The 141,733-nt window shown below is 50.5% G+C and overlaps 3 protein-coding genes across 3 annotated transcripts in view; all 3 read left to right on the top strand.

Annotated features, from left to right (window-relative positions):
* The window catches only part of NOS1 (nitric oxide synthase 1), a 172,230-nt gene extending 160,625 nt beyond the window's left edge, over nt 1-11,605 (top strand). Inside the window, exons 26-30 of the mRNA XM_034638647.1 lie at nt 1,271-1,392; nt 2,461-2,609; nt 3,893-4,087; nt 4,701-4,819; nt 5,803-11,605. Of these exons, the coding sequence (XP_034494538.1) occupies nt 1,271-1,392; nt 2,461-2,609; nt 3,893-4,087; nt 4,701-4,819; nt 5,803-5,818 (601 nt within the window). The 3' untranslated portion in view covers nt 5,819-11,605. The remainder of the gene's footprint in view (nt 1-1,270; nt 1,393-2,460; nt 2,610-3,892; nt 4,088-4,700; nt 4,820-5,802) is intronic.
* Nucleotides 11,606-21,462: 9,857 nt separating this feature from the next.
* FBXO21 (F-box protein 21) lies at nt 21,463-67,815 on the top strand. Its single transcript, XM_034637979.1, has 12 exons — nt 21,463-22,124; nt 22,581-22,716; nt 25,148-25,242; nt 32,191-32,312; nt 35,037-35,183; nt 35,487-35,623; nt 36,566-36,702; nt 45,134-45,313; nt 46,633-46,765; nt 53,098-53,309; nt 54,825-54,982; nt 64,648-67,815. Exons 1-12 carry the CDS (start codon nt 21,463-21,465, stop codon nt 64,833-64,835), a joined length of 2,307 nt encoding a protein of 768 aa, XP_034493870.1. The 3' UTR covers nt 64,836-67,815.
* Nucleotides 67,373-140,906, top strand: TESC (tescalcin). The gene is made up of 9 exons (XM_034637978.1): nt 67,373-67,467; nt 94,838-95,310; nt 116,112-116,181; nt 129,100-129,180; nt 132,935-133,074; nt 134,832-134,893; nt 134,997-135,104; nt 138,532-138,579; nt 140,644-140,906. Exons 1-9 carry the CDS (start codon nt 67,373-67,375, stop codon nt 140,719-140,721), a joined length of 1,155 nt encoding a protein of 384 aa, XP_034493869.1. The 3' UTR covers nt 140,722-140,906.
* Nucleotides 140,907-141,733: the final 827 nt, after the last annotated feature.

The following is a 141,733-nucleotide window of genomic DNA, read 5'->3' as shown; positions in this document are numbered from 1 at the left end:
AAATGCAGATTCAGCTTTCCTGAAATCTGCAGACTGGGGGAAATTCTCTCCGCTGTCTACCAGGCTATCTGTTCCCACTATCTTGGAGATGGGGGAGATCCAAACCCTCCTCCCATCAATCAGAGCTGTTCCTCCCAAACTCCCAGTTGTTTTGGGTTTTTTTAGTATCTTATTTATTTATTTGAGACAGAGAGAGTATGAGCAGGGGGAGGGGCAGAGGGAGAAGGAGAAGCAGACTCCCCACTGGGCAGACAGCATGATGTGGGGCTCGATCCCAGGAACCTGAGATCATGACCTGAGCTGAAGTCAGACACTTAACCGACTGAGCCACCCAGGCGCCCCCCAAACTCAGTTTTAAAGGACCTTTCTGCCTACAATTAACAGTACTGTATCATGCATTTAAATTTTTTGTTAAGAGGGTAGATTTCATGGAAGTGTTCTTACCACCATCAGATAAAAAATACAACTTAAACATTTTTCACAGTGAGGGCTATACCTGAGCTCTTAAGCCCACTGGAGGTTCCTGCTTCGTCAACCAATGACTTCTGTACCTGGGAAGGTGCAGAAATCCTGACCAGTGATTTTTCTCAGCTGTTGAGAGTGGAGAGTTCATAGTAGGTCCACCTACTGCAAGCATCGGAATCCCTGGTGGTGCTTCAAAAATACAGTACCCTGAGCCCAGCCTTGCTGCACTGCCCAAGAATCTGTACTTTCAACACCACCCGGTGATTCTCTGTACACTGAAGTCTGTTCCCTGATTTTAGGAGATCTCACCCGCGGCTAAGTCCGTGGTTCTCAGCAGGGGGTGATTTTCCCTTTCAGGGCACACGTGGCAAAGGCTGCCCAGAGTTTTGTTTGCCACAGCTGGAGGGTGCTCCTGGCATCTAGGAGGTAGAGACCAGGGGTGCTGCTGAATATTGTACAATGCACAGGACTCCCCCCCGCCCATGGCAGAGAAGTATGCAGCCCCAAATGTCAGTAGTGCTGAGATCGGGAAAGCATGAGTTAAAATGATCCCACTGCCCGTTGTGGCTTAGCTCAGCAATGAGGAAAACTAGGAATTGGAGTGGTAGCCAGACCCTGAGGAGCTCCTGTTTTGGGATTTCCCCAAATCTATAGGACTTCCCACTCCAATAAGGGGCACCTGACCCCAACTGGAGAGTGCAATCCCTCTGTATCACCAAGAAGGCCACCTGGTCTACCCAAAGCCCAGCCACCCTTGATCCGATTTGAGCACAGCAAGCCTTCTGATTCTCTCTCTCTTGTCCAGAGCACCCAGCTTCCACCTGCCCCGAAACCCCCAAGTGCCCTGCATCCTCGTTGGCCCAGGCACTGGCATTGCCCCTTTCCGAAGCTTCTGGCAGCAGCGGCAATTTGATATCCAACACAAAGGTGGGTCACAATTCAGCAGCCAGGTGATGTCCACCCCACCTGGACCTGGGCAGACCCACCTGTGTCTCAGCCGCCCAGAGGAATGACGGAGTTATCTCTATACCACATCATTGCCTGGGGGAGGGCAGGGAGATCATAGTACTGACCTGACCCATGGGTGAGGTTCATGGTTATATTTCAAAGGACCTGTCCCAACAAATCTCCCACACGGCTTGTCCTAGGGCCTGAAATTCCATCCCCAGAAGACATTTCTTTGTTAAAATAGGACCCATCTGAAACTTCAAGCAGCCTTAAGAGAGTAAACATTAAGCCTTATCCAATGTATGTACGTTTATGGGATTGTCCCAAAGTCTATTATTCAAGAGCAGGCTTTGCTGTGTGAGACACGCAACAGATCAGCCTCGGGAGGAGAGAAAGAAACCCACAGTTGCGGCATGCATTAATCAGGGATTTGTTGAGCATCTAATAAAAGCCAAGCACTGTTGTAGGTGCCAAGGGACAGCCTTGAACAAGATAGAGAAACAGCTTAAAAAAAAAAAAGCCACCCCCTTGGACCAGTCGTTCCGGTGGAGTAGCTCACATTGATAAAGGATTCAGTGTGTATTCACTGGGCTCTAATGTGTGACGTCTCAAAGTAACCCTAGGAGGTACGTGTTATTATTACTTCCATTTTTGTACCTGTGGAAATGGACACGTAGAAAGTTAAGTTGCTCATCATCACACAGAGCTGGGATTTGAACCCAGGTAGTGCGGCTGCACAGACAGGGCTCTCAGCGTGACCCAGTAGCGGGGGCTGCTAAGTAGCCAGGGGGGCAGAAGGAAGGACTGAGACCCTGAACACACTTCACCTACTCCCTCAGTATGTGCAGGTGCGTGTGTGTGCATGCGTGTGTATACATGGATGTATGTGTGTGCCAGTACATACACCCCACCTGTGCCAGTGTTCGTGTGCCTCTATCCATGTGGCATGCACGAAGGTTCCCAGCACCCCTCCCCTGACACCACCAGCCTCCCCCCCAAATCGGGCATCAGAGCTGTGAGTGACGTGAGATCTTCCTGGTCCCCCAGGGATGAGCCCCTGCCCCATGGTCCTGGTGTTCGGGTGCCGGCAATCCAAGATAGACCACATCTACAGGGAGGAGACGCTCCAGGCCAAGAACAAGGGGGTCTTCAGAGAACTGTACACGGCCTACTCCCGGGAGCCAGACAAACCAAAGGTAACCCCCGGTCCATGCACAGGCCCCGCACCCCAGCCCAAATACACACACACATGCTTGTACATGCATGCGCATCCCACCCCCAGACACCCCCTCACCTATTTGGAATTCTCAGGACATTGCTCTGTACTGCAGGAAGCAGGAGCATAAAAATATGGGTTTAAAACATTCAACGGCCCATATCATAGTATGCCACTTATGTGAAATATCCAGAACAGCCAAATCCGTAGAGACAGAGAGCAGGTCTGGGGTTACCAGGGACTGTGGCGACAGGGGAACGGGGAGTGACTGCTCGTGGATACAGAATTTCCTTTTGGGGTGATGAATAAGTTCTAGAACCAGATAGAGTGACGGTTGCACAAGATAGCGGTGCACGAAATGCCACTGAATTGTTCACTTTTGAATGGTTAAATGGTATATGAAATGTTTTGTGTATTTTACCAAAATAAAAATATTTCGAAAAAATGAATTAAAAAAAACAAAACAAAACACGTAACAGTCCACAAGAGGCACTACAGGTCAGCATGGATGCAGGCCACAGGACTGGCGCACACTCCTACTGGATCTTGGGGAGATCCAGGGGGTCCTAGGAAAGGGGCTGGGACAGCTGGGGTGGGGTGGGCACTCAGAGGGTAGGAAGTGGCTGTTTGATAGCTGGTGCGGAAGTACATCGATGTTTATACAAGCGGGACAGCCGTGCCAAGACGAACCATCTGCGTGTCCGCCTCACCCCTGGGCAGTTTCCTAGACAGGTGAAAGGCATCCCGAACAAAGAAGGCAAATCCCCTGGAAGCTGTACTGGTCACCCCTGTGCCCACCCCACTTTCTCTTGGCCCACCTTCTACTCCAGCTTTTCCTGCAGCAGCTGGCTTTGTGCAGACGTAAGCTGACAGCCCCTTGCCTCTCCCATCTCTTGCTGTCTGCCCTGGGGCTTCTCTGGCTCCCCAGCATAGGACGAACCCCGCACCTAGCAGAGTACAGGTGTTAACTCCCCGTGGGGGACCGCTGGCCATTAGGCAGGGAGCAGATAGATGGTGACCCCCTCTGCTCCTCGAGGTTATGGCTCTGGGGCGTGTTCCACATGACCCTCTCCAGGGTCCTCAGCACAGCTGAGCTCCAACACAAGGAGCAGCTCATTCACACACCCTCGGATCGGCCTTCCCTCTCTACTCACTCCTCCCACTCCCCTGGGTGGCCTGTGTCAGGTTCTGCTCTCCTGGGGGGGGTCGTGTGCTACTGCCCAGGACCCAGCACCTTCTCACGGGTCTTCCTGCTCCCTGCAGAAGTACGTGCAGGACGTCCTGCAGGAGCAGCTGGCAGAACCGGTGTACCGAGCCCTGAAGGAGCAAGGGGGCCACATCTATGTCTGCGGGGATGTCACCATGGCTGCCGACGTCCTCAAAGCCATCCAGCGCATCATGACCCAGCAGGGGAAACTCTCAGCGGAGGATGCAGGCGTGTTCATCAGCAGGCTGAGGGTGAGTGACAGATCCCTTTTCCAGCATCCAGTTCCTGTCTCCTCTTGCTCACCCCACCTGTCTCAGTGATTACAGGAGCCAGGATGACATCCCGCCTGCTCCCATTTTCCCATTTATGGCTCAGGGTAGAGGATATCCATGGTCTCAAACTATAATTGAGAAAGAAGGAGGAGAACTGAGTGCTGGGTGTGCAGGTGCATGTATTAAATATAGGTGGGGGCTGTGGTGCGTGGAAATAACAAGTGGGTGGACCACTGGGTAGCTGGATAGAAACCATCCTAAACCGATTCTTCCTGCCCCCAGAACCAAGCTGCAGCACTGTCCTGTGCAGTTGTGCAGGTTGAGCACTGTACAAAAAGGTTGTCCAAGGTGTGCCAGTTCAGATGTAAACTGAAATGTTCTTTGCCACCTGGGCTGCTGAGACCCCACACCCTGGAGGGCACAGGGTCTTGTGAAGCACAGTCTGAGAGGCCAGAGGTCCTCGAAGAGACACTGGGTTACATCTTGTTCGTTTAGGACCCATCTTTTTTAGGGACATTCCATTCCAGGGTGTCAGCATGTCTGCCCCTCTCCTGCCTTTGGTTGGCATTTGAGGGCTGTTCCTGTCCCCCAGGATGACAACCGGTACCACGAGGATATTTTCGGGGTCACCCTGCGAACGTATGAAGTGACCAACCGCCTTAGATCTGAATCCATTGCCTTCATTGAGGAGAGCAAAAAAGACACTGACGAGTAAGCTGGCTCCATCCGAGGGGCAAGGGGCGGGCAGAACCCTCTCTTCCCAGTCCTGATTGGGGGGGGATGTCTGGCTTCATTTGCCTTGGCTTTCCTACAGTGGAGAAGGGGCTGCAAATGCAAATTCCCAGGCCGTCCCAGACCTGCTGACACTGAAACTCTGGAGAGAGAACTGGGGTTTATGTTTTTAAGGAGCACTCCAGGGAATTCTGAGGCCCCTCCAAGTGTGGGAATGCCTGAGTCTGCCTGGGGAGCCCCCTAGTGGAATGACGGCTCCAGCCTCTGGGAAGGTGTATTCCCAGCCACTGGTCCCAGTGTTTAGACCAACTCCCAAGCCCCTAAACTGCCCAAGGCATTCTCATCCACGCAGTCCCAATTGGTATTATTTTGACAACCTTCCTAGTCCTCTAGAAATTGCTGGAAACAGTCTGAGGCACCACAAAACTGGATTGAATCTCACTAGTTAAACCTCTCCTTAATGCTGGGAACTCTCAACTACAATGGTAATGCCGCTCACTCCATGCCCGCCACAGAGTGCCTCCAAACCACCACCGTGTGCCCCTTAAGTTAGGTAGGAATTGGGTGGTCTCATTTTCAGTAGCATAGGGAAGACACCCCATTTCTTAAGCAGCTTCATTTTTTCCCCGTACATACAAAACTTATTTGGTGTCCGGTAGGCTCGCATTACCGCCTTTAAGATTCCAACTCCTTCGGCTGTCAGAAAGCCCCTTCCGTGGTCCCTCTTCCTGGCCGGTTGTGTTGATGAGCATGCACTCATTCATCCCTTCGTTAGGTCATCCCATCTTTCAAGACAAGCCCCAACTAGGGGTTAGGTGCTGTCCAAGGTGGAGAGCCTGCAGAGAGAGGGTCAGTGAGGCCCCTGTGCCCAGAGCTCAGTGGCTTCTCTGCGGCTCCGTAAGGAAACAGCACAGCTTTGCCTCCGTGGCACTAACTCCCTCCCCCCCCGTGTCTTCCCACAGGGTTTTCAGCTCCTAACTGGATCCTCTTGCCCAGACGGATGGCAGGGGGGCCGTCCCATGCGCCCCGGCGGGGCGGCTGCAGGTTTTATAAGCGTGGACACTGCTGAACCTTCCCTCCAGGACCCCACGTGGCCCCCGCTGTCCCTCTCGTCCTGTCGCTGTGGTTTTTCCTCTTCTGGGTCCTCGCCCCTCGGTGGTTTCCTTGGCCCTCTTGGGTTTTCTCCTTGAGTTGTCCTGCTGCAATGCCTTTATAATCCACAGTGGCTCTCACAAAACTGTTTCCCCCTCTCTCTCTTCCTGACAAGGGCAGATCACCGGTGCGTGATATCACTGGAACGTGGCCGTTGCTCTGGGGTTCCCCCGGAGAGGCTGCAGGGACCGGTCAGGAGATTCTCTGAGCCCGTGTCTCTGCTGCTGAAGCCCCCCTTCTCCTTTTTTATGATGACGTCCTGGTTGTGTGTGGGTGTGGGTGTGTGTGTACGCATGTGACAGGCCTGGGTCTCCGTCTGTCCTCTTGCCTGTGCAAGCGTGTGGCCTGTAGGCTCTCAGTGCTAAGAACTGTCCCCTGGTTCATCACACGTCCGTAATTTCTATCTGTGCTCGTGTCCCTGAAACACTTGGAGTCACCCTCGTTGTCCTGGTTACAAAGGGCAGGGAGAAGCAAGTGTGATGATTAAGGGGGGAGGCTCCATCAAAAAAGGGGCTCACAGAATTGGTCGCATTTAGATCCTGGTATCAGTTAGCGGAGCCCTCCCCAGGAAACGAACCCATCTCCTGTGGATTAAGCACATCTCCTCCCCAACCCTACCTCCCACCCCAGACAGGATCACCTGATTTGGCCCTCCCGGACCATCCCACCCACAAGACGGGGAAGTAATGTCCCAAGAAGTATGCAAGAAATAAGAATCATCCCATCTTTGCCACTAGGTGACTTTGGGCAAATTACTTGTCCTCGGCTTCTCCTTGTAATGTTATGAAGCGAAAAAAGTACGAATACATAAGCCTTTAAAGTGGTAGAGACTAGAAACAGTACAAGGAAGAATATCACTGCTATTTTTTTATTGCCCCAAATGGGGCTGGCCCTTCCACCCTAGGAAGGAAATAGCAGAATGCCGTTAAAGCGGATAGGTTGGAGAGGGAAGCCATAATGAGGCACCACGCGGCTTCCTCGACAGGACCACAACCCAGGGTGGCCTGGCCCTCATGATCCTGGCCTTCTAAAAGTGATCCCCCAAGTTTCTAGCCTGATAAACTATTTTGACAAATAAATGAACCTTGACTGTGATAAAAAATGGGCAACACAGTTTTCAGTGGGAATCAGGGTCAATACAGTCCTCCCTCTCCCCTCCCCCACCCCAGCAGGCAATGGGCTGCACCCACCTTGTCAGGATGAATGGGCTCAGAGGGTCCCTCTCTCCCCGGGAATGCTCAAAATCAGGCGAAGGCCTGGAGAGAGCCGAGAAATTGCTGGAGGGGCCTGCCCTACCCCTACCCCCCCACACCACCCCCCCTTCGGGTTGGAGGGTAAGCATTCCTCAAGTGAGTTCTTCTGTTTTGTTGTGTTCTGTGTTCTCCTCCAGAGAGACAGCATTGCCTTTCTATACAGCACAATGGATATTTCTTGATGCTCCGTTCGGGGGGCTGCCAAAGAGAAAGTGCCCTGGCCCTCTCTGGAAGGGCCTTAGGACGCGGTGTGCCAAAGAGGTGTCCCCAGGAGGGGACAACCTCCGAGATTCTTAAAGGCAAAAGGCACACTGGACCTCACCTTTCCCCACCTTCCACGGCAGCCCCCCTCCCTCTGGGTCCCATCCTCCCTGAGTGCGGAGCTGGGCTGCCTCCAATTAACACCTCCCAGCCTTCCTTTAATCCTATTTTCCCTGGCTGGGGCTTCCACAGCTAGGAGACCAAGCACAAGCACTCGGCATGCTACCCCCCCACACACACCTAGCCCCCCACCTTATCCAACCTGGAACTCCAGAGGCCCATTGTATACACAGTTCTGGCTCCTAGCAGCCTTCCCCCCAGGGGCTTTCTTGCAACCCTTTGAGCCCTTTGGAGATACTGGCTAAGGTGTCCCTTGCTCCACAGACCCTGAACTGCAGCGTCCGACCTCGTTCAAGGAGGGACTCATCAGTGCTTCCCTCTCCAGACCAAGCTCTCTGTGCAAGTGCTTTTCCATCCCCGAGCAAGTGCTTGTGTGCACTTCCTGTGTGCCGGGCACCCCCTTCACGCGCCCCTGCCCCTCCAGTAGCAGGCCTGCAGATGGAAGCATCCTCTCGTTGTATCAGAGAGTCCAAAGCAGTGATTATAGAATTGGGATGCATATTTCTTCCCAAGAAGGATTTTTGTTTTTAAAGAAAACGCCTTTCCACACCCAACAGCAAGCTGCTTCAGGACTCCCCGCTAGAAGACTGGAGACTGGTCTGATGTATTTCTCTCATTTGCCAGAATCCCTGTTAGGAAGAGCCTCCCTGTAAGGAGCATACTATCAAGAGACAAGAGTGTGGAGTCCTGGTTGAGGGTTTAGCTCTATCCAGGGTGGGTAAATGCTGCCCTCTTGTGGTGGTTTTTACTCCAGTCCTGGTAGCCAAATCTGGGTGCAAAATTTGGTTTCACAATACGTGAGCGGAAAAATAGGATTGCTTGGGCATTTGGGGGTTACCTAGATTATAGGCCTTTCTGTCCCTCTCCCCCTTGAACTGGCCTGCAGTGGGGCTCCAAGCCCATTTAACAAAAGTGAGTTTGGCCAGGAGGAAGGAGACATCCCCCACCACAGGAGAAGCTGAAATGGCCATGCCCCCCATTCATCATTATGAAGCCAATGCCCTCCCCTTATGTTAGGAAAAAAGCAGAGGTAATTAAACTCCCTGAGCAGAGGACTGTTTTCTCGGAGTGAGACAGCCAGGTATCCTGTTCAGGGAAATGCTTCAGATCCACCAAAATGGAGATTTTGGGAGCAGCCTTAGTCCAAATGCTAACTCTCCCCCTCTCCCCCCCCCACCCGTTTCCGCAGACAGCCCTGGGCTGGTGATGTAACCTTTCTGAGTCTATATATCCACTTACATAGCAAAGTGAGTTTAATGAGATAATGCCCATAAAATGGCCAGTCACACTACCTGGCCCATTGAAGCTTTCACATTTTATCTTTCTACTTCACCAATACCTGTATGCGGAAGGCAGAGTGGAGCGTATGGACCCAAGAACAGTTTCTTTTTGTAGACAATGAGAATCTCGTACGTAGACACACAATTCTTAGAATCGACATAAATGCCTGGGGTTTGAGAAATGGGCGGGTTCCACCTGCAGGTTTGCGGGGGATAAGATTTCCAGGAAGGAGGAAGTGAGGGAGGAACGGCACACATGGCGAGCATGTTGCAGAAAAGGGGGGCTGGCTTTAGGCACAGCTTTGGGAGGCTGAAGGTGAGGAGCCAGGTGCTGGGAAGGTGAGCAGAGACCAGGTGTTAGGGACAGGTGAGCACATGTCAAGGAATATAGATTATTTTGCAGGCAGCAGGGAATCCCTAGGAATGATTTTGAAATGGGAAAAATAAGGTCATTGGAGTTGTGCTTGAAAAAGAATGTTCTGGCTGCACAGAGTGTGGACAGCTGGTCTGTTGAACCAGCCATAGAAAGTTGCAGTAACCAAGGCTGGAATGAGGGACGGGGCCGATGTAATGACAAACCCACCCCAAGGGTTGAATCAGCAGGACCTGGAGGCCTAGTTGGGGAGAAGAACAAATGAGAAAGTCAAGTCTTACCTCTAGGCTGAGAAAGGAGTCTCGTGAGAAAAAAAAAAAAAAAACAGCCTCGAGGGAAAGATGAGTTTGCTGTTGTTAACATGACAGCCAGCTTCTCCCCCAGCCAACAGGGTGCATCCTTCCAAGGTCCAGCCAGGCCTAGATGTGTGGAAAGAAAACCAACCCCAGGCCAATCCGACATTGGCCTTAGAACATAGGATTTTCTTGCCAAGCACATTCTCAACAGCCACCTGCTTCGGACTTCCAAAAGGAGGTCAGGTTTTGCCCTAAGTCCAAAACAAGTGAGATTTTTATGACCCAGATCACGGGCAAACAGTCCCTGTACCAGGATGGGCAAGCCAGATGTCTGGGCCCGTTCACCCCTAGAGCACTGGCCATTCATGCCATTGGGAAAACTATGGGGTTAAGATTTTGTGTGAAGCCAACCATTAATTTATACATTTGCATCTCCACTGCCCTGACCTCCACCATGTCGCCATGTGCACCTTCTCCACAAAGCCTTCTGTCCGAATTGACAAGTTAATCTGAGACTGCCTGCAGGTGACAAGGAGAAAGAAATATTCATCAGAGCGTCCTATATGACTTATCCATACTCCTTGATGTCCCCCAACCCTTGTAAAGTTTCCTGCATCCAAATGTCCTGTTTGGCTCAAGAATTAAAGGCCAGGGTCTGGGATGGAGGAAGACAGATCTGAGAATCCCTGCCCCCCCAGAATTCAACACAGATGGTCCCCATGAACCTGACTCTGCCTGGTCTCTCTTTCTACCATATGTACCCTGTCCTCAACCCACTGCCAGTCCCTACCTGGTGGCAAAAGCTGCCTCTCCCCTAACACTGACGAGTCTCCGACCTGCGTGAGGACCTAGGTAAACTCTTACCCCTGGAACATGGGTCTTGAGTCTTTATTAACTACTTGTCAGAGCCACGTGCAATCTTGCAAGGGAGGAGGTCTGGGGTAAATACGCCGTAGTTTGTTTTGTCCTGGAAGATCTGAACAGTTCTGAACAAGCAAGGATGTCCATCTGGTCCAAGACAGAGACCATTCTTAACGAGGTGGCCCTGGCAGGCAGGAGCAAATCTGCCTTAAGATGCTGCTTTCCATAGTCTTCTAGAAAATGATGCCAGGACATCCAAATGCTCAGACTTGACTCTGGTCCACGGTCAGCCAACCTCAGCACTATTGGCTTGTGGGGCTGGAGAATTCTTTGTGGTGGAGGCTGTCCCGGTCATCGTATGCAGAATGTGGAGTGGCATTCCTGGCGGCCAGTAGCAGTCCCTCTCCACCCTACCCCCACCAAATGTGACAACCAAATATGTCTTCTTTGGACATTGCCAGATGTCCCATGGGGGCAAAAGAATCTCTCCTGGCTGCCCCAGGCCCTCCAATCATGTACCTTCTGGAGTCAGCAATGTGGCCGTCAGCTGATGGCTTTGTTTCCGTTATTGGACACTTGAGAAGGATTTTGGGGCGGGGGATGATGAGAAAGTGGTTTCACAAATTCCCTCCCAAGACAGAAAGGATGACGGTTCCATTTTGGTAAGATGCTGTGCCCTTGGCATCGTTCTGATTACAACCCACGGAGGCCCAATGCTATGCACCCCGCCTCCACCCTGTTTTCCTTGTGTCGTGCTGTCTTGTGATCGTAGGACCCACTCCGGGCTCAGCGGTGGCTTCCTGGAAGGCAGAGAGAGAGAGAGAACGCAGTTGGGCATCCCCTCCTTGCTGTACCAGTGGGTTTCCATTCGGGGTTGAGGAGCTGGGGAGGTGGGCAGAGCAGGTGTCGCATGTCAGCACACACACACGCTGTCAGAAACTCGGACGTCCCCCTACCTCTGAGCTCTCGATGCTGCTAATGTCCGCCCAGTGTCCTGTGCGCTCCGGCACCTTCCTCCAAGGACCGACGCCCGCCCCACGCTCCTCGCAAGGTTGTCCAAGCTGTGTTCACCGCATGCTCTCGTTCTGCATTGTCCTCATCTTCTAACTTGATGGAATTCAACAAAAGTCTACTTATGCCTGTTTGCATTATGGTTAAAATATTAAAAAGTGGAGTTGACTTCACGGGCTGTGGTCTCTCGTTTGATTTGCTTGGAATTTCTCCCACCTCTGCCCGCTGTCGCCAGCCAGGTGCCCCCAGGAAGCCCACCCTGAGACAGGTGGCAGAGATTACTTTGGGGGCGTGGTCTTGGGAAGGGGAGGGAAGGGGTGGGGGAGCAGTCCGCCTGATGGGAGGGAATGCCTGAGCCGCCATATTGTGGCAACAGAACTTTGAGCCCGCCGTGACGGGAATTCTGAAGGTGACCTTCCAGAGCTGTCCATGATTTGGGGCCAGAAGGCCAGGTTGCATACCCCTTCATCAGTCAGTCCTGGACCAGCCCGCTCTCTGCAGCAGAAGCCACCCCCAAAGGCCCGATCGCTGAGGGCGCCCCCAGCAGCTGGGGAACAAAGGCTCTGCAGTGCAGGCGAGGATCTAGGCCGAGCATCTCAGCTTCCTCTCCATCCTGCGTGCAGCACCTTTGCTCCCGTCATGGCTGCGTCCTGTGAATGCGCCCCAAAGAAACTGTACCACCTTCACCCCCAGCCCTGCCTCCCTGCATACACAACCCTGAGGACCCTAAAATCTAATTCCTAGCGGGCTTCAGACCCAGTTTCAAAAGAAGGGGACTCAAAAGCGCTAAAAGGACAGATGAAGAGGAGCTGATCCCAAATTCCCTGACAGGGTGGTGAGTACCAAAGGATAAACTAAGGGGTGGGAGCCCCCAAGGCTTTGTCATGGCCATTTGGATGCTGTGACCATTTTGACATTCACGCCTATTTCCTGGCCAGAAAGCACAAACCGCCAGATAGCCTTTTATTTTTTTTTTTTTAAGATTTTATTTATTTATTCGACAGAGATAGAGACAGCCAGAAAGAGAGGGAACACAAGCAGGGGTAGTGGGAGAGGGAGAAGCAGGCTCATAGCTGAAGAGCCTGATGTGGGGCTCGATCCCAGAACGCCGGGATCACGCCCTGAGCCGAAGGCAGACGCTTAACCGCTGTGCCACCCAGGCGCCCCCAGATAGCCTTTTAAATTACAAAATAATTTACCCAACCTCAGACATTCCCCACATACCATTCCTGCCTCCTCCACCCCATCCTTGAGCCTCAGGCCCAAGTTCAAGTGTGATGTGTGGGTCGGAGATGGGGTAGGACCAGAGAACCCCTCAGTGTCCAGCTCTGCACTGCCCCACCGAAATGAACTAAAATAACAGCTAAGAGTGATTCAGTGCCAGTCTTCATGGGAATATTTGGACATGTATCATTACTCTCTCCAATTGAAAACTTGGGGAACTGAGGCACAAGGAGATCAGCCAGCCTGTGTAAGGTGAACATAACTAGTAGACGTTAGAGGTAGAATTCGAACCCAGACTGTCCAGCTTGAGAACCTTCATTCTTCGCCACCTCCCGGTGCTGCTGCTAAGAGCCCTAGACCGTGAAGTTCAAGTCCTGGCTCCTCCACTTCCTAGCTGTGCAACTTTGGATGAGTTACTCAACCTCTCTGTATCTTCCTTTCTTCACTGTCAAGTAGGCTGTGATTGTTTGACTTCCTTGCGTTGCCATAGGATTAAATGAATTAATATATTCAACACACATAGAACAGGATAGGCTAGGCTAGAAGAGAATAATCCTATGTATGAGTAAATAAACTAACATCCAGCTTTGAATGTTCTCGGCTTTTTTCTCTTACTGAAGCTCAAACAGCTCCCTCTTGATGTAATTTGCCATTTGCTATTCAGCCCTGGGATCCTTAGGCCCCCTCAGACCACCTGTCATCACAGAAGACACTAATTTTAAAAGCCAATTCCTAGGCTCCTCCCTCTATCTGCCTATTAGCGTTCACTGGGGATAAGGTCTGACTTCGGAATTTTTAACCAGCACCTCCCCCCCCACCCCCCACCTGCAGTGGAGTTTTGACAGGCCCAGCCTCCAGAGGTGGCTGGGAACAATTTAACATTTATATGCATCCTGACTGGGGTGGCTGCTGTTGCCTGGCAACCAGGTGGAAAAAAAAAAATTCCAGTTTACACCAAAACAGAACCTTCCCAACCACAAATCCAAAGGAGAAGGGGTGGGAAACAAGTGGGGGAGGGGGAAGAACGGAAGAACGGATTTTTGAGCGACTGCAAGTCAATATAGAATGTGCGCCTCACCATCGGTTAAATAGTAAAAAATGCACTTTTTTTCTTCATTGTACCCTTGGCAAAATCACCAAGAGAACAAAACCAAGGAAAAATACAATCAGTGGATCGATATAGAGCTTGGAACCCACATCACTAAAAGGAAATCACTTTAGCAATGGCCTCTGGAGGAAAATAAGATTACGTTAATCAAATAGCAGACAGACCTGAGTAATTAGTCAAGTGATTTCAAAAAACAAAAAACAAAAACAAATCTTTTTGTACTGCTTGACTTGGGGATCGGGGGACAGGGGTGACTGGTCTCCTGGTCTCTCTGCCTCTCAGTTTTTTTCCTCTGCTAGAACTCGGAGCTGATATTGGAAGCCTTGCTTTCCTAGCTTTTCCTTATAGTTTCCAAGAATTTGAGATCTTCAAGAGTTATGAACCCTTCTCTCGTCTGCTCCCATTTCTGGTGTCACAGGGAAGCAGTAGGGCAAAGACATTAAGCACAAGCAAGCCTCTGAGACCCGCCATAAATTCAAGGTGTACTGTCCGTGGCCTCGATTAAACAGTATGCAGTAATTGAATCCGTTTGGGTTTGAAGGCTTTGAAAAGAGTCGCTAATGGAAATGCAGTTATTAGCAGAAAAGCTGCAGGCAAATCTGTGGGGAGAGAGACACCTGTTCCTTTTCCCTCCAAGCTGGCGGCTTCGCCTTCCTTGAAAAACACACACAGCCCCAAAATCGCCCTTTTGGAAACATCTCTTTTAACCATCGTACATTTTCTACGAGGCGTTCCATGCCACCAGGGACCAGGGGAGGAGGGCTAACCCCTCTGGCCAACATCCAGCGCGCATGCTCTGGCTAGAGGCAGGCAGCCTTCTCAATTACCGTGTCCTCCACGGCTCCACGCAAAGCTTCCCGTCTGTGGGTTCACCCCGATGGTTCTAAAGGCAGCTTTTACTTTCCTTCTGCCTCGCTTTTATTTCTGCTACTGCCCTTCCCTGAAAAGCCCACCCCCCTCTTCCACCAACAGGGATCCCACTTCTCTTGCTGAGGGTTGGATTTAAAATTGCCTTTTCAGCTGTCTCTACCAATCGCTTGGCATACGGGAGGTATTGCTTTGCAATAGCTGCTTGCGCGTGCACGCGCATGGTGTATCTGCCTCAATGTATTTGTTACCTCTTGCCACTGAACTCCGAGTAACAAGCAGCCACATCATCTCCCTGGCACACTGCATTACTGCAGCAGAGTTTGGGGTCATGCTGCTGTTAGCAGCAGTCCTGCTGACCCCTTTATATTTAGCTTGGTAAAACCCATCAGAAACTTCTGACACCCAGGGCAGGGAGAGCATAAATTTGCGCAGTTTTAAGCCAGTAAATTGTGGTGATTTGCTACAGCAGCAATGGAAAACTGATACAAACCGTGCATTTAATAGGCTTTAGTTTCTGATTTGCCCCTACTCTAGGGGAGTATACTTTTCCTTGCCTCTTCCAGTTTCTAGAAGCTGCCCGCATTCTTTGGCTTATGACCAGCATCCCTCCACCTTTGCCTTCATTGTCAACCTCTTCTCTCTGCCTCTGACCCTACTGTCCCCCTCTTCTAAGGACCTTTGTGATTACACTGGGCTCACCCAGGTTTTCTAGGAAAATTTCCCCATCTCAAGATTACTAACCTAGTTAAAACTGCAAAGTCCCTTTTGCCATGTAAGGTAACTGTGGTACTGTGATTTATAATAAAAAATATATATTTGGTCTTCATCCCTGTTTCTGGCACAAAGTTCCTAAAATCCTTGGAATTTCCTAATAAGAGTGATGAAGTCTCATTCCTAACTTACCCCCTTCACCACACCTGAGTTCATTGAATGAATTGACTTATGGAAAGCACCTGAGGAGGTGGCTGGTTGTCAGGGGAACTTTCCCCTCCGATCCACCCTCGTGACCTGCAGGAAGCAGGTGGAATCAATCGCCAATGGCTAATGAGTCAATCAATCATGCCTTTGTAATGGAAGCCTCCATAAAAACCCAAAAGGACGGGATTCGAGAACCATCCAGGTTGGAGATTTGGGGAGAGTGGCACGCTCATAAAGCATGGAAGATCTGAGGCCTCTCCCCCAAACCTTGCCTCATTCACCTCTTGCATCTGGCTGTTCCTGAGTTATATCCTTCTGTAATAAGCCAGTGATCTAGGAAGTAAAATGTTTCTGAGTTCTGTGAGTCATTCTAGCGAATTAATTGAACCAGTGAAGAGGTCGTTGGAACTTCTGATTTCTGTAACAACCTCCGCTTGTACGTATGGCTAAAGAGGGGAAGGGGGAGAGTCTTGTCCGTCTGAGCCCTGAACCTGTGGGGTCTCACGCTATCTCCAGGTAGACAGTGTCAGAATTGGGTTGAATTGTAGGACACCCAACTAGTGTTGGAGGATTGCTTGGTGGTGTTGGAAGAAAACACACACCTCACAGTACAATCAAAGGTGCCGGGGATGTGAGAATATGAACGTGTTTGGGGGCCGTTGCTCAGCCTGCGGTAGTCTACCCTCTGGCCCTAAAGATTCATGTCCACCCCTGGCCCACCCACCCCCATGCAATTTACAACCAGCTCAATTGACTTGCACTTACAAGATTAATTTTCCTTATTCACTAGAAATATAACGAAGACCTACTATGTGTAGGCCCTTTTGTAGACACCGGAGATCAACCAAGAGGTCATCATTTTATAGGAAGAGGTGTGTTTCCCGTGGAGCTAATGAAACTTGACTCCGGTGCCCCCTCACTTGGAAAGACCCTTTCAAGGCCCCTTCTTTTCTCATTCTACATAAATGCGCCCCTGTTCACTTACAAGTTCATCATTATGCCTTCCTTTTCTAAAATAGGGCCTCCAAACAGTATAAGCTTCAGGACCCATGGAACCTGGATTTCCCAGTGCTTGCGGCCGAACCCGATAATCAGGCCAGTGTGTGTACTGTGACAGTTCGGGTGTGTGTGATGAATGGAACGGGACCCCATGAGGACATGCTCCCCCAGTGTGTGTTTCTGCAGACATGGTGCTTAACTTGGACATATAAACGGTGAGTTAGGAACTGGGAAGCCGGCCCTCCAGGAAAAAAAAAGAACTGAACTAGCAAAGGCCCTCAGGTGGGACAGAGTTTGCGGAGATGGATCAGAAGAGAGTTTGTATATTTATTTTGAAGCCCATTGAAGATGTTGAGGGCTGTGGGAATGGTCTCTCTAGTCAGGTCATAGAGATCTCTTGGGAGAGGAATATTGAAACCTTCCAGCCAAAGATAACCAGACATACACTATATGCTAATAATCCACAAAGATGGTTTTATTTGCTTGCTGGAGCAGGGAGAAAGCACCCTGGAGGGGGGAACCTGGTAGGAGGGGCCAGGTAGGAGGGGCCAGAGGGGATCAGTCTAGGATCTGGACTTGTGTTACATAATTTAAGCAGGAGCTAGGGTTGTGGAGATCAGCTCTCTGTTCAATACAGTCAACAGTTTGGCAAGAGGGTACTATGGGGTAAATTGTAAAATTCATAAATTTCCCTGTGGCCCAAGTGGAAAGAGACTCATTCCCCTCTCCTTTCTTAGAGCATTTCCTTGAGAAACTATGTGTGTGTAAATCTTTCCTGTCTCTTTGTTATGTATGTAAAACTTTTGTTAAGGTGCTGTTTTTTAAATATGGTAAACTGTATGTAACAGAAAATTTACCATTTAGCTATTTTTAAGTGTACATCTGATGGTATAAAGAACAGCGGTGGGGGCACCTGGGTGGTTCAGTCAGTCAGTTGAGCGTCCAGCTCTTGGTTTCAACTCAGGTCATGATCTCAGGGTTGTGAGATTGAGCCCCACGTCAGGTTGCATGTTCAGCAGGGAATCTGCTCAAGATTCTCTCTCTCCCTCTGGCCCTCCCATCCCATGCACTTTCTCTCTCTCTCTCAAATCTTTTTTAAAAAATAAAAAAGATAAAGGACAATGTTGTATAACTATCACCAGTGTCTACTTCCAGAACATCCAGAACATTTTCTATCATCCCAAACAGAAACTCTATAACCATTAAGCAATAACTCCCCATTGCCTCCTCCCTCCCAGCCCTCCCACTAACCTACTTTCCAAGTCTATGAATTTGTCTATTCTAGATGTTTCACATAAGTGGGATCATACAATATTTGTCCTTTTGTGGATGGCTTCTTTCACTTAGCATCATCTTTTTTTTTTAAGATTTTATTTATTTATTTGAGTGAGAGAGGGAGAGGGAGAGCATGAGCGGGGGGTGGGGGGCAGAGGGCTACCCACTGATCAAGTAGCCCAATGTGGGACTCAATCCCAGGACCCTGGGATCATGACCTGAGCCAAAGGCAGGTGCTTAACTGACTGAGCCACCCAGGTGCCCCTGCAAATCTTTCTTAAGGGCTCCCCAAGCCTCTTGCCAATAGTACAACCCAGGCATGTTTTCCTAATGGGCCTGAGAAACATCTCTTTGAAATGTAAATATCAAGGAAGATAGTGTCCCTAACTCCCTGGGACCGTGGGGGTTTAGCCTAAGCAACTTGTTCCAAACTGTAACCACCTGCTTATCATAAAGATGAGAAGTTTCAGTATTTCCTTGAGCCCAAGGCAATTAGCTAGCAGAATGTGTACCCTGATTACCAAGTGAGCTTAGGATGAACTAAGATAGATGTGGTCAGGTTCTTCTCCCTCAGGACAAGTTAGCATTGATCTCTAGAGCATGTGTGGGATGTAGTACTTGGCCATATGTGAAAAGGGTGGGATTTCTCCCCATTTTTGTAATCTCATTAGCAGATTACCTGTGCTGTGCCTCAAGTGTAGTTTGATGCTTACTCCCCATTAAAACTATTCTTTTCTAGAGTTGTGGAGAGGCTTTTCTAGATTGGCAGGAGATTTTAATTTTCCCCCCCTAACAGTATGTTGGTCATGTTTGATCAGAAATGGGAAAAGGGAGGGGCACCTGGGTGGCTCAGTCGCTTAAGCATCTGACTCTTGATCTCAGCTCAGGTCTTGATCTCAGGGTTGTGGGATTGAAACCCCACATTGGGTTCCATGCTGGCTGTGGAACATACTTAAAAAAAAAAAAAAAAAAAGGAAGAAGGAGGGCCTGGGTGGCATGGATAAGAAAACAATAGTTGTTCATGAGAACGGGGTCTGCCGTCCACGTAATGGGCTGAAAACTTCGGTTACCAAAGTCTGAGTGTCCTTGGGGCTGATTTTCACATTCTCTGGGCCACGATCAAAGCCAGGGGAACATTCAGGAGCCATGCTGGGGACATGGACTGGGATTGTGGCTAAGGAAACAGGGAGAAAGAGACAGATTAATAACCATTAGGAGTGATTTTTTAGAGAAGAAAATTGCTTCCTTATTTAAAAAAAAAAAAAAAAGGTTTCTCAAAGAAACTGAGACAGACAGACCATAACCTCTGTTTGGACATTTGAGTATGGAGAGTGCTTCCCCGCACACTTAAGATCTCAACCTTCTTTCCAGGCCCCATAGGATCTGACAGAGTACGTTTGAGAGCATGGAACATGGAGCCTACACCTCTTTCCAATTCAGAGCTGCCCAGCTAATACCTTCCCCCTTCCTGGTCCACAAAATCAAGAGCATAAAAGCAAGGTTGTCTTACACTGCTAAGTGTTGGGATTATTTGTTATGTGGAAACAGTTGCTGACATTTACACACTGTTTCATTTCATAGGAAGATCTGTTGTTATCTGCATTTTATAGAGGAGGAAACCGAGGCACAGAAAAGTTCACCTCTGTTGGGCATTTGGATGTAGATAGTGAGGGAGAAAGAGGTGCCAAGGATGGCCACAAGTTCTAGTTGTGCAGAAATGGGTGGATGGGGGCGCCTGGGTAGTGCAGTCGTTAGGCGTCTGCCTTCAGCTCAGGGCGTGATCCCGGTGTTCCGGGATCGAGTCCCACATCGGGCTCCTCCGCTGGGAGCCTGCTTCTTCCTCTCCCACTCCCCCTGCTTGTGTTCCCTCTCTCGCTGGCTGTCTATCTCTGTGAAATAAATAAATAAATAAATCTTAAAAAGAAAAAAAATGGGTGGATGGGTGGCCATTCCTCAGGCAGGAACCACTGGGAGAGGACAAGGTGAAGTTGCTGCAGGATGTGTGTTTTTTCCTGGACACGCTGAGTTTTAGGGACCCTGAGGGAATGTTGGGTGAGCAGTTAGCTAAGTGAGTCTAGATCTCAGAGGAGCAAACTGGGCTGCAGAGAGTTGTGGACATTTAAAGCGGGTTTGGATCATTGCAGACAGGGTGAGAGAGTGAAAGAAGGGGGTTATGGCTGAGCTCCCAAGGTAACCCCCCCTTTACCCACCCTCCCAACAGGGAGCCACCCAGAGGGAGAATCAGGAGAAGGTGGGGCCCCAGTGGCCAAGGGATGCCGGCATTTCCAGAAGAGGCGTGGTAAACAGTGCTCAGCTACACTTCGGGGGCTGCTCTAAAATTTCTGGTTTCATGACTGTGGTAGCAGCAGCAGGTTGAACAGAGGGTTATAAATTAATTCAGTAAGTAACAACAAGACTGAAAAATGCTGGGAAGGAATCCTGTCTGGGGCAGTGGGGCTGAGGTGAGGGAAGAGAGGTCATCTGGAGAGGTTAAACTAAGGCCTGGAGGAAGAGGAGGAGTAGCTAGAAGGAGGACATCCTAGCGCAAAATATATTCCAGGCAGTGGAACCAGCATACATGTGGAGGCTAGAAGTGGAAGGAAAGAGACCAGGCTGGCTGGGGTGTGACTAGCGAAGGAAAGAATGGCTTCAGATAGATAAGAAGGGGTAAACAGGGGACTATCCCTTTGCATCAATGTTAGGGATTTCGGATTCATCTCTAAGTGCAAGAGGGAGCCATGGATGGCTTAACACCATCCATTGAGAGTTAACTTCACAACTTCAATACTTTCAGGGCATTCTGATTTCCAAATTGGGGTGGGGGCCTTATTGAGCCTCCATGTACTGACAACAGTTTGTTCTCTTCCCCAACTGGACTTTGAGCTCCTTTGAGGCAAGGACACCGTCTCACTCACATCTGTATCCTCAGGCCACACAGCGCAGGGCCCGGGTTAAAAATAATATTATTTTTTTATTAAAGACTTTATGTATTTGAGAGAGAGAGTGATTGAGATAGAGGGAATACAAACGGGAGGAGCAGAGGGAGAGGGAGAAGCAGGCTTCCTGCTGAGCAGGGAGCTGGACTCTGGGATCATGAGCTGAGCCAAAGGCAGATGCTTAACAGACTGAGCCACCCAGGCGCCCCTGTTCTTGTTGTTGTTGTTGTTGTTGTTGTTGTTGTTATTGGTGCAGGCACCGAATTACCTGGATGGTAATTCCTGCTTTAAGGGTTCAAAGCCAGGCTCTACCACCTTTTGTGTCTGTGACTTTGAACCAGTGACTCCCACCTTTATGAGCCTGGTTTTCGGTATTCTAGAATGGGTATTACAGTACCCATCATAGAGGTCTCTAATAGAGGAGAATGAAATGTAAAATACCTGGCACAGCATTCAAGAACATTAAATTAGCCGTTATTACAGCATACTGGTTTAGAGCACAGTCAAGCAGAAGTCAAGCAGCTCTCAATTAACATCTAGTACACGGGATTCTGAGCAAGTCCGTTTAGCTCCCTGAACCTCAGTTTCCCCATCTGTAACTCGGGGAGATAAGAGTTGATAGGGTTATTGGGAAGGACCGCTGAGTTCATGCCCAGGAAGCGCTCCGAACAAACAAGAAAGATGGATGCTGCCACGACCGCCGGTTCGCAGCTCTCGGACCCACCGCACTCTTTGCAAGAACCGGTTTCCCTGTGCCTGCCGCAGCCCAGGCGGAGAGGGTGCGGCCACGGGCGTGGGCGGGGCGATCCGTGCGCCCGCCCCTCGAGGCGGGTGGGCGGGGCCAAGCGGGGCGCCCTTGCGCGCGCGCGCGCGGCGGGCCCAGGTACGCGGACAAGATGGCGGCGGCAGCGGTCGACAGCGCGATGGAGGTGGTGCCGGCNAGCCCACGGCCCGCGCCCCCGCCCCGCGCCCCCCGGGCCCGGGCCTGGCCGGCCTGCGCCGCCACCTCCCTGCCCGTGCGCGGATTCCCTCGCCGGAGGCCATCCCCGGACCCCTGCCCGCGGACCGGCAGACAAAGGCCTCCAGGCCGCCGGCTCCCCGAGCCCCTGGGGTCCACGCCGCGCGGACCCGCCGCTGCCCAAACTGCGCATCGGGAAGCGCCCGGCAGCCGGGGCCCGCCATAGAGGGTGACGACGGTAGGATCGCTGCTGATCCATCCTGCGCGCTTCTTTGTGCGCGACTCCGAGCTAAAATGTTTACGTGGATCCGGCGATGCAATGATCCTAACAGCCCTTGGAGGAAGAGGACGCAGCATTCCCTGGTTGCGGACCGAGAGCACAGATTTCGGTGTGGGACCCCGGATAAATCTGGCCCTGGCACATTTGCCATATGACCTTGGGGGGTAACGACTTCCCTTTCTTTTGAGCCTCATTCATCGACTTTACACGGTGATAATCAGACCTACGTTTTACTGTGGGTATTAAATGAGATGATGTGTAAGGAGCATTTACACAGGGCCCGTCCCTTGGGAGGCGCGCGATCAATGTTAGCAGCCCTTGTGGTCACTATTATTGTTGCTGCAAGTGCCCCCATTTTATAGATGGGGAGTAGAGACAGAGCATTCCTACTGCTACGCCAAGGTCACGCGGCGAGCTGCGTGCCGGGTGGAGATTGAACTAGGGCCACCGCGAGGGCCCCTGGTGCCACTGAACCATGCTGCTTTCCCTGTTTCTCAAGGCTGCCTTTGATTCCTGTGTCTGCCTTTGAGTCTCTTAAGCTGAGAGGGTGTTTCTCTCCTTGTAGGTGGCCTTCCCTTATGAAACACTACAGCCCCACCGACTACGTCAATTGGTTGGAGGAGTATAAAGTTCGGCAAAAAGCTGGGTTAGAAGCCCGGAAGATTGTAGCCTCATTCTCAAAGAGGTTCTTTTCAGAGCACGTAAGGATCCGTTGATGTAGCTCCCTGCTTTTGCCTGCTAGTGGTGTATGTGTCTGGGTCTGTAGGTATTAGCTCATCCAGCTCTTTCTGATATCCCTTTTTCAGTTCTGTCACAATCCCTGACTCACTTAGATGGCCGCAAGAGTCATTGTGTCCTTTTCCTCCCATCCAACAACACGAAGCCATTTGTGCCTGCCAGCTTTACTTTTCTAAAGCCAGAGAGAGAGTGGGGGTGGAGAGGGAGGGAGGGACCCCGCAGCACAATGTAGAGGGAATCCAGATCAGCATTATTTCCCTTCAAGGAGGTTAAACATTTTTCACAGCCTCCTCTTGAGTCAGGGGATCATCCGTGATCCAGCACTACAGATTTCGCCCAATTGTTTTCCCAGAAGGGTTGACGAAATTAATATGGTTTTTCTTCTCTGGCTTTGCAGGTTCTAACTAACCGGTAGTGAACAGCATTATTTCTTAAGGTAGCCCAGGATTAGAAGCTATCTGTATATCAGAATTATTACTCCTTCAGTGAAATTATCTTGCATTCATTATCCCTGAAAAGTTTTTACTTTTTAAATATTGCTGAAATGCGAGGGTTTTTGTAGTTGTTTTTGTCTTCCCACAGGTTCTCAGAAGTCTCTGTATTAGGTCATGATTCTTTTTGTAATTCCAGGAAGTAGTTTACACTAATATTTTAAATTTATTTCTTATTGAGGGCCTAGAAGTAGAGCCGGTCTGATTTATTTATTTATTGGGTTTGAGGGTTTGTTTGTTTGTTTGTTGTTTAAGTAAATGCCCATTGTAGAGCTTGAACTCACGACCCTGAGATCAAGAGTCATATGCTCTTCTGAGTGAGCCAGCCAGGTGCCCCTGATTTATTTTACTGTCCTGGTTTGCTGGAGATTAATTCCTCTTTTTCTTTCTTTCTTTTCTTTCTTTCTTTCAGATTTTATTTTTAAGTAATTTCTACACTCAATGTGGGGCTTGAACTTACCATCTTAAGATCAAGAGTTGCATGTTCTCCCTGACTGGGCTAGTGAGGCACCTTGATTAATCCCTACTTTCCAATTTTAATTAATATTACTAAATGGAGTTCATACATCTGAAATGTTTTCAAGGCTTTTCAAGTTTTGAAAGGGAAAATTTGAACTTTGGACAAATTTGAACTTATTCCCCTATGGAGAATAAAACTAGATATCCCCCAGTGTACCTTTCATTCTTTTTTTTTTTTTTTTAAAGATTTTATTTATTTATTTGAGAGAGAGAGCAGGAGGCAGAGTGAGACCAAGCCAGGTGATTGGGGGGATGGGGGCAGGACACGACCCAACTCCACACTAAGCACAGAACCAGACGTGGGTCTTTATCTCAGGACCCTGAGATGATGACCTGAGCCAAAACCAAGAGTGGGACGCTTAACTGACTGAGGCACCTCTGATGTAATTCATTTCTGTAAATAAATGTTAGTTGATATTAAGATGGGCAGAATTTATGTCCTATTCTGGATAAGCCATGCACTGACCAAAAGCATTCATATCAAATTTTAAAACTGGTACAAATGTGTGTGTACACACATATTAGGGTGCTAGAATTTGATGCACTTGGTCATGGGCTACTAGTTTGAATCCTCTATTTCTAGTCCAGCTGGTTTTGTNGGGCTCGATCCCATAACGCCGGGATCACGCCCTGAGCCGAAGGCAGACGCTTAACCGCTGTGCCACCCAGGCGCCCCTGTGTGCATTTTTAACAGCCTGTGTGTTTGTCTAATCATGATGAATTATTGTGTTTTTGCCTTAGCTCCCTCTTTCCCTGTACCACTGCCTAATTAGAAATATGTCAAGGACTTTGAACATAGCAGGAATATACTTAAGATTGATCTGTGGGTGGATGATTGCTTTGGCTCGGGACCCTTATATTCCCGTGTTCTCTGCATGCGCACAGGTTGACATGAAATTTCCTGGCTACTTTCAAAACAAACTGGGAGAAGTAATAGAATTTTAAAGCTCATTCGTACCACCACCTCAATTTACAGAGGAGGAAATAGGCCCAGTGGGTTAAGTGAGTTGCCCAAAGTACTAGGCTTCTCTCTGGCCCGCTGCTCCTACTAGAGTTCAACATAAATTGCATGAAATCACTGTTGTAAATGATGATATTTTGTATTTCTAATCCTTGTTTCAGAGCTGTTCTTTTCACATTAGAACTCAGTAATTTCAGAAATTCCAGACCATGAAAATATAATTAATTCACACCTGACAGTAAGATCTGAACAAATTATTGTTACTTCACATGTTACTTTCCACCCGTGGTGGGTGGCGCAGGAGAGCGTAGGACAGCTGTTACTGTCCCACGCACATGAGCATCTTTGCAACTCAGGTTTGTGTGTGAGAGTGACGGATTATTGCCTGTTATTGAGGCCTGTTTGTATATGTCTTCTTCATAGGTCCCTTGTAACGGTTTTAGTGACATTGAGAATCTTGAGGGACCAGAGATATTTTTTGAGGATGAATTGGTGTGTATCCTAAATATGGAAGGAAGGTAAGTCATAGTTTTAGCAGGAATTGGTTTTTGTTTGTTCATTCTAATAATGCCCAGAATTCCCTGCTGTAATTTGTATGTGGCCGAACCCTGGGATGTGTTTTCCGAATAGTTCATGTCTTACCATAGTTATATTTTTGAAAAACTCTGTGTAAATAATGTAAATACACTGAGACAATTGATATTTAAAGAAACCTTGCAAAATCCTTTTGGAAAGAAAAGAGAATTAGTATTTTATTCGTACTATGGGTCAAATACTGTGCTCAGTGCTTGTATTTATTATGTCATTTAATAATATAAACTACCCTTCCTTTATGAGATCTCCACCTCCCATCACCAAATTTGTCTGTTATGGATTGAATTTTTTTTATTTTCTTAGGCATGTTTTAATTTAACAGAGGATTTTTTTAAATGATTTCTGAATTTGGTTAAGAATAATCTTACTTTGGCCATGAGCATTATTGGTATCTGATTGAAGCTTTCCTTTCTCCTAATCAAGAAGACTATCCATCATCTCTTGTTTGTTGCTTAAAATTTTTTATGCCTCATATTTTCTGCTGTAAAGGTTTATTTCCAGTTTACCTAAAAGATGACTTGGCTTCCAGTTTAACATACCTATGAAAAAGATTTTCTGCTCTAAAAGTCCTGGAAACTATTAGCGATGGAAGATAAGAAGGCTAGCTTAGCATCTTCCTTCGAGCTTATTGTGCAATATCTCACAAACAAGGCGTAGGATATTTTCCTTGTTGTTTTTAAAGGGGTTTAGGAGAGAGAACTGTCTATCAGTGGAATAACTGTAGCGGAGAGGTAAGATGTGCCACTATTCTAGGCCTTGGATGAGTTCAGATGCAGAGGTCATTTTTCCGTTTCTATTTTGGTTTATCTATAAATGAATTGAAGTATGATCTAATAGTCAGTATTGTGCAGCCTTAAAAATAAAAGCTGACCTGCCTTTTTTACATATATGTGGGTATATTTTCAATTACATAAACGTAATGTCATATTGGTTGCTTTAGTTTTGATTTGATGTTGAGTGCAGTCTTTGCTTTTTCTTGCTTATGCTGTTTCTCCCTTCCTCCCCACTCCCTCCATTTGCGTTGGCTTCCCCTGCCCCACCCGTGTAATTAATGATGACAGCTTAGCCTATGTTCTTCCATGCTGATACACATCGATATATGTGGGGATGGAGGGAGATCATTTATTTCACAGAATTTTAATCATAAAATAGGTGCTTTTCTGTCTCTTTTTTTTTTTCTCAATCAGTATTACCTTGTGGAAATCTAATCAACTGATAAAAAGGCAAACTCATTTTATTAATGACTGTATGCTGTTCTGCAGTACAATTTATTTAACTATCCCACTGTTGTTAAGCAACCATTTTCTTCTCCATCTTATATTATTGTGGAGGGTGATGTTTTTTGTGGTTTCATTTCTAAGTAATAAGTTCCTGGGAATGAGTGTCCGAGGTCAGACATAGAATGTTATTGAAGAACATGAAAGATAGCCTGTCCTTGACTGGGGAGACTTACCATTACAAAAATGTCAGTTCTTCTAAAATTAACACATAACCCTAGTGCCGTTCCAGTTAGGACCCAAAAAGAGTTTTGGGACAGGAGTTTTTTGTTTTAATTAGATAATATTGTCATAAAATATGTCGAGAAGAAAAAATTCACTGGAAGAGCCAGAAAAACACAACTTTTAAATAATTGCATTGTAAAACTTGCATCACTAGATGATAGGACGTAGATGAAGCTAGCCGTACCCACAACAGTGTTGAAGTGGAAGTCGAGAGCTGCGTCAGTGATACAGAATAATTTAGAAGCGCCCCAGCATGAAAGGTAACTTAATACAGTTAAAGTCAGAGGGAAAAGGATGGCATATTTAATGATTGTTAGTGGAAATAACTGAATATTCGTCTGGAAGAAAGTAAAACTGGAATCATATACAAAAATTAAGTTCCAAAAGATTAAATAACCTAAATTTAAAAATTATCACAATGAAAATCCCCCAATAAAATAGCAGACTTTGTTTCTAATCTAGGGAGACCTACTTAAGACTAATGATACAGAAGCAATACAAGAATATAGATAGTTTTGCAATAAAAAATAAACTTCCTTTTGACCAAAGAAACTATAAAGAACGTCAATAGAATTCTTAAAATTTCTAAGATTGAAAAAAGTACAAAGGAGGAGGACATTCACAGAAGAGCAGATCCAAAGAGCTGAAAGTCCTGTAGGTCTTTAAATTCACTCTGCAAATAAATGTTAAATAACAACAAAATATTGATTTTTTTTTTTTTTTTAGATTGGCAAACATGAGTAAGTATGCACAGCCAGTGGAAAAAGTACAGTTACAGTCTTTTTAGAAGTGAGTGTCATAGATATGTCACCTCTTGGCCTGACACGTATTTTGAGCCTCTCACAGGGTTATTTTTAAATGAGAGGGAATACTCACATTTGTAAATATTTTGGGATGCTAGTGTTCTTGAAGGACCCTGTTTGTATTCATTCCTGGCAAGTGCTTATTGTGCAAATATGGAAAGCATAGGAAGGAAGGATAGTTTTCCATAAATGCTGAAGCACCAATCTCTGGATATTTGAAAGCAGTTTGCATTTATGGTATTTTGTGTGGTCTTAAAAAAGAGTACATCTACATCAAATAAAGATTTGAAACAACATATTAAAAATGGCATATGCTGTACCTGAAAAAATGACCCAGAGTGACCATCACTGAGACATATTTCAGTAAACCTACTGGATCTTAAAGACAGAAAAGTCTTTTGGGCATCCATGCAAAAAAGATGAAGTCACTTATATGGTTAAGGGAATCAGAATATCATCAGACTTATCAACAATTGCTCTATGTCAGAGGAAAAAAGAGTAATATATTTAAGATGCTCAAGGATCAGAAATGTCAGCCAAGGATTTTTATATCCAGCCAAACTGACTTCCAAGTATAAAGGCTGCAGACAAACTTATCAACTAGCGAGGACTCGGGGACTTTTGAGCCCTTCGTGAGAAATGCGCTAGAAAATGAGCTTCAAACAACCTAAACAACCAGAGAGACACTGACACAAGGACTAATGGTGAGCATTAAATACGTATTTACTTGTAGAATTAAATCCAAGCAACAGTTAGTGTAGAAAGTGTTGTATATAATAGCCATAAGCCTTTTCAGTATAGACCTAGTACAGTTGTTTAAGGAAATGAGCAGAGGATAGGGGAGAATGTAAACAAATATTTAGCTGTTTTCATTACTCATCAAGGTGATGAAAATCTTGGTCTTGTTACTCTGAGGCTGGGCATGTGTGCGTTTCTAAGATGTAGAATAAAGCAAACGAGTTCCTAGGTGATATTCTAATTCATCTCCGTTACTCTGAGAAGTAGGGTATTCCCAGAAGAAGAAAAGTTAGAGATACCAAATAGAAGATGGTAAAAACCGTATAGTTCTAAATTTGATTTAGAAGTGTCAGTATGAATTCCTAAGATATATTTAAAAATATGTAGGGGTGTGTGTGAATACACACACACACACACATAGATACACTAGACTCATTTCTGTCCATTGAAAAGATCTAGAAACAATAACCAATCTGGTAGAAATGATGATCCCTCATACCCAGATGGTGGTCTTTTTTTTTTTTTTAAGATTTTATTTATTTATTTGACAGACAGCCAGAGAGAGAGAGAACACAAGCAGGGGAAGTGGGAGAGGAAGAAGCAGGCTTCTAGCAGAGGAGCCTGATGCGGGGCTCGATCCCAGAACGCGGGGATCACGCCCTGAGCTGAAGGCAGACACTTAACCGCTGTGCCACCCAGGCGCCCCCCAGATGGTGGTCTTGATGTACCGTTTCCCATCAAAAGAAACCATGGTTTTGGAGAAAGGGCTAATTCTAGGTCTGATACAGGAATTGTAAAAAGATGAGGCTGGAGCATCTTGGAAGTCTGGAACCAGATATCAGGAGAAGTACCAATATTTCAGGTTGTAAGAGTTCAGGGGCCAACATGGAGAGGCTTCCATTTGCCAGAGATGTGATTTGAGCAGCAGTGTGGGTAATAACTGGGATGGGTTGAAACACACCAACTGTGTGTAGCTCTGTTAGTTCATAATAATAGGAACAACTAATTGTTCACCTTTGGAGGATAATAATCCACATTATTATTATTTTGAAAAACAAAAGGAAAGACACAAGCATTTATCCTGCCTTTCCTATATATTGTGCCATTGGGGGAATCAAATAGTGGATGAGGAGAAATTATTCTTTATAGAAATGCTCCAGCTAATAAATGAAGAAAGGATGGTGGAATTAGAATATCACCACTTTGCAACCTCTAATGAATTAATGGACCTGGGCATTGAGGAGCAGTGGCTGCTAACATCACCAAAAGGGACAGCCAAGGCGTGATTGCCTCCTGATGGAAGGACTTCACTACCACCTGTGAAGTAGTCTTGCCAAATAAATGGAATCTGAATCTGATCAAGCATCTACATCCAATTTACAGGAAATTCAGAAGACAGAAGAACATGTGAAACCATGCCTTGTGGATGCAATCAACAAATTCCAGACTGTGGGAAACTGCAGGTCACACAACCAGGTTTCTTCAACAAATAAAGTGCAAGGGAAAGAAAAGATGGAGGGGGATCCTGTGCATTAAGAGACTTGAATCACCTCAAAATGGGCTAGTCTGGAGTGTTCGGGGATGTACATTTGGTGAGGCAGTGATGAGCATGGAGGCGTGGGTTGTGATGGCTCTAGATGGGAGAGAGGGCCCTGGAGGGCTCTCGGGTGTCTGCAAAGTCGTTTCTCAGACTGATTGGTGGATACGAGGGTGTTTGTCTTAAAATCATGCATTAAGCCTAATTCATGAAGCTGCTTATTCGTTTCATGCAGTTTTCTAGATTGACATACTTTACAACTTAAAGGTTAAAAGACTGGTAGAACCTAACTGCTGATTTTCATTTACTAGTTGAAGAGTGAGAGTCCTTTCTTTCTTTCTTTCTTTTTTTTTTTTAAGATTTCTCTTATTTATTTATTTATTTATTTATTTACTTACTTATTTTGGAGAGCGAGAGAGAAAGCACAAGCAGGGTGGGGGAGGCAGAGGGAGAAGGAGAAGCAGGCCACTGAGCAGAGAGCCCAATGCAGGTCTCGATCCCAGAACTTGGAGATCATGACCCGAGCTGAAAGAAGTCACTTCACCGACTGAGCCACCCAGGCGCCCCAGAAAGTCCCTTATTTCTGAAGTCACACAGATAAACTGATCAGTCTCCCTCCTATTTCCCATGATCCCTGTGTACATTTGGAATATCTGGTGAAGCATTGCATTCACTTAGCAAGTATTTGTGGAGCATCTACCGTGTGCCACACACTATCCCAGGTGCTGAGAATACGCTAGTGAACAACACAAAAAGCCCTGTCTTCATTGGGCTTACGTTCTAGTGGGGGGATAGTCACTAACCGGTAAGATGATGTATTACATTAGAAGATGAGAATTGCTGTAAACAGGTAGTAATCAGGGGTATTGGGGGTGAGGGGAGAAGGCCTTACTCAAGATGACATTTGAAAGAAAACCTGAAAGGAGGCGAGGATGCAGATTGCAGATCTCCAGGGAAGGAATGTTCCGATCAAGGAGCTGAGAGTGCTGAGGCCCGAGGTGAGCACCACCAGGTGTGGTGAAGAACAGGGAAGCCAGTGTGGCCGCAGGCCTGGTGGAGGCAGAGAATAGCAGGAATTGAGGTCAGAAGGGTAATGGGGGGAGAGCGTAAAGAACCTCTTAGGTCATCGTTAGAACTTGGGCTTTACTGTGAGTGAGGTGGAAAACCCCTGGAGAATTTGGGGCAGAGGGTTTTTGTGCTGTGACTCACCATGTTAACTGAAGCCCTCGGTCTGCCGTGTGAAGGAGAGACTGTAGAGGGGCAGGGTTTGAAGCTGGAAGCTCAGTTCGGGTGCTGTTATAATACAGACAAAAGATGTTGGGGACTTAGATGAGTGAGTGAGAAGTGTTCACATGTCCAATAGACTTTGAAGATAGAATGAGTAGCGTGGGTGGATGCGTTGATTGTGGCCTCTGAGAGCAGGCGAGCAAAGAGGCAAGGAGAACTGCAAGGTTTTTGGCCTAATTGCAATGGCAGAGGTGCCTTTACCTGAGAGGGGGGATGACTGGGAGGGGAGGCATGTGTAAGGAGTTCACCAGATACCTGGGTGGGGATGTGGAGTAGCAGGCTGGATATATAGGTTGGAGTTTATTTATTTTTTAAAAGATTTTATTTATTTATTTGACAGGGAGAGAGACAGACAGCAGGAGAGGGAACACAAGCAGGGGAGTGGGAGAGGAAGAAGCAGGCTCCCAGCAGAGGAGCCTGATGTGGAGCTCAATCCCAGAACGCCGGGATCACGCCCTGGGCTGAGGGCAGGCGCTTAATGACTGAGCCACCCAGGCGCCCCAGGTCTGGAGTTTAGAGGAGAAATGTATACTGGAAAATAAACTGAGGGCTGTCAGTGGAGATAATATTTGAAACTGTGAGATGGGATGAGATCACCATGGAGTGAGCATAGAAAGAGAAAAGCATTAGCCCAAGGCCTGAGTTCCCTAAGGCAGGCTCCCAGGGACCAGCGAAAGATTCCAGACACCTCACCCCTGGTTCCTGAGCCTCAGCCAGCTGCCCCAGCTTTTCAGGTTTCTCTTGGATTTCCTTTTAGTAAATCTGAAGCCAAACAGGTCGGTGTTTCTTGGATTTCAGCACGAATGACTTAGTGGTAGTTACAAAGGCAAAGTTGTAAATTGTGCTGTCTCCTTTCCTGATAACAAGTGCTGTGTGATCACGAACAAATTACATATTTCTTGTTAAGTAGGCTCTTTACGTCCTTTGATTAGTGTGAAGTAAAAAATAAGGTAATCGAAGGTTTTGGTATCTTGATTCTCATTGACTTGTTTGTTTGTTTTCCAGAAAAGCTTTGACCTGGAAATACTACGCTAAAAAAATTCTCTACTACCTACGCCAACAGAAAATTTTAAATAACCTTAAGGCATTTCTTCAGCAACCTGATGACTATGAATCGTATCTTGAAGGTGAGGCTCTGACAGTGGTCTTTCAACAGGCAGCAAAGTTGTCACTCTGAACAGTAGTGGAGATCATCCCTGAAGGTAGAGCAGCGGGAAAGTTAACTGTTCTCTGTGGGCTTCTGGAGGTGGGATTATACAGTCTGATCAGTTAGGCAAAACTGCTAAAGTTAGAGCTAAGATTTTGCCAGAATGTTTGGCTGTCAGCTGGAGAGATAGTGTTTTCTAAAGATGCACCATCAGTTCAAAGCATGAGGCTGATAATTTAGCTAATGAGGTTAAATTCCCTTTTTCTAAGCTTTGGAGCATCATTTCCAAATCAGAAATAAATGTGTCCAGTTTTGTGTCTGTGTGACCTCAAGCAAATCCCTTCACCTCCCTGGTCTGAGTTTAATGAGGACGGAGCGTTCTAGTGCATCAGCGAGTCTGCTTGTCCATAATGAGAAGTGAGGAGAAAGAAGTCGGGTGGACAGACACGAAGAAGGGAATAACTTTGTTCCTGCTAAGTCAGACAAGAACAAAATGTGACTTCATTTTTTTACACTAATTTAAATTCCTAGCATATTGCATAAGCGCAGCCATAAGTTATGGTTATGAAGTGTGGCTACAACTGTTCATTCACTTTCATTCCCTGCTTCCTGTGATTTACCCAGTTCATCAATTTTCTTCCTTCCCAGTGTTGGCATGGTTGTGTCTCCGTTCTATTCCTGTGGTCTTGCAGGCTAACCACCTCTCCCAGCAGCTGCTTTCTAAGTGGCACTTGCTTTCCTCAGCCTCAAGGCCGCTGACACCTAGCGCCAGTCCAGCCTGAAACCCGGCCTTTCACCACTCTGTGCGGTTGACTGATTTCCTTTTTTTTTTTTTTTTTTTTAAGTTTTTTATTTATTTATTTATTTGACAGAGACAGAGACAGCCAGCGAGAGAGGGAACACAGCAGGGGGAGTGGGAGAGGAAGAAGCAGGCTCATAGCAGAGGAGCCTGATGTGGGGCTCGATCCCACAACGCGGATCACGCCCTGAGCCGAAGGCAGACGCTTAACCGCTGTGCCACCCAGGCGCCCCACCTTTTTTTTTTTTTTTTAAATTAACTCTCTGCCTGCTTTTCAGTGCCTTCCATAATCTGGACCTCCCCGAAGCCCAGACCTTTGCCTATTACTCTCCAAAACACCACCTTTTCTCCAGCCAGGTCATTGTCTTCCTTCCTGACTTCATATCTTCATTAGTGGTATCCCTTTTTCTTAGAATTCCCTCTTAAATCCTGCTCACCCACAGAAGTTCCGTTCAAATTTAACTTCCATTGACTCTCTGCTGACCACTGCAGCGCTTGCAGATTTTCCTTGCCTTGAGAGGCAGATGTGCAGTGGCATTGACTAGTAAACCACAGCGTGGTGTCGGTTTCACGTGTGTGCGTTTTGTTCTCTAACTGATCATTAAGTTTCTTGTGTCCCTTGACCTTAACATTATTATGATCACTGCGTATCCACAGTGCCCAGTGCAGATTCTTGTTGATTGTATAAAAGTCTCATCATCTACAAGGAAGTGAAAAATCTGTTTCAGTTGATTAAACTCGAACAGCCTCACCACCCTGGAATCTTCTCCTATGCGTCCTGGCGTGGAGAGTCCCCCTCTCTTTTGTTTATTCCACAGTCAGGAATAATTTGACAGGCTTTGTTTTCTGTTGCTTATTTATGAAGACGATGACTTCTTTTTCATCTTCCAAGTATAAAGTAATATTATGATTTTCAATAACTCGTCCAAATCAGTGCTTAGGCCCTAGGTAGCCATTGCAGGTTTTTGAGCAAGTGGAAGTCAGCTCCAGGGTTTTGATCCTTGGTGACTGACAAGGATAATTTGATAGTATTAACAAAGTCTAGGAATCATAGCATTAGGATGGAATGAACTTCAGCTAACAGGTGAGCAAACCATCCCAAGAAAGCCCAGGAGCCAATCCCTAGCTAAGGGGCAAAATTAGGACTGGGGTCCAGGTCTCTTGAGGCCTGCTTTCAGCTTCTTGCAGTGTGAGTAGGGGGTCAAGAGCCTGACCTCTTGAGTTTAAAATGACTCAAAAAAAAAAAAGTTCTAACTGCAGCTTCTCAAGTGAAAATGTCTTATAACCAAATGATCAAATTAGCCCTTTGGCATCTGGTTAGAAAATGGCCTGAGGCAGTAAAGAGCTCAGCTGGGTTCCAGAGACCGTGACTCCAGTGTACTTTGTACAAGTCTTTCGCTGCAGATTTCCTGAGTGTCAGTGTTTCTCCAACTCGAAAATAAAGTTCTCTCCAAAGTTCACTTACTGTTTCACCTTTGAGGGGTACAGTTTGTAGAAATCCCTCAATGAGGGCTTTCAACTTTTTTTTTTTTTTTTTTTTAAGTAAAGGGGCTATCTTATGCCATTATGTTTTCAGAGTTACTGGAAAGAGCTTTATAGCATTTATTTCTCTCTGTAATAGAATATGGGAATATGCTGTGTATCATGCCTTTTTTTGAGTCCATAACCTCTAAGAGAGGGTTCGGTTTATTTTTTAAAAATAAATAAATGAAGTGTTTAAACTCCTTCATCATCAGAATGTGGCTCCTTCTTCATGTAGTGGCAGCAAGGTCTGTCAGCCACGAACGAAGCCTATCTGCGAGGATGGTGCAGAGAACTGTGGGCCCAGGTGTCTGGGCTAAATGAGCAACTGAGAGGAAAGGGGTAAAAATAGGAACTTACTCAGTAATTGCTGTTCATTTTCAGGTGCTGTATATATCGACCAGTACTGCAATCCTCTTTCTGACATCAGCCTCAAAGATATCCAGGCCCAGATTGACAGCATCGTGGAGCTTGTTTGCAAAACCCTTCGGGGCATCAACAGTCGACACCCCAGCTTGGCCTTCAAGGCAGGTGTGGAATTGCTTTGGATCCAACAGTCTTTGCAAAAGAAAACCTAGCGGAGCAATTGGTGGATTTGAGAAATTCTGCAGGGTGTTTCTGTTATGTCACCAGGAAAGCAGTTAATGACACCACCACGTGTTCACCTGGAAACGTGAAACACTTTAAGTTCATACTCGTTTCTCTACCCTGCACTGGCAACACCTGCTGGGTCCTGTTGGGACACTGCCAGTGTCTGCGTGGTACAGGTTATTTGGGACACTGGTCTCAACTTGGGGAGTGCTTGTGTCCTCAGAGTAGATCTCTGTGTTTCAGGTGAATCCTCCATGATAATGGAGATAGAACTCCAGAGTCAGGTGCTGGATGCCATGAACTATGTCCTTTACGACCAGCTCAAGTTTAAGGGGAACCGGATGGATTACTACAATGCCCTCAACTTGTACATGCACCAGGTAAATGCGGGTGAATTAAAACAGAATAATATGTATTTTTAAAGGTCATGTCTGAGCAGTTGTATCATTTTTGAGGGCAAATGCATTGTCTTTTCATCTCTCAATGCCCAGTGAACCTCATTTTTGCTTCTGCCATCAGGATATTGCTATGAATTTTTATTTCTTTATTCTGTGAAAACGCTTGAGATCATTTCCTGTCTAGAAATAGGTATCTGTCTGACTTTGGTCAGTTTGTATCTTACGAACACAAAACTAAAACTAATCAGGCCTGCTTTCTGCACTGGCCTCTAGAAGGGTTGGAGGAAATTCAGCCAGCCATATCTTGGTACTTAATTTTTATGTGCTTCATCCTTGACACCATTTTCAGATCTATTCTGTTGCCCTGTGTGCTACCTTAATTTTTTTCTGTCGTATTTTACACACTTTCCTTGAAATGGTCTTTCATTCTTCTTGGAAGAAGAACACCCTAAGTCACAGGTCTGCAAACTGTCTCTGTCAAGGGCCAGATGTTTTGGCTCTGCAGGCCATGTGCTGTGTGTCCTCTCTGCTCACGTCTGCCATTGGAGTTGAAAGGAGGCGCGGACATTGCAAAAATGAACAAGTGTGGCTGTGTTCCCGTGAAACCTGTATAGACATGGAAATTTGAATTTCATGTAATTTTTATGTGTCACGAAATAGTATCCTTTTCGCTATTTTTCTAAACACTAAAGTATGTTAAAACTCTTATGCAGCCCGTATAAAAACAGGCGGTGGACTAGATTTGGCCCACAGACTGCAGTTTGCAGACCCCTGATCTAAATAAATCAAATATCCGTCCACTTACACCACAAAAACCTAGCGTCAGTCCTGATGCACAGTGGGTGCTCCGTAAGAACTTAACATTGAAGGAATGACGAGGCATGGTTCCTTTCCGTGAAGCTAAAGGATTGTTTTCTCCTTTAGGTTTTGATTCGCAGAACAGGAATCCCGATCAGCATGTCTCTGCTCTACTTGACAATTGCCCGGCAGTTGGGGGTCCCACTGGAACCTGTCAACTTCCCCAGTCACTTCCTGTTAAGGTGGTGCCAGGGTGCAGAAGGGTGAGTCACCTATCCTACGTTGTGATTGGGCCTCAGGAATCAGCCCCGCGGTACTGAGAGGAAATGCAGTAACAGAACAGAGGTTCGCCAGAGCACTAGGGGTGGCCCCACTGTCTGGTTCCTTGGCCTTCAGTGTCGGGATTCTGGTTCTGGGAGAAGGGTACTCTGAATCTTTCTGTATTATTTCTTAAAGCTGCCTGTGAATTTGCAGTTCTCTCAAAGTAAGTATATTTAAAGAGTAGGACTAGGAGTTCAGGGTTTTAGGTGGATCTCTAAGTCCCTTGTTGCAAAGCAGATCAGAGCAAAGAGATTTTTGTTTTGTTTTAAGGAATTTTGCTTTTTAATTTTTTTTAAAGTTTTATTTAAATCCCACTTAGTTAACTGCAGTATAAAATTAGTTTTAGGTGATTTAGCACTTCTATAGAATACCCAGTGCTCATCACCACAAGTGCGTGCCTTAATCCCCATCACCTGTGTCACCCTTCCCACTCGCCCCCACTTGCCCCCCCCCTCTGGTAACCATCAGCTTGTTCTCTTGTTAACATTTTGTTTCTTGGTTTGCCTCTCTTCTTTTTCCCCTTTGCTCTTTTGTTTGTTAAATTCCACATATGAGTGAAATCATACGGTATCTGTCTTGCTCTGACTTACTTCGCTTCGCTTTACACTCTAGATACATCCATGTTGTTGCAAATGGCAAGATTTCATTCTTTTTTATGGCTGAGTAATATTCCATTGTGTATAAGTATACCACTTCTTTCTTCACTTACCTGTTGATGGACACCTGGGCTGTTTCCACAGTTCGGCTATTGTAGATAATGCTGCTATAAACATCAGAATGCATGTATCCCTTTGGATTAGTGTTTTTGTATTAAATTTGTACTAATGCAATTGCTGGGTCATAGGTTAGTTCTATTTTTAATTTTTTTTTTGAGGAACGTCCATACCGTTTCCTGCAGTGCCTGCACCACTTTGCATTCCTACCGACAGTGCAAGAGGGCTCCCCTTTCTCCACATCCTCACCAACACCTGTTGTTTGCCGTGTTACTGAGTTTAGCCATTCTGACTGGTGTGAGGTGATAAGCTCGTTATGGGTTTGATTTGCATTTGCCTGATAATGAGTGATACTGAGCATCGTGTCATGGGTCTGTTGGTCATCTGGATGTCTTCTTTGGGAAAATGTCTATTCATGTCTTCTGCCCATTGTTTAACTGGATCATTTGTATTTTGGGTGCTGAGTTTTTTAAGTTTTTTTTTTTTTTTTTTTTAATAATCTCCACACCCAATGCGGGGCTCAGACTCACAACCCCGAGATCACGAGTTACACACTTCACTGACTGAGCCAGCCAGGTGCCCCAATACAAGTTCTTTATAGGTTTTAGATCTTAACCCTTTATCAGATATGTCACTTGCAAATATCTTCTCCCATTCCTTAGGTTGCCTTTTGGTTTTGTTGATTGTTTCCTTCTCTGTGCAGAAGCTTTTTATTTTGATGAAATCCCAGTAGTGTATTTTTGCTTTTGTTTTCCTTGCCTCAGGAGACGTATCTAAAAAGAAGTTGCTATGGCTAATGTCAAAGAGGGTACTGCCTGTGTTCTCTAGGATTTTAATGGTTTCATGTCTCACATTTAGGTCTTTCATCCATTTTGAATTTATTTTTGTGTTTGATTCTTTTGCATGTTGCTGTCCAGTTTTCCCAACACCATTTGTTGAAGAGACTGTCTTTTTCCCCACTGGATATTCTTTCCTGCTTTGTCAAAGTTTAATTGACCGTATAATTGTGGGTTTATTTCTGGGTTTTCTCTTCTGTTCTGTTGATCAATGTGTCTGTTTTTGTGCTGGTGCCATACTGTTCTGATCACTATAGCTTTGTAATGTGCTCAAAGTCTGGAATTGTGATGCTTCCAGCTTTGCTTTGCATTTTCAGGGTTGCTTTGGCTATCTGGCGTCTTTTGTGGTTCCATACAAATTTTAAGATTGTTTGTTCCAGTTCTGTGAAAAATATTGTGGGTATTTTGATAGGGATTATATTAAATGTGTAGATTGTTTTGGGTAACAGACATTTTAATATTTGTTCTTCTGATGTATGAGCATGGAATGTCTTTTCATTTTTTGTGTTCTCTTCAATTTTTTTTTTTTTTTTAAGATTTTATTTATTTGACAGAGAGAGACAGCGGGAAAAGGAATACAAGCAGGGGGAGTGGGAGAGGGAGAGGCAGGCTTCCCTCTGAGCAGGGAGCTTGATGCGGGACTCAATCCCAGGACCTTGGATCATGACCTGAGCCGAAGGCAGGCGCCCCTGAATGATTCTTTTAATGTATTGGATTTGGTTTGCTAGTATTTTGTTGAGAATTTTTTTTTTTAAAGATTTTATTTATTTATTTGACAGAGACAGCCAGCGAGAGAGGGAACACAAGCATGGGGAGTGGGAGAGGAAGAACCTAGCGGAGGAGCCTGATGTGGGGCTGGGATCGCGCCCTGAGCCAAAGGCAAACACTTAACGGCTGTGCCACCCAGGCACCCCTGTTGAGAATTTTGCATTCATGTTCATCAGGGATATTAGCTTGTAATTTTGTTTTAAGATTTCTTTTATTTATTTGTGGTGGCGCACACACATGTGCACCAATGTGGGGAGAGGGAGAAGGACAAGCAGACTCCATGCTGAGCGTGGAGCCGAATTCAGGGCTCAGTCTCACGACCCTATGATCATGACCCCAGCCGAAATCGAGTCTGATGCTCAACTGACTGAGCCACCCAGGTGCCCCTGTAGTTCTTTTTTAGTAGAGCTTTTATCTGGTTTTAGAATCAGGGTAATGCTGGCCTCATAGAAGGAGTTTGGAAGTTTTCCTTCTTTTTCTGTTTTTTGGAATAGTTGAGGAATAGGTAGTAATTCTTCTTTAAATGTTTAGTAGAATTTACCTGTGAAGCCGTCTGACCCTGGACTTTTCTTTGTTGGGAGATTTTTTGTTTTATTACTGATTCAGTGTCTTTGCTAGTTATTGCTCTGTTCAAATTTTCTATTTCTTTCTGTTTGTTTTGGTAGTTTATATGTTTCTAGGAATTTATCCATTTCTTCCAGACTGTCTGAGTTGGTGACATACAATTTTTCATAATATTCCATAATTGTATCTGTTTTTGTGGTGTTGGTTGTTATTTCTCCTGTCTCATTTGTGATTTTTATTTATTTGGGTCCTTTCTCTTTTCTTTTTGATAAGTCTAGCTGGAAGTTTATCAATTTTATTAATTTTTTCAAAGAACCAGTACCTGGTTTTGTTAATCTGTTCTACCATTTTTGTTTTTATTTTTGTTTTTTTTGGTTGGTTTGTTTCTGTATCATTTATTTCGGCTCTAATCTGTCTTATTTCCCTTGTTCTGCTGACTTTAGGTTTCATTTCTTGTTCTTTTTCCAGCTCCTTTAGGTGCTGGAAGGTTAGATTGTTTATTTGGGCTTTTTCTTCTTAAGGTATTGTATTGCTGCACTGCTATATACTTCCCTCTTATGACCACCTTTGCTGCAACCCAGACGTTTTAGACAGTTGTGTTTTCATTTTCATTTATTTCCATGTATTTTTTAAATTTCTTCTTTGAGTTCTTGGTTGACCCATTCATTGTTTAGTAACATATTACTTAATCTCCACATATTTGTGGTCTCTCCAAATTTTTTCTTGTGGTTGACTTTAAATTTCATAGTGTTGTGGTCAGAAAAGATGTATGGTATGCTATCAATCTTTTTGTATTTGGTAAGGCCTGATTTGTGACCCAGTATGTGATGTATTCTGGAGAATGTCCCAAGTGTACTTGAAAAGAATGTGTTTTCTGCTGTTTTAGGATGAAATGTTCTGAATATATCTGTGAAGTCCATCTAGATCAAAGAGTTCTTAAAGAAAGTCTTACTTTGTAGTCTTCATAAAATGTCCCCCCCCCACCACCAGAGAGAGAAGAAGGGGGGCGGGAGGGTAGGGAAGGAGATGGGAGAGAGGACAGGGTGGCCATTTCTTACTCATGTGCAGAGCAAATGCTCGATTTCTTATCAGCTGGAGCTTAGATTTTCTGAAAGAAAACAGTTCATCAAGTAGGCAAAACTATCTCTTATTGAATGTTCCATTTAGAGGAAAAAGAAACAATGTTATTTAATTATATCCAGTTCTTTGAATGACTGTGATACCCTCTGATGAGTGGAGTAATAGAAAATACCTGAGCTTTGAAGTTGGCTTCCTTTGAGCCTCAGTTTTTTAGTCTGTGAATCATGGGGCACATGTTTTTCAAGTAGTTTGGAGGATTGAGATGACCTAGCACTTTATACACCTAGTAGAATTTGTGACACATACCTAGAAGAAAGGTATAGCTTATCTCTGTATTTTGTGGGGTTTTTTTAAAGATTGATTTATTTGAGAGAGAGAGTGTGGACACGCATAAGTTGGGGGAGGGGAGAAGGCGAGGGAGAGGGAGAGTCTCAAGCAGATTCCACACTCAGCATGAATCCCGACTCGGGGCTCCATCCTAGGACCCTGAGATCATGACCTGAGCCAAAATCAAGAGTCAGACATCCCCTCAACTAGCTGAGCCACCCACGCGCCACACTCGTCTATATTTCTACACCTAGTTTAAGAAATAAAACACGTATCATTGGAATCTCCTAGGTATGCTTCCTCATCCCCTTCTTCCTCCTCTGCTCTGCAGAGATACCCACTAGTTATCTGAAAGTTTTGTTATTTCCATGCAGATTTTTGTAGTTCATTACATATATATATTTCCTTAAATGGTATATATGGGCTTCCCTTCTTTTCCAAATATTTGTTTCTAAAATGTGTTGCATGGCTTTATTTTTGGACAGCAGACACCCATTTTCTGTTATTGTAAATGGGAAATATGCTTTTTCAGCCCATTCTCTCTAAATAACCCAACCAATTTCCCCAAATACCTCAAAAATGTTCTTAAATGGCCATGTAATAATCCACCAAGGATCTCTGCGTGGTATAAAGCATTTAAAAGTCCAATTACCGTATTATTTGCCATAGTAACTTATTGCTGGGTACAGTTGTGCGTGGTAACTGTCATTTTTCCTTAGGCTACAGCAAACGTACACTAGCAGTGCAGCTGAGCAGTGAAGTCATTTGTCAGCACTCCAGGCACCTGGCAGAAGTAAACTCGAGCCCCCTGGCATCAGTGGGGCTGCAGGCCCCACAAGTCCTCACTTCCACCAGTGTTCCTCGTGCCTGTGGTCTCTGCTCTGTCCCTGCACGAACACCGTATTCTCTTACTTACTGTAACTTTATCATTACTATTTCCTGCTGGTCAGACCTGCATTGAGTTCTTCGAAATTCCCATGGCTGTTCTTAGCCTTTTGCTCTTCTATCGATTTAGAATTCATTTACCAGGCTCCTTCAAAAGCCCATATGGATATTGGATTGGATTCATAGATGAATGTGAACAATGTCGTCAGTGTTTCACTACCAAGTCTGTCTGTGAACGTGATACTTCCTTACACATTTGTCTTTAATGTTCTTAAGATTTTATTTACTTACTTACTTATTTACTTTTAGAGAGGGAAGGGGAGAGGGAGAGAGAGAATCTGAAGCGGGCTCCACGCTCAGCTCGGACCTGGACACACACAGGGCCATCTCATGACCCTGAGATCATGACCTGAGCTGAAATGAAGAGTTAGACACTTAACTGAATAAGTCACCCAGGTGCCTCCTTAAAACGATTTTATTGTTTTCTTCATGGAGTTCTTTGACATTTTGTTAGTTTTATTCATTAAGAACCCTAAATGTTTGTTGCTGTTGTAAATGGTAGTTTTTGTGTCTGATTGCTATTTAGATACAGATCTGATAATCCCTTTGCTGAATAAATTATTAGAGTTTATTGTGAACTCTTGGATTTTCTGTGTAGAGTGTCATATTGCCTGTGAATTGTGACAGTTTTTCTTTTCTTCCTAGCCTTTGTACGTTTCTGTTTCTTGTACTTACTCTGCTGACTGGGTCCTCTTGGCACAAAGTTGAGTAGAAACAGTGATAGCAGGTACCCTTGTCTTCGGTAGGACTTTAGGTGGAATGCATTCATTCATTCATTCATTCATTTATTATTAATTTATTTATTTCCTTCCTTCCTTTCTTCCTTCCTTCCGACCGACCGACTCACCTACCTACCTACTTACCTAAGATTTTATCCATTCAGGGACGCCTGGGTGGCTCAGTCGGTTAAGCATATGGCTTCAGCTTAGGTCCTGATCCCGGGGTCCTGGGATCAAGTCCCGCATCGGGGTCCTTGCTCAGCGTGGATCGTGCTTCTCCCTTTGCCTGCTTCTCCCTCTGCCTGCCACTCCCCTGCTTGTGCCCTCTCTGTCTGACAAATAAATAAATAAAAGCTTTAGAAAAATTGTATCCATTCATTTGAGAGAGAGAGAGCACACAAGCAGGGGGAGCAGTGGAGGGAGAAGGAGAAACAGACTCCCCACTGAACAGGGAGCCCAATGCAGGATGCGATCCCAGGACCCTGGGATCATGACCTGAGCCGAAGGCAGATGCTGAACCGACTGAGCCACCCAGAGGGCCCTAGGTGGAATGCTTTTAAAATTTCACCATCAAACATGATGTTTGGGGTATTTCCTTTCATTGGGTTTATCAGACAGAGCTGCCTTCTAAATTTCTAGTTTGCTTCAATTTTATTAAAAAGTGGGCATTAGGGGCGCCTGGGTGGCTCAGTCGTTAAGCATCTGCCTTTGGCTCAGGGGTGATCCTGGTGTTCTGGGATCGAGCCCCACATCAGGCTCCTCCGCTGGGAGCCTGCTTCTCCCTCTCCCTCTCCCCCTGCTTGTGTTCCCTCTCTCACTGGCTGTCTCTCTCTCTGTCAAAAAAAAAAAGTGGGCATTAGTTTTTTTTTTCCCCTAAAAACTCCTTTCTTTGTCTACTGATACAATCATACGGCTTTCTCTTTTATTTTTTTTTATTTTTTATTTATTTTTTTTTTTTTAAAAGATTTTATTTATTTATTTGACAGAGATAGAGACAGCCAGCGAGAGAGGGAACACAAGCAGGGGAGTGGGAGAGGAAGAAGCAGGCTCATAGCGAAAGAGCCTGATGTGGGGCTCGATCCCAGATCGCCGGGATCACGCCCTGAGCTGAAGGCAGACGCTTAACCGCTGTGCCACCCAGGCGCCCCGGCTTTCTCTTTTAGACTGCATATGCTGAAATAGAATTGTTAGCATTCAATTCTCCTTTAATCCTTGGGGTACATCTATCTTAATCATATGGATTTTTAAAAATATGTTGTTATATGATTTGCTCATGTTTTATTTAGGATTTTTGCCTATAAATTTGTGTGTATATGCAGGGTTCTCCTAGACTCATAAAAAGAGTTGAAGAGCATCCCTTTTTTGTGGAACGTTCCATGTGTCTTGCCACAGAAAGGATATCGATAGGACTCTAGGAAGAAATCTGACTGGGCTTTTTAAAGCAGCCCCCCAAAAAATCTCTTAACATGGCTTACGGTGGGCATAAGATCAAAGTGAAACGGCCGCTCAAGAAAAAAAACATGACTCTCCCTGAGACAGAGACCCCCTAAATCCCTCGGGAATCCTCATAGAATGTTCTTGGTAATGCGCTGAGGACAGCTTTATGTGACCTCCTCCAACCGTTCCACTCAACAAGGGCCACCACTGTGTTCGAGAGCATGGTTCATGGAAGGGGCGGCGTGGCCAAGGGCAGGGGCTCCGCTCTCTAGTCTGGCGCAGGCTCCCAGGCTGAGCCCTGGCTGCCCACCTGAGCGTGTCTGCAGAGTTGCAGGCAGGGCTCCATAACTTTCCTCATAGACACTAATGGTGCAGATCTGTGGGGTGTGTGGAGGGCCTCGGGCCTTCCATCAGTATTGCTCTGAGCCGAACTTCTGAGAATTTTATAGACCAGGTCAATACATTCTAGTTTGTTCTCTCTCAAACTTGGTTTAGTCTGGCTTAATCTCCCCCCAAAACTGTATTTGATGGCATCCATCAGTGCTGTTCCTTAAACATCTGTGTCCTGCAGTCTTAACGCAGCAGGGCATGTATAAAGGGTCAGATTTTTAACTTTATTTATTTATTTTTTATATTTTTTTATTTTTAAAGATTTTATTATTTATTTATTCGACAGAGATAGAGACAGCCAGCGAGAGAGGGAACACAAGCAGGAGGAGCGGGAGAGGAAGAAGCAGGCTCACAACGGAGGGAGCCTGATGTGGGGCTCGATCCCATAACGCCGGGATCACACCCTGAGCCGAAGGCAGACACCCCAGATTTTTAACTTTAAACAAGGCCTTAATATTTTTAGGTAGAAATGCAGCTGTGTTAATATTCAGGCTCTAATTTGAGCTACTTACTGGTGTGGTGGGGGGGTGGTTAGATATTGCCTGGCTCAGCTCCGACCCGAGATCAGGCTAACGACACGTGTCGTTTGTACAGGGCGAGCCTGGACATCTTTGACTACATCTACATCGATGCCTTCGGGAAGGGGAAGCAGCTGACCGTGAAGGAGTGTGAATACTTGATCGGCCAGCACGTGACGGCGGCGCTGTACGGGGTGGTCAACGTGAAGAAGGTGTTACAGCGAATGGTGGGAAACCTTTTAAGCCTGGGAAAGCGGTAAGGTTTTCTTGGTTTTCCAGCACTTGTGCCGAGGGCATGTCTTTGGAGGCGAGGATGGCCTCACCGACGATTTTATTCAATGCAGCGAGGCCGTGGATGCTGTGGGGTGCAGTTGGGATTATCTACAGCTGTCGACCCACTGCAGGAAGAAACTCATCCCCGTGACACGGTGCTGTCCCGGTTTAAGATGTGCTAAGTGACTCTTCTTTGACACCTTTGCAGTACACTTGGACAAGCTCTCTGTAGTACTGAAAGCATTCTTTAGTAACAGGAATATTTTAGATGGGTAAGGGTTGTTTTTCAGGGGCAGGATGTTCTCACGTCCAACTGCTTTGTCGTCTCTCGATTTATACATTTCTTTTTTTTTTTTTTTTTAAAGATTATTTATTTATTTGACAGAGATAGAGACAGCCAGCGAGAGAGGGAACACAAGCAGGGGAAGTGGGAGAGGGAGAAGCAGGCTCCCAGCAGAGGAGCCTGATGTGGGGCTCGATCCTAGAACACCGGGATCACGCCCTGAGCCGAAGGCAGACGCTTAACCGCTGTGCCACCCAGGCGCGCATTGATTTATACATTTCTATCACTTAGATAAGAAAACAAACAAAAGTATGAAACTATTTTGCTTCTGAGTCAAAGAAAATTTGTCTTACAGGGAAAATAGAAGGTTGTGTGTTGGAGTCAGTTTTCTGCCTCATGGTGGAATTCTTTGTTTCTTTTTAAATAGATTTTATTTGTTTCGAGAAAACTTTAGGCTCATAACAAAACCGAGCAGAAAGTACAGAGAGTTCTCCTATCGCCCCTGCCCTCCTCCCCCCCTCCAGGCTGTCCCGCATCATAGCCGGACATTAGTTATGGCTGATGAACCTCCACCGTCGGGTCATTAGCAGAGTCTGCGGTTGACATTTGGCTTCACTCTTGGTGGTGTCCATTCTGTGGGTTTGGATAAATGACAACGACATGTACCCACCACTGTGGTATCATGCAGAACAGTTTTCCCGCCCTAAAAGTCCCCTGTGCTCTATCTGTTCAGAATTTATTTTTAATTATGTACAGTGTTACTGAGGTGACTATATAATGAAAGTGTTTATTATTTTAATTTAATGCCCATCACCAAAGCAGGGTACAAAAGTTCTATTTCTTCTGGGATTTATTATTATGAAAATCATTGTAACTACTTGCTGAACAGAAAGGAAGTGCCAGAATTAGAAAAGGTGTGACATTTGTGTCCATTACTTTTACAACCTGGGCCTTTTTGAAAAGGAGGGTCTCGGCTCAGAAGCAAGCAGAGTAAGACCGTGATGTATTTCCCCTGCCAGGGAAGGCATCGACCAGTCCTACCAGCTCCTGAGAGACTCGTTGGATCTGTATCTGGCGATGTACCCGGACCAGGTGCAGCTCCTCCTCCTTCAAGCCAGGCTCTACTTCCACCTGGGGATCTGGCCAGAGAAGGTAATTATTTTACTTTGCTGCTTTGCTCTTGCGCTAGAGAGGGACATTCTAGCTTGAAAGGCGGCTCTTGGAAGTTTATTCTTATATCAGCCTGGATAAACATAAATTGATGCACTCTCCCAATCTTGACCCATCAAGTAAGTGTTTTTTTGTCTCCTTTATTCTAAAAAAATTGGTGATGCTGCTAGGAGTTCTCTTTGTGGTCTGTGCCTTAAACACCGAGAACCACAAGGCCTCAGCTCTGCGACTCACCCGCTGCTGCCCAAACATGTTGGCCCCAGGTCACCCCGACTCCGCATAGGGAAATATAACTTTAAATGTTCCCCACCCAGCTGTGCTGTTAGCATGGAAACGGACCGTACATAAACACCCCTGTTCGACAAGGAAAAACTGAATCTTGGATGTATTCGGGTCCGGCTGCTGGCCTTGAAGGACTGTCTCTGTCTTGGAAAGCTGCTGAGTTGTGATACAGTCCCACGTGGGCTTCTCCGTTTCCTTACGGCCCCTGTGGCTAGCGGCAAGCCCTTCGAGAGGGCCGCGGTGACTGCGATCAGAAACGCTCCTCAGCGAGCTGGGGGACGACAGGGGTGTGAGTCCAGCAGTTCCAGCGTGGGGAGCAGCTGTGCATCTCCATAGTGCTCTGGCTTTGCCATGGGACTATGTTAATAATCCATTTTGTTTGTTTAGAGCAGCCTGTCGAGAGAATTTTCGTTCAGGGTGCTCACAGGGGCATTACCATAAAATCATCTGCTCATGTTATTAGAGAGTGGTAAATAGTTTGACTCCACATTGCACAGATTTAAACTGGCTCATTTATTCCCCACTTCGGAGGTCTAAAATAGTTCTAAGAAAGGGCACATCAGTAGGAAAATCCCAAGGCTCCTATCTTAAGATGCCGTGTGTCGTCCGGGTAGCAGATGTCCTCCCAAAACATCCTGTGATCTCGTAGAACTGGAGTGTCTGCTGAAACGACCTTGGCTAGAGCTCAGTTGTTTGTTTTTACTTTACATGTTATTTTTGATACTGGGGTCTACATCACTAATTCCTGTCAGTTTTTTCTTTAATTAAGGAATTTCGTGATAATCTGTAGAATGCAGAGACCCTCTCAAAGCATGGTTTTTTATACGTAAACTGCCCTTTAATTACACATGAGCCTTAGAAGGGGTAAAGTGAACCTCTGCTCTGGGGGAAAGTCTGCAGGATCTCCCACATCCTTACCTTTGATGAGGGACTCAGTTTAGTGCTTACGCTGTCCACCGGGGACGTACCTTAGTGTCCTCCTTGGATGGTCCAGGAGTGCCGTCCTGCCAACAGATGTCACTAAAACAAGTTCTAAATTGCTTATGCACAGAACACTTTTCTTCACAACAACCATTTATTTGCTTCTGGGAACAAGTACCTAGATGCCCCCTTGTTTGGGAATCAGGAATGCAGAGTGGCTCGTTCCCAGTGCCGTAAGTGTGTCCTTGAGCTAGGGAAGCGACACCTGAGACAGAGCAGCAAAACTGGGGCACCTGAGGAGGAAGAATGCAGGGGACGCTGAAACAATTGGAAAAGGCTCCTTTCCAGAACAGGGGTTTGAGTTGGACCTTGGAGGGTGGGAAAGCATTTCAGAGGACAGAAAAGTAGGTTGTTCCTGTCCGTGGCACAGAGGTGGGCCAGCTCCATGCTGCTACAGGCCCTCCTGACGAGGGTTTATATACATACACATGTGCATGTAAACCTGAGTGTGTGTGTGTGTAAGATATTTTTTGAATCAGTTTCTGGATGGCTTGGCATTAGTTTGGCCTTACTAGCTAAAAGGGAAACATTTCCAGCTGGGAAGACGGGAAAGTCACCTTGTTTTCAATTGAAGTAAATCAGGAAGAGGTAAACACTGGTCCACTGAGTCACTGTGGCTGAAATGCAGGGCTCCTGTGGCTGTGATGGAAGGAGAGAGTGTAGAATGGTCACATTTTGAGAAGTCGCTGGCACTTATCAGACACCTCCTTTCAACCCTGTGGGGTGGATGCTGGGTTTTTGTCATTCTATAAATAATGAAACCAAGAGGGCAGAAGTCGGTAACCTGCTGAGGCCACCTGCACGGGTGTTGATGGCTCAGGAGTTCTGGGAGGGCAGTTTGGCAGCTGGGCCCACCCTCACACCTCACCCCTGTGGGCCAGCAGGCTACGGGGGAGTCGGTAAAGCCGCGTCCAGGCACATTCTGCTTCCTGCTGCCAGACCTCCCTCCTTGTTTTGACCCCTGGCCCTGCCTTCTCCTTTCCTCCTCTGCATCTCACTGGAAAAGATGTCCTTCCAGTTTTCCAAGGCAACCCCCTGTGCTCTGGATCCCACTCTGTTTTCCTTTGTGTACGACTCTCTATTTCCCCTATCTGCCATCAGTGTTCTGCTGACTTGAATATCTCTCATCTTTGGGGAAGAAAACAAAAAGCAGTCCCATGACAGCCCCGCTGGCATTTCCCTGCGGCTGCCTCCTTATCTCTCTCCTCCCCTGCAGGGCTCAAGTTCTGGCGGGCCAGCCGGGCCTACATGCAGCCATGCCCTGTGATGGCCTCCTGCTTGCCTCCCACGCGTGTCCCGGAACATGGGGATCATTCCCCCTCCATACACACTGCTCTTGCCAAGGGAGCCAATGACCCCTTTTACTGAAACCATTCTTGTTGCCAGATCCATAGATAACTTGTCTTTCCTTATCTCTCTTGATCACTGGGGCCGCTTGTAGCTCAGAACACTCTGTTCCTCTGACTCTGTGGCCCGTGGTTCTCAGGCTCTTGCTAGTTCCTTGTCCTGTGTTTCTTCCCTAGAGGCTCCGCACCGCGGGGTAGTTTCTTAGACTTCTGTTGTCTCTACAGCATTCCCCGAGGTGATGCCACCGGCCCTCCTTGCTTCAGTTACCGTCTGTAGGCTGACAGCTCCTGACTGACGTCCTGCCTGGATCCTGGGTCCCAGACTGGCACCCCTCCATGTCCATTGCATGTCTGCACGTGGCTCTGTCTCCTAGACTATTGCAGAGGCCGCCTGCCTACTCTTCCCTCCTCTCTTAGACCCTTTGAACCCGCTTTACACACTGCAGCCAGAGTCCTCTTCATAAAATGCTCAACACCCTCTGAGTGGCTACTCCAGTGCCTTGCAGATCTGGCTCATTCTCTTCAGTCTGGCTTACTAGGTTCTCGGGGTCTGGCCCTGCTTTCCTGAGCTTCCTTGGCTCTCAGGGTTGCCCCTTTGGTATTCCACGTCCTCCATTCATCCCGTTCTTTTGTCTTGGTCCTCGGCATGGCCTGCAGCACTGCTTAAAACACCTTTCCTTAGCCCTCGGTCCCATTTGCCAGCTACCTTCTGCTGGGCTTCAGCTTCGGCTTCGCCTCTGAAAGCCCTTCCTCGGCCCCTCCGCGGCTATCAGCTGCCCCCGCCCCACCAGTTGTGTGCTCGTCCTTTCGAAGACCTTTCTGTGAGGATACCATGGCTATTTATCTACTCTGCCTTTGCCATGGACTAGGCTCTCTAAGGACAAGGACCACATTTGCTTTGTTCTTCACCATAGCTACTCCCCTTGCTCTTAACACCATTCCCACGACGTGGTACGTGCTCAAAAAGATGTTGGAATGAATGATTAAGAAATGACATAACTTCATTAGATAGTGAGGAAGAGGCTGTCCCGCTTTTCCAACAAGGAAGACGGTTGGAAACACTCATTAAGAGTGAGTGTTTGGAGAACAGACTTGTTTCAGGGGCAGGAGAAAGTGTTCAATTTGGGGTATGTTGGATTTGATACAACCTGGAGCCATCGAGGGCAGCTCTCTGAAGGCATTCGACAGGGGCTCCCCACATCAGCACCCGGTGGCTGAAAGCCCCAAAAGCAGCACAGACAAGTGGATATCCGAGGCGTGGAGCCAAGCACATCATAGAGAGCCACGGGGGAAACCTGTAGTTAGGAGGACAGAACAGGGTGGGCAGGCTCTGCCCCTTGGCCTGTGATGTTTCATTGAAGGCACATTTCAAGGCCCATTTGTTTACTCTGTGTCTCTGGCTGCTTTCCAGCCACGGGGCAGAGAAGAGTAGTTGGGTCAGAGACCATATGGCCCACAAAGCCTGAAGTATTTACTCTCTGGCTCTTTATAGTAAAGGTTGCCAATCATGAGTGATAGCTCTCCCCCCCCCATTCTAAGAGCTCTACCCCCAAAATTGTGGGCTCCTGGGATTATTGGCCTAGACATTTGGTTGGAGACATCAAGGCAGCCTACCATCAGTGCTGTTTTTCAAGAGCACAGCAGGACCCCATCATGGTATCTTTTCTGTTTCTGGAGGCCATCATTACCCCTGAACCTTGTTTCCTCCTGATACTCTGAGTGAGTTGGAGACTTCCTCTGTGCTTAGAAGAGTTACATCTGTTCCACTTACCTGCCAGGGAGGGGCTTCTCATGAGGGAGGGGAGCTGTGTCTGCAGAATGTCATGGAAGTGCCGTCAGAAGTAACTGTAGTCAGCCCTTGTGCAACCTGGGGGTTGGGGTGCTGGCCCCTGATGCAGTTAAAAATCCACATATGACTTGACCCCCCCAGAACTTAACTAGCAGCCTGCCATTGACCAGAAGACTTACTGATAACAAATGGTTGATGAACATATTGAACGTGTGATATGAAAACATACTGTGTTCTTACAATAAAGTAAGCTAGAGGAAAGAGAATGTTACTAAGAAAATCACAAAGAGAACATAGATTTACAGCCCTGTACTAGAACCAATCCTCGGGTAAATGGACCCATGCAGTTCAAACCGTGTTGTTCAAGGGTCAGCTGTACTTGGAACTGCGTACGGGAGCACAAGGGAAGCAATATGCAAGCATAGGACATAGAAACTCACCATTCAAATCCCATGCTTTTTGCTACAAAGGATACATACTGTTCGTGTCCCCCAACTGAAAGCACACCACTAGAGGTGGGATGTGGGTGGAAACCGGCTCTCAGTTGCTACTGGCTGAAGCTGCCTTTGAGGCGCTTAGGGTCATACCGTTCAGTCCATTTTCTTAACAGTGAATGAAAATGCTACTGCTCTCGCTTTGGTAAAATGGTGGTTGAGACCTCAGATTCAGAGTCAGCCTCGGGTCCACATCCTCCCTCCCCTCAGCCCTGGGACGTCAGGCAAGTTCCTTAACTTCACAGTGCCTGATTCCTCTTCTGGAAGTCCGCACTGATGGTACTGCCAACCTTCAGCTTGGGAGGAGTAAACGAAGTAAGAGACGTGACGGGCTGGGTACATTGATCAGCGGAGAAGCAGTGCTCAGTAAATACTGAGATCCTGCAAGTCTCAGTCTGGAAGGCAAGATTAGGTTTCCAAATAACATCCTACTACGTTGCGAAAAACTAGTTTTCACAACACTTTACTGGGTCAAAATATATCAGGAAATAGGACAGTTATTAATCATCTTTTGATAAGTGAATAAACTAATTTAAAGGTAAAACCAGCCAGTTTGACAGATCTGGGACTAGAATCCAGGTCATTCTGTCTGCTCGCATGCTCTGTCTTAGAACTCCATAAAGAGGAGAGATCCTGTTCCCTTGGGGGAACATGTCCGAGAACCTCTGCTGAATGCTGTCATAGAATGGGTGCTGGGTGGTTGTGTGTCTGTGTAAAACTTTATTTGAATTTGCATTTTTCCTAAGAGGCACCGTGTACAGTAGGAAAAACCGTGACCTTGGAGTCAGACGGTTTTGCTGCTCGCGGTTTAGTCCTTTCCATTCCACAGAGACGTGGTTTCTCCTTGCCCGCTTGAGTACAGCGTTGCACTGGGAGTTAGAGTAATTGAAACGCTCAGTACGCGCTCTGAGACACTTCTGACCTGAGACAGGTCTTCATCAGCTCAGCTAATTTGCATCGCTCGGGTGACTTTTCTGTCTCCCCTTCCACCTTTTGCAGCAGAGGCAGCTCTGTCAAATGGCCCCTTGGTCTGGACCAAAGCAGCTTTGCAGTTCTTTGACCTCGCAGTTGACGAGTGGCAGATTAAAATTGTCTCCTTTTGGTGTATGAAAATTGAAATCCCCACACTTCACCAAGAGTGTTAGAATCTTTGAGAGTTCCCTAATCCAGACGTGCCCGTGGGTGGCAAGCCGTGGCCTCCTACCCTATGCTTATTCCAGCACACTGTGTTCCTCAGTAACTCCTGTGTTCCCACTGGTTGGAAGGTCTGGGGCCAGTGCCCAGCCTTAGAAGGGAGACCACCAGCTCACAGCCACGTGGGCCAGCAGCATGGCCCCGCCTTGCCGTCCTTTGCCAGGTTATGTAGATCTAAATCCCGTGCTGCGAAAAAGAAAAGGCCTAAATGAAAATATTATCTCCTAGTCTTTCTGTCTTGTCTTGAAGGTGCTTGACATCCTCCAGCACATTCAAACCCTAGACCCCGGGCAGCACGGGGCGGTGGGCTATCTGGTGCAGCACACGTTAGAGCACATTGAGCGCAAGAAGGAGGAGGTGGGCGTGGAGGTGAAGCTGCGCTCCCATGAGAAGCACAGAGACGTCTGCTACTCCATTGGGCTCATTATGAAGCATAAGAGGTGAGTGCCTGTGGTGTCCGTCCCCACGCGGCTGCAGAGGACGCGCAGCGTGCCCCCCGAGCACGCTTCTCAGGAGCCACCGCATCTGAGTGTCCACCGCAGAAACCACCGGAGGCTGAACTGGTCTGAACTGGATCTACTCTTTGTTTTGTCAGAAGGGACTCGCGTTCCTAACTGCGAGTCTTCTAACGGACGATTTGTAAGCAGCGGGTTTTTTCTCTCATTTCCTCATTGTCCTGTTGCTTCTTTTCATCTCCATCCCCTTGAATCTGAGTTGCGGGTAGGGTCCGGTAGGTTGTAGGGCATGCGCGTGGTCGGTTAATAGGCGAAATTAAACTGTCTCCATGGCAACTGTGCTGAATGTCTCCTTGGCAGGCTCGGAGCAGATAGGAGGGGAGGGTTCCTGTTCTCACTGACCTGTGTTCTTGCCAGACCTTTGAGAATGCACTTACGTAGTAAATGACAAACGGTATTTCTTTGTGGTTTTCGTTTGCGTTTCCCTGATTGCAGTCTGATTATGCAGACTGACTAGTAAATGTACAAAAAGCAGCTCCTTCAGGTTTCCTTTTATGAAGCACCTCTTCAAGTACTCTTATTTTTCACCTGAGTTACTTGTCTTTCTTGTTGTTTCATAGTCCTGTGTCCTGCTGCTGGTTTCTGTATGCGTATACATTGCAAATACCTTTTCCTGATTTGGGGCTAGCGTTCTTCGTTCTTTCATTGCATCCTTTTTTTGTCAACTGCATTATGGAAGTTTCAGACATATATCAGTGGAGACGAGTAGAGTGAACTAAGGAATGCTCCCATACCCAGTTTCAGCCATTGTGAGGGTCAGCTTTCACTGTCCCCACCCCCACCTCCCCAAGCCCATACCAGACGTCATTCTTTCTGTAGCTGTTGCAGTATATGTACCTAAAAGGTAAAGGCTTGCTGCGTTGTTTAAAAGTACATTTACCATCCTCTTGTCGTATCTAAGGAAAGACAGACAATTCCTTCACCTCATCACATCAGTCTAGTCAGAGTTGTTCTTGCCCCCGTCACCCTGTGTGTTTTTAACAGTCTGCTTGAATCTGGCTCCTGTAACACTATTAAATTGATTGAGTACTCTTTGCTGTTAGGGACTGAATTTTTCATACCTGATTTAAGGAATCTTAAACCTGTCCTGTGTCATGAAGCTATCTTAGGAATTCTACATTTTGTATCTAGGCCTTTGTTCCACTAATACTGTGCATTGCTCTCAGGCCTGAGTCTTGATACCCATTCCATTTGGATGACCCGTTGTTGTCCCATGACAGTTGGTTGAAGTTTATTCTTTTCCAGCTGAGGTGCTATGTTGATAATAAGAGGGGCTTATAAAGGGGGCCAAGAGTGTCCTGAAAAATGCTTAACAGGGATCAACGCAGGTAAGTTTATAAGGACACGAGCTTCAGAGAACCAAGCCATTATTTTTATATCCCATAGTCGCCGTGATCGGGCCCCGGGGAACTGATTTGCCGCTGCTCTTATGTTGATTAGGTATGGCTATAACTGTGTGATCTATGGTTGGGACCCCACCTGCATGATGGGACACGAGTGGATCCGAAACATGAACGTCCACAGCCTGCCTCATGGCCATCATCAGCCTTTCTATAATGTTCTGGTGGAGGATGGTTCTTGTAGATATGCAGCGCAAGGTAAGTAGCTAGTTCATTTGTACCTGTAATGACACGCAGGCACATCTTAAGTACACATTTGATACTGTGGGCACAGTCATCAGTGTTATTTAGAGATGACAGTTGTCCCATGGCTAACCTCATCAGGCCAATACTCTGCTAAACATGGATAGGTATGCCCTAGTGTTGCCGTGCCATGGGTTAAATAGTCACCGTCCCGAGATTCTCCCCTCCATCACCACCATACCGAGGACCCTGTTCCGGTGCTGTTGCCGACCTCTGTTCTGATTGGTCATTACCTTTGCCAATCAAATTCCTGAAAGTCTTGCTTGCCGGGCCCTGCAGTTGGCTCCCTCCAGGCAGAGAAGGCCAGCCTGTGCCCTGCCCCTATGGCCTGTTGGAGCTGGAGGGCAATGAGTGGACACTGCTGGGGGGACTACCCTAGCACCTCTGGCGTCCTGAGACGAGCAGCCAGCTATGCTCCCCGGAGAAGCCCTCGAGTGGCCACGATGGGAACTGCAGCCCACAGCACTGGCTCTGAGAGCTCCTGGTGCTTGGTCAGCAGGTGCTTGGTGGTGTTTGGGGCCACCGCCAGCTCTGATAGGCGCTAGTCCAGGGGATTCCTGAGGTGGGGACGGATGGGGCCTGCGGAGGCAGGTTAGAGACAGATGCCTGCAGTGTGGGTCTCCCTTTTCTTTGTTCCTCCATTTAATGGGATGAATTTCTTTCATGGCTACCTGTCAAGGCATTCATTCACAGCTTTCATTTTTTGAATAAAAATGAACACAAATGAAGGGGGCCTGGCTGGCTCAGTTGGAAAAGCATGCGACTCTTAATGTCGGGGTCATGAGTTCAAGCCCCACGTTGGGTGTAGAGATTACTAAAAAAAAAAAAAAGGCCATGAATGCTAATGTAGTTCTTCTCTGTGACAGGCAGTGTTCTGATGTATATTAACTGCATTTGAGAGCTACACTTACTATTCTCATCATCGTACTCGTGTTATATGTGAGGAAACTGAGGCACGTGGGCTCATTCACTCTTCAGCGTAACAGAGTATGACTTTGAAGCTAGCACCCTGGCAGAGAGACATGTCCTTAACTGTCATTGCCACACCTTTCCGTGTCTGACCTCAAACGTAGGTTTGACCTAACTCCATATTGTGTTGGTAAAGGCAGTAACAGAAATATTGAATGTGTAAAAATCTTAGAAGTATGAGAAGACTAGAAAGTTTCCTATTTGTGTTAATTCATCAGAAGTTGAAAGACAGTTGTATATAGAATCAAGAGAAAGCCTGTTCATTGAGGCTGCAGGTCACTTAACCTCCATCAGTATAATGGGACAGTGGTAGGAGAGGGTCTGTGTGTGCCCGTGTCAGAGGAAGGGGCCAATAGAGATTGTATCTGACTTTTGAAGTTGTGCCATATAAAAAAAAAAAATCACATAGGGGCGCCTGGGTGGCTCAGTTGGTTGAGCGTCCTACTCTTGGTTTTGGCTCAGGTCATGATCTCAGGGTTGTGGGATCGAGCCCCGTGCTAGGCTCCTGGCTCATCGTGGAGGCGGTTTGGGATTCTTTCTCCCTTTTCCTCTGCCCCTCCCTCTTCCTCTGCCCCTCCCTCCATTTGTTTGTGCTCTCTCTCTCTCTCTCAAATTAAAAACAAAACCAAACAAAAACCCATCATACTAACGATGTCTAAAAACCAACAAATGATTTAAAAACTTGACTTTGTGGACTCTTTGCACCCCCACTGATCACTTGGTAAGCATTTCCCATCATATGTCCTAGAACATATTGTAAGAACAAAGGGGACTTCCTCAGTACCGCACGCCAGTGTCCACAGCTCCGCCATGTGTATGCATTTCTTGTGAGGGTTGATGTTAAGATGTCCAGTTCTGAGTTCTTAGAAACATTTATATTAACTTTAAAATGGGCTTTTCAGAGTCAATAAAACCAGGTATTTGATTTTAGGTGTTCTGAATTTGGCGTCTGTCTTGAAGATTCAGGAATTCATCTCTAACAGATCTAAGTAAACATGCAATGTTAAGTTTAGAGTTATGATATGGTGATTACTTCATAAAAAAAAATTAAAATTAATATCTGGTTGCATTTTTACATTCTAAAACAGATTGAGCTAATTGATTGTGGGTAATGTTAGCAAGTTGCCTTTTTTAGTTTTAAATTCTGAGGCTTTCAGAAAATATTGGACGTGAACAGCTGGTATTTGCCTACGAGAGCTGGCCATCTTCTGCCAGGGGTCCTGGTGGCCCGCGGTCGCGGTTTCCCAAGTGTCGGCTGCATGCCAGCAAGGTGCTGCATCACGGGTCCGGGGAGCGCCATGGCCCTGTGCACTTGGAGGTGCTCAGGGGTGCTTCAGGGGTTCTTGCGCCACCATCTCTGACTTCTGTCCTTCCCCCTCCTCCTTGGTCCAGTTAGTCCGCAGATGACACCAACTCCGTCTCCTGAATATCTGTTGTGTTTCTGGCTCCTCCCCCATTCCTGGCTCCTCCCCCTCCAGGGCCATTCCTAGCTCCTCCCCCTCCAGGGCCATTCCTGGCTCCTCCCCCTCCAGGGCCACAGTTATTCCTTGCTTGCTCTGTGCCAGCTTTCTCACTGGCATCTCCCAGACTCCCCTGCAGGGCCCAGAGGTGACCTGGACCCTCCCTCACAGCTTCATTTCTGTTCCCACTTCCGTCATACTCCAGCCCAGCAAGCTTTGTTATTCCTTGAGACTGTCCTTCTCTCACGTTTTCACAAAGGTGGTTGTCCCTTACGAACAGGCTCTTTTCCCCCCCCGCCACTCTCTGACAGAGCTCAGATCGAGTCATCTGTTCCTGCTTTGAGCTCCCTGACACCCCACCCCCTCTGAGTCCTCACACCGTCAGGGGAGTTGCAGTGTTTCCCGTTGAACCATCTGGCTGTCAGTCCAGTAAGCTCCAGGAGTGCAGAGCCACAGCCCAGTCTGCCTGTCCGGTGCTGAGGCCCCATAGATGTTCACATCTCTCTGACAGAGCAGCTTACAAACGGAAGTGTATAATAATGAGATGAATGTAAGTAGCAGGTTGTTAATAAGATGCTAACTGTTTTTACAACTTGGTTTGAGAGCATTTTTCGAACTTGCTTAAAATAGGGTTAAAACCTCGAATACCCCATACACCTTCCATTAGATTGAACAGCTAGCATTTACCATATTTGTTTCGTCTCTAGATAGAGATTTCAGGTTTTTGCTGAACCGTTTGAGACTATCGCAGACATCAGGACTTAAATTCTGAATCACGCATCTTCTAAGAATAAGACACTTCTCTGCATTACTGTAGTTACATCACCACACATAGCAAGTAACAGTGATCTGCTCTCTCGTACTGGGTCAGTGGTCACATTTTCCAGTTGTCACAGCGTAACTTTGATAGCTGTTGGTTTGTTTTCACATCATGATCCAGCCAGGATTCACACAAGTGATCCCACACTTGGTTGGTATGTCTCTAAGGCATAGTCCTCTCTTAGTAAGACCAGTCATTTCCTTATTCCTCACTTTGTTTTCTTCCTTTTTCATGTGACTTTCACTTTTCGAAATGTCCAGGACTATTGTCTTGTAAATTGCCTAACATTCTGGATCTGTCTCACTTTCCTTGTCTGTATTGTCTGTAAACCGGAAGCTGATCAGGTCTGAGGCTTGATTAGATCAGGTTAATATTTTGGGCTCGAATGCTTCTTGTCAGATGCATGTGTGTCCTGCGCACGTCTTCTCCAGAGCCCCTTTGATGTTTCACTGTTCGTAGGTGGAGTTTGGTCAGTTGGCTAAGATCCGTGTAAGGGACAGTTTTCCCTTTGCAACTAACACTGTGATGTCCTGCGAATATCCTGTTCCCCGATAACCATGATCCCTTATTTTGTTTTAGCACCTGTTGACTCTCCTTGCCTAAATTATTATAGGAGAGTTGCAGAATGGTGATTTTTCTGCTGTTGTTCTCCCTGCTTCTGTAAATAAGAGCTTTCCTGCGCGGTCCCCCTCTGCCCCCCCTTCCCCCCCTCCCCCTCTCTCCCTCCCCACTTATCCCTCTGTTTCTGTCTCTCTCACTTCTACCCCTTCTCCTCCCATAAATTCCTGGATTTTTATTTAGTCAATGTGTTAAAATCATTTGGGACAATTTATGCTCAGATTAACCCATGTTTAGCCAGAGGGAAACCTTGAGAGGCCAAATTTAAATTTAAAAAACACTGGGGTACCTGGCTGGCTCAGTTGGTAATGCAGCTTTTGACCTCGGGGCCCTGAGTTTGAGCCCCATGTCGGGTATAGAGATTACTTAAAATCTTTAAAAAAAAAAAAAAGCCTTACTCAAATTATTTTTGAACATTTCTGGGTTAATTTATTTGCATCAGATCATTTTGTTTTTAAATTTTTTCTTGATTTAAATTTTCAGCCTGTGACTCAGGTAATCCTATTAACTTGGGTAGAGCCCACTGGTGAATGCTTTCCTAATTATAAGCTCTCCACAGTGAGTTGAAGAGTGAATTGTAAGCCACATCCATGCATGACATCCTCAAATCGTTTTAGTCTGCGTAATTAAGAGCATTTTTTTCTCAATATGTTAGATTATACCTAAATCCAAATAGGGTGATAGACAGCATCTTGCATGTGTTTATCTTTTGTTCCCAGTAGGGGGCGTGCTTCAGGACTTTCTGGACACCAGGGAGGAGCAGCACCTCCTGTCTCAGCTTCCCTGTGTACTTCTTAGATACTGCAGAAAGTGAACATCAGAGATGGTCTGAATCCAAGTCAGCTGCCCATATGGGAAGGCTAGGAATTTACTGCAATGTGAAAATCCAGTTCTTGCGTGTGTCTTGTAGAGAATGAGCAAACGCCTCAGAGGGTGCCTCACCAAGTGTCAGCTCCCCATTCCGTCATTTGTCTTACACTTCGGAACAAGTTTCCACCCACGAGCAGTCCGTGGCCATCCGCACGTGCTGGCAAGTGCGTGAGAAGGCCCCGTGGGAGGGTGGAGTATACATTTGCAGCCATTTCAGAGGGGCTATGGCTGTTTGTTTTAAACTGTGAATATCTCAAGTGCTCATCCTCCTCTGTCCCAGCAGTGCCACCCCTGGGTCCCTCCACTGGAGACACTCAAGTGGGTATCTGTGTTCTTGTTACAATAGGACAAAGGTGTCATTCGTGAAGACTCCCCTGGTAAACCGGGTCTGTCCAAACTGTGGAATGTTAAGCTACAGTTAAACCAAATGCAGATAAATGGTTACAGTGTGCTGGGTATAAACACACCTAAAATAATACCAAATTCTCTTTATATGTAGTTGTTTTTAGCTACTTCTATTTGTGTTCACAGAAGAAGGTCTAGAAGGATATACTCACAGTGAGTGGTTTCTTCTCGGGAGGGGAGGACTCTACATGATATTGCCATAGTTTTATAGAACTATATTTATGTATCTGGGTAGGTGATTTTGGTTTTTGGTTTTTGGTTTTTTTTTTTAAGTAGGCTCCATGCCCACGTGGGGCTGGAACTCATGACCCTGAGATTGAGTTGCATGCTCTACCAGCTGAGCCAGCCAGCTGCCCCTGGGTAGCTGAATATTTAAAATAAAATATTTTATTTATTTATTTATTTATTTATTTAATTTATTTATTTTTAAGATTTTTTAAATTTATTTATTTGACAGCCAGAGAGAGAGGGAACACAAGCAGGGGGAGTGGGGGAGGAAGAAGCAGGCTTCCTGCTGAGTGGGGAGCCTGATGGGCTCCATCCCAGGACCCTGGGATCATGCCCTGAGCCGAAGGCAGATGCTTAACGACTGAGCCACCCAGGTACCCCTAAAATATTTTATTTTAAAAAAGCAGACACATTGCTGTAAAAATGCCAAGGAAATTGGGAAACACTTAAGATTTCTTCAGGACTTTTAAGTAGGCCTTGATATTTTCTCACTATAAGTTTTATATTGCTTAGATTTTTCATTCCTCTTCAGGTAAGTTTTTTTTTAAACTTTATTTAGTGGATTTCCCCCTCTTAATTCAGAGTCGCCATCTTCATTATCCTTTCTCCTCAGAAATGTTTTTATCGGAGCACCTGGGTGGCTCAGTCAGTTAAGCATCTGACTCTTGATTTCGGCTCAGGTCATGATCTCAGGGTCCTGGGACTGAACACCGCATGGGGCTCTGCGCTCAGCAGGAAGTCGGCTTGAGATTCTGAGATTCTCTCCCCCTCTCTCTCTGCCCCTCTCCCTGCTCATGCTCGCTCTCTCTCTCTCTCTCTCTCTCTCTCTCCAAAAAAGAAATCTTTTTTTTTTTTTTTTTAAGATTTTATTTATTCATTTGAAACAGAGATAGAAGGAGCAGGAGGCAGAAGGAGAAGCAGACTCCTTGCTGAGCTGGGAGACTGATGTGGGGCTCAATCCTAGGACCCTGGAATCATGACCTGAGCTGAAGGCAGATGCTTAACCATCTGAGCCACCCAGGCACCCCCAAAATAAATCTTTCTTTAAAAAAAAGGTTTTTAGGGGCGCCTGGGTGGCACAGCGGTTAAGCGTCTGCCTTCGGCTCAGGGCATGATCCCGGCGTTGTGGGATCGAGCCCCACATCAGGCTCCTCCGCTGTGAACCTGCTTCTTCCTCTCCCACTCCCCCTGCTTGTGTTCCCTCTCTCGCTGGCTGTCTCTATCTCTGTCAAATAAATAAATAAAATCTTTAAAAAAAAAAAGTTTTTATTTTTATTTATTTTTAAGATTTTATTTATTTGACAGAGAGAGACAGCCAGCGAGAGAGGGAACACAGCAGGGGGAGTGGGAGAGGAAGAAGCAGGCTCCTAGCAGAAAAGCCTGATGTGGGGCTCGATCCCAGAACGCCGGGATCACGCCCTGAGCCGAAGGCAGATGCTTAACGACTGTGCCACCCAGACGCCCCCCAAAAAATGTTTTTATTAATACCTCTTTCCTGTTTTGCTAGGAGCCTGGGCAGGTAAATAAATGCACAGAACCTAGCCCCTGTCCCTCCTTACCGGCCAGGTATGGGACCACAAGCACCACCTTGGACTGCCCCTGACCCCTCACGTGACTTCCAGACGTCTGTCTGTGCTTCCCGTGCCTCTTGTTGGGCCTTCACACACAATTCCCTGCAGCAACTGCCGGCTCACATTATCCTTCCAGATCCATGATAAAACCTAACCTTGACCTTTCTCTTCTCCCAGTTCTCAAGCTGCTACTTAATACACAGAAAAACGGGGAGGGAGAGACAATGCTAAAACATACGTCTGAATTCTTTTTGAGGGATTGCTATCAGCCTGTTGGTCTAGACAGTTCTTTGTTTTAGCGACTGTCCTGTGCGTTTCTTTAGCAGTGGCCCTGGCCTCCTCCCACCTGACATCAGTGGCAGCCCCCAGTTGTGACAACCAAATCTGTCTTCAGATATTTCTGAGTGTTCTGCCAGGGCAGAATAGCCCCCTGTGGGGAACCACTGCTCTCAACAAACTGGCAACAGAGCTGTTGTTCTAAATTACCGACTTGAATCTTTTTAAATATTTCCATCCTGGCTACTAATGACGGGTAATGGTGGCTCCTCCGAGCAAAAGGGTTTTTATGCCTCTTGGTGGTAGCACCGTCCCCCCCTCCCCCTCCCCCCCCCCCCCCCCCACTTCTGTGTTCCTCTGCAGGGACCCTGAGGTCCCCCCCGCCCCGCCCGTGGGCCTGCCTAACAAAGTGCTGCCCTCGGGAGGGAGGGGCGTTTTCTCAGCAGTGGCGTCTAAACATCTGAGGGTTTTTCCTTAGAAACCTGTAACACCTAAAGAAGGGAGATCAGGTTCTCTACAGAGATCTCATCGTAACAGTAGCTGTTAGGGTTTGCAGACTTCTCAGTCTCCCTTTTGAAGAGCCTCGGGCTCCTGTGTCCACAGAACATCGTCAGCCAGGGCCTGCCCTGCCAGGGCCGCTGTGGGCCCTCGGGTCAGTCCCCACTCCTGCATCCCTGCCCCCGCTCTGTGGTGTGTCTCCTCCTCTGCCACCCTCAGCTCTGGACCTGGGTTCGAGGCCCGGATGCATCCTGGGCCAGGGCTTTCTGTCCATGTCACAGTTCACTCAGCTGCAGACGGGAGTGGGGACACGGGCCCCCTGGGGAGTGACGTATGCGCCCGCCGGGAGCTGGAGTCTGGCGGGAGTGCCCCCCCGGCCACACTCCGTGGGAAACTAGCTGTGCCGCGGACGGAGCAGCCCCAAAGCGTGGCCTCCAGGCTCACTGTCCTTCCTATCTGGCAGCGTGGCATGTTGCTGCCCCTTCCCTCGCAGCGTGTGGGAAACAGGTCACTCGTTTTCCTGGCTTCGTCTTCTGAGGAGCAAGTGTGCTGTCGTGAGCACGGTGAACCGCGTCGGACAGTCCGTCCGCTCTGACACGCACACCCTCCTAAGTGAGGGCGGGGTGGTCGCCCAACGTCACCTTTGCACTGGCCTTGTGTGCGTCTTCCTCAGGAGCTCCCGGTATACCTGAGCGTGTTCTCCGAACTGCAGTCTGGTAGCACAGTGTTTCTTCAAATCCTTTCCCGTCTTATGGTTAAAAAAAAAAAAAGTTACAGATCGAATCATGCGACTCCTTCCCCCTCCCAACTCCAGGTCAAGTCAGTGCTTCCAAAAGATGCTCCTGTGGAGGCTGGGGACACTCGGCCTCTGGGTGGAGGGGGCCGAACACCCTGAATTGTCATGTCAGGACGTTTAACCAAGGCATCGAGGGCTGCACTGGCGTGTGTTAGACTCGCTTGAATTAACCCGAGTGAAGGGCCGTCCAGGGTCTTTGTGGGTCAGAACCGAGCCTGCCCTGGTCCCTGCCCTGCCCAGCTCTTCTTGGTGCCAGGTCGTGGGGGCTGTGGCTCAGCTTCTCCTGGATGCAGGGCTCAAGACACCATCCTGTCATTGGGCTTTTGGGGGAGAGCCATTTTTCAAAGTTTTGGGGGGGAAAAGTGATGTGAAAGGATTTTAGCCTTTTAAATACCTTGCCTGTATTGTTCTCTGTTTGTTTTAATCATTTCATTTTAAAGGAGTCTGTCTGTTTCTCTGGTGGCAGAATGGCTAGCCGGGAGAGGAGGTAGCATGGTTTCCTAGGAGACCGTGCAAGTAGTGACAGCCCACATCCGCACAGGTTGGAGGTGCAAGCCGCTCATCGGCTCCTCCCCCGGGCTCCGCGCAGCCCTGAGCAGGCTCGCCTGCTGAAGCAGGCGGCCAGTATTGAAGGGAGCCAGGGGGAGGAGTGCGGTCTGTGTGAGAGCACTCCATTAGTAGACAAGAAGGATGGCAGGTGCGAGACTTGGAGCGGCACGGTGTGGAGGCTTCCCGGGTCGAACCTCTGGCAGACGACGGGCAGGCTCGGATGCCCTGGCCCCTAGGCTTGGCTTTGGTGCAGTCAAGTCAGAGGGGCATGATGAGTCTGTGGTTAGCCAGCCCCCCAGAGATGGCTGGAGATTTGCCGGGGCCGACCTCTTGCTCAGAGAATAGGAGAACATTCTGTTTAGTGTGGAGCTGGGGGTGGCCCATCGCTCCGTCCCCCAGCTGCCTGCACTGCCATTGTCCTGTTACCTCCTTCAGATTCCGTAAACGTGTCTCTCCTTTTCCTCCATGTCAAAAATGCCAACGAAAGGGGTGAGAGATAGGAAGATGCTGCAGGAATGTCCGTTTTAACGGCGATTGTCCATGTGCCTCTTTACCAACAGAGAACTTGGAATATAACGTGGAGCCTCAAGAAATCTCGCACCCTGATGTCGGACGCTATTTCTCAGAGTTTACCGGCACACACTACATCCCGAACGCGGAGCTAGAAATCCGGTATCCAGAGGACCTGGAGTCTGTGTATGAAACGGTGCAGAATATTTACAGTGCAAAGAAGGAGGACGTAGAGTAACGTCTAGTAGAGGACACTGCACCTTTGCTGCTGCTGCTGTCCTCCAGGAGAACAGGATTCCGCAAGAAGACGTCTCCATGGAGCCCTCTGGATTCACACCACCAGGAAAGCCACTTAACCAGTAGCGCTGGTTGCGTCCTACCAAGTTTAAATAACGTGTGCTCTCCTCCAGCTGCAAAGACAATGTTGCTCTCCGCCTACACTAGTGAATTCATTTGACGGCACTGTGTTCAGTGGCATGGCTTGTGTGCTTGTCCTGTGGTGACAGTTCGTGACATTGTCTTCATGAGGTCTCACAGTCGACACTCTTAGAGTCATTCTTCCTGCTCACTTCCCGTACGTGTGTCTCCACCTGTCAGAACATTTCATTTGCCAGAGGGGGTCCCATGTTGGCAATAATTTCTTTCTGATTTCTCTGCGGAACACGTGCAGTCCTGAGTCGGGGCTGCTTGTCTTTTTACCCTGAGTTTAGTTGCTTATTCAGAGGGGAAGCTGTGAGTGATTGTGGTGCATCTGAGAGATGGGGACATTAACAGACTAATGGTAATCAGAATCATCCACATTTATTTTTTCTAATATTTGAAACAGATTTCAGGTGTTTTGTCTTCTCCTTCATTGAATTGGGAGAATGGCGTAGCTTTTCCTTCCGTGTTCCTCTCAGATTTATGCTCATCTCTCTGCGAGTCCTTGATTTTCTGTTCATTACATAATACCTGAGAAAGTGCATAATGATGGCCTTTATGGATGGATTGTCCCACGTTCATCTACTATTCCTCCCTTTAAAATAACTACTTTTTTTTCTTTTGATTTTAAAAGTTGTTCCAGTATCATGAGTAGATCTTAAGTCAGTGGTGGGTTCTCTTTATAGTAGGAAGTATAATCTGGTATTAAAATGTTTGCTTTTAGAAACCATACGCAGTGGTCTCCAAAGACCTGAAAAGGTTTCACTTTTGTAATCAGAAAAAAAGAAATAATGAAACTTACAAGTTTTTTAAAAAGGAAAGAGGAGGTTCCATGCTCCCTGTCATCCCTTAGAATCACTCTAAGACCCTTTGGGGTGGAAACAAGTAAAACATCTTTAATTTGAAGAGTGTTCGATCAGTGGGGAAGGGGGGGGGGTGTCCTTCTGCTTTCTCGAAATACTGTTGTCCTGAAGATACCACTGGCTCCCGCTCCGCGCCCTTAGTCCCTGAGCGTGAGGGCCCCGGGTCCTTGCACAGCTCCAAACGCCTGCCGCTCTCCACCTGCCTGTTCTCAACAAGCTAGCTAATTCGTAGTTAACCAGTAGAAGCTAACGTCTGGAGTTAGAACCTAGTTGCTTTACTCTCTGAGTTGAAAAGAACCCAGTTGCTCTGGTGAGTGAGGCTTCGGGGGGGCCGTGATCTGGCCCTGCCTCACCACCCTTCTGCGTATTTGCATGCTGTTTTTCCACGCCGTGTTTGATGACTGCCTCTCGTTTAGCCCTTGGAAGCCCTGGGATGACCGAGGTTTGGGGAAGCCACCTGAGACCACTTAGTAGTACCTGGCGGCTGGTAAGCAGTTACTAGAGATGAGGGTCTGGTGGGCCGGCTCCTGCCAGCCTGAGTAAGCGCTCGCCAGTGTCCGCATCCCTTGTCAGTCAGATCCAGAGCCCGATGGGTTAGGTCTGCCTGGGAAATGTGACCACTCACAGCACCCAGCCTGCTGAGGCTGGGGGTCTTAACACTACTCTCGTTTAAAGGTGAGAACTAGTTAATCTGGAGCTAATACTAACCAGATGCATTACTAAGAAACTGTGGAGCATGCTGAGTTATAATCATCGGTTTTCTGGTTTGATTTCCTTTTTTTCTTAGAGTAACATCAAAGCCAAGAAGGATGGTTTTACCTTTACTGACCCAATGTAAATATGTATCTAGACCGTTTTTAAATGTTTCTTCATGAATGCTTCATTTGGCTCCAGGAAGCCTGTGTCACCTGTGTAAGTTGGTATTTGGGCACTTTATATTTTTCTAAAAACGTGTTTTGGATCTCCTGTACTCTAATAAACCATAAGTTTCTTTTTAAAATTTTTTCCAAAAGTTTTCTCCATTTTAAAAAGCCCTGTTACAACAAAGTAGGAGTTTCACGATGTTAAAATATTAAATATTTGGATATAGTAACTTCTTTCTCTTCAAATGAATGCCAAGATTTTTTTGTACAATGATTAATAAATGGAACTTACCCAGAGAAACCACACAAGTGGCCTGCCCAATTTCGTTTCGGAACAGAAAGCCTGGCCTTAACAACAGCAGAATGTCTCTGGTTTCTCTTCTGATCCAAACATGCAAACATTTGCTGTACTGAATTTTTCGTAACGTTGGTGAGTGCTCAGGGTACCTTTATTCCGTGGGCTCCTTGCCAGATGTCAGTTCTGTAAGCGGGCTGTCTGTCGAGAGCACCTGGTTGCCATGCAAACATTGCAGCTTGTCGCCAATGTTACACAGTCTGTGTTATGAAGTGGGAAAGGCAGGTTCTCGGTGCGTCGTTAGCATTGATGTGATAGCTGCGTGACATGCCGCATGTCCGCAGAGCCCCGCGGGGTGCCCATTCTCCGGGGGATGCGCTGCGCGCTGTGCGGGGAGGACCAGGCCAGTCACCAGCGTCCTGCGCCGCGGTGGGTCTCAGACCGTGAATGTACTGTTGTGCATTGTGATTTTATGAGAGGAGAATGTCGTGTGCCATGTCTTCCCTACTTCTTAGACCGTAGAACTTTCCTCCCCCACCCCCACACACGCACGCGCACACACACACAGCAGCCTGAGGTCCATTGTTTGCAGACATACTTTGGGAAATACTGTGTCACCAGTTACGTCCAAAACTAGTCTCTGTTCACCTCAGACTAGTTTGGCCAAGCGTCTCGTTTGAAAACTTCCATCTAATTGGATTTTGAAAGGCTGGCTTCGTGTTGTCTGCGCCTGAACCTCACAACAGATCTCATTCCAAGTGCATTTACCCAGCAAAATTGTTTTATCATGAAAACCAGCATTAATACTGTTGCTAAATCAGTTTCACATTTTCTAATCTACGTAAAGTCGTGTTCTAATTTTAAAATGTCTCAGTCTTTCTTAACGTTTTAAATTGAGTCAAACATTCATGTTCTAGGCTTTCTTGTACCATTAGAAGGAGAAATGCTGTTTTCCTTACTCCATATTTCAAGTAAATAAAATTGGATTACCAGCAACTTTTTAATTTAGAGGTATCCTGTGGCCATAATAATCAAGGTGTAGCTCTTCATGTTTTTCTGGCTGTGTTTTGGAGGAAAGGGGAGGATGTTCACCTAGACGAAATGCAGAATTTGGCTTTATGACGGTTTATTTCTGGAGATGTCGGTAGTTGTATTGCATGTGCCCTTTTGTACCGCAAGCTTCCTTTGAGCCAGCCGTGGCCTGAACTAGAATCTCCACAGCAACCCTCCAAGGCAGGGCCAGGTAGTCAGTATTTTTGCGGGCCACGGAAGGTCACATGTTCTTTGTTTTGAAAAACGTGGAAGACCTTCTCAGCTCAAGGGCTGTAAAGAAATGGGCCGTGGGCTGGGTCTGGCCTGTGGCCGGCAGTGTGCGGATCCCTGTCGAGGTGTAGGCCTGCCAGCATCCCACTGTCCAGCCGGGAAGTCGGGAGTGTACCGCTGGGAGGCGGCACGGCTGGTGGGACGCCCAGGTGTCTGACCTCCGAGCTCCAGCTCCTGACAACCACACTACCGCCAACTTTAGCAACTACCTCGCACTGGTTTGATCTTTTTTGCCTTGCAGCCACTTTAACTTCTGAACGTTTCAGTTCTGAACACTTAGAATCTTGAGAGGAAAGGACATTCCTTTGGTGAATAAAATTCTGTGCAATTATAGAATAAATGTATTATGGCCATTTAGCGATGATTGTATTAGGGTAATGCTAGTTCTGTAATAAATAGACCCAAAAATATCCTGTGGCTTGAACACAAAAGAACTTTCTTGCTCACCTACCACCGGCAGGTGAATGGGGGAGGGGCCGACCGCTGCTGTCTGTCTGGGGGGTGGGGCTCTGCGGCCTCAAAGGGGAGTGAGCACGGAGGGACGCATCTGGGAGGGTTCAGTGTGCCAAGGCTGGGGGTGGCCCTTGGCAGTGCCACTCACGTTTCACAAAGGAGGCTGGGAATGAAGACACAAACACGTGGCCAGTCCACTGTGGGCATGCTCTCCCCACAGCAGGACATACCCCCTTCCCAGGGAGACAGCCTCTGTGAGCTCAAGCTGTCTGTGATGGCAAATATTGCCCGTGTCAGTGGCACCCAGAAACATATTGCTTGCTCCTGCCACAGCACAGCCCCCAGGCCGCGGGAGAGACTCCTCACGGGTCCCACTGCTAGCCGCCATCTGCAGTCCCCACAGCAGATGACCATGGGAGGGAAGGAGAGGAGGCCTCGGGCCAAGCCACATCTGTCACGTCTGCCTCAATAACCAGACACGCCACAGACCCACAACCCAACTCCAGAGGAGGCTGGGGAAATGGCCTCCCGTGTGCCCAGGAGGAAAAGGAAAGTTGGGGGCTCCACCTGGTCTGTGCCACTCACCGGAAGCCTCTCCTACCCACTTCCTGCATCCTGCCCAGAGTCAGTCCAGCGTGGCTCCTTGGGGACCAGCCCCATGAACCAGACCTCCTCCCCCTAGTGCCCATTCAATGGGGATGCAGAGGCCAGACAGCTGCAGTAGGGACTACCCCCCGCCCCCCAGGAAAAAGAACGAAGGAGACCCACACAAGCTGCTGTGCTCCCTCCCTGTGGTGAGATCCTGCTGGGCAGGCACCATGAGGACACTCCCCACCCCCCCACCCCCATCCTGGCAGGGCTGGGGAGAGTGGTTGCTGCGCCAGTCCTGCCCTCTGAACCCAGCCCTCCCAGGTCACCCCACTAGTACAGGTCGGGGGTGCATCCTCCCTGGGAGCTGGGCAACTTCTGCAGTGTGCTTCCTGCCTGCTGCAGGTTGGGGGGGCCAGCCCCAGACTATTACTTCTACAAAAGCTTGTGAATCCTCTGGCGATGATCCCCTCAGACGCTCAGGCTACTGACCTGTCTGTGCCTATGACCGTAGCCAGAGTTCTTTTCCGGAACTTTACAGGCTGCTTTATTTCCTTGGGGCTCTGCTCCGTGCCTATCTCCCCACCACACCCCGCCCATCCCCGACTTAAGGACTGCGGATAATCGCCAAAGCTGAGCCCAGCTGTTTAGCGGGCCCGCCCTGCTCTAAGTGATTCTCATCCTCCCCTCTGGTTGGGGCTGCACAGGAGCAGTTCTGTTTGTAACATAGGGAGCCCAGGATTTCGGACTTCTGGTTCTCACACCAGCGCCTTTTCCCCTGAGCATCTCTCTTGTGTACCTTGCTGTGAGCAGCAAAGGGCCACCGGGGACACGGTGTTCTGCCTCTCCAACTACTTCCCCCAGACCAGCGGCAGCGCCAGCGGCTCCACCTTGCAAACCAGAAGCATAGATTTTACCAAGTATGACCCCAAACACAGCCCTCCCACCTCCCAGCCTGCGGTCTGTGTGCCTTGCCACCCGACTGCCAAGCGGATACCGTACAATTTAGGTTTTTGTTAGGGCAGTCCCCCTTTCAAGGGTTTTTGTTTTGGCCTGGGGAGAGGCAGACGGTGGTTTAAGTTTAAAATAGCCTAATGTTTCCATAGGAAGTTCTTTCTTGGCTGTAAAAAAAAAAAAAAAAAAAAAACTAAGGACAATGATGGCAAGTTTTCTGGGGACAGGAAGACTAAAAGCAAGTTGTTTAGTGAACTTAAGGAATTGACAGAAGAAAGAAAAGAAATTTGGGGGAGAACCAGTGGGGACAGCATGCATTATAGAATCATTGCGTGATCAGATTTTCCAACTATTTCCCTTAGAATGACAAATCTTGGGGCGCCTGGTAGAGCTCGGTTGGTAAAGCGTGTGACTCAATCTCAGGGTTGTAAGTTTGAACCCCACATTGGGTGTAGAGCTCAAACTTACACTTGTTTTTTATTTAAAAAACAAAATCTTGGGGCTCCTGGGTGGCACAGCGGTTAAGCGTCTGCCATCGGCTCAGGGCGTCATCCCAGCGTTATGGGATCGAGCCCCACATCAGGCTCCTCTGCTATGAGCCTGCTTCTTCCTCTCCCGCTCCCCCTGCTTGGTGTTCCCTCTCTCGCTGGCTGTCTCTATCTCTGTCGAATAAATAAATAAAATCTTTAAAAAAAAAAAAAAAACAAAATCTTTAAAAAATGGCAGAAATCTTAATGGAAATTTTCATATTCAACCCGCAGAAATCGGGGAACCCAGAGAACACTTTGAACGAAGGTTCTCCCTGTCTCCAAAACATTGTCATCCCCAGGTCTTAGAACTCACTAATAACCCGCCGCTTACTCTATGGTGATGTCCTCAGTCGTGGCTACAGGACAGGAAGACATTGACTGACTTCCCCCCTTCTAGGTCCTTTTGGCTGGTCTGACAATTAAATTGACACAAGACAGATAAACAGGAGAAGAAAATAATGAATTTAGTATCTTACTTACAGGAGCCCATAGAAATGAGAGACTCAGAGACATGCCCAAAGTAGGCAGCTTTTATACCTTCCAGACAAACAATACATTTGTGAAGAATTGACAAGAGCAAAGGGTTTGGACTTGGGGTAGCAAATGAGTGCAGAAGCAACGGGTTGTTCCCACAACCTTCTGGGCCCTGGATTCCCTCTGGTGGTAAGGATGCCTCTCTTTCTCCTGGTAGAGGGAGCGTTACCTCACATAAGGGAGATTTATTGACCGCCTTCACGGTCAGAGTGTCCTTGCACTGGCTGCCTCATAAGTCACTTTAATTCAAAATAATCACCACGCCACAGAGGTGGATTTGGGGGCGGCCTGCCTTGACCCCTCCCCCTGCTGTTCCTTTGCAGAGGACTTTGCCAGCAGGCTCTCCTACATCCCTCCCCAACACCCCCGCTGCCCTCCTCGGCCCTTTCCCCAGCATTGCTCCTACCCCCCAAACTTCAGGCAGGTTTTTCGTAATCACCTCCCCCCTGAAATTGTTTTGCCCTTTTTTTCAGTTGAGGTGAAATTCACATAACGTAAAATGAACCATTTTAAAATGTACCACTCGGGGCACCTGTGTGGCTCAGTCGGTGAAGCGTCTGCCTTCGACTCAGGTTGTGATCCCAGCATCCTGGCATCGAGCCCCACGTCGGGCTCTCTGCGTAGGGGAGAGTCAGCTTCTCCCTCTCCCTCTGTGCCCTCGCTCTCGCTCTCTCTCTCTCAAGTAAATAAAATCTTTAAAAATTAAAATTAAAACGTACAACTCTGTGGCACTTAGTGCATCCGCCACCCCAATGTAGACAAAAACACTGTCCTCACCTCAAAATAAGGCCCTGGACCCATTAAGGGAGCGCTCCCCAGCCCTCCCTCCCTGAGCCCCCCCGTCTGCCTCTGGGGATTTGCCTGTTGCATCTTGGCACAGGTTCCCAGGCCCACCCACTGTGTAGCATGACTTATGCCGCTCTCGGCTGCGTAATGCTCCTTTGTATGGACCCACATTTTGTTTATCCATTCAGCTATTGACGGGCCTTTGGGTCGTTCCCACCTTCTGGGTGTGGCGAATAGAGCTGCTCTGAAGCCTGCATGGGATTTTCAATACCACAGGCAACTCTGCTACGGCCTTGTATGCACCCCTGTGCTTTCTGCGCCACAAGGGTCACGATTTGTCATTCTCCGCAGCGGCCGGTTTTTCCTTTGGGGGCGATATCGCCCCACTGAGAATGTGAGCCCCACCTGGGAGGTGGCACTGGGAAGAGCTGCCGTCTCATCTCACTGATTGACCGCTGGTGTCTTGAGTGTTGTTGTTTTGTTTTGTTTTTTTTTAAGATTTTATTAGCATGAGCAGGAGGAGGGGGCAGAGGCAGAAGCAGGCTCCCTGCNGGAGCAAGGCCCCCCCCCCCCCGCCCCTGCCGATGTAGGACTCGATCCCAGGCCCCTGGGATCATGACCTGAGCCGAAGGCAGACGCTTCACCAACTGAGCCACCCGGGCACCCCCTTGAGTGTCTTTTAATTCACCCATCTTAGTGCCAGAAGCTGTGCCAGGAGACGTACGTTTCTGTCCCCTGTAAGTGCTAAAGTGTGTATTCTCAAGGCCTTTCTCGGTACATATTACACGGTCTTTGCCCTGATATGCCTCTTACAAATATGGGATAAAAGAAAGTGCAGTTGTGAGACTTTCTGGGTAATGGCTACCTTTGTACGAAACCATTCCCACGGGATTAGAGCATTAGAAAGCTAAAGGCCTCCTGAACAGTCAGCTGGTGCTAGACCAATGTTCCCGACATTTTACAAAGGGAAATAATGAGGCCCATGGAGGTTAGGTGCCTCGGTCTGGCAGGTGGCTCAGAGCAGGTACTCAAGCCTGGGCCTTTGGACTTGACGGTCCTGGTGTTTCTCTCGTCCCCAAATTGCTTCCTCCGAGGGTTTTTCCTGCCCTACAGAGTATTGCTAATAACATCAGCCGTTATTACTCAGCTTTCAAAACCTTGTTATTTCTCCATGGCTGACTGTGCCGTGGCAGCCTCCCGGCCAGCTGCAAACATTCTCTCATCTTTGATGGAGAATACATTTACTTTGACGGAGAATGAGCAAGTGTCCTTTATCCCTCACCATCTCGGCAATTTGTCCTCTTGAAGTTTGGGGAGATCCGCAAAGACTTTTTAAAGGAAAGGAAGTTGCCTTTTTCCCCCTCCGGCTTTATGGAGGTGTAGTTGATCTCTGGAATTGATTCACCTTGAGCAACTGTAACTTAATAAATGATCTCTCCTCAAGCATGGGTCGGCAGACTTCTCCTGGAAAGGGCCAGGTAGTATTTTTGACTTTTCAGGCTTTTCACGACTACTCAGGCCTGCTATTGGGCAGTAGGTGAACAAGTGAATGTGGCTGTGTGCCAATAAAACTTTATTTACAAAAACAGGTGTGAGCTGGGTTAGGCCCACAGGCTATCGTTTGCTGACCCTACCGCACAATCTGCTTGACCAGTTTTGTTTAAACAGAAGTCCAAGCAGAAGCAACATCAAAAAGTTGAAAGAGGGTAGGGGCGCCTGGCTGGCTCAGTCGGAAAAGCTCGCGACTCTTGGTCTCGGGGTGGTGAGTTTGAGCCCACATTGGGCATAGAGATTACTAAAAAATAAACTTTTCTAAAAAAAGGTGAAAGAAGGTGATGGAAACCCATATACCCTGCACCAAGATTCAACATTTGCTATATTTTATTTCCCTCTGATCCATTTGAAAGTGCTTCAGACAACCTGAGACTTCTCCCTAAATTCTTTCAGCGTGTCTTTCCCGAGAATGAGAACGCTTTCCTCCACGACCACGGTGCCATGCGTACCTAAAAAAATTCTCAGTCGTGTTGCGAGAAATGCACCCTTAGGGGCACCTGGGTGGCTCCCTCGCTTAAGCATAAGCCCATATGCGGCCTCGTCGCTTTCTTATTTAATTAGCTACAACTAAGACCCTACTTCCATGGACTACATTGGCTAAGAACAGTGATCTGGGCTGAGGTGTAAGAACATGACCCATCTAATGTCGGTCTGGGGGCTGTGCCCTCTTTCTGGGCGGGACAGTAGGGTGCTCAGCAATTCCATTTGCAGATACAGAGACCCTAACAGCCCATGTTCTTCTGAGTCGGCCCATCATGTGAATGAGCCAGTGGGGTACTGAGACATTGACATTTTCGTGTTCTTGCCTCTTACCTCTCCTGGGCCTTAAGTTTCTACCCTTCTGGGCCCACTCGAGGGACGTATAGCCCTGGGTGTGGCTCCGCCGATGGCTGTTCTTACGAGCAAGCCAGCCAGTCATGTCTTCCATGCCTCCCTGTCTTCAAATGCATCTTTAACACAACACTCTCCACTTGTCCTCTTCCAGACTTGGAGGTTTTTCTTTTTCTGAGCCCCGGATAATAGAAATGGTCTTATACAAATGGAGGGCTTTTGTTCCTTGGAGACTTCAACTCATTCGTCTCGAGAGGTCCAGCCCAGGGTCTTGTGAGAACTGGAGATACTCCTGTGCTCTGGGGCTCAGCCAAGTCCCTTGGTCTAAGCGGATATCATTCCTGAAACCTCCAGCTTTTCTCACGCACGCTTGGATCCAGCTGGGCCATTTGTCTGTTAGGGCTTGGCGTGGGTGGCTGGGCACGGGGCCACCGTCCTCCTTCTCGGTGAGTCTGTTCATCTGCCTTTAGGGCCTGGACTCGTGATGGGAAGACACAGACAGCAGAGGTTTAGACCAAAAGGAATAACCTGGTTCAGTGTGTGGGTGATTGAGACTCACGGTGGCCCCAAGTGTGCTGTCCCAGCAGTTTAGACCACACTCGCTCTGGGGAGCAGGGGCTCCCTTCGGCCCAGTCTGGCTGGCATCTTTCATCCCGTTGTTCGGTGAAGCAGCCTTTCCTTCTGCTTGGGTGGGGAGGGGGGCCCTCCGTGGGGTGTCAAGCGTGAGTTCTTGAGCCCAGCATGCACACTTGACTCCTGTCTGTGTCCGTAGTGGCCGACACAGGTGGCAGGCAGGCGCTTCGAACACATTAACCGAAGTCCCTTTACCTTCGCCTGACAGAGCACTCTTCGCAGAAACACCCCACACTGTCAAAGCCCACGCTCTCTGAGACTTGATTCTGCACCAGGCCTGGGTGTGCTTGGAATGACCCCGTTTCACACACAAGGAAACTAAGGCTCAGAGAAGTTGAGGAACTTGCCCAAGATGGCACAGCTCTCATCCCAACCCAGCTCTGCTGACTCCAAAACCCCAGGGGCTCCTTACAGCCCCTGCAGACTGACTGTCTGAGTCCCTTCTGTCAAGTGTGTGTGTTGAAACACGAACCCGGGTGTCATGGTATTTGGAGGTGAGGTGACTAGGGCACGAAGGTGGGGCCCTCATGAGGGGATTCGTGGTCTGATAAAGAGGACCCCAGAGAGCTCCCTCACCCCTTACCGTGTGAAGACCTAGCAGGAAGACCTCATCCGTGAACCCAGAAGCAGCTCCCACCAGACGCCGAATCTGCCAGCACCTTGACCTTGGACTTCCAGCCTCCAGAACATGAGAAATAAGTATTTGCTGCATAAGCGCCCCTCCCCCAGTCCGTGGTATTTTGGTGTAGCAACCTGAACGGATTACGGTAACTCCCCCAATAGAGTTTGACTCCTTATCCTCCTGGAAACAAATAGAATAAGGCAACCTTCTTGCATAAAAATGTCTACAGTTTTCTGTTACATTGTGACAAAATTGCCACGAATACAGTTTGGCTGAGTTAGTTAAACTCCCAAGGGCAGACTCAGGGCATGCTTTAGGACCTGTGCCAAAGCGTGACTTACTTGCGCGCACATCGTCATTTTGCCTTTCCAGGGATTAGAAGCTGCCAGCCAAAGATGTTCAGAGGACCACCTGCTGATTTCCTGGTTTCTCAAGATGGCACTCCATCTTATCTTTATATGGATATGTTATTTATCAGTGACTAAGATTCCTTCTAAGTGGTGTTAGGATTTCTGCCTTCCTTTTCTCTTAGTTATCCACCGAGATTGTTGGGGCATCATTTGGTCTCACCCTCCTCTTGGGGTGGGGGCAGGGTGGTGGTGGACATACTGCAGCAGAACAGAAGGGCCGTTTCCAGGTCTCAGATGCACAGGTTTTGGCGAAATAAGCCATGGGGGGGGAGGCAGAAGTGTCCTAACAGCTTTGCACACATGGTAATAGAGACAAACAGATGGTTCCATGGTGAGGGGTGGGGGCAGGCTTTGTAGTTTCCACTGGTCGTGATGGACTACGCTAAGTGTCACTGTCCAGGCAAGGTGCATTCAGCATGAGTCACCCCCATCAGGCAGTGGTCCAGAACAATCAGCATCTCTAACCTTAAGCTCTCACGAGGCTTCTGGCACTCTGAGACCTGCCAGGAGAGGACCCCGCTGAACAGGGAGTACCCAGAGAGCCAGAAAGGGGCCAGCCGCCACACAGGACAGCCCCGGTATCCTGCCAGCTGGTCGCACACCCCAGGCTTTGCCAGCCCCTCCAGGGAACCCGTGTTCCCATTTGGGAAGGAGAGACAGAGAGACTGGGAATTTTCCATGTTCCTGCCCTGGGTGACTCGGAAGCCAGCCAGATCTGTTCCCAGCTTGTTTTAGTACTTCTGTCGTTTCTCGGGGGGAGCCACACAGATCAAAGGCTGGGAGAGCTTTGTCTGCCCCCACTCTCCCTTCTGACCGTAAGTTCTCCCCACGATCTGCTCCCCTGTCCCATCTTCAGGCGCCCCCAGCTGCTGGGGGCCCACCCACCGGCCTGGATGTGCGTCTGTCTGTCCTCGTGTTATTTTAGATGAAGATGGGTGACACGTGGGGCTCAGGAGCTCTGTTGTGAGGTTTTTGTCGTGTGTCCTCGACTCTGTGGAATGCACCAGAGACGCATGAGAACGCAGCAGCCTGGCCAAAGAGAGAGGGGCTGGGCTTTTGCATATGTCGCCTTGGGGATGGGTTTGCAGGCCAAACCGGGACTCCGTCGACTCCAGCAAGTGACTCAGGGACACAGGACACTGTTTCTCTCCTCCCGTCCCCTATGGACCAGGACTGCCTATTTCTCACCTAGGCCTAGATCCATCCAGGTGTTGGAAACGACTTGCCATGTGCCCATCGGGGCCTGTCGCAGGCGCAGAGGCCGTTCACTCGCTGAGTAAATCAGAGGGGTGTTGGGAGGGTTGGTTATGCGGTCTCCCACCCTGTGTTGGCAAAGAGTTACGTGGGGACTCGGACCCTCCTTCTCGGGAAGGGTCTGCTCAATCCCGAAATGAATGGAGGACTCACACCCCTCTCTCAGCCATGCGTCATCCAATGTCTGGTCCTGCTGAGGGGACCACGTGTCCTGCATATGTCCCCACTGCCACCACCCTGGTCCAGGCCACCACCGCCTCCTGCATTGCAAGGTCAGCTGCCTCCGACCCGGTCTTTCTGAAACGTGTATCTCCTTGAGTTGCTCCCATGCTTGATGGCTTCGCCATTGCCCTCAGGACAAGGTGCAAATTCCTGAGCCCAGGCAGCTTACCTCCCTCCAGCACACAGACCCTGCACCGGCCGTAAATTACAGGCTCCCTGACTTCCCCTACAAGCCCCTGCCTCTGGACCACTCATAGGCTGTTCCTCTGCCAGGAACACCCTACCCCCAGCCTCGGTGCGGCTTCAGCCTCACAGTTTCACGTTCTGCTGCTGACTCTGCGCCACGTTACCCCGCACCCTCTGACCCCGCTAGGCATGGCATTTCTACACTCACCTGGCATCCTACACTTAACCCTGCTCGGGCACTTGTGGGCAATTTTCATTTCTTGCCTGTGGGCCCCAAAATGCTTTGAGCTGCTTGAGGGCAGGCACAGGGGCTGGATCCTCACTGTCTGTGCATTCCCTGCATGCAGTGTGGCGCTTGGCACTTGCTACACTGAGTGGGGAATGCCTTCATTTTGTTTTGGAAGAAGCTGGCATCAGGTAGAAGACATAATTTTAGAAGGAAAAGGGAAGAAGCTATCCATTCCATGAGTTGCCCCCTAACTGTTCCAGACATACAGACCCTAGTGATGGGGGCTGTCTACTGTTCCCTTTCTTTGTGCATGTCAACTTCCCAGCCAGAGTATCACTACCCTGAGGGTAAGCACGCCTCTGAATTTTATTTTATTTTATTATTTTCTTTTTCAGAGATTTTACTTATTTGAGAGAGAGAGAGCATGCATGTGAGCAAGCAGGGGGAGGAGCAGAGAGGGAGGGAGGGAACGAGAATCAGAAGCAGACTCCACTCTGAGCAGAGCCTGGCGGGGGCTTGGTCCCAGGGCCCTGAGATCAAACCGAGAGTCAGACACTTAACCGACTGCACTGCCCAGGTGCCCCGCCTCTGAATTTTAAATAATGAGGTTTATCATAATAAGGCACAGACTGACAAACGTTTTCTATAAAGGAAGGGCCAGGGCACCTGGGTGGCTCAGTCTGTTAAGCGTCTGCCTTCAGCTCAGGTCATGATCCCAGGGTCCTGGGATCGAGCCTCACATCAGGCTCTCTGCTCAGCAAGGAGTCTGCCTTTCCCTCTCCTACCTCCTGCCTGCTTATGCTTTCTCTCTCTCTCACTCTGTCAAATAAATAAAATCTTTAAAAAGAAGAAAAAAAAAAAAAAAAGGAAGGGCCAGGTAGTAAATAATGTAGGCTTCGCAGGTCTGACCATCTCTGTCGCAGCTCCTCAGCTCTGCTCTTGTAGGATGGAAACAGCCAGAGACCATCGACGCAAACGGTCATGGCTGTGTCCCAGTAAAACTTGATTTACTAGCACAGCGGTCAGCCATGCCCTGCCCATACCTGCAGTGATGACACACCTGGTCACGTGGGCGGCTTCTAGTCCCTCCTGTTCCCAGGTTGTCTCTGTGTGCTTCACACAATGCCCAGGGCATACCAGACACTTAGGAGATGGTTGGTGGTTGGTTCAAAGTACATCGCATGAAACCAAGGATCCAGTAGGACCCCAGGGACAGCTCACACGTAGCTGCCTGTTCAACAGCCGATTTCTCCTTCATTCTTAAAAACAGAACCCAAACTTTGTTCTGGCGGCAATGTACCTAGCTCCCCACTTAGATATGCACTAACTACGAGCGGTTAAAGCCAAGTACAGGTAACCCAGTTTGCCAGCAGCTGGTCTGAGAGAGGGTTTGCGTCTCAGTCTGACACATGCCCAGTCTGCACAGAGAGTTTGGTAAGATGTTGCTCCCTGATGAGAGGAGTGAAGTTTTCCTTTCTGCCTCCTCCCTTCCTGATTTGAATACCAATTTGAGAAGATGTGATGTCCTGTGCAGCAGCAGCCACATTGCAACCATGAGGGAAGGGCCCAGAGAATTTACAGAAACGCCAGCGCAGAGCTCCAACTTTTCTGGGCTTCTGTACCAACCCTGGAAATGCTCACCTCCAGCTTCTTGGTAAGAGAGGTCATATCTGTCTGTGATGTTTATACGAAGCAAGTGTTCTTCACTTACAGCCTTCACAGGTCCTAAAAAACAGAAATAATGCCCTATTCTTACTATATAAATAAATGCTAATTCCTACAAAGAGAAGGCAGCTTAATACAATTCCTCCTACTCTGGCTACCCAATCTTGAATCTTTCCCTCTTCACTTACCAAACAAATGTGCAGAGTCCCCGAGGAGAAGTTTTGTGGTGAAAACCTAGATACCAGGGAGCCAGGGGCCCAAGGAGCCCCAGCTGGGGAGCGCCATCTGTCTGCAGAGAAGCCTAACTCACGTAATCCCTCTGTGTTTAGATCCAAGAACTGGCTGAACCAAGTATGGCAGGAGCCATGGGGGAGGTGACAGAACATTCTCATGCAAGAAGTCAGGGGAGAAAACTCCAGTGCTGTCTTCTGAGTGAACTCGAGCAGACCCGGGAACCCACCATATCCTCCTCCTCACCGGGCCGACAGCCACACCCCCAGAACAGGAGTCCCTCACCTGACAGCCCACATGGCAAAAGTCACCAGGCCACCTTCAAAGGGACTCTTTCCCTGGACGATGAGCTGGTCATTACTTCGCACCTAGCATCCCCTGCGGCAGGCAGTGGGCTTGTGGCCATGTGTGCCCCAGCCCCCTGTGCTGCAGACAGGGACTGGCACTCTCAGCCAGGCCACCCGCCCTGCGCTGCCTTCCCGTTCACTCAACATGTGGCAGAGAGCACGTAATCCCACATCTCTATCAGGCACATCTGGGGAAACGGCGCAGACAGGGCAGCCTTTCCATCTTCTGTCACTAGGCACCTCACCTTCATGGAGAAAGCAGCCCCCGAGACAAGGTGCTTTTGGCTCGGCCGCTTGGGGAACGTAAGTACTACCCCCATAAGCCAGCCCTGATTGTTCCTCGTAAATGAGGAAGGGACAGTAAGCATCGTTGACATCAGTATTTCTTAAGTACCTACTATGTGCATAGCCCTATGCTAGGGGCACAGAGGACATAAAAGGCATCCAGGGCTTGGAGTCATGTTGGAACAGTATAACACAGTCCTCTCTACCATATTCTGCAAGCCCACCGTGACCCTCTCTGACCTTACCCTGTAGGGGCAGCACTGCTGTGTTCTTCTCAAGCTAGAGCTTAAGGCCTGAAGAACAGTGGTAACAGGCGAAGAGAAGCGCAAGCAGCTGAGGACACTAACGCCTGGCCTGTCTGCATATTGGGCGCATGTAGCGCGCTGGGTCTCAAAGTCTGGTCCCCAGACCAGCTGCGTCAGCATCACCTGGGAACTTAGAATTGCAGGGTCTTGGTCACCAGACCCACTAAATCAGGAACTCTGGGGCTGGAGCCCAAGATCTGTATCTGAACAAGCCCCCCAAGGGGTTTTGATGCACTCTCAGGTTTGGGAACCCCTAAGCGATGAGATATTTTACGCACAAACCATTTGAGGGCTGCAAAGCACTCTTTGTCAACATGGCAGCTTGAAAGCCTTTTGTGAAAAGTTATCCAGGGACCTCTTTGTTGGTTTTTTTTTTCCAATTAATACTCTATTTATTACAACTACAAATTCAAAACACAGTTTTTCCCTAAAACTTTGTGTTGAATTTATGAATCTCACCATTTTGCTTATAAAATGGACCGTATTTTACCATCACTTTTAAGGTATTTAAAAAAAAACTTTTAATTGATTTCCCATAAATACTTGAAGTGCAGTGATGAATTTAGTATATTTCATTTCTTCTTAAGCACTTTTCAGAACCGTGCAAGTACTTCACGAATTCTTATGCATCCACTAAGTTGAACTGTGAAATATGGCGAATCTTGGTTCTCTTAAGTAGTAACATGCCGTTTGCAAACTTAGTAAAAGCCTCTTATAACTTTCAAATTAAAAATCGGTCCAGTACAACAACGTGAATGTACTTAACACCACTGAACTGCACACTTAAGAAATGGTTAAGATGGTCAATTCTATGTTAACTTCTCTTTTACCACATTTAGGAAAAAAAAGATCTGGCCATAATGGATTGCTCAATACATTTAAAAATGGGAATCACAATGCCTTCCTGTTTGAGGATGCCAAATTCTCTTGAATGTTTCAAGCACTTAAAATACAAAATACACATGGGGCGCCTGGCTGGCTTAGTTGGTAGGGCACACGACTCTTCATCTCAGGGTGGTGAGTTCAAGCCCCACGTTGTCCCCAAATATGCATAATGTTCCAATATAATAGAGGACGAAAACAAACACAAATGAACTGTGGCTTTGCTTTCCTTCGTCCTCTCTGTACCAAAGAGTAACCCTTCTGCGGAATAAAGACACAACGAAGAAAAGTGCCATGCCATCCCCAGCAAGCTGGCGCTGCCCAGCGAGTGAAAGAGCCTGCAAAGTGCTCTTTGGCCAAGAAGAAGGAATTGATTTCTTCCAGGGATCGCAGCTGAATCCTAATTGTAGTGACTCTGCCAATGGAAGATTCCAGGTTCCCTTCGCTCTCCACGTGGGGTGGTGGTCTCAAAGCCTGGATTCCCTGGGTCCAACGGCAGATACCCTAATTCACCCCCATTCGAATCTCCAGCCCCCCTTTTCCTCAGAGCTGCTGAACGGTGAGGTCTGTACGGGCTTCCTACCGTACTGACGTCTTCCCACCTGCCAGGGTCATGACTCCTCCCGGGAAACTTGCAACGCACCCTGCTGTTTCTGCACCCTGGGCTCCTCCTGACTCTGACTCCTGTAGATTTCCAGAGAAGGAAGAGGGTGGCGTGAGTCAAGGACAGCAGAGGAGGATTTCCCAGAAAGAAGAATTGACAACTGGGTCTTTGGAGAATGATCCGCCAGGAGAAGGAAAGCTCGTGAGGTAGGGGAATGCATTCCAGTCTAAGTATCAGTTGGGGACACTGTTTCCTCCCCCCCTACTTTGTGAACGGGGCTCTGTCCCCACCGAGTGCATCACATTGGGGCCCCCCTCCTTCATTCCATCAGTCTGGTGGAGGGGTAGCTGCTAGCAAGGGACTGGTAAGGCTAGGAAGAGGGTGCGCAGCCCCTTGCTCATTGAGCCGGCCAGACTGGAGGGGGCTGGGAAGGGGCTGCACCCCTGTCACTGTGCCCTATGCCTGACTCCCTCCTGCAGCCGGCAACGGGCACTGGCGTTGCAAGTGCAGTGTTGCATCACAAATGTGGAAAAATGTGGGAAACGCCTAGAGCAAGTTACCAGATGGTGTTTCACACATGAAGTGAGCTAGTACGACGTAAGGCCCCAGGGGGTGGGTGGTGAGGGGGAGCGGGTGGCGAAGCAGCCTTGTTCCGATTCTCCTGGGCACCTGCTCCCCAGTGAGGACATCAGTAGGACCTCCAAGTCCACCGAGGGAGATACTGATGCACCCAGACGACCAAGGCAGGTCGCTCAGGATCTGTACCAAAGATGAACTCCTGAAAGGTCTCTAGGAAGATGTGGAGGGATACGGGAACATTCTAGCCTTGGAGCATCTCGGAGGTCAGTTGGTCTTGCTGGGGAGCTGCCCTACCCAGAAAGCTGAAGAGGTTGCCTGCCCCCCCCCCCCCCCGCAAAGTCCTCATGCTCCTGTGCAGAATGGATGCTACTGTTATAAACCCATTCTATAGATGGAGAAGCTGAGGCTCAGTGAGGGGATACTGAGTTGCCCATGGTCTGAAGGGGAAAGAAACAGATGGGGAGCCCCCCCCCCACTAGACTTGGTTGTGTCTGATTCCCCCTCCTGCCCTAGGGGGCAGCAGCAATTCATAACTGACTGTGTGCTTCAGACTCAGGTTCAAATCCAACTTGTTACTAACCAAGCAAACGTGGGCAAGTCATGTAACCTGCAGGCAGGGGTCTCCGTTTCCTGTGTGGGAACGGGGAGAACAGTACCTCCTTCCAGGAGCAGCACAGACCCTTAGAGGGCTTCCCCGTGCCGATCCCGGCGGAGCGCACTGTGTGTTTGGGTTCTTATTGCCTGCACAACAGCCCTGCCTCCTGGCTTCACAGATGCAGACGCGGAGGCAAAGAGAAGTAAAGTGGCTTTCCCAGGTCACATGACCCGTGAGTGGCAGAGTCAGGATTGGAACCCAGGTCACCCGGCTGACCAGAACTGCCTCCAACTGGCTCAGCGCTTCCCTAGCGCCCAGCTGGACACACAGCACCCCGCCTTGGTTCGCCCTTAGTGACGGGGTAGCTCCCGGGCTCCGCTGAAGTGGGGGCGAGCATTCCTGATAGACGCATGATATTTACAAGGTTCGCAGGGCAGCGAGTGGGGGCAGACGGGGGGGCCCCCCCCCCCCCCCCCCCCCCCCGCGCAGACTCTCTGAACATCTTGCATAAAAGAAGTCAGTCCTTAACCAGTGGTGGCCCGGCACACTGCAAGTTTCTAAGTTATTTATAAAAAGGCAGCTGAAATCTAGAGACTTCTAACGGGCGGAGGTGTGTTCTCCACTAAGAATAGCTGACAGGAGAAGCTTTCTGGTGACATCAGAGCCCAGCAGCAGCTTGGGGGTGGGGGCTGTGGTTTTCTCCAGTTTAGCAAACAACTGCTCCGTGCAGGCTCACCAGATCCTCCAGAGAGGGCTGGATGAAGGGCTTGGAAAGGGGCCTGGTGACCCTGGAGGCAAGCAGGGTTTCCATCGGCCTGTGGGTTCGTAATGTGTCACTGTCTCCCCTTCACCATCCTGATGTTTGCAGGAAGCTGGCCCTCTGGCCCCATCTGCAGGATGGGGGCAAAGAGCAGGGGGCAACGGGGAGGGCACAAGGCAGGTCCGTGGCCAGTCCTTGGATTTGGACCACAGGCTACTCCATCTTGTTCACCCCTGCCTCTCCATCCTCCCAGGGGTCTTCTAACATGAGCGGACCCCCAGGCCCACACCCCTGCCACTGCACCAGGTGCTTCTCCTCAAATGCACACCCGAGTGTGGAACTTGAGCCCCAGCAGGGTGACCACTTTTTCTGACGTCAAAATAAATTCTGGGAATAGAGTGCAAAGATTAAGCCGACCCAAGGTTAAATTGTGGTTCCCCCTGCCAGGAGCTGTGAGCTTTTACTGGAGGTATTAGAGGGGTCAGTGGAGTTGGGGGAGAGGAAGGAGAAGGAAACAATTTAAACAAGACTTAAAACACTGTTTCAAATTATGCCTGGCCATTTGCAAGTTCTCACTCCCGGTTTGGCTTGATACATGATACACACTTACTGCACAGGGGTGTGTGCCTGAAGCTGTCCCTACTAAACTCTGTGGTCCCTAGGGGATTTTCAAGGGTGACTGTGGCTGCATGTGACTCTGACCTTGCATCCTGGCTCCACGTAACTTAGCCCCCAAGCCTCAGTTTCCCCTTCACCAGTGTGGTTCTGCTTTCTGACATCCAGTAGGAGCCTGACGAATCATCTTTTAAAAACTCATCACGTCTGACTTTCACAGAGCCCAAAGTGTTCACCCACACACTCTGTCTTGAGGGAAGGACAAAGGGGGATTTTCTTTTATTTTTCCTTTCTCCTTCCTCTTCCTCCTCTTCCTCCTCTTCTCCCCCTCCTCCTCTCCTCCTCCTCCCTCCTCTTGGCTTTTTTCTTCTCCTCCCCTTCCCCTCCCCCTCTGCCTCCTCCTTTTTCTTCTTCTTCTTTTTTTTTTTTTAACAAAGGAAACACTAAAGAAAGCCAGAGAGGAGAAGCTACTTGCCAAAGGTCACACTGACCCTCCCCCCAGATTGCTAGCCCTCCCTTTACCAGGACTCTCCCTACAGTACAAGCCCCACATGCTCCCCCAGTGGGAAGATGGGAGGCCACCTGTGAGCCGTCCTGGGGGCCCTGGTCACACAGCTGATGTGCCACTTGAGACTCTGGGATACAGGGTTAATGAGCCACATCGCAGCACAGCTGCCAAGCGGCTGGTCCAAGGTCACACTATCAGAACTCGCCAAGAAAACATGAGCACATGTGCACTCGTGCACCCGTGGTACCCGGGGCAGAGGAAACCCACCACTGCACTGACGTGACTTGTGATTCCCCACCCTGGTGGCACCTTATCAGACACATCAACATCAAGGCTCCCACCCCCGAGTTTCAGGTTCTGAGCACCTGGGATGAGGCCTGCCCACGTTTGCCTTAAGAGCTCCCCAGGTGAGGAACTTGCAGCTAGGGTAGAGACAGTGATTCTCAAACCCACCTGTGTATTGGACTCATCTTCGGGGTTAAAATACTGCCCCCCCCCGCCTGACTTAACTGGGGTCCGGGGTGTGGCCTGGGCATTAGGGTCTTTAAACGCTGCCCCAGGGTGATTCAAATGTGCGGCCAAATTTAAGAACGTTGCCTTGGTTCATTCTGCACCTGGACTCTGGGCCCCACTCCTGCCCTCAAAAGACAGGGCCTCCCTGCCCTTCCCAAGTCCTCCCAAAAGAGATTTTAGTCCCATGTCGCTGCTTATATATAGATAAGCGTCTCCAGAAAATTCTGTTCTTAACTTCTGAATGCCAAGAAATCAGTCCAAAGTAATAGGTCTTTTGGCTCTACCTTCCTGAATAGGAAATAAATGCTCGGCGTGAGCGGCATGAAAGCATGCCCCATTCTCCCATGCTCTGTGGACAGAGATAAACAGAAGGGAGCCTTTGCTGTAACCCAACCCCCAGGCCTCACCATTCATCTCTGGGGGGGTCCCGGTTCCTTGGCCCCCAAATGCACACTGCAGGATCTGAGCCCACCAAGTCCCCCTGGGTGTTTCCGGGCAGTCCCAGGGCTGTCTCCTTTGTGCTCTCAAATTCTGCCCTGGCCTGACCGAGGTCCCCTGGGAAGGATGCCTCCTGGAAGCCACTGCTCCTGGGACCCTTTCCCAACATGCACACTCCTGTTCCTGTTGACCTGTAAGCCCACAGGGGCCCTGCAGTGCTGAGTTCATTCCTGTCTGCACCTGCCTCTCTCTCCCCAGAAACCCACGGGCCCCCTCTTTACCCCATAACATTTGGTTTCTGGGCTTGGGGCCCAGATTGCACAAAATCCGGGAGGCATGGCCTCTGTGGCCCTACCAATCCTCCTTCCCTCCCTCTATGGGATTTAGACCTGCCGCAGGAAATGGGCACCAAAGTGTCCTCCTTATCACCAGCTGAGCCCAGCTTCCCTCTGTAGCTGCTCCCCATTGCGCACATGTCAGCTGGTACAGGGAGCCTGCCCTCCACCCAATCCCCACCAACACGCAGCCAGGACCAGCACCCAGTTGGCCTTGAGCTAGCCCAGTGACCTGCCCATCACTGAGCACTCTCCATGCTCCAGCACGGTGTGAACACTTCACGTGAAGTGTCATGTACCCATTTCACAGATGGGGACCAAGGATTCCAGTCACCTAAGGCCAAAGACACGTTTTGAACCCACATCTCCAACCCCAACCCCAGCCCCTGCAGCAGAGCCTCCCAAATTTGAGAGTACATAAAAATCCCAGGAGCCCGCATCTCTATTCAAGAATACAGGGGACACGGACATAAATGGCCCAAGATCAGCCCTCCCCCACCCTGCTTTGAGTCTCAGGGCCTCTTCTAGGCCCCCCCAGAGTCATCCTTGCGGTGTGACCTTGACCTCTCTTAGCTTCCTCCCCAACGAAAATGAGAGAGTGGAGCTAGCCAGTTGCAGGGAGCTCTTTGGTTTTGCCTTGAGCCCTCCCACTTGGCTCCCATCCAAGGTGACACGGAGGCTCTCTTTCAGGGTCTCCTCCAGCAGACCCCTCTGCCAGGTCAAAACTCTGGACACTGCTTGGCATTTGCACCTGCCTGCACACACAGTTGGGGACTGGGAAGCCCCCAGAGCACCTGTCCTCCCCGCCCACCATCCCCCGGAGTCTCTGGCGAGGTGGAAGTCCCCCTGCATAAAGGGCCTCCTGCCTTCCCTTCACACTCAGATCCTTCTTTTTCATGAAGCAGGAGAGCTGGATCTGGTTCCCATCTCTGCTCTCTGCAGCCAGCCCCACGAGAGGTTTAAGAGACAGCCCGGAGTGGACATCTGGGAAGGGCGCCCGGTCAGCAGGAGCAGGCCCTGAGCTCTGCTGAGTCAGCGTGGGAGCGGTGAGGCTCTGGGCCCACCTCCTACCCGCACCTCCCAGCCTGCCCGTGCCCTCCGCCGCCAGCTGCCCAAATGGTAGGTGCCTGCCGCGTCCTCTCCCAAGTAAGCCCCAAATTATTGGCTGTGCCAACTCTGAACCCCAACATGTATTTATCGTCCTGCCTTCCAGGCACTCAGCTGGGGTCTTGCTGGAACATGCAGCTGTCCAAGAGAGAAGGGAGGGAGGAAGGGAGGGAGGGGAGAGAGGAGGAGATGGCTGTATCTGCTCCCCACCCCCACCCCCTGGCTGGGGAAGCAGGTGGCAGGATCCTCACCAGTGGTACTGCCCTGCCGGTCGTGCAGCTCGTGGTCCCCGAAGTGGCTGGCTCAGCATCCAATCCCTGCCCTGTCACCTACTAGCAACCTAGAGGTGGGGACCTATCTGAAGGCCAGGCAGCCAAGGGGACAGTTAGTAATAGTGGAGAATGTGCCAGAAGCTAGTTTTCCTCGTGGTCTGGTGGTACAGGGCTTCTTCATGTGTGGTCCCCGGACGACCTGCCCTTGTTAAAAATGCAGATTCCCGGGCCAGGCCCTTTCCACAAGGAGCCCTGAGGCACAAAACCGTGTAAGAACCACCTGTGTGGCAGCCAAGGGCTTGGACTCTGAGCCCGTAATTCCTTGTGCTTATAACGGGGAAGGAGAGGACTGAAGAATGCCCGTCCCACGGTGTTGTCCGAGGATTCAGTGAGGTAATATGATATAGAAAGTGCTTAGCATTCGGTAAAGGGTATCCCTGGGTCATTACTCAGCAGCAGAGGGAAATTATGGCAGACTGATTCAGCAGATGGAAGAAATAGATGTTCTGTTTTTTTTTCTTTTTTTGCCAGCTCTGTAACTTTCAGTGGAGACACCTGCAAGAGGTGTCTCTGGTTCATGGGCCAGGAGAAGGGACCCACTTGGGCCCCGTCACTTACAAATCACATGAACTTGAGCATGTGATTTGAGTCCTATGGAGCCTCAGTTTCCACATCTACAAAATGGGAATGCTAGATTGCCAAATCCCCTATCATTTGGGGTGATGGCTAAATGAGACACCTTAAGGAAAGCCACACAGTACTCAAATGTCCCTCAATGGGTGAATGAATAAATACAATGTATGGGTCTACCCATACAATGTTATATCGTCTGGCAATTAAAAGGAATGCAGGACTGACCCACACTACAACATAGATGAATCTTGAAACCATCGTGATAAGTAAAAAGAAGCCAGACACTAAAGGTCCCATATTAGAGACTCCGCTTACATGAAATGTCCAGAATAGGCAAATCCATAGAGACAGGAAAGTGACTAGGGGTTGTCAGGGGCCTGAAGATGGGTGATTGAGGGGTGATAGATAAAGGGTGTGGGGTTTCTTTTGGGGATGATCCAAATGTTCCAAAATGGATTATAGCGATGGTTGCACAACTCTCTGAAGACATGGAAAATCCATTGAGTTGTGTACGCTCGATGGGGAGTTGCCTGCTATGTGAATCACATCTCAGTATATCCATTACCAAAATTAAAAGACCATCTACCTCAGAATCACCTGGCATTCTTATTTCAAATGCGGTCCTGGGCCTCTTGAGTCTGGACCTGTGGGGGCGGTCCAGGAATCTGAATTTAAATAAGAACACCTGATGATTTGCATGTGCTGAGAATTTAAAGAACCATCCCTCCAGGAAGACAGTCTGGTCAGCACTGGTTTCCGTGGCACAGGGATCTTGGCAGGTGCAAACCCATTCTCCATTAATTTCCTATGGCTCCTGTAACAAGTGACCCCAAGCTTGATGGCTGGAAACAACACAAATGTATCATCTTACAGATCTGGAGGTCAGAAGTCTGAAATGGGCATCCCTGGGCTAAAATCAAGGTGTCAGCCTGGCTGTGTTCCTTTCTGGAGGCTCCAGGGAGGAATCTGTGTCCTTGCATTTTCTAGCTTTCCCAGCTCCCTGCATGCCTTGGCTCGTGGACCCCTCCTCGAATTCAAAGCTAGCACTGCCCAGTGGAATCTTTCCCTCATCACATCACTCTTGACTCTGACTGCCTCCCCTTCCTCTTTTATATACAAAGACCCTCAAGATCACATGGGATCCACCAGCCCTATTCTGGGGGCACTCCAGCTGGTGTGCTCACAGGTTCCAGGGATAAGACGTGGTTATTCCACCTTCCATACAGTCCTGCTGTTCCGTGGTGTAGGATACCTCTCCCCACATCACAGATATTGAGTAAGTAAAAGTAGTCCCCCTTGGAGCCCCCTCAGGGGGGCTGCATTTGTGTCTGAGGAGCCCTCCTAGCAGACCCTCCCACACACCGGTTATCACTGCGTCCTCCCACAGCCCCCAGCCCTCTGCGGAGCCTGCCCCACGGCTCCATGTGAAGCTGTGGTGAAGTTAAAATAGATTTTGGGCCCCTGCCACCTCTGTCTGTTTCTCTGGTGAGCTTGTTTCTCGGACAACAATGCAGAGTTTGAAGCCCATCCAGGGACAAGCTTCCATCTGCCCCCTGAAAATTCCAGTAATCGGTCACTATTTATAATTATATAAATAAGAGAAAGCCATGCTCAAGCCGCCCTCCCCAAAGAGCCCCCCAACCGTCTCCATTTTTAGGTGGACAGCCCTCCCACTCACCCCTGGAGCTGCGTCCCTCTGCGGTCTGGGTGGCGGGTTCCAGCCACCGGTTAGGACGGAGATGCTGGGGCCGGGGCATTAGTGCAACCCAGGGGCGGCGGGAGGAGCGCTTCACTGGGAGCCGAAGGATCCGGAGAACTTGGTCACCCAGGAAATGATTAAATAAGTGGGCGCAAGGCAGAAATTCGAGTGCAAGTTCCGTTGATTTGCTCACGAGGTATTGTGGGGAGGAGAGTGGTGGAGAGAGGAGAGTCAGGCTGGCTCTAAAGTCCTGGATCTTGTCCCCCAAGAAAGGGAGTGGACAGTTGGGGGGGGCATGCTCTATGCCGGTCTTTTCACCCTTGCTGAATCCTCTCGAGCAAGATGGGGCTGGGTACATCAAGGTTCAGAGGGCAAAGCAAGCAAACCCTGGGGTACACAACCAGAGAGGGCAGCGCCCTTGCAGGGGATCCAATGCAGAGTTGAGTCTATCTGCTATAACATTGTCACCCAAGGTTCCCCGAAAAGATCCGGGTGCTTCAGTCAAGAAAGGATTGTTTAAAAGATAACCAAAAGGACAGCTTTAATTCAAGAGGCGGACTGGGGGTGATTCTTCTCTGATTCCATTCACGAGACCAACATAAGGAGCCTTAATGAGCTTAAGAGAGAAAATGCCCATGTCAGAGCCCAGACTTGGGTGTGAGGCACCTGCAGGGTTCCCATCCCTGGAAAGACTTTATGGGATCATCACTAATCCTTACTCGTTTGAGGCAGTTTAGGTGTGGTCTTCTCTAAGTCAGAGGTTAACCAAGGGGGCACCGGCATTCCCTGTACATTTCTTAAGAGTCAGGAGCCTGAAGATTAAGGAAAGAGTCTTGTTGCCCCCAGAACATTGCTGAGCCTTGGGAGTACCCCTAAGTGATTAGAGGGATAGGGAATCGAGACAGATATAGGAACTGCCATTTATCCAGCTTCATATCTGTATTCTGATTCTGGTTTACCACACATTCTGTGAATCCCTCGGTGTTCCCATCAATAAAATGGGCATGTGTTGAGTGCCTCTCCTCTAGACTCCCACAGCAGCCAGTGTCCATTAGTGTGCTGTGATGGTCCGTTTATATCTCTTTCCTTCCTGACTCCAGGATCCCCCAAGGTCAGGGACTGCTTCCTTTCCTGTAGTATTTAAATTCCTGGCACTCAATAGTGAGTGAATGGGGGCGCCTGGCTGGCTCAGTCAGAAAAGCGTGTGACTCCCGATCTCGGGGTCATGGGTTCAAGTCCCACGTTGGGCATAGAGATCACTAAATAAATAAGCTTAAAAAAAAACCAGTGAGTGAATGAACATATGAATCCTAACAGTCTACTGTGTAGTTGCCTGCCACAGTTGGCTCCGACTGGTTTGCAAGATCAAATTGTCAGACATTTCAGGAACTTTACAAGCCCCTTGTCAAATCATTGGTAGCTTGAAATTGACACGGTGGGAATATCTACACCCTGGAAACAGGCAAATGCTACAAAGTAAGGCTTCCCCCTGCTTTACTACACAGGCTAGATGGTTCTTACTCTGTGAGGCACTGTTTTAAGCACTTCACGAATGTCAACATTTAATCCTCACAGCTACTGTGAGGAAGGCACCAATGTTATTGCCGTTTTACCGATGGGGAAACTGAGTCCCAGGGAGATGACGTCACTTGCCCACCTATGGTTTGGGAGCCTCCCTAAAAGGAATGCAAGGGAGCTGGAGGAAGACCATCCTTGAAGTCTCTCGGTGTCGCTGCCCTTTGCGGACTCCCAGGTACCAACCGTTCTAATCTCGGGCACCGGTTTTAATCAGCTCCTCTGGGAGAAGAGAGGCAGTTGCCTAGTGACTGAAGTGTTTTCCAGCCCTCAGAAGGTCACGCTGTGTGATGGGAACCTAACAATCCCCACACAGGGTGCCCCTCTTGCAGGGCTCCCAACAGCAGATTTAATCAGCCCAGCCAGACCCCACGCAAAGCTCCAGACCTCCTTCCTGCTCTGACGCCAACAGAGCCATTGCTAGGATTGAATTAAAGCCCTGACATCCTGGAACAGGCAGCAGCAGGCTTTGTGTGGCGAGAGCCCCTGCTGTGTATATGCATCACGGCCAGAGCAGGGGGGCAAGAGTCCAAGGCCCCCCAGACCTCAGGGATACAGCCATCCGCCCAGTATGTACCTCTGGCCTATCTATTTGGGTCTGCAGTTGGGGGCAGTCATGGACTCCCTAAAGCTCGGTTTAAGGGATTAACAGTCTTTTCAGGAACCACTCTGGCTCAAACATTCCAGATCTTTCTGGGCCCAAGTTAGCCCTTGTTTGACCCCTCTGCATTGTCGCCTCCTGTGTGTCTGTCTGCCCAGTCCTCCAGGAGTTCCTTAGGAGCAAAAGTGTGGCTCCTGATGATTCCTGGTGGTGGCCCTAGGACCCAGCCAGGTACCTGAACACAATAAATGTGCAATGAATGAATGAATGAATGAACCCCCAGCTTGTGCCTTGGCCTCTCCACCTTCCTGCTGCCACAAGGAGCTCCTGATTGTTTCTCCAAGGCTTGCCATCAGGAATCAATTCCCCTTGGTCATCACACCCCAGCCTTCCCCTCTTCCAGCTCCCTGCTGGCTGTGAAGGTGGCTTGTTTGGCAGCAGACCTGGGAGGGTGGCGGGAGGCCCTGCAGAGGCCTCTCAGAGGAGCTGATGTTTACACTGAGATCCCAAGAGGAAGCCTCAGCCATAGGAAGAGGGAGGGGAAGGGAGTTCCAGGCAGAAGGGGCAGGTACCAGGACTCCTGTAGGAGCCGACAGTGATCAGGGGGGCTTGAGATGAAGGTGCCAGTGTAGACAGGTCACGGAGTGAAGACAGGTTCCCTTCACCCCACACACTGGGGGCCTCTTTGTGATCACCGAGGGGCAGATCAGAGCCATGTGCCCCCCTCCCCTTACTGCCCCAGAGCAGGGTCCCAGGGCTTTCTTCCCCACCCACCTGCACTGTCTCTAGCTCTGGGAGCAGCTAGGTCAAGAAGGAGGAGGTGCCATCCTGAAAACGCTATTTTCCATCTCTTCCACAGTAAGCCCCATCATTTAATCCTCGGATAATTTAATGTATAAAATTCCAGGAATTGGTATTTTACATCAGAATAAAATTGTGTCCAGCAGTGGTGGGTCATTCCCATGGGGCCAGAACCCCTTTCCTGACCCGGAGGGCAATCTGGGTGTCTCGATTCCTTCTGCCTTGAAATGCAAGCTCTGGGTCCAGTTAACTCAGACCAGCTGATGCCCCGCAGCCAGCACGTCCCCAGCTTGGCTACCCCAGTCCTGCCCAAGGGTGCTTCTGAAATGCACATTCCAGGGACTGCTCCAGCTCTCTGAATGCCAACAGAGTGTAGCGGGCAGCTGGACTTTTCACCAGGAGGGGGGCTCATTCTGCAGCTCTGGCTGGGTTTAGGTATGGGCAGTTGGTTCTCAGCACCCCCTCCCCAGTGCCCTATGAAACTGATGTAGGTGGGCCCACCCAGGTCTTTGTGAGCACCAAAGGACCCATGCCTAACCACCCACCCACCCCAGCACTGTCACAGAGCCTGGCACCCAAGACATACACTGAATACATGCCGAACACGGATGGCCGCATCACGAGGCACTGGGGAGTGCAATGGTCTGGCCTTGAGAACCAGAAAATGTTGACTTTGAATTTCAGCCCTGGCTGTGTGACCTTTCTGAGAATCAGTTCCTCCCTTGCAAAATGGACAGGATCCCACAGCAACTGCTTTGTGCCCTGTCCCAGGGCAGGCCCTTCTGATGGACGTTTTAGTCACTATTATTGTCCCCATTTTAAGTAGGAAGGAATCATGGTCAACAGGTGGCAGGACAGGCCCAGGTCATGCAGCCAGACCACAGAATCCAATTCCTTAAGCCAATTTAAGGCAAAACTTCTCCCAGGAGACTTGGGGAACTACCTGCATTACATTCTCTGGGCAGTTTGAAATGCAGCCTCTTGGGCCCTGCCTGAGCCAGAATGGGGGTGGGGGGAGGCAGAGCCAGGAAGCTGCCTGCTCCTCAAGTTTGAAAACTCCCCCACCCCAGGCTCCTGGGCTGTGCCACTAGGATGGGCCGCTCTGGCATGTGGTGTGTCCACTTGATCAAGGTGCTGGCCGAGGGGCTTTCCTGGAAGGAGCCAAGCAAAGCACCTTGTGCGCCTTAAGGTGGATTACTATTATTACCTTTATTGCTGTTCACCAGAGAGCTAATTAATGTTGGCTGTATTTCTTCACGGTCCCAGGTGAGTTTCCCTTCTGAGATCTGGGAGGATGTGTGATGGAACCGGGGTGGGGGTGGATATTGAATCTCCCCCAGGTCCGATCCCGCCCACCTACACCCCAACTCTGTTCACACCTGCTTCTTTCCAAAGCCGGCAGGGGTGCGGAGGCGGGGAGGCGCGACGAGCACGGCCGCTGCACCGGGGACAGGGGAACCTTGGCGGCAGGCAACTAGGTCCCGTGCTCCCTTCCACCCCTCCCCGCCTTTCCTGGCCCGGGGCAGGGCGCTCCCCGATCCCCGCAATGCGCGAAGCCGGCGCGCGCTAGGACCGCGCCGTGCCGCCCTCCGCCGCTATAAGAGGCCGCGCTCGCGCCCCACGCGGAACCCGCGGCTCAGACCCGTCCCCGGCGTCCCGACCCGCGCTGGACCCGAAGCCGGACGGCCGCTGCGCAGTCGACGCCAGCCCGGGGCCTGCGAGGGACGCGCGCCCCGGGTCCCCGCTGCGGGCACCATGGGCGCTGCCCACTCCGCGTCCGAGGAGGTGCGGGAGCTCGTGGGCAAGACCGGCTGTGAGTATCCCGCGGGGACACGGGCGGGGACCGCCGGCCGGCCGGCTCGTGGCTCCCAGCCCACGGCCGCCCGCCCGGCTCCGCGCGGCTGCGCTGTGTGACCTTGGGCGAGCCCCTGGCCCTCTCAGCGCCTCAGTCTCCCCCTCCTGCAAATGGGTCCCCGCCGGGCACTTTACAGGCTGCGGTGAGAAGCTTCCGCGGCGATGCTGAGTAAGTGCTGCGGCCGCTCAGCCTCGGCGCCCACGGAGTTAGCAGGGAACCCCCCCCACCCCCGGGGCCTGGGGACTGCGGACCGGGGAGGGAGCAGGGCCCCGGCTCCCCCAGGGCAGGGCAGGAGTCCCGGCTCCGAGGGCGAGAGCTCCGGCCGCCCAGCTGGTGCGCGCGCTCCGCACCTGAAAGTCGTTCGGGTTCGCGAGGCGCAGGGGCCGGAAAGTTTTGAAGTCGGCGGGACCTGGGTGGCAGCCGGACTCCGGCGTTTCCCGGCCGTGCGACCTCGGGTGGCTGAGCCCGTCCGTCTGCGTCTCTCTTGTTCTACAATCTGTAAAGTGGGTTCAGGTGGGCTTACGTCGCCAGGTAGCTGGCAGCGCCCGCGGAGCATTTGGGCAGAGCCCGGAGACCTTCCTTGAGCTGCCCGGACCCTTGGGACCCGCAGAGGCTACGCGCCCCATATCCGGCCCGAGGCTGGGCGCACGGAGAGGCCGCGCCGCGGGGCCGACCTGACCGCAGGGAAGTGACGGTGGAAACGTTTGTCCTCCCCCGTCGAGGGGAGGCTGGGAACTTGACCCTGGGCTCTGACCTCGGGGTTCCCGGTTCTGCCACAGGCTGTGGAAGGGGAGTGTGGACCCAAGACCTAGGGAGACCAGGTGAGTGGGCAAACTGGACAGGCAGATATGAATTCTGCCAACACCACTTCCTGGCAGTGTGACCTTGGGCTAGTCACTTCATCTTTCGGTTTCCTTCTGTCTGGAATGGAAGTTCTGCTAGTACCTGCTAGATGCTCAAGAAATGCGAGCTGGTTGGCTCCCTGCACGTGCTTTGAGTTTAGGGCAGCTAATCAGGTCCATAATTGATCACCTGGGTGGGGGCGGGGATGACCCAGCCACTTGTGCCAAGGCTGAAAGGCGACACCTGCTGATCCCCTAATCTAAACACTTCTGTCTAGGAGAATTGGGTGAAAATTACATAAAGCACCTCAATACCTGGTCTGGGTGGGTGCGTGGGTGTATACACTTACACATCACATACACATGTGTTGTGTTTTCACGTGTGCAATCACAGAACTATCTGTGGAGGGGAAAAAACTGTAGCATATATAACATGGAACCCTTAAAAAAATAAGTAATAAAAGCGTATATTTGTACTTGCTTTATTTGCATCAAGGACCAAGGAAGAATCCACAAGAAAGTAAGGGTGAATACTTGCAGATTGGGTGGAACGGACGAAGAGGGAGTGAGCGTTTCACTGTAAATTTTTTTGTAGTTTCATTTCGAACGATGTGTGAATATAAAAGTTATAAGTTCAGTTCAACCCCAAGGCTTATGTGAGAGAGGAGGTGGGTTTCCCCTCTTTCTTGGATTTCCCCTGGTACTGTTGGTTGAGTGACCTCTCGCTGCCTTGGATCTGCACTGGTAGAAGTCAGGGTTCTCTGTAGCTGGGATTTCTGCCAGCAAAGTGGCAGCCCCCCACGCAGGCCAGGCCGTTGGGGGGAATTCCATCTGGTGGTGAATTTGACAGGTGATGGGACCGCAGAGCATGCTGGGAATCATGTCCATTTCCTGGGTCCAGGCTCCTGTGGGAAAGACAGATGGTGAGTGTTCCCCCTGGAACTTTTCCTACAAGTGGCTGATGAAGCTTCCCTTCTAGTTGCCCAGGACTCCAGTTTCCTACCCCAAAGAGGGAAGGGGGGGTGTGTCAGGAGAGAGGCTGTGAGGTCAGACTAGAGGGGAGAATGAATACCTTCAGTTCTTTGAACTTTAAATTAGGAGGAAAGTTCCCCCTTGTCCTCTGAAAGGGGCTGGCACAGTCTGGGCATTTTAACCCATTCAAGTATTTACTGACGGAGGACTTGGGGATTTAGAGGCGATCCAGAGAGGATAATGCTCCTGCGGGGAGACACACAGTGGTGTGAGAGTCAGGGGAAGGGCATGGAAACATTTCTTTAGGGAGGACCAGGAGGGCTTCTCTGAGGAGGTGAAAATGGAACAGAAACTCCTATAAGAAGGAACCAGCTTTGTGAAGATGAGTGGAAAGTACAGTTGGGGGCAGAGGGAATGGTAAATGCAAAGGCCCCGTGGTGGGAAGACTTTGAGGACAGTAAATGAGAATTATATGGGGTGATAATGCAGCTGGAGTCAGGGCTCAGCTTGTTGCGGGTGGGGGGGGTGCCTCTTGCTAGGTATGTGGCCTCGGGCAAGTGTTTAGTAGTATCGGCCATGTTTTTCAACCCATTTGTATGTCCCCATCACTCTGAACCACAGCGAAGAAGAGTTAAGGCTTGGTCCTACTTCCTAGCTGTGTGACCTTAACCAAGTCTTTTTACTTCTAAGAGCCAGTGGTCCCATCTGGATCCTGGGCTGGTTATATGGCTTAAGTAAGATGATGTATATACAGATGTGAAGTACTTGGCTTGGCATGGGCGTGTCCGCTCCCGGGATCCTGCACCCACAGGAATCCTGGGGAAACATTCAGCCTAAGTAAGGCCCAGTCAGCCAAGGAACAGGCTGTGCCCACAAGGGTGCTGGGCTCACTCTGCCTCTTGAGGAACCAAGATGGTCCCTAATCTGAAGAGTCAGCCTGGTCCCTTCCTGAGGACTCCCTATGGAAATAACAAGCAGGATGAGCACAGGATGGCGGTGATGGACATCATTCCTTGAGCACCAGGCTCTGTGCTGAACGCTTGGCATGCACGCTGGTGAAATCTTCATCATAATCCTCCATGGAAGGTGGCAATACGGCCATTTTACAGATAAGGAAACTGAGGCTCGAAGGGATAAAGCAACTTGCTGGCAGCCCCACAGATCATAAGTGGGGGAGTGGGGGATCAGAGGATCCCCAAGTCCATTTCCTGCCGACACTGTGCTTTCTCTGTGTGGAGTTTCCTCCGATTTCTAGGAATGCAGAAGGGATAGGAACAGCCCGCGCATCTATTTTTCTCACTTCTGGGCCTTTGTGCAAGCCATTCCTTCTGCCTGGAGCACTCTTCACTTGACTGTGCATAATTTGGTGTTTACGTAAGGGGACACTTCTGTAACCAGCAGCCGGGTTAAGATTGCAAACATGTTCCCTTAACCCCGTCTCTTGACAAAGCCCACGCTCTTCCTCATTTGGGGCTAGGCTCTGCTATTGCTCCCTTCCAGAAGCCCTCCTGCCCGCTCTCAGTCCAGCCTTTGAGGGTTAATGCGCGTCCTTGAGACTCCTGCGGCCCCTGCTGCATTCCCTCCCATTATAGCACACCCCACACCATGTTAGAGCTGTCAGCTCTGTCACCTGCCACCCCCTCGAAACTTGGAGCTTCCTGAGAGCCGGGAGAAGGTGCCTTGTTCACCTTGGTATGCCTGCGTGGTGCTCACAACATAGGGGTTCATGCTGAAGAGCTGGGGACCCCAGGGTCTTTATAATCCATCGAATATTGCGTAGGAGTGTGTGTCTAGGAGAAACCCCTAGTGCCGCCTGGCCGGGGCCACGCCAACCCTCCTGGCCCCAGGAAATGCACCTGTGGGCTTCAGCGCTAAGCCAGCCCCACCAAAAAAAAAAAAAAAGGCCTGAGCGCAAGCTTGCCCATGCAGGGCATCCTCAGAGCTGCACACCCACCTCCCCTTGCCTGTAAGAGTCTCATTGATTGATTTAAAACCTAAAAAAAAAAAAAGTCTTCCCAAACATCTTTTCTGAGCCAAGAAAGCGGACTCTTAGAACACTAAAATTCACATTAACCCTCTCCGAGCTGGCGAGCTGGCCTCTCTGACGCTCCTTCAGCAGCAGGAACGGAGTGGAGCCCAGTGTGTGTCCCGAGGTGTGAAGCGGGCCCCTGGCAGGAAGACAGGCCCCTTGGGGATCCCTGCCTGAAGCCCTCCTGCTCCCCTTCACCACCTTGAGCTGGCCTGGAGGTGGCCGTTTCCTTCCCCCCGCCCCATCCGTGCCCACTCCTGGGGCTGGAAAGGAAATAATAAGTGGAGGATTCTGGGAAAGGTGGAGGGTCTATTTTTTCCTTCAGGCTCCAGAACAGCTCCACAGGCAGACCCATGTAGATGCCAAGAAGCTGCCAGAAGGAAGAAGAGAAAACAATGTCCCAGATCTGGAGTTCAGACCTCTTCACGGTGACAGCCAGTGTTTACCAGGCGCCTGTCATCTGCCAAACATGGAGCCGAGCAGTGCACTTGATCCGCAGCTGCTCCTGCAATGCCCCCCCCCCGGGGGGGGTGCCGTGGATCCCCATTTTTCCGGCGAGGACACGGATGCTGGGGAGAGCATGCCACGTGCCTGAGGCCACAGGCTGCCGAGAAGCAGAGCTGGGATTCGGTGTCTGGTGGGATCCCCAGACTTCCTCCCCGGGGAGGAAAGCGGAGGCCTGGGTGGCCCGTGCCGGCTGGTGGGGGTGGCACCCCGTGTTCCCCTGGGCTCTCGCTGCTGGCCACTACTTGGTGGTTGTAAAGTCCTCCTGTGGCCCCAGGGCACAACTTGGCCTGTTCGCTGTGTGCCATATTCCCTCTGGATGCCCAGGTGGGCCGGACGCCTTCTGTGCCCTCCAGGAGCTCTGGGGCTTCGGGCTGGCCGGTACTACTGAAGCTCCTCCTGTCTCCCACTGAGGCTCATGAGGCTAAATGGCCAGTACAAACCTGCCCACTTCCCTTCCTGTTTCCTGTGGATGGACTATGGCTTTTACCCTGGGGTCCTTGGGCAATCTCTGAGCCCCAGGAAATAGGGCACACAATTGTGTCTGCACGGTTGGGTGGGGGGCGGGGGGGAAGCGGACGCATCAGGTTCACAAAACAGCGAAAATGGATTCCATTGTATGTAAATCGTACCTTAATCAGAAAATAATGAAAAACCATTTTTTTTTTTTTTTTTTTTTTTTTTTAGCAAAAATGGAAAACTATCTCCTAGGCAGGGAGGAATAAAGNGGGGGGGGCGCCCCCCCCCCCCCCCCCCCGCCAGGCTGAGCTCTGGGGTGGGGAGCTGGGGAGAAATGGTCTGGCGGTTTAGGCACAGTGGCCCTAGCCCTCCAGTGTACCCAGATCACCCCCTGCTCACCTCCCTGGGTGTTTGTAGTGTGGAAGTGTGCAGGCTTCTTTGGGAAGCTTTTAAAGGGCCAGGTGGCAAATGAACTTCATTGTGGGCACCCAGAAGCACCCCTGCTTTGACCCCTGCTGACATTTTGTACTCTGGCTGGCCCGGGTCATCTCACCATTATAGCATATCATTGCCCATTTACAGATGAGGAAACTGAGGCCCAGACATTTGAAGGGACTGCTCAAGGTCACTTGGATGCCAAGTGTGAAATCCAAACTCTAGAACTGCCTTTTCCAGGTGACCCAAACCCCATACGATGTAACTGAGACAAAGGGCCTGCATATCTGGGGCAGGCAACCACTGTTACCCCGTGACCTCATTAATAGGGTCCTACAAACTTGTTTACTAAGTTGGAAGGGGGAGAATTAGACCTCGAGGCAGATAAGCTCGGTATCATGCTATGGAAAGTTCTAGAATTGTGAGCTGCCCCCAGGGAGGGCAAGCTCAGTGGTGGACAGTGTGAGGGGCGTTAAGGGCTCTGGGAGGAAGAGCAGAAATGTGCAGCCCCCTCTGTTTCCTGGGGTCTTACTGACTGGCTCATGCCTGTTTCAGAGGAAGAATTTGTGTTTTCTCTGCATGAAAGTAATTGCCAGTCTGCTCCAAGACTTCCTAGCTCCGCGAATTAGTAGTTATCAGATCCCTTATGCATCTTTCTTTCTCACCCCACCCCCAGCCCCACACTGGCAGGATATTTTTTTGTGAGTTAATAGCCCCCGGAATGCAGCCCAGAGTGTAATCAATGCTCAGACATGCCATACGGCCCCGTCGTCCTACAGACAGAATGCCTCGAGTGTTGATAAGATGCTTTTACTCTCGCAAAGCCCTTCAGTATTTGCTATCTCAAGCCAAGGGAATAAAGTGTTTTTGGCTTAGAAGTGCCCACTGCTTTGGGGAGATAAGGCAGGGCCCATGCTAGTGGCACCCAGCAAGGTGATTGCTGGGGGGGGGGTGCCTGGGCCTGCGAGCCATCCTGTCTCCCGTTCCAACTTTATTATTAATTCATAAAGTCAGAAGGTCAAGTGGGTGATTTCCGCTGTGGTGGCAGCCACCGTAAGCACGAGGACAAAAAGGCCCTTTGTTTTCCCAGCGGTGTGACCTTTGTGGATGGGCAGGCTGTCAGAAGTGGGTCTTCTGCTCCCAAGGAGGTGGGAAAGCTCATTCAGTATTTAGGGATCAGGTGGCTGGGGGAGGGGGTCGTCAGGAGAGGCCAGCAGGAGACCTCACGCTTGGTGTGGCTGGGTCCTAGACCGGGATGGAGAGAGAAGGCGCCTGCGGTGAATGGCTTTCCCTCTGTGCTGTGGTTAGAAGGGGCTTCCCTTTCTCCTGAGTGCTCAGGTGGGGGTCCCAGTGGTCAACCCCAAGTGAGCACTCAGCATGCCTCACCCACCTGGTGTTCCCAGGGCCTCTTTCCTCACCTATATCCCCCACGACTGCAGCCAGGGTCCCACATGGATATGTACTGTCCTGCCGCCCCCCGCCCCCCGCCATGGCCTTTACCAGCAGATAGTAAAGGCTTGAACTGTGGACCACCTTTTAGTCTCTGGGCAACCACCTTGGCCTCCACACCTCTGTTTTCTCATCTGTCAGATGGGAATGTGTCACAGCGCTATTGTGAGGATTAAGTGAGCATGTTAATAAAGCTCTTGACACATCATAAGTGTTCAATAGTTGTTGGCAAGTACTAATAATTTTGATTAGAAACCTTACGGAAGCTGGCTACCTTTCTCCCTTTTAAGGGCATTCTCTAACTTCACTAATTCCTTCCATTTTTATTTTTAACATGGCTGCCATCTTTGACATGCCTGATGTTTATCTTTCCTTTGTGCTGCTGATGAGGGACCTTAACATGCTTTAATCTGTGTCACTCTCTAGTGTTTTTTCTACATTTTTAAAACCTGTGCATTGGCTTTATTATTGTTTTTAGCAGACCCTATTAATTCTTGTGAAAGTTTTTCCCTATAGATTTCATTTTCTTACATGATACAGCATTCCATAGATTTTTTTCAATGAATCTCTGAGTTGTCAGCTTTGTCTGAAAATGCCTAGATTTTGCCAGCATACACAGTTGGTTATTTGGCTGGGTATAAAATTCTGCATATCTTCTCTTAGCACTTTGGTTTTGGTCTCTTGTTGCTGTTGGGAAGTCAGCTCTTTTATTTAATTGATGTTTTTTGGTAGAAGTCTGCTTTTGTACCCAGATTTCTGGGATTTTTTTTTTTACTGCATTGTGTCTAGGTGTGGATTTGTTTTATTTACTCTGCCTGGGAATTGTTAATGCTGTTTCATTCTAAAGAAGGCTTGTTTCTTATGTTATGAATTTATTCTTTCCCCTCACCCCACTTTATTTTCTTCTTCAGTAATTCCTATTAGAAATAGATGGGGTCATGTCATTCTCTCTGAATGGCTCTTTACCTCTCTTTCATATTTTCGATTGTTTTATTGCTCTTTTCTGTATTTAGAGTCATTTCCTTAGGTCTGTCTTCCAATTCCCTAATTCTCTCTTTAGCTGTTACAATTTTGCTGCCCTTTAAGTTTTTAAATTTCAATGACTTTTATTTATTTTAGAGACAGAGAGCATGTGAGTGGTGGGGAGGGGCACAGAGAGAAGGGGGAGAGAGGTTTAAGCAGACTCCACGCTGAGTGCAGAGCCTGATGTGGGGCTTGATCTCACAACCCTGAGATCAAGACCTGAGCTAAAACCAAGAGTTGGACACTTAACCAACTGTGCCACCCAGATGTCCCCCGATGACTTATAAAATACATACAAAAAACACTTCATGAGTTCTGTATGGTTTTAGATTCATTGCTTCTGTCATGCAGTAGTGTTCTTTGACTATTTGTAATAATTAACGCTTACTTTATAGTCTCTTCTGTTTCACCCTCTTGGGATGCCATTCCTTTTTAAAATTAAAATTTTTTACATAAACTCTACCCCTAACATGGGGCTCAAACTCATGATCCTGAGATCAAGAGTCAGATGCTGTACTGACGGAGCCAGCCAGGCACCCCCCTCCCAGTTTTTTTTATTTTAAAAACTGTATTAAGGTATAGTTGATAGACAACATTAGTTTCAGATATGCAACATAGTGATTTGCCAATTTTGTACACTCCTCAGCACTCACCAGGATAAGTGTAATCGCCATTTGTCACTGTCCATGTTATTACAGCATTATTGTCTCTATTCCCTATGCCGTACCTTCCGTCTCTGGCTTTTTTTTTTTTTTTTTTTTTTTTTTTTTTTTAAGATTTTACTTATGAGAGAGACCACGAGAGCATGAGCAGGGGGAGGGGTAGAGGGAGAAGCAGACTTCTCACTGAGCAGGGAGCTCGATGCCTGACTTGATCCCCGGACCTTGGGATTATGACCTGAGCCGAAGGCAGATGCTTACCTGACTGAGCCACCCAGATGCCCCTGAATTCATTTATTCTAATAGCTTTTCGGTGAACTGTTCAGGGTTTTCTCTACATAGTATCACGTCGTCAGCAAATAGCGAGCGCTTTATGTCGCCCTTACCAATTTGGATGCCTTGTATTTCTTGTCTGATTGCTGCAGCTAGGACTTCCTATACTATATTGAATAAAAGTGGTGAGAAAGGACAACCTGTGTTGTTCCTGATCTTAGAGGAAAAGTTCTCAGCTTTTCCATCATTGAGTATGTTAGCCGTGGGCTCTCCACATGTGGACTTTATTATGTTCAGGTATATTCCCTCTAAATCCACCTTGTTGAGAGTTTTAATCATGAAAATGGGCATTTTGTCAGATGCTTTTTCTGCATCTATCGACATGATCACATGCCCTTTGTCTTTTCCCTTGTCAGTGTGATGTATCCCTTCGATTGCTTTGCGAATACTGAAGCACTCTCATGTCCCCGGAACAAATCCAACTTGATCATGGTGTTGTTAACAGATTTAAAACAGGGTGCCATTCCTTTAGTTAATTGTGTCTTCCAGTCTTCCCTTGTGGTGGTTCATTTGCTTGTGTGGTTTGGTTTTTGATTATGAGCTCATGTTTGATTGGGCTGTCTCCCCTGGTTTTCACATCCTTCTGGAACTGTCCTTCAGCTCCAGATGTATGCTTCAGCTCCAAACTGAGTGGAGAAGGGCTTAACCTGAAGTTCCTCTCCCTTGAGAGTCCCTGGCTCATAGAAGTACCTCCCACAGTGCTTTGCGTTTGTCGTGCTAACTCCCTGGGAGCCGTCATTGGTTTGGAAACACGTTTCACATGATTTCCTCAGTTTGGCTTTCCTGTACTGTCGTTTTCACCTGTGCGTGGCACAGGCGTGGCGTTCTGGTTCATCACAGACCCTTACCCCCTTTCTTCTGTGCCCGGCCACCTCCTGAGCAGAGTCCACTTCCTTGTTGATTTTCTGAGGCAGTAGGGAATACTTTCTCTGGCCTGTCTTACACAGGGAAACGGTCTTTTATGCTTCAGCTTTTTATTTTTGTTTTATTTTTTTAAGTAGGCTCCACACTCAGTGTGGAGCCCAGCGCGGGGCTTGAACTCACAACTCTGAGATCAAGACCTGAGCTGAGATCAAGAGTCGTACGCTCCACCGACTGAGCCAGCCAAGCGCCCCTCTGCTGCAGCTTTTGATAGGAGGCTCACTTCTCGCTTACATAGAACCAAGGCCACTTCTGATGCCCCTGGGCCCCCTCAGCAGCGCCTGGCCCTCCCGTCCTGCTGGGTGTGAGTTCCCTCCTTGCTTCCGGCCTTGCCGGGTGGCCCTTCTTGCAAGGTTAGTGGTGTAAGGGAGGTTTCTCTTCTTTTATAACCGGTGTTTCGGGTGTCTCTAGTGCAACGGGGAGTCCGTGTTCATTCCACATAGCAGGAATTGGACTTCGTTATCCAGTAAGCCTTCCCACTTTTGGTAAGCCTCTCTCCACTTGATGTGGCCTCAGTCTAAATCTGGAGCTGAAGATAGTTCTGGAAGGAATGTGAAAACCAGTTCCTTAGATGCTCCAATAGACACCCACTCTTCAAATCTCTACCGATTAACCAGCGCCCCCACCGCTTCCCCGTCTTTAGTCTTTTTATTAAAATGGAGATCTTTTTTGTCTCTTTAGTGATATGAACGCTATGTGCTCGTTGTCCCCCCTCATCCTCCCTTGGGGTGCACAGCCCGAGTGTGGGGTTGTGTGGAAACAGATCTAAAGTCACAGACCCAGGTTCAAACCCCGCTCGGATCTGCACGTGACTTAATCTCTCCACAACTGAGGTTTATCTGTACAGTGGGTGTGACAGCCACCCTCCCAGGACCCACCTTCCGACGCAGGCCCTGGGAGGAGGCGAAATGAGATGATGGGTGCCAGGCATTCGGCTTAGTTCCTGCCTCCGAGGACATGCCAGCCCACAGCAGTGAGTACCGCTGCTATAAGGCAAATGGCAAAGAACAGAGCAGAGCTGTGGGGAGGCGAGCGCCGATGAGCAAAGCACAGACTGTGATTTGGAGAGTCATGTGCCCACCCACTCTGACAGCGTTCCAAGTTGTCTCATGGCTCATGAGAGGAGGATTTCTCTAAAGTCGAGTCACTTCATTCTGTCTCAGCTCCTGCTCCGGTCTTGAGTAATGGAGGATTCATTCCCGGTGGAAAAAACCCGCCGTGAGACCCTTGGACCCCGAGCTTACAGTTGAGACCACCCCTGTGCCGACTGGGGCCCGGGGCACTTCCGAGCCGGAATCCCATGGCTCTTGCTCTTACGGGCTGGGTTGAAGTTTGCACACCAAGGCTGGAGAGAAGGCAGCAGTTAACCTTCTTGTTGCTGCTGCTGCTTTGGAGACTAGAATGGGGTTCGATCATTTCCTTTCCAAGGCTGAGTGCACCCAAGGGCACCTTCGGTTGCTTTAAGAATCCCAGCAGCGAGGCGTGGTCTGTGATGTGTGCGCGCTGAGCTCCTGGAGTGGGTGAAGGAGAGAAGCCGGGCATCGGGCACCAGGAGGCAATTTCAGGGTGGTGGGCAGTGGGCGGGTGTGTGAGGGCGGGTCCCTTCCAGGCCTGGAGGCTGGCCCTCCACTCTCCCCCTGGAGGCCCAGGATTAGTCACTGCCTCGGCTGTTGCCCCGGGCAGCATGCAAAGTGCCTCTTCCCTCCCCGGCCGAGCTGGGGGCCCGCTGAAGAGCCAAGTGGGTTCCACAGGGTTATGACATCAGGGTCCTTATGACGGCTCTTGTGGCAACTCTGGTGTCCCAGCCCCTCCTGCCAGGTGCAGTGCAACATGTATGTGATTTTTTTATTTAATTGGGGGGGAATGGACATCACCTGGCATTTACCGCCCTCGCCATTTTCGAGCGTGCAGAGCATATGGGCATTAAAAGCGCATCCACGGCCTTGCGCAGCCGTCACCGTGATCCAGTTCCAGGACATCATCGCCCCAAAAGAAACTTCCTGCCCATTAGCTGCTCCTGAAATCCCCCCACTCTCGGCGCCTGGCAACCCCATGGGTTCACTTATTTCGGAAGCTTCGTGTGAATGGCAGCACGCAGCAGCGGCCTTGCACGTCTGGCGTCCTGTTTTCGAGGTCAGCCGTGTGGTAGCGGGGTCCGTGCTGCAGGCCTTCCTGTGGCCACACGCTGTTCCCTTGGGTAGCTCTCCCCTGTTCTGTTGATCTGCTCACCGGCAGCTGGACGTTTGCGTATACCCATTTGTGCATTTGGCCATTGTGCGTGGTGCGTATGGGATTTGGATTGTTTTCCGAGGCGTGAACAGCCTCATGAGGGTGGTGCTATTATTATCTCCGTATCATGGAGGAGGAGGAGGCAGCAGCCCCGGGGAGACGGTCTAGTAGGACGTGGAGCTGGGGACTGAGCCAGCAGCTCTGGGCGGCGATGTCGTGAACCCACCTCTCTGTCTGACCCGGCTCACCTCTGTATTCTGGGACTTTGGCCGATGATGCTTGGCTTGAGTCCTGGCCAGTCTGTCAGGACACAGTGAGCAGAGGAGCTCCAGGAAGCCGCGGAGACCTGCCCAGTGATGCCGCTCGGGGTCCTGGGGCCTGTGTGCAGGGCGGCACTGAGATGGAGGGGCAGGCTGGCTCCTGGGGAGCCCCTGCAGAGTACAGGAGCAGACTTTCAGCCGCCCTTGCTCCTTGCAACTTTATTACCCCCCCGACTTCTCCTCCTGCGGTCCTCTCAGTGGGTCCCCTGCATCCTGTCTTTTGCACCAACCCTCCGTTCTGTCACCAGGCACATGGGATCTTGTTCCCCGCCTTAGCATCCTCTGTGAACTTGGGGTGAAGTCTAAATGCCTTAGCTCAATGCATGTGACCACCGATACCTGTCTACCCTTGCTCCCCTGTCCTTTGCCTGCCTCCCCCCCGCTGCCCCGTGCTGAAGAACCCAGGGCTTTCTGAGCTCTTCCCACTCCACCTCTGCCAGCCCTGCCCGCCCCAGCCTCAGCCTTCCCATAGGGCCTTGCCCCCATCCCTGTGGACTGGAAGCCCCACTCCAGCCCTGGTGCTCCTGGCAAGTGGATACCACATTTATTATCCTGGATCCCAGCGAGGTGACGCCCGCTTCCAAGAGAGGAGGGCTCTGCCTTTCGCGCCTGCGCCCCCGGCATCTAGCAGGTGCCAAGCAAAGACGAGGCACTGACTGAATGTCTCTCAGTGAGTGGCGGGGCATCTGTCAGAGGGCTGAGTGACCCAGGCGGACCACAGGGGAGTCAGTCCGGCCTTCCACACCCCTGCGGGCCAGCACGGATTCAGGAAGGGGCAGGTGATACTTTATGTGCCCTTTGCCACCGGACTTGGGCCCCTGGAAATAAAGGCTCAGGTAGTCTTGGCCACCCCATACCGGGTGGGCCCAAGGCTGATGTTCATTTCTTCTCGGGTCAGATGAGGGAAACCAGCCTTCGTGGGAGATTTCACGCCCCTTTCTCTGCCCCCCCCCCATCTCCTGCCTCCTCCTTTTTGAGTGTTGTCTCTGACCTCCTGGTCTGTGTGACTCCCGTCTCCTGCCTGGTGACCCCTTGCATAACACAGGCTGTGAGCTGGCCCCCACCGCCTGACAGGTGAGACCAGGACCAGGCAGACACCCCAGATGCATTACATCGTTCCTCATTCCTCCTACCCCAAACCCCGGCAACCCCTTAATCTCCTTTCTAGACTGGCTTAATTTGCTGATTCTGGACATTTCCTCCAAATGGAATTGTACCATATGTGACTTGGGCCTGGTTTCTTTCCTTAGCATCACGTGTTCAAGGCTCATCCATGTTGGAGCACGTGTCCATGCTTCATCCCATTTAATGACCGGATCCCTTTCCGCTGGATGGACAGACCACAGCTGGTTTACCCGTTCACCTGTTGATGGACTGTTGGGTGGTCCCTTTATGGCTACTGTGAATCGTACTGCTATGAACATCTGTACGGGTTTTTGTGCGACGTCTCTTTTCATTTCTCTTGGGTACGTGCTCGGGAGTAGGATTTCTGGATTATAGGGTGAATCTGTGCTGCGTTTGTAGAGAAACCACAAAACCTTTTCCCCAGTGGCTACACCATCTTACACTCCATCAGCCACGTACGAGGGTTCCGATCCCTACACATCCTCGCCAGCCCTCCTTACAGTCTGTTCCATTTTTCATTCTGGCCATCAGAGTTAAAATTCAAGATTATACAAGTGAACCCTGTTAATTACAGGAAAGTTAAAGGACAGATAAGCAAAAGTAAGAGACCAGAGGAAGACTGGAATTTTTTGGAATTCTACCACCTGGAAGCAATGTACTATTTTGTTCATCTTTTCCTGTGGTCTCCTGTGCGCACACATGTCATTATGAACTTTCATATACATGAGATCTTGTGGCCTGTTGGTTTTTCCCTGTAGTGATATCCCATGAACATTCTATGTTCTAAATATTTTATTTTATACATATATAGATATATTTTTAAGTAAGCTCTTTGCCCAGCATGGAGCCCAACATGGGGCACGAACTCATGACCCCGAGATCCTGACCTAAGCTAAGTTCGAGAGTCGGACACTTAACCGACGGAGCCACCCAGGCACCCCTCTAAATATTTTAAACATGTTTTTGAAGGCTGTGTGGTGTTCTGTCTTCAGGACGCACCAGGATTTATTTCACCCGGATTCCTTGTGGCTCACCCTTTCCCCAGGCGTTTACTGTTTTAGATAGGCAGTGATGAGGACTCTGGCCTGTTTATCTCCCTACACTTGTCTGAGCTCCTCGGCTCTTGTTCCTCGGGATCCAGTTGCTGGTTGAAAGCCCAGATACCAGCGCTGTCCAGTACAAATTTAACGCAAGGTGTACTAATGGGAGATGTTTCTTAGAAGCTGTATATGTAAGGTAATTCTACATTTTCCAGTAGCCGTGTTTAAAAAAAAGAAATGAAGTTAATTTTAATATTTTACTCTACCCTATGAGGTCTAAAATTTCAGTGTATGACCCATATAAAAATTATTGAGACAGTTTACATTCTTTTTTGTGCTAAGTCTCTGGAAGCTGGTGTGTATTTTATACCTCCCCGGACTGGCCACCTTGCAAGGGCTTAGCTGCCACATGGGGCTAGTGACTAGCAGGTGTATACTTTCCGGTTGAAGCTTTTGATAAAAAGTGACAGGTCAGGTCACACACACACACACACACACACACACACAGACTGAGCCAGTTAAACTCCCACCAGCCCGTGGAAGGGTGTGAAATCAACCCTCAAGTTGAAATCTGAAACCAAAGATAATGAGGTCAACATGCGTAGGTACCCAAGTGGCTCTGTCTCTCGTCTCCACGGCAACCGTGACCTCATGGGGACCTGGAGAAAGGGCTGAGTGAGCAACAGGGAAACAAGAAAAGCTTCCATCCTGGGAGCCCCCCAGGGGGGCCTTGCACACATGGGGCAGGTGCGCGCAGGACTGACCGTCTAGGGGATCCTGAACCTGAGGGTGCTTTGAAAGTCAGTCCATGAGGCCTCAGACATTCTTCCTGCAGATATGGAGGCAGAGAAGCCGTGCCTAAGTTGAGCCCCGAGCTCTTGGCTCTGGGGATTTGGGTACCGAAGACAGGGAACCAGAGGTGGGAGGTTGTTTTCCTAACCCCTCTGCTTTCAATCAGGCACGACAGGAAGGGTTGTACACACTTTGCATGCAATTAGCTGGAAACTTCAGTAGAGGAACCTGGTCTTGAGGATTTCTGGTTTACACACCTCTTCTTATCTGTGTGACCTTGGGCAAATCTCTGTGTTCCCATCTCTAGAATGGGGATAAAAACCATGCTTGCCCCATAGGGTTGATGAGAGGCTTATGTGAGCCAGGGCTTACCAGGAGTAGGGCTGAGCACCGTGTCCTGGACCTGGTGAATGCTCAGTGAATGTCAGCTCTTGTGGTTCTCCTGCTTATGCACGGAATTCATTTTTTTAAAAAGATTTTATTTATTTATTTGACATAGAGACAGCCAGCGAGAGAGGGAACACAGGCAGGGGGAGTGGGAGAGGAAGAAGCAGGCTCCCAGTGGAGGAGCCTGATGCGGGGCTCGATCCCAGAATGCTGGGATCACGCCCTGAGCCGAAGGCAGACGCTTAACGACTGCGCTACCCAGGTGCCCCGGAATTCATTTTTTTAATGGCTCTATTGAGATGTAACTCACATACTGTCCATTTCACCCATTTCAAGTGTGCTCAGTAGTTTTTAGTGTAATCACAGGGCCGTGCCACCATCACCACAATCTAACTTTGGAACATTTTCATCCCCTCCCCCGGCAACAGACACACACAACCTCAGTGCCTATTAGCATGACTCCCCATTCTTCCCCAGCCCCAGGCAAGCACTGGTCTACTTTGGATTTGCCTATCTGAGCATCTCCTATAAATGGAATCCTGCCACGAGTGGCCTTCGTGACTGGCCTCTATTACTTGGCATCATTTTGAAGGTAACTCATCTGTAATAGAGGCTGTCCAGGAGCGTCTTTGGCTATAATTTCTGATAGTTATTTTTCATCAGATCAGGGTTGTTTGTTTTGTTTTGTTTTGTTTTAAATCTGCGGTTGAGAACTGGGAGCTGCCTTTGATCACACAGCGGGAGGCAGTGTGGGGCGTCAGTAAGCAAAGGAGCAAACCCGAAACCACACATGTTCTGCCAGACAAACTGAGCCCAAACCCTGGGTCTGCCTTTCAAGTCCTGACCTTCAGCAAGTTACCGATCCCCTCAGATCCTCAGTTTGTTGTTCTGTAAAATGGGAGCGTCTGTCCGTCCTAGGGTCATGGAAAGGACTAAGTAAGAATGTGTGCGTGCAGGACATGCTGCTTTGCCAACGGATGATTCATCTACAGTGATGTTTTCGAGATCCCTGGGCCGTCCCATACGGGACCATATTGTGTGCTTAAAATATTTGTTATGTGACTAATAAGTATGCATTGTGTATTAGAGAAAATTTGGAAAATATAGATGAATCAAAGCAAAACAAACACTTTAATCTCGCTGCTGGGAGAAACAATTGCTATTATTATTTCGGGGAAAATAAGTCCAGATTTTCTTTCGTTACTTCTATGCATTTGTAGGTGTCTACATATTTCCCCCAGCATGAGGTTGTGCTGTTTTTGTAGCAAACTGTTGTGTTTTTGTTTTAAGTAGGCTCCAGTGTGGGGCTTGACCTTACCACCCCGAGAGCAAGAGTCGCATGCTCGACTGGTGGGCACCCAGGTGGCCCAGTCGGTTAAGCATCTGCCTTCGGCTCAGGTCATGATCTCAGGGTCCTGGGATCAAGTCCCACATCGGGATCCCTGCTCAACGGGGAGGCTGCTTCTCCCTCTCCCCCTGCTTGTGCTCTCTCTCTCTCTGTCAAATAAATAAAATCTTTTTTTTTTTTTAAAGATTTTATTTATTTATTTGACAGAGACAGCCAGTGAGAGAGGGAACACAAGCAGGGGGAGTGGGAGAGGAAGAAGCAGGCTCCTAGCGGAGGAGCCTGATGTGGGGCTCGATCCCACAACGCCGGGATCATGCCCTGAGCCGAAGGCAGACGCTTAACCGCTGTGCCACCCAGGCGCCCCCAAATAAATAAAATCTTAAAAAAGAAAAAAAAAGTCACATGCTCTACCAACTGAGCCACCCAGGTGCCCCAGCAAGCTGGGTTTTTTTTTTTTTTAATATTTTATTATTTATTTGACAGGCAGTGAGAGAGGGAACACGAGCAGGGGGAGTGGGAGAGGGAGAAGCAGACTCCCCACTGAGCAGGGAGCCTGGGATCATGACCTGAGCTGAAAGCAGATGCTTAACGACTGAGCCTCCCAGGCGTCCCTCCAGCAAAGCTGTTTTTAAACAACATCATATGTGGAGTATATTTTCATGTCAGATATACAATTGTCGCTTTTCAAAAGCAACATGCTTCCCCCCCCCATTGGCTAAGTATACCACAAAATATTTCACCAATCTGCCTTTTGTGAGCACTTAGGTTGAGTCCAGTTTTTAAGCTGTTAGGAATATGAAGGTGGGACACCCGGCTAGCTTAGTCGGTAGAGCATGTGACTCTTGATCTTCGGGTTGTAAGTTCGAGCCCCAGGTTGGGCATGGAGGTTACTTAGAGAAAATCTTTAAAAAAATAAAGGTGAACACATTTATATATTCATGTTTTGTTTTTGTTGGATTTGTTTTTTTTAGGACAAATTCTTGCCAAGTAGAATTACTGAATTTTTTTTCAAATTATTGAATTTTTCATGTAAACCTTTTATCGTGATATCATGCACCGAAAAGTGCATCACTCATGAGCATATAGTTGCATGAACTTGCTGAGAACATGTGTGTATAGACTGCACCTGGATCAAGAAATAGAACATTCCCAGTACGCAGAGCCCCCCCCCCCCATTCAGATTGCTACTGTCCCCTCAGGGGCAACCACTATCCTGACTTCTCTTTTTAAAAATTAAGACAAGGGCACCTGGGTGGCTCAGTGGGTTAAGCGTACGACTCTTGACTTTGGCTCAGGTCACGAGCTCAGGATTGTGAGATCAAGCCCCACATTGGGCTCCCACTGAGTGTGGGGCCTGCTTAAGATTCTCTCTCTCCCTCTGTCCCCCTTTAAAAAAAATTAATGTCATTATTAATAGAGAAGTTTTAGATAGGTTCGTAGCAAAATTCAGGGGGAAATTACAGAGTTTTCTCATATACCCACCCCACCCCCACCCATGCATGGTCTCCCCCATTATGAATAACCCCCCAACAGAGTGGTATGCTGGATATAGTCGATGAACCTACATGACACGTCATCATTGCCCCAAGTCTATTGTGTACATTGGGGTTCCCTCTTGGGGTTGTAGGTTTTATGGGTTTGGACACATGTACAGCGACGGGCATCCATCACGATGATATCCTACAGAATCTTTTCACTGCTATGAAAACCTTCTCTTTTCATCCCTCACCCCTGCGACCTCTGACAGCCACTGACCTCTCTCATGTCTTCGTAGTTTTGCCTTATCCAAAGCGTCCTATAGTTGGAATCGTCCAGAACATAGCTTTTCTATTCCAACTTCTAACACTATAGATGAGTTTTGCCTCTTTTTGAACTTTATTTGGATGGAATCCCAAAGTACATGCTCTTTCCTGACCTTCTTTTGCTTGTTTTTACGTTTTTTTTTTTTTTAAGATTTCTTAATTTTTTAAAAGTAATCTCTACACCCAATGTGGGGCTCGAACTCACAACACCGAGATCAAGAGTTGCACGCTCCGCCAACTAAGCCAGCCAGACGCCCATTTTTGTGTTTTGGAAACTCACCGGAGTTACAACACATAGTGTTGGCACAGGCTGTATACTGCTGTATTAAGTGACTAGGCTACGCTGTAACACGTTGTATCCTACCACTGCTGGGTGTTTGGATAGCTTCCAGCTTAGGGCTGTTGAAATCGTATTGCCGTGAATCTCCCTCTACACGTTTTCTGATGAGCGATGAGCCCCAGTACGCGTTTCTGGTGCGTAAGTACCCGGGAGTGGAATTGCTAGGCTATCGAGTGTACGCACGTCCTTGCTGATACCAGCGTGCTGTAAACGACCATGTCCTCCTCCAGAAAGCTGGGAACTGCCCCTGGCGGTTGTCAGCCTTTCCAAGGGTCCGTTTCTACATTGGTAACGGGGATACAGCCCGATCCCAGGGTGTCATGGGGAAGAGAAGAGCTCATGTGTGGAGATGCGCGTCGCACTCCGCGAGCCCTCAGTACCAGTTGGCAGTTATAAGGAGTATTTTCTCACCAACAACAGCTTTTAGGGAGGCTGGAGAATTCTGAGGTGCAGACTCTCGGAGAGCTACAACNGAACAAAAAAAAAAAAAAAAAAAAAAAGGCGAGGTGGCCATCTGGCTCAGTCAGTAGAGCATGCAACCCTTGACCTTGGGGTTGTAAGTTTGAGCCCCACGGTGGGTGTAGAGATGACTTAAAAAAATTCTTAAAAAAAAAAAAACCCAACAGGAAATGAGATGACCAGCTGGTCCCAGAAATTGGCTGCTTCTGCCACAGGAGGAGAAAGAATGTTTAAGGCATGGGAAGCACTGGGAGGACGGGGGAGGGGGCTGGCTGTTCGTCAGCCCAGTGCCTGTGTGGAAGATTCTGCCTGGACTGTACATCGTCCCCAGGAACCAGAAGTAAGGGCCTTGCACGCCGGGGAATATGGGCAGACGGGAGCTCCTGAGCAGCGGGTGCAGGAGGCTTGGGAGAGGGAGCCCAGCTTCACAGAGGCCCGGCTGTATGGTGGCAAGTGCTCTGAGCTGCGATGTCTGAATTACGAGACGGAAGAGTAGCTACTCCCTTCCAGGGTTGTGTGAGGCTGAAGTGAGAAGATGCAGGTCAGTGTTTCCTGTTGTGCGTTTCATAAACTAAGCCCTTACGTGGACCAAACCGTTATGAATCTTGGAACGCACAAGGGCCCGTCTCCGCTGTGGAAGAAACATGGCCCACCAGTCCCGAAAGGGTCATTAGGAAAAACTCCCGTATGTAGGTCTTCTAAAACTATCGGGGAGATCATACGTCACTGCAGCGCAATTATCAAAATCCTATTTCTTTTCCTTCCAGTTCCCTCGCTGCACCAGATTCTCTTTCTGTGTCTCACTGAGCGTCTCCCAAATCACCCAGCGCCAGCCTGAACCGCTTTTCCCTTCCATACTCCTCTGTCTTGCGATATGGTTGCGACCATATGAAGCCCCTTGCTCAGCTAGGAAGACACCCGTCTTTAGGAGTGGGAGGGGAGGCAGTCAGACAAATGGATGGGGTCCTTTTAGCGGGCTGGGGAAGGGGAGAATGACCTGGTTCATGATGGTGCTGTCCCAGGAGCTGCTGTTACATTGCCAAGGGGATCAGAACGAGTAACCCCACAGGTGCCTTGCCAGGAGGGATGGGAAACCGTTTGTTGGATTCTTCGTCTGGTGGGGCTCAGTGTGGCCTGGGTGGGGAACGCAGGAGAATGATGGAACCAGGAGGGTGGGGACGAGGCAGGAGAATGTCACCAGCCTCCTGCTGGTGGCTTCCGAGTTCAGGAGTCACTGATGTCTTCCTGTCTCTCTCTCCCCCTCCTCTCCTTCCCCTCCCCTGCTTCTCAGTCTCCTCAGACCAGATCGAGCAGCTCCACCGGCGGTTTAAGCAGCTGAGCGGAGATCAGCCCACCATTCGGTAAGACCTGCGGTTTTGGGCGTTGGGCAGGTTCATGGCAGAAATCCTTGAGGATTTCTTTTTCCATCTCTTTCTTTCTTTGAGCGCAGTGACTCTGGGAGAGCCCCCAGGGTTGCCCCAATTCCTGCGTTGAACCTATAGTTGTTGTAATTCTTTGGGTCCCTTCTAGATGAGATGTTCTAGAGCCAATCTAGAGCCACACCTGTTTTTCTTGGGATCTGGAATGTCTAACTATAGTGAGGACAGTGGGCCAGTCAGCCATGCCTACCCTACTCTGACTTCCTCAAATGAGACATGCTCCTGGCCTCTGTACTTAGAATCCCAGATAGACGTTGAAGGTCTGTTGACCGTCTCTTGACTCTGCTTCCTCTCGGTGGTTAGTTCCAGCCTCAGGCAAGATGGTGGGAGCAGCCTCTGATTTCTGTCAAGGAAACTGGCCATGCCGCATTGTGTTTTTAACAATCTTTTAGAAGCTATGTAGGTTTAAGGAGGAATGCCTTAAACTGTACTCCTTATCCTAGAAGAGTGTTCAGTCTTAGATGCTGGTTGAGTTATATAGAACTCGGTTAGTGAGAAGTCCTAGTTAGCGTGTTTGGTCATCACAGAGTTGGCCAAGAAGCTTCGAGTCAGATTGTAGCAAGCAGAGTTTCCAATGCAAAGTAAACAGTGTTCCACCGCAAACTTTCTAACAGATGTAGTTTCCTAAAAAGAAATATTCCAGGTCTGAAGGTTACAGTCTTTGAACTTCAAAACAAACATTTGAATAATCTAGGGAAACTTCCTTTGCCTTAGTAAACAGACTTAAATTTCACCTAAGTTTTATGGAAACCGACTGATAAAATATCCACTTTCCCTTGTCTGTCTAAACAAAAGCATGTTGTTAATCCCATGCATTATGTTCTCAAAGCTTCCATTCCCAGAGCTTAGAGTCTGGTGATCTCATGGTTCCTGTGGCCTCCTGTCTCAATTTGATTATACCCAAGGCCAAATTAGAGCCAGTTAGGACTGACATCTTTAATTCTATCCAGGACACCTGCTAAGCCCAGTAAAGGAGAGGGAGTGAGCCCAGCAGAAAGTCACCTGGCTTTTCATTGGCTCTGAGAGTGTTACATGTCTGAGTCGGAGCCAATCACCATGGCCGGGGCTAGAGATGCAAATTGGTTTTTCCCCAGCTGTGAGGGAGTGGAGCTGGATCATCAGCCAGGGGCAGGGATGGAGGGTGGAGTGGTTTCCCAGAGCAAAGTGGGCTGAGGAGTGGGTTTAGGGTGGGAACACCTCAGCCGGGCATTTAGGCGTCTAAGGGGAGGTAACACCTGTGCACTTAGGTATTGGAACATGGAAGTGGCAAGGGCACTCCTCCCCCTCCTTCCGTCAGAAGTTTCTGGGCACATGCTCTGTGCCAGATGCTCGGTTCCTGTGCTGGTGGATGCAGCTTACGGCAGGAGATGTGTGAAAGTGGGGCCCCCTTTCTCAAGATAATTTTCTGGCAAGCGATGCCCCCAGCCCTGGACCAAAAGCTGCTGTGCTTGGGGGCTGAGGGGATCTGTGGGTCTTGACTATTGAGAGGTTTTAAGTTCAACTTGTGCGTGTGTTTAATTTTCAGAGTTGGGGGAAACGGGCGAAAACCCACACTTGGGAAACCAATTACACTGGAATCCTCTGTACCAGGGGCTGTGGGAGTGGGCGTTAGTTCCTTTGGTCTCCGAGCCTGTCTCTTCACCCGTAAGGTGAGCATGGGCCGGCGGGGTTTGGTCTGGGCCCTAAGCGCGAGCAGATACCTGCAAGAAGGTTCCACTCTGAGCCCGGTTCGTTGGCACTTGGCAGCCAGGCTGTCGTCCTCTCACGGTTGCTGAGGCCTCACGGACCCACGTTGAGGGGCCGATCAGCAGGTGTCTACTCCTGGGGCTGGAGTGGGGGTGGGGAGCCCAGGTGCTGTGTGAGGAGGAGGCTGTGATGCCCGTGGAGCTCCTTCCAGTTTCAGGCTCTAGCATTCGAGCTGCATGTGGCCCGGTGGCCCCTCCTGGGCCTTGGCAAGCACACACCGAAACGGAATGTGCTCTACGCACACCCCTTCCCAGCTGGAGTGTGCGCGCGGATCACGCGGGAACCTTCCTCATGCAGGCTTGGCTTTGGCAGGTGTGCGGGGCCTGAGACTCTGCATTTCTAACCACCTGTGCTGCACGCCCTCTGAGTGCACGGCCCTGGGGCGTAGTAAGTGCTCAGCAGAGGCCACCATGCGTCTGTCCCCCACCCAGCCTGAGTGCCGCTCGGCTCTCCTGTCCCTGGGGCTCAGGTGTCAGTCTGGGCGGTACTAACCACCTCCTGTCTCCTCCCCCCTGTGGCCTCCCTCCTCTGCCTCATGTCCCTCCATCTAAATCCAACACAGCTGTTGGGTCTTAGCAGAAGCAGGGTCTCTTCCGGGAAGTCTGTCTTGATGCCCCCGCACCCACCCCGGTCAGCACCCTGTCAGGCTCTCCAGGCCCCTTACGTCTTCCCTGTGTGCTCTGCCTCCCTGTGGGACAGCGAGTGTGGCTGTGTGTGTGATCACCTGGGAACCGTGTTACCATGCAGGGTTGACGCACAGGTCTGGAGCGGGGCCCCAGTCTCTGCATTTCCAGCAAGCATGCATGGTCATGGGCAGGGCCTCCCCAGCACCGAGGATGGTGCCCAGAGCCCCTCCGGGTTGGGTGGGTGGTGGCTGCACCTGCACAGGCACTGCGGGGCCCGTGTTGCAGGCTCCTGCCTCCCACTCGTGGGCACACGAGCCGTGGGCTCTGCCCGCCCATCCTGCACACCCACCCCCAGGACCAACACATGCATCATGCTTTTCCCACCTGCCCTCGCGCAAGCCCTGAGTATGTCTGCCTAGACCCAGTGAGCAGCCCCTGCTCCCAGGCCTCGGGGCTCCCCTGTGCCCTTGAGCTCATGTCCATACTCTTCAGCTGGGGGCCACCAAGGTCTTCAGATATTGGCTTTTGCTTTGCCGAGGTCTCCTTGTGGACACCGCCTCCTCCAAGATAACCCTCCTACCCCCCGCACTCCCACAGCCTCCTCCTGGGGGTGCCCCATCCCCCCCATAGCACAGAATCGTAACTGTGCCCCTAACAGACCGCTGGCCCCATGAGGGGCAGGACCTGGGTCTTGGTCCCTGGCCCTAGTTCTGTATCCAGGGCTGGTGACGTACAGAGTCACTGGGAGGACCATTACTGCTTGGTTGAATGAATGAGAGAGAACAAAGTAATGAGAAAAAGTGAGCGTAAGGACAGCGGAAGTTCTTTATAAGCTACGAAGCATGGAATCCGTGAGACCCATTGTTAACGCTGCATTCCTGCATAGGTGTGCAAATCCCTGGGCAAGAATTTATCCAGGGCCTGGTTCATAGGAACGTTCATGGATGTAAGCGGTTATTCACTGAGCAGGTTTCGTGTGCTGCGTAGCTGGGGAATGTTACTGGAGTCTCCTAAAACCCTACAGGAATTAGTGGTAGGAATACCTGTTCTCCCAATTTTACAGATGGGAAAGTCCGGCTCAGAGAGGTGCTGTGCCTGTTCCCAAGCCACAGAGCTCCTACGTGGAGGAGCTGAGATTTGAGCCCAGGGCTGAGATCCCTCCGTAAGGATGCTATGGGCGTTGCTGTAACTAGGGAGTGGCCTCTGAGGACCTCCGTCTCCCTGCTCTGCCCTCTGCAGACCCTCCACCCTTATCATCCTTGGGTGGGCGTGTATAATCTCCATCACCAAAGCCCCAGCTCCAGGGTCTCACAACCTCTGCTGGGAGGTTAGTGTCAGCAGCACACAGTGCTGGACGGAGGGGGTAGACCACAGTGTTTTATGCAAACAGGCCTGCCTGAAGGCCCCCCACTCCCCGAACCACTTTGCCTGGTCCTAATATACCTTTCAGGACCTGGGGAAGGTTGTTGGGGCAGGTTTTCGGGTGCCCCAGGCGTTCCTGCCCATCCTCCCAGGGCAGAAGGGGTGAGCAGCCCTGGGCTGGGATCTGGTCCCCAGCGCCGTCCCCACACTGCCAAGGGTTTCCCCAGTGCCCCTGGGCCGAGCCTTCAACCTCTCTGGTACCTGGGCACATCCAGGGAGCTGTGGACTCTGCCGGGGTTTCTGAGCAGGGAAGGGAGCTTCAGTTCATTAGCGTTGAGCTTTGTGAAGGGCATCACCCGGGGTCCCCTGGGTGAGGCCCCCAGCACCACGGTCGGTGAGGGGTATGGGAGGTGGCACTCTTTGCCCTGCCTTCCCAGAGAATGAGGTGCCCGGGAGCTTTTTAGGATCCTGTGGGGCTGGGGTTGGCGAGGAGGGGTAGATCCCTCGAGTGCAGAAAGCCCCTTAAAAGTGACCGTTGAAACCCGCAGGCTTTAAAAATAGACTAGTAAGTTTTGTTAAGTTGTGTTAAAAAAGTAGTGAAGAATTGAGTTTCTGAATTTGTGACTTTAATTAATTGCGTATAGCTTAAAAAAAAATTCTCACAAGGTGGGAACTGCCAGAAGGGATTTAACTTTTTAACCTACCATGTCCTGCCCAAGTTTGGTTGGTCCCTTGTCCTTCTGAAAANATATATATATATATATAGCTGCATTCTTTTTCTTTAAGGCCCCCCTTAAATTGTATATGTTGCAGGACCCCCAAAATCTGAGTCCACTCTGACCAACAAAACACTGAGCTCTGAGTCCTCTCGGAGAAGTGCTTGAATAGAAAACGGTCATTGGACACATTGATTGGTTACCTGGGCCGTGCAGACTTCTGTCCTCAAGAGCTTCTCTTCCAGCAGGGAAGCCCCTCCCCTGAGTGAACCCGCGAACAGACAGGAATATTCTAGATCACGAGGGAAATACAGTAATTGCCTCTAGCACTATGTCTCTCTTTATTTGGGGCCACTTAAGCGGTGAATGCCTTGAATGGCACATTTCACTCCTTGAGCGCGCCGTTGCTGGCTCACTACCCCCCAGAAATAGCGTGGGATCCTTCAGACAGGGCGATGCAGGCCAGTAGGAGGTCTGATTTGATAGAGTCACATCGCAAAAATATTTTTAGATTCATCACGCCATGTAGAGTGAGCCCTGGAATAAACAGAGCCACGGCCAAGAGAAAGGGAGAAGTGTCTGTTGCTGGTTGTTGCCAAAGCACAGAGCGGCATTCTTTTTTTTTTTTTTCTTAAGATTTTTATTTATTTATTGAAAGAGAGAGCGAGCGCGAGAAGGGGGGAGCAGCAGAGGGAGAGGCAGCCTTCCATGCTCAGCAAGGGAGCCCGATGTGGGGCTCAATCTCAGGACCCTGGGATCATGACCTGAGCCGAAGGCAGACGCTTAACCCACTGAGCCATCCAGGCACCCAGGGCAGAGCAGCGTTCTGACAGGCCTCACACCAGGGCACCAGCAAAAGTCCTAACTCTGCGTCCTGCTTTGCATCCCCTGGCAGCACTTAGCACTGTCGTGTCGCGTTCAAGGTCAGCTCAGAGTCAAAGTGCGTACCTGGGAGCCCCGGTTGCCATGAGCCGGGGGCTGGTATGTGCCAGGCACAGGGCTGCACGTGCACTTGCGTGGTCCCGAGGGTCTCAGGAACCCTATGAAGTTTACACCATTGTCCCATCTTCCAGAGTGAGAAACTGAGGCTGAAGAGGATAAGGTCCCCAGCAGGGCTGGGGTTCAAAAGCAGAGCTTGGAGCCCCCAAGTAACTATTTTCCTCACTATCTAAGATTTCTTTTTGCATGGGTTTACTTACAGAGGGTCTTCCCTGCTTAGAAGAACAGCCGGAGCCTATGGTGATCATATTGCTTTTCTCGAAATCCTTTTAACCCAGTCACTTTGCTTTTAACCTGTCAAATAGCTAAAAATGTCTTTTTTTTTTTTTTTTAAGTACTCCTGACAGTGAAGAGTTGAGGCTCTGCATACATCATCAGGCCATTTTGCTGTCAGTGTTTAATGAATTCCAAGAGTTAATGAGTCCTCCCTTTCAAGCCTTAGCTAGTGTGCACATTCATCTGACAAAGAAAAGCCCACAGTTGCCTGTAGAACTCCCCAGGCGACCGTGGGCGCAAGGGGTCCTGCTCTCCCGTCTGCTCAGGTGACAGGGAGAGCTGGGCAGGAGTCCCTTGGGTGTGAAGGGTGCTGAGATGTCCCCAAGCAGGGTGAAGCTTTCTAAATGGACTTGAGAAATTCGCAGGTACTTGAATGTAAAGTTTTTACAGAGACCCTTTCCTGGGGAGGTTTAACACTGACTCAGCCCTTGGCGGTGAAAGCAGGTGGACCTTCCGTGGCAGGTTCTGGCACCCGCCCGGGATGCTGGAGTGAATGACAGGTGCGCTTCTCTCCGCCTCTCCTGGGGGCTCCTGTTGCAGGGTGGGGGGACCGCGTGTTGGGGTGCACTAGCGTGCAAGCAAGTCCGTCACATCTGAACTAAGGAAAGGAAACAGGACGGAGCGTGCCTCTCTGGGGACCATGGTGGGGAGAGGCACCTTGGGGTAGGTGGCCACGTTTGGGTGGGAGCAGAGGGGACAGAAGGAGCTACATCTGATGACGAGGGAAGGGGCTCTAGGCAGAGGCATCGGCCGACCGGGTGGGATGCACTGCTTCCCCGTCTCCCTGCTGGCCTGTCAGCCTTCTGCTCTGTCTGCTCCGGCCTCGTGGGTATTCCTGCCGTTCCCGCTCCAGAACTCTCGAACACAACTCACTGTTCCTTCTTTCTAGAATGCTCTTCTTCAGAGCAGGGTTTCTGTTGGCCCTTGGGGCTGGGGGGGGCGGAGAGAGAGAGAGAAAAGAGAGTGTGTGTGTGTGTGTGTGTGTGTCCGTGTCCTGTGCACTGTAGGGTGTAGAGCACATCCTGGGCCTCTGCCCACTAGATACCAGGAACACCCTCCCCTGGGATGACACCAAAAATGTCCCCAGACGTTGCCTGGTGTTCCCTAGGGGCTGAGAACTCGCCACCCTCTGGTCTCTGCTCAAGCGTCACCTTTGCCAGGAAGCCTTCCCTGCTCACCCCACTGAGACCTCGTCCAGTTCCCCGTGGTCTCCATCCTGCCTCTGCTTGGTTTGCTTGCACAGTGCTCGCTGTTGCCTGAGACCCTCCATGTTCCCTCTGTCATCTTTCCCCTACTGGAATCCCGGGCGGGACGGCGTCCGTCCTGCTCACCCCTGGAGCCAGCACCTAGAACAGCGCCTGGCCCGAGGAAGGTGCCAGAATACTTGTTGTTCCTCCTGTGGTGAGGACGCGGCAGGTATCGGGAGGGCAGCTGGGTCAGAGCCTGGAGCCAGGTACGGGAGAAGCTGAGAGAGCGTGTGCCTGGGAGGAATGACGTTGGCGATGCCGCCCCAGCTTTCGGAAGACGCACTTGCCTGGCGTCTGCCCAAGCTTTTGTGCAAAGGCACGAGGATGGGAGAAACAAATGCCTGGTGCATTTAGGGACTTCCTAGTGTGTCTTAAACCTTACTGTCCCACGAGTTCCCTGGGGATCACGTTCAAGTGCGGGTTCTGATTCCGGGCCAGCTAAGGCTCTGTTTCTCACAAGCTCCAGATGATGCTGATACTGCTGGTCTGGGGACCACACTTTGAGTTGCTCAGCATTGCCCGGGGAGACCCACACATGATACGTGAGTCTGGGCCCCTCCTGCGTGAGTCCCCGTGGGGGCCCGTTTCCCCACTGTGTACCATCTTGTGGCCCCCGTGTGGGAAATGTCACCTACTGAAGTGTGGGCAGGGTGGGGGGGTCCAGCAGAGTCGGGCAGGCAGCCCCCAGAGTAAAGACCCCTCTTGGATGGACCAGTGCGAGCAGGGAGGCCGGAGTTCCAGGCTGAGAACCTCAGGGGCCTTGCTGTGTCCTCAGCTATCGGGTGGCTACACCTGCTGGTGGCTGAGGACAGCCCCGAGCCTGCGGAGAGAGCTTTGCAGTAGAGCTGGCCCTCTGAGCTGCCAGAAGCCAGCCCACACCACGGGGCTTGAGGAAGGGCCCCTCCTTGGTGGTTTCTTAGTCTTTCCTTCCCTTGCGGGCCGGATGCTTGTCTTGCCTTGATTCTGGGTCCCGGATGGGGCTCTAGAGGCTGAGAGGGGGAGGGCAGATCCCCAACCAAGATTTCAGTTGTTCTTTCTCTTTCAAGTAAAAAAGTGCAACCCGGAGGAAATAGCAAGTGTGAGGAAGTGTTCGGGGCGGTTAGAGTCCAATTCAAACTCCTCTCCTGGCTGTGGGACCATGGCCCCCTTCTTCACTCCCATGGGTCTCAGTTTCTCGCCTGTCAAATGGGGATTATGGATGTGTGGGGGCTGATTAAACGTGGAAGTGTTTGCAAAGCACTGAGTGCAGCCTGGCACAGGGAGAGCCTTCTGTATGCCATTGGGGGTGGGGGCGGGCAGTCTTTAAACCCTGGGGCTCAACCCCCAGGAGGAGGTGTGCAGAATATGTACCCCTGGGGCCTCTGTGGGGGACCCCTCCCCGCTGGTCACTGTGGCAGCATCGCCAGACCCTTGGCCTCCACACATCTGTCCCCAGAGCCCTGGGCTCGCAGAGAGCAGAGCCCTTTCCTATGGAAGCAGCCTGCGCCTGGACACCTGTGGCTGAGCCGGGTTCTTCCAGCCCAGTGGGCANCCGGGGGGGGGGGTGGAGGAAGGAGAATAAGACCGAAACCGGCATTTATGGGGCATTAAACTGCGGTCAGCCTCTCCCAGGCTCTGGGCTCCAGGCCTGTGGTTGGGAGTGTCCCCAAGGACCAGACAGCTAGGCCTAAGTCTTCCCAGCATCTCCTTCCTGGAGATTCTGCACGCTGCCTGCACATTGTTATCCTTTTTAGCAATAGGACGTTTCTTTACATCTGCCTCAGTTTCCCCATCTTTAACACGGGGATAAGTGTCTGCCTTATAGGAGAATAATGTAAGGCTCTTAGAGTGGTAGCTCTCACTTTGGGAGCACACAGAAGGCTAGCTGCTATTATTGTCCTAATTTAATTTAATTTTTTAAAGATTTCTGTATTTCAGAGAGAGCGCGCATGCATGCGAGCAGGGGGAGGGGCGGAGGGAGAGGAAGAGAGAATCCTCGAGCAGACTCCCTGCTGAGTGCAGAGCCCGACGCGGTGCTCGATCCCAGCACCCCGAGATCGCGACCTGAGCCGAAACCAAGAGTCAGCTGCCTAACTGGCTGAGCCACCCAGGCGTCTCCATTGTCCCGATTTTAAAATGGAGAGCTCACTGTGTGTCAGGCAGTGTGTATTTGCTGGATTTATTAATTTCATTAACTGCATGACGCTACCCAGACATTCCCATGATCCGCATTTTACAGATGAGAAATCTGAGGCTCCAGGACAAGGAGAGGCTTGCCCAAGATCACGTGCCTGGTCAGGAGCAGATCCTGAACCAGCCCCGGGTGTGCTTGATTTCACAGCCCGTTTGCTGTGGGCAGGGCTGGGTCTGCACCCATTTCGCAGATGAGGAAACTGAGGCATGGAGCATCTGTCGGGTGCCTGTGTGAGAGAGAGCTGAGGTTTGAGTGTGGGTTCAGCAGGTACTTGAGGACTGAGGAGCGAGGGCAGTGCACAGACCTGCCAGGGGCTGTGACGCCAGGACCCAGCCCGCTGTGCCCCCAGCCTGATCCCTAGCAGCTGCCCCACCTCCGCCCATCAGTGGGAGGTCAGGCCTCTTTTCTTAATTTTCTTCTGCAGACACATGGTCAGGCTCCTTCCTTCCTCCATGGTCAGCCCCAGGGGCCCTCTGGCCCTTTGTGGGATTTCACAGTGCTGGAGAGGGCTGCTGGTGGGTCCCTTCTTGCTCCCTTTCCAAGCATGGGGCCCGGGTTTCTCCCAGCCCCCTAGAACCTGCAGCATCCCTGTTGCTGGCCTCTGTTCCCTTCAGGGGAATTAACCAGACCCATTTTCAAGTCCCAGGTGTGTCCCCAAATAGGATGCTTCCAGGAGCTCTGGGGGACAGGTCCTCTGAGAGCCGGTTCCCGAACTCAGCAAGGTGCAGCTGGGGTTTGATGCTGTCCGAGGATCTAAGGCAAGTCCTGGGAGCAGCTGAGAGGTCTGGACGCCTTGGCGGGGGCGGGGGGCTGCTGAATCTGGCGCTAGCCAAGTGCTCAGGACAGAACAGACAAGGGGTCGAGCCCTGCCCACACTCACCTCCCCTGTTCACTTTGCACACGGCTCTCTGAGCACCTGTGCTGCCCCCAGCAGTGCCAGGTACTGAGGACTTGGTGCTCTGGAAATGAGGGTCCCTGTCCCCATGTTCTCTGGTGTGCGAAAGCTTCTGTCTGTGGCATCTGTGCCCACTTTACAGATCGGAAACCGAGGCCAAGGCCGGATTAGCAGTAGCCATGACCCCTGGCTGATGAAAGCCAGAGGGGGCTTGGGGGTCTCAGCCACATAGCTGCTGGTCACTTCTTTCCCCTTCTCCCAAAATTCTCTCTCAAGCTCCATGTGGCTCCTCTGACCTGACCTGTTCCCGTGCGGGGGTCCCCGGGCATTCTGTCTGTGGTCCCCCATGGTGCGGAGGATGGCTTACCCAGAGAAGGGTGTCGGCTCCCAGAGAGGGGAACTTACTGCACATACCCATGACCCCACACCCAGGTCAAAGGCAGAACATTCTCTGCATTGCAGCCTCCTTATGTCCCTTCCTGGTCCCTGTCCCTGGAGGCAGTTGGCCTTTATCCTGATTTTGGGCTGCCTGGGTTAGCACTGGTACCTGCGTTCTTTATATAAAGAGGGTCATAGTGCAATGGTTCTTTGCTTTTTGGTTTTTAAAGATATCGTAGGGAAATTTTTTAGGTGCTTTATTGAGATAAAATGCATGTATTATACAGTTTACCCATTTGAAGTATGCAGTCGATTTGAAGACATTTTCGTTGCCCCCGCCACGAAACCCTATACTGGTTAGCCACGAACCCCGCTGTCGCCCCACCCCTGGCAGCCAACAGTCTGCTCCCTGTCTCTGGATCTGCCATGGATCAGCCTATTCTGTTCGTCGCAGACAAATGGATCCTCTAAGATGTGGCCGCCTGTGTCCAGCGTCTTTTTCTGAGCACCTGCCTTCGAGGCTCGTCTCCATGGTAGCTTGCATCAACACGGCGTTCCTTTTTATGGCCAAATAGTATTCCGTCACCCCAGGCAACTGTTCTGAGTGTGCCTCCTTCTTCAGACGTGGGATCTGAGGAATCTGAAATGTGGCGTCCACGGACACTAACTCCTGAGTTTGGCCCCGCAGCCAGCCCTACCGGGAGCCCTGGGGCAGGGGGCGGGTCAGGAAGCAGTGTGGGGGTGGCGGTGGGCTCACGGAGGGTCTGGGTGCCCAAGCCAGGCTCCCCTTTCCCCTCTGGGCCTCTGCCTCCCCATCCGTAAGGTGGGGACAGGATAGGGTCAGCCTTGTGCTTCTGAAAGCTCCCAACTCAGTTTTTAACTCTCTGTGTACGTGGCACCTCGTCCTTCCCGGCGTGGGTTGGTTCTGGTGCTGAGTCCCAAATCTGATGACTGTCCCAAGCGTGGACGCTCTCATCTCATGTAGCTGACCGCCTCCCACCTCCCCTGCCTGGGCGTGCATCCTTGCTCCCCAGGATTATCGGCCTGTGCCTTGGGTCCCTTCCAAGGCCATTGTCCTTTGAAGTTCCTGGAACAGAATGAAAAGGTGAGTCGGAAGCAGATTCTGAGAACAAAGGATGGTTCTTCGTGGGAAGGTCAGACAGGCGGGGGCCTACACTGCCCCCTCCCCTGCAGACCCACAGCCTGTCCCCCACTCAGCGACACCTGTGCCCAGCGATGGGGCGGCTGGGCCTGAAATTCACCCTCTTCCCCAAGCCAATACCTTTTTTTTTTCCTCCCAAACAACTTTACAGAAATAGGGTTCACATACCATACAATTTGCCATTAAAATGTACAATTCTATGGCTTTTAGTATCTTCAAAGGTGTGTGTCCAGCCCCATGGTCAATTTCTGAATCTTTTTTTAAAGATTTTATTTATTTGAGATCACAAGCAGGGGGGAGGGGTAGAGGGAGAAGCAGACTCCCCGCTGAGCAGGGAGAGGGGCTTGATCCCAGGACTCTGGGATCATGACCTGAGCTGAAGCAGATGCTTAACTGACTGAGCCATCCAGGAGCCCCAATTTCTGAATCTTTTGATCATGCCCTACAGAAACCTGGTACCCTTAGCTGTCCCTCCCCATCGTTACCACTCCCCCGGTCCCTGGCCGCCACTGGTCTCTGTTCTGTCTCTATGGACCCACCTGTTCGAGGCATTTCGTGTAAATGGAATCCTACACTGTGTTGTCTTTGGTGCCTGGTTTCTTCCGCTCGGCACATGTCATGCTGTCTAGGCTCAGCTGTGTTGCGGCGTGGATCCCTACTTCTCCTTTATGGCTGAATCACACTCCGTCGTCTGGATGGGCCACGATTCATCTATTTCACGGCTGACAGACACTTGGGAGGTTTCCACCGTGTGGCTGTCACGAACAATGCTGCTGTGCCGTCCGTGCACGAGTTCTTACATGGATGCCTTTGTAGGCGTGGAAGGGCCGGGTCCCAGCTGACCCTCCATTCCACCCGTCAAGGACTTGCCAGACTGTCTTCCAATCTCCAGGCCAGCATCCTGCTGCCCCAATTCCAGATTGGCCAAACCAGGGTCTCCTCACCTGGGGTCTGAGATGGCCTCAGGTGGTCTCTGACCCTTCGGAAGGGGGTGCACATCTTGTGTGTCTGCATTTTTCTGGGGGCGAATGTCCAGGACACACAGTGTCTCGGAGCCTTCAGATCCTCCCAGCTCCTACCGGTCAAAGGTTAGAGCAAGTGGCAGATCAGGGTAGTGTATTCCAGTCTTGTCTCTGGACTGTTCTTATGGGACTTGCTCAGGATTAAGAAATATGGCCTGACAAGGGGTGAACATGACATATGACCTTGACTTTTTTCCCCCTCTCTCTTTTCTCGGTGCTTCTCCTTCCTGGGACCCAGCAAGGAGAACTTCAACAACGTCCCTGACCTGGAGCTCAACCCAATCCGATCCAAAATCGTCCGTGCCTTCTTCGACAACAGGTGCGTCTTTGTCCCTGAACCAGCCCAAGAGCAGGTGACTTTGGCCTCAAGGGAGCATTTCACCCTTGTACCTTCTTATGGTGCTCGTGTGCTCAGAGCAGCCCCATAAGCCAACACAGAACAGAGGGGCTGTGCTGTATAGGCACTAGGAACACAGCATGGGGTCAGACATCTCTAACTCTGGATTAGAGAGCATTTAAGGGCATTTCCCTTAATCAGTGCTTTCAGAGTTGAAACGCTTGCGCGACTGCATGGAGACTCATTGTGTCTGAGGTTCTATCAAGAGTTGGGTGGCATACGCCCTCCCCAGGCTGCCATGGCCCCAGGCCTGACCCCGTATGTCTACAGAGATGGCTGGGGAACCGGCAGAAAGAGAAAGGAAAGGAACAGATGTGTTGTGGCCAAAAGAGAGGTAGTGACTTCTCGGACCGGTTTCAAGTTTGTGAGCCTGAGCTGCTCAGCTCTGGTTCTGCAGGACTGTGCAGCCCTAAGCAAGATGCTGGGTCTCCCTGAGCCTCCCCTGGTCGTGGGTAGAGGTAGGGGTCCTCAGCTGCCCTGAAAGATGCAGAGGCCTGCCTGCAGGACAAGGCCTGAGAGGCTGACCAAAAGTTAACGAGGCAAAGCCAAGAGAGGTGTTCTGGGAGGTCTGAACTGCATGTGCAAAGGCCCTGTGGCACAAGAAAGTAGAGCATGCATGTGTGGCAGAAGGGAGGTCTGGCCGGAGCACAGAGAGGCCATGCGAGGTGACAGGTGTGGGGAGGACAGAGCTGCATCATGCAGCCCCTTGACCAACAAGAGGGGTCTTGACCTCAACCTGGGAGCAGCAGCAGGGGGCGCCGATGGGCTTAAGGCAGGGTGGGGATCACAGACTCTGGCTTCCGGTGGGCTGTGGGGATGAGAGGCCTGGGAGGGGCTGTGCTGTGGTCCCCCAGGCTGGAGGCAGGGATGCTGAGTGGAGATGGGGAGCAGTGGGCAGCTTTGTGATGCCTGAGAGGGAAGAAGAGCGGACAGAGGGAAGGTTGGGTCTGGGGTTGGAGGTGAGCAGCTGCTTCCAGAGGAAAGCTCACGGACGGTTGTCACATTTGCCAGAAGGATAGCACATAGTCCGTGGCAAGGATGGGGTTGGAATCTCCTCTTTGATCCCGGTTCTACCTGAAGTGTCTGGGCAGTGAGACAGAGCAGGGGGGCTCCTGACAGGTGGTGGGAGGGGGGCCAAGCTGGGAGAGGCAGCCCCTGACGTGGAGTTGATGCGGCTGTTGGGGTCTAGACTTGAAGGTCTCACAGACCGACCAGAGCCCAGTGGTGCCTGGCGTGTGTGAGCATGTGGGCCCATGTCTGTAAGTATGTGTCTGTGAGCCTTGTTTCCAGAAGGCTCCGTGCTGACCTGGCCCCGTGGGAAGCTGGCCAGGCATCAGGGACGCAGCCTTCTGTGGGGCAGAGCCGGGGGGGGGGCTGGTGGCATGAGGTGACTAGGGAGGGGCGAGGGCGGTGGCTCTGCCCGTACCAGCTGCTTCCCAGGGCCTGCAGGGCCGGCCTGGACCAGCGCCTAGCGGGCTGCTCCCCTGACCCTCCCTGCCGCCCTAGTAGGGAGTGTGTTCAGACTGGAGAGAGGGCACTCTTGGTGTGGGTGAGAATGTTCCGGGTCCTGATTGGGGCGTGGGTTGCACAGGTGCAGACTGTTCAAATGCAGGATCTGTGCCTTTGACTGTATGTAATTATTCCTTAAAACGGATCTGACCCCGGGTCACAGCTTGGCTTTCATCTGTCACCCGTGGGAACTGGGAACAGCTCCAGAAGCTGTGTTTTCAGCTCTCAGGGTGGCATTCAGGTGTCTGCTGGGCTGCCATCCATGAGTGGTGGCCTCTGCCGTGGGGACGGGGCATAGGCCTGGGGCTGGAGCTGTGGCCTCTGGCTAGGGGACAGGAAGGCAGGGCCCATGCAGGCAGGCACTGGAATTTGGGGCAGCCATTCAGAGGCAGGAAAGACACCCCCCCTTGCTTGGAGGGTCCGAAGTTAGGACAGCCATCAGAGGGCTGGGACAGGTGCTGTGCTACCTGCAGGGAGGGAGGGGGAGAGGACGGGAGTCGGTTGGGGAATGTCGAGTGTCCAGAAGGTGGACGTCGAAGCAAACCTGTGGGGGCCCGTGAGAAATGGAGAGTGGNAAGGGGGGGGGGGGGGGGGGGGGGTCCAGGGCTGCGCTGGAGTGGGTAGTGAGACCAACACCTGCTTTCTGGGGCCTGGAGGGCAGGGGGAGGGATTGGGGCTTGCCCTGAGACTTGAAGCCCCTGGAGGGCTTGAAGCAGGGGAGAAATAGGGTCCAATTTGCATTTTGCAAAGCTCCTTCTGGTCCTGCTGGGGACGGTGGAGGCTGGGTCAGGCCGTGGCAGGTGGGCGAGTGGGCAGGCAGCCTGGAAATCTCTGAAGAGGGGAAGATTAAGGAAGGGCTCCCCCAGCCTGGCCCCGGAACAGCTTGGGGCCTTGCAGCTAAGGACCAGTACACCCTTCTCCATCCTTCAGTTCTTGTCCTGGAAGTTCCGGGGGGTGGGGATGACTTTGGAGTGGGGTCTAGAGACAGGATGGATTTCCCTCTCAAGAAAGACCAGTGTCAGCCTTACTTCCTAAGATCCTTCAGGACCCGGACTGTGGATGGAGGAACCGTCTTGGAGGGCAGTGTGAGCAGGGCCTTCCCCACCTCCAAGGGCTCCAGTCCTTACAGGATCATCAGAAAGTTAAGGATGAAAAAGATTGCTCTAAGCTGAGAGTCTTTGCAAAAAGAATGAAAGCTGCCTGCTTGCTGGGCCCCTGCTGTCCTCGCCAGGCACCGTGCTGGCCACGAGGCGGATCCTGCTGGAGCCCCGCCTGGAACGGGGGCCCTTCCTGGCCCCGTCTGAAAAGCACGTTGCTAGGGACAATCTCGATCCTGCCTTGACTCATTAAAAGATCTGAAGTTATCAGTAAATGTCGCACTTTGGCAGTAAACCAGTGACTCAGCATCACTGAGCCGGTCACTGCCAGAGTTGCCAACAGCTGATAGCGGGAATCGGCTAACCTTTTCTGTAAAAGGCCACAGAGTAAATATTTTAGGCTTCGTGGGCCATGCAGTGTGTGTCACAACGGCTCCACTCGGCCATGGGGGCATGAAAACAGCCACAGACACTATTTAACTGAATGGGCGTGGCTGTGTGCCAATAAAACTTTATTTATAGACATTGACATTTGAATTTCATGTAATTTTTATGAAATTTTGTCGTTAGATGCTTTTATGACTTTGGGGTTCCCCCCCATTTTTTCAACCATTTAAAAACCTAAAACCCCTTCTTTGTCCATGGACTGGACAAAAATAGGTGGCAGGCAGGGGTTGGCCCGTGGACAGCGGTTTGCCAGCTTTGGATCTGAAGGAAAGGGTCAGGAGAGGTGGCTCTGTTACTGAATGGCTCAGTGCCTTGGTTTCCCCACGTGTGAGTGCCCATCCCTGTGCACCCCAGCCCTCACCAACAGCAGCGTGGTTGTGGTCTCGTCCCGGCCCCCCTCGAGGTGAGCTCTGGGAGGGCAGCACCGGGCTTGGGCTAAACCTCCGGGGACCCCCCTCCCAGCACCCCTGCAAGCAGGTTGCCGGGAAACAGAACCCAAGGCTAAGACGGCCATCGCAGGTGAAGTGTGGGCCCACAAGGGCCTTGTTCTCTGAAGTGTCGCTGGTGAAAGGACAGGATCCCATGTTCACACTCTGCCAGCGTTCCCCTCTCTGCTCCCGTAGGAACCTGCGCAAGGGGTCCAGCGGCCTGGCCGACGAGATCAACTTCGAGGACTTCCTGACCATCATGTCCTACTTCCGGCCCATCGACACCACCATGGACGAGGAGCAGGTGCAGCTGTGCCGGAAAGAGAAGCTGAGATGTGCGTGCGCGTTGGGGCCGGGCCGCGTCTCCCCACGTCCCACCGCGCCCCTGCAGCCGGCGGGTGGGCGGGTGTGGAGGGGAGGGCCAGGGGACGCCAACCCGCATCCTTCGGGAGGTCAGTCCCAGTTGACAGCAGCCACGGAGGCCCCCAGGGGGTGTCTCCCCCGCCAGGCTGTGCTGTAGCAGCTGGGGTTCTCAGGGGCATGTGAAAAGAGCAAGGCCCTTGGTTCAGGCAGACCTGGGCCCCTTCTGCTAAGCAGCCGTGTGACCTTGAACCTGGACACGGGGTGCTGATTGTGAACACACGCTGGTTCTGAGGCTCAGGGAGGTCACCCAGGCAGCGCCCTTGGCCCCCGGGAGGAGCTCCCTGAAAGTGTTTCTTCCCTCGTCCTTGAGCTGCCTCAAACGCCAAGTTCACAAGATGGGCCTCTGGCTGATCTGTCCTGGTGGAGCCCCCCTGGTCCCTGGTCCCTGGGCTCTGGAGCCTGCTTGGTTGTGATCTGGGCTGGCCAGCTGCATGGGGTCCCGGGGTGGCCTGTGTCACGTGTCCCTCCCCCGTCCGGACTTTCCCATGACTCCTGACATCCCTCCCTACGCCACCCGACGCTCAGCCTCGTTAGCAGGAACAAGTAAACATGGGGACTGGGCCGTATTTAGCTCTGGAATGCGTACGTGAGGGCTGGTGGGAACTGCCTGGGGTTGGGGGCCCCAAGGCCCTCCTCTGGTGCTCCAGACCAGCACTGCTGCCCCGAGGGCCAGGTCAGACATTGTGGGGGGGCCCCCCGTTTCCATTCCCTTAACAGGGCGGTCATGGGCAAACACGTTAACTTCTCTGAGCGTCCAGAGTACAGTCTGTGAAATGGGCTCAGGGCAGCCTCGCCTCATGGCGTCACGTGCGGCTGAGATGCGAAGATGTTTGCCGCGTGTTGCCCGGGGTGTCCGGTCCGTGCTGGGTCAGTGCCAGCGCGGGGGACTTGGTGAGCTGCAGGCCGGGCAGGTGGGGTGGAGGGCCTGCCCCCACTTCGGCTCTTGGCCCCTGTTGGGCTGCCGGATGCAGAGGGACATCCATAAGGGAACAAAGTGGATGACACAAAGCGAACTAACCAGAGGAGAGGAGGTGCTGGTGTCTCTCCCCGTGCCCACGGGGGGGCTGGCAGACCGGGCAGGGGCCGGAGTGTTGGCAGTGGGGTCCGTGACCTGCCGATGAAAGCTGGCTGTTTGGGTCTTGGAGGAATGATGTGGTTTTGTTTTGTTTTTTAAGATTTTATTTTTAAATTATCTCTACACACATCATGTGACTCGAATTTACAACCCCGAGATCAGAAGTCACGTGCTCTTCTGACCGAGCCAGCCAGGCACCCTGAGGAATGATACTTTGAAATGACGTTGATCTGCCTTCAAATTAATGCCAGTGACCCCTCTGTGCTCAGAGCGTGCAGGGATCCCTGGTCCTGATCCACCAGCTCTGTGGCTCCCTGAGCCCATGCAACACCCTGAAATACACACTGTGGCTGTTCCCATTTGACAGATGGGAAAGCTGAGGCTCAGAGAAGTTAGGTCACTTGTCCAAAGTCACCCCCAGGAAGTAAGCAGTCTGGCCCCATGGCCTTTGCCCTTGACCCCCACATTATGGATGTCTTTAGCTCATTTTGAGGTAGATTTCCGAGCAGGAAGGTTGGGGAAGCAGGGGGGCCCGGGGCTCCCCTCCCGGCTTGTCTGACCGAGCCCCCCCTCTTTCTCCTCCGCCGCCCCCAGTTCTGTTCCACATGTATGACTCGGACAGCGACGGCCGCATCACCCTGGAAGAGTATCGAAATGTAAAGTATGCTCCTCGGCCCGCAGGCCAGGACTCCTGGCCCCTCCCTGCCCCGCAGCCCTGACGGAGGCCCGAGGTCACCGTGTGTCCGCCTCGCCCGGCAGGTGGTGGAGGAGCTGCTCTCCGGCAACCCGCACATCGAGAAGGAGTCGGCCCGCTCCATCGCCGACGGGGCCATGATGGAGGCGGCCAGCGTGTGTGTGGGGCAGATGGTGAGCGTGTCCCCGGAATCCCCGACCAACCCCTGCCCCACCTTGCCCAGCTTGTTTCTGGAAGGCCGCGAGGGGAGACCCCCAGCAGTGTCGCCTCGCCCCTAGATCAGCTCGCCACACCGTTGTTCATCTATGATGAGTGGCTGGGAGGGGATTTCTGGCCTTGGGATGGGGTCAGCAGGGGCTCCCCTCTGGGCTTTGTCATCTGGGGCCCGGTGTGGAGGTAGGAGTGGGGACACATGTAAACGAGACAGAGGAGCGGGGCCTGGCCTCCAGGCCAGCACCTGTGGAGGGGGTCCCCCGGCCCTGAGGGCTGCATGGGCCAGAGGCAGGTGGCTGGGGAGGTGCCACGTGGCTGCCGAGGGCCTGCGGCAGGGCTGTGGCGGGGAGGCGGGCTTGAGCACCGGGGTCTCTGCACGGGTGCTGGACCCCCCGGAGGCTCGTCGGGGTCCTGTGGGTGTCGAGACGGCTGGGGCATTTCTCAGGACTGTGCAGGGCTGCTTAGTGCAGGGCTGCTCCAGCTGGCGCTGGTGACACATGGGGCGGGCCAGCCGTCCGTGGTGGGGACCGTCCTGCTTAGCCCGTCCCTGGCCTCCACCCACTGGATGCCAGTCACTCCGAGTTGTGACAACTAAGAACGTCTCCAGACATGGCCAGGTGTCCCTGGTGGGGAACAGGATCATCCCCGGTGAAGAACCATTAACTAGAGTGGTGCGGACGCAGGTGGTCTGCGGAGTGGTCACTGCGCGGTGACCGACTGAGCGGGGGCTACTAGCAGGCACGTGCTGGGTTGTCGGGTGTGTAGTGGCACCTATGGATACGCTCCTGTCCTCAAGGGTGGCTGCACGGCCTGTGCACATGTCATCTTCGGTCCATCCCGTGCATTGTTTTGTAAATGTGTAGTTTTAGTTACTGGTGGAGAAACTGAGGCCCAAGGACATAAAGAACTTTCTGGAATTCGGGGGCAGCGATCTTTACTATGCCTGGTAGACTCAGTCTTGTAGGGCTGGGTCTAGCCTGGCTGCTAGCCCCTGACAGGGTGGCTTTGAGCCCCAGGGACTCCGAGGACAGGCACCTGACCCTCTCCATGACTTTGTTTGCTCAGGGTTTCGGTTGGTCCCACTGAGGCCATGCCTGCTTCACACCTGTGCGTTTCAGGCGGCCGGGGCTCCAGACACGTCTGTGGCTTTGGGTTCACCACGGCCTGAGTGGAGGGGTGTCTTCCTGCTGGAACCTGCCGTTTGCGCCCCAAGCTTGCCGTCAAGGGGCCTGGCAGGCCCGGGCCTGCTCCCAGGGGCAGGGGCTGTGGTCACTTTATTGGCCTGTATTTTAGCTGCCTGCTTCCCAGAGCCAGGGGGAGGCTCCCGGCTGCAGTGAAACCACCGCACTCAGCAAATTAACTGCGGCAGAGAGGAACGGGGGCCTCAGTGCGCAGAGCAGGGATCCCCTGCTGGGTTGTCAAGCCAGATTCCCATATGATTTAATTACACTCTCCTCCTTGAAACGGCTCCCCGTCCCACTCCAGTCGCAGTCGGTGGCAGTTTTCTTAATTTGCTGCAGGGAAAGCGTCGGCAGCTGCCAGCTGCTCATTGCAGAATCCCCACACGTCAGAGGCAGGGGCATCTGGGAGTCAAGGCCTGCTCCCTGGGTGTGTGTCCTGAGCGTCTGTCTGTCTTTATGGGTCCTCTGTGTGCTCTTAAGAGATGTGTCCTGCCAACGTGGGCCAGATGCACAGACGAGCCGTGTGCACAGGGCGAGGGCCGGCCACGCAGCTCGACACTGTGCGGCCTCCGAGGACGCCTAACGTGCCTGCCGGTGCTGCCTGCCCCAGACGGACAGTCCGTCACCCTGTGTTACTGGGCTTCCAGAACCGGCTGTCCACTGGAGCAATGCTTTCTTTCCAGAGTGCTTTCTCTGGAAGGCCCTGCGGCTTGTGGGGCTGCTAGGCTGGGGTCTCAGCTGTGGCGGCTTCCCCCGCTCCCTCCACCCGTGTCCCCCCTCCTGCCCGGCTGCCGGAGCCTGGTCTAGAATGTGCTCTCCTCGGCTGCCCTCTCTCTGAAGGCAACCTCGGGTCCCCAGCCCACCACCTCTCCCTGTGCCCCTGGGCGAGAAGAGCAGGGAGCCCCTGGGGACAGGCCCGGGCCTTTGAGAACTGGTCACGTTTTATAAGATTTGGAAGGATACGTAGATTAGTTTTCTGTATGAAAACCAAGTGTTAGGAAACCACAAAGAGTGAAGAATCCGATCAGACACTTGGAACCTCCCAGCTGGACAGGCAGCCTGGCCCCGTGCGCCTCAGTGGCCCCATCTGTAAAATGGGAGTCAGGACAGGACCCACGTGGCAGACACGCAGAGTGCCTGCTGTTGGCTTAAACAGACATCAGGACAACTCCGGAGAGGTACACGATCTCTGTGCCCTTTCAAGGGAAATGCCCTTGGTGGGGTTTCTCTTCCGACATACACCAGTGTATACGTGTATGTCTTTTATTTCTGATTTATACAAAATGCAAGTGAACGGACCGCTTCTCCTCTTGTCCGTACCGACCAGGGAGCACGGGGGCAGTCTGGTTAGCAGCGTGGGACCATACTGGCCCGCATTCACGGCCCTGCCACCATTTTTCTGCTTGTTTTCTGCCCTGTATCTTGGAGCTTTCTCCATACCCGCATGTAGAGAATGACCCCTTCTTAATGGCTGCTTAGTCATCAATAGCACAGATGACCGGGATCTATTTAGCTAGACTTCTGTGGATGGACACGGATGTCTGTGGATGGACACGGGTGTCACTGTCACAGAGGGTGCTGCAGGCAGGGGTGAGGTTAGGGGAGGCCTGGCTGGGCCAGAGCCTGAGATAGCAGAAGGGGCAGGAGCCCCACCTCTGGCCTCGAGGTCCATGTGTGCCCAGAGCAGGACAGACGCAGATGGAGACTGGCACTGCCCGTGAGTGGCTGGGGAAGAGGCCCAGCAGGCGGCCCTTATCACCGTGACTCACTGGGCGTGAGGGGTGGGCCGCAGAGGCCAGCCCTTCCCCCCACCCCACCCCACCCCTGCCCCAGTGGTCTGTGAGCTCAGAGGGTCAGAGCAGGTACAGTGAGGCAGGACCAGGAAATGGCGGAGGTGGCCTTGGTGGCTGAGGGGCATGGGAGGCTGTGCCTCTGTGCCCACCCACTTCCTTTACACCCTCATCCATCGGGTCCCCCTTGGGGGGCTCAGGTGGGGCCCTGGTTAGCCCGCAACCTCCTCCCGTCCTGCTGTCATGTGCACGGAGAGGACGTCGGAGTTTAGGGTGATGGCCTCAAGCTGGAGGCAGCAGTCTGGAGGGACGCCCCCCCTTTCTGGTGACTAAAGGGGCCCCACCGTCTGTGTCCTGGGGAGGAAGGGGGGGGCTGCTGGTGGAAGCCACTTACTCTGCATGTGCTCTGTCCCCAGGAGCCTGACCAGGTGTATGAGGGGATCACCTTTGACGACTTCCTGAAGGTGGGTGTCTAGGAGGAGAGGTGGGTCTTGGGGGGTGCCCGCTGGTCAGGAGGAGACCTGCATCTCTGTGGAAAGGCGGCATGCCTGGGCTGACCTTGAAGACACGGCTTTTCCTTATTTTTATGGGAAGAGTCGTCTTCCCCTGTGGTCAGAGCAGTTGAAGCAGGACAGGGCTCCAACCAAACCTCTCTCTCCCCTGCGAGTCCCTGGTCCCCTTGGTCAGAAGCATCGCTGTTGACAGCTGGAGCCGGGTTCTGGAGTATTCTATGCTTATATGAGTACCAGCTTTTCCCAGAAGCACACAGTGGAGCCAGCTGTGTGGGGTTTCACAGCTTGCTTTTCCTGGGCCTTGGAGAAGGCGCCCCCTCCCAGCCCCCAGGGGTGGACACCAGGCCTCTGCTCCGAGGTTAGGAACCGGGACCCCTCACTGCTCTGATAGGTACATACCCACTGGAGGGAGACGAGCCCACTCTGCCCTCTGCCTGGCGTGGAGTACCCTGACAGTGGCTCGCCAGGCTCGTTCTGGAATTAGAAGGAGAGGAAGTCGGGAACAGGACCTAGAGGGCTCTGGTCCAGTGTGCCGCGCCAGCCTCTGACCGGCCTGAGGGAGCAGACGGGCCTGGGCCTGGAGCCAGACCACAACTCAGGTGGTCACAGCCCCATGAAGCCCAGGGGCAGCTCAGATGGGCACTGGTCCCAGGCTGCACGGCTAACGTGGCCAGTCAGCAGTGAGCCCCAGGAGGGCGAGCAGCACAAGCTTCTGGGCTGAGATGGGCAGCCTCCTCTGAACTCACACACCAGGGCTGGGCTGGCAAAGAAGCCAGAGAGATCCAGCTGCTTCCCCAGAAGGCTTCCCCTATCTGCCACCCCCAGGCCTCTGGTGCTCCTCAAGCTGTCCCTACACCATGCGGGCCTTTCCTGACCAGCTGGCCCTTCCCCTCCCTGGAGTCTCACCAGTGCCCCTGTGGCCACCTGGCATTTAGCAGAAAGCACTGTGGGTGCGCAGGTGGCTTCCCTGGGAACAAGGTTGGAGTTGCTCCCCAGGAACCAGGTCTGCTTTCTCCGTACCCTCACCAGACCCCACCACACCCAGAACAGGTGCAAGAGACCAGAAAGCAGCTGGGGGACGGTGGGCATGGGACAGTGGCGAGAATGGCATCCAGGCTTCCCTGCAGCGTGGGTGCCAACAGGGCTCTGATCGCAGCCCGCTCACAGCCTGGTGACTGTCCCTGGAGATGCTGCAGGTGACAGCCTGAGAGTTTGAACTTCTCACATAAGCAGGGAGACCAGGCACGCCCGCCACGTCCAGCCATTTCTCCATCTGCGGCCCCCTCGGGCCCCGAGTGGCCCAGGACCTGGCAAGTGCAGTCCTGGGGGTAGGATGCTCTGTAGTGTGGCAGGCAGGGTCGGGCGGCCTAGAGGTGTCTCCCGGGGCCCTGGCCAGGATGGACTGTAACGGCAGAACCAGGACCCGGCAGGTTTGTGGCAGTGGACATCTGCGGGCAGAAATCACCCTTCCTGGGCGTCAGCTTGTCTGCATAGAACAGGTTGACCTATCCCAGGGAAGTTGTAACGACCAAACTGCTGTGACCTTTAATTAAGGAACATGGCTGAATAAAACCTGGCAGCTGTGCAGTGTTTCACAGTTGACAAGATGTTCCCGCAGATGATTCCACTTGAGCCCCCAGCATTGCCGTGACTTACGTGGGCGGCACAGGTGGTGGTCTCGGCTTTGTGCTGAGGAACAGGAGGTTTAATGGGGTTAAGGAATTTGCATGAAAATCACGGGGCCGGAAGCTGGGTGAGTGGGATTGAAATGACTTGGAGCTAAGAGCTTGGATTCCGTACTTAGTAATAACTTGCTGTGACAATATCAGAAAGGATCCAAGTGTCAGGGCCAAATTAACCGGCAGAAAGGCACGTGGAAGTTTCTCTTCCTCGCTTAGCTCACAGTCTTGAAACCAGCCCTCTGGCTTTCGCCCGCCCTGGTGGCGGCGGGGTCCAGGGGGCGGGGGCGGGCTGGGCGGTGGTGGGGACACGCTCACGCTGCTCTGTCCGTTGCAGATCTGGCAGGGGATAGACATCGAGACCAAGATGCACGTGCGCTTCCTTAACATGGAAACCATCGCCCTCTGCCACTGACCCGCCTGCCCCCAGAGGCCACGCTGTGCCCACAGCCTACCGCAGGGCCCGAGGCCACAGGTGTCCTTCCGCCACGGCTCTTGTAAATAGTCCTTACTCCTTGGCTGTCTTGTTCCCCCAGGGTGTGGTACGTGGGACTGCGCTGTTCTTATCTCCAATAAAGAAGAAAACGGTTGGTTTGTTAACGTGGCTCCTGTCTGTTCCCCACGGCCACTTGGTGCTTTGCCCACTCGGTGGCACGAGGCTGAACAGGAGCAGGCAGCGGCTAGTTTCCAGAGGCTGATTTGGCAGAGAAGAGGTTTTTTTTCACGCTTTTTCTGGTTTAATCTGGGTAAAGTGTGCGCTCTTTCTGCTGCATGAGTGCTGGGCAGTAAAGTGACACAGGGCAGCTCCTTGCACCTTGGTGGCTGGGACGTAGGTGGTGGGGCTTCCTTGGTGTTGTGACCGAGTGGGCAGGAGGAGAGGACGAGGGGGGCCTTCGGTAACGTGCCCGAGCCCGCCGATGGTGCCGGGGATGCTGGACTCAGGGCCTGGCTGCTGATGCCTCCCGGGCCCAGCATGGGGCAGTCCCCAGTGGTGGTGGCTACAGGGGAGGTGACTGTCCCAGGTGGGTGGCTCCCACAGCTCCACAGTTGCTTTCTGATTCAGGGATGGGCTATGCTGGGGGCAGGGACGTGAAGGGTGTCCGTCTGGTTGGTGGCTGTGGCCGATGGGTCAGCAGAGACCAGCTTGGGCTAAGCGCTCGGAGTTGGTGCTCAGTGGGGCCCGCGTGGATATCGTCACTGTGGTCGCTTGCTGCTGGTGGAGTTCAAGGCTTCTTTGCTCAGTTGCTTCCATCCACACTCAGTTTCCTTTCTAGCGTCCCAAGAAAGTTCTGGTCACTGACAACTGCTGTTTGTGGCGTTCTACGTTTCATAGCTTTGTTACTAAGTGGGCCTCATCTCATACCTGTGCGTTGGGGTTCAGAACGTGACAGGTGCAGGAGGGCACCTCAACGCAGCCTTGGTCATGT

The sequence above is a fragment of the Ailuropoda melanoleuca genome, chromosome 12 (genome assembly GCF_002007445.2).
Source record: "Ailuropoda melanoleuca isolate Jingjing chromosome 12, ASM200744v2, whole genome shotgun sequence".
NCBI classification, from domain to species: domain Eukaryota; kingdom Metazoa; phylum Chordata; class Mammalia; order Carnivora; family Ursidae; genus Ailuropoda; species Ailuropoda melanoleuca.
The sequence above is the reverse complement of the archived record's forward strand: the minus strand, read 5'-3'. Positions and strand labels throughout refer to the sequence as shown.

Excerpts from the sequence above, each read along its gene's own strand:
- TESC (XM_034637978.1), top strand. The coding sequence starts at position 67,373 with ATGTCCGCAGAGCCCCGCGGGGTGCCCATTCTCCGGGGGATGCGCTGC. Across the intron at positions 95,311-116,111 it reads GCTCGTGGGCAAGACCGGCT|TCTCCTCAGACCAGATCGAG; the intron begins GTGAGTATCCCG and ends CCTGCTTCTCAG. Across the intron at positions 129,181-132,934 it reads CGTGCCTTCTTCGACAACAG|GAACCTGCGCAAGGGGTCCA; the intron begins GTGCGTCTTTGT and ends CTGCTCCCGTAG.